General features: G+C 36.9%; 2 protein-coding genes and 3 pseudogenes across 8 annotated transcripts; 2 read left to right on the forward strand and 3 right to left on the reverse strand.

Moving 5' to 3' along the window:
• Or14a261-ps1 (olfactory receptor family 14 subfamily A member 261, pseudogene 1) lies at window positions 425-1,011 on the reverse strand (annotated as a pseudogene).
• Window positions 29,829-30,767, forward strand: Or14c39 (olfactory receptor family 14 subfamily C member 39). The gene has a single exon (NM_001000689.1). The coding sequence runs from the start codon at window positions 29,829-29,831 to the stop codon at window positions 30,765-30,767; it is 939 nt and encodes a 312-aa protein (NP_001000689.1).
• Window positions 30,768-30,803: 36 nt separating this feature from the next.
• Folh1 (folate hydrolase 1) lies at window positions 30,804-116,831 on the reverse strand. Of its 7 annotated transcripts, none has more exons than XM_063275902.1 (21): window positions 116,370-116,651; window positions 114,693-114,801; window positions 113,299-113,485; window positions 109,321-109,422; window positions 103,028-103,153; window positions 101,808-101,994; window positions 86,775-86,868; window positions 84,292-84,390; window positions 83,630-83,715; window positions 80,601-80,720; window positions 78,505-78,587; window positions 64,448-64,511; window positions 58,197-58,264; window positions 55,906-55,997; window positions 51,835-51,925; window positions 49,211-49,475; window positions 47,871-47,952; window positions 46,115-46,207; window positions 43,506-44,154; window positions 43,140-43,255; window positions 30,804-32,390 (listed from the first exon to the last, which is right to left on the reverse strand). In XM_063275902.1, exons 1-19 carry the CDS (start codon window positions 116,488-116,490, stop codon window positions 43,965-43,967), a joined length of 2,259 nt encoding a protein of 752 aa, XP_063131972.1. In that variant the 5' UTR covers window positions 116,491-116,651; the 3' UTR covers window positions 30,804-32,390; window positions 43,140-43,255; window positions 43,506-43,964. The 7 variants fall into 7 exon arrangements, with proteins under 7 accessions (XP_063131972.1, XP_063131974.1, XP_038948866.1 ...); XM_063275904.1 differs by having other exon boundaries at window positions 43,140-43,267; window positions 116,370-116,602; XM_039092938.2 differs by lacking the exons at window positions 114,693-114,801; window positions 116,370-116,651 and adding an exon at window positions 111,600-111,779 and having other exon boundaries at window positions 43,140-43,267; window positions 113,299-113,411.
• On the forward strand, window positions 97,290-97,962 carry LOC103691192 (twinkle protein, mitochondrial pseudogene; annotated as a pseudogene).
• Window positions 135,020-135,916, reverse strand: Vom2r-ps66 (vomeronasal 2 receptor, pseudogene 66; annotated as a pseudogene).

Genomic DNA, 144,179 nt, shown 5'->3' on the forward strand with positions numbered 1-144,179 from the left:
AGCAATCCACTGAACTGAAAACGGGACCCCCGTTGAAGGAATCAGAGAAAGAACTGGAAGAGCTTGAAGGGGCTCGAGACCCCATATGTACAACAATGCCAAGCAACCAGAGCTTCCAGGGACTAAGCCACTACCTAAAGAGTATACATGGACTGACCCTGGACTCTGACCTCATAGGTAGCAATGAATATCCTAGTAAGAGCACCAGTGGAAGGGGAAGCCCTGGGTCCTGCTAAGACTGAACCCCCAGTGAACTAGATTTTTGGGGGGAGGGCGGCAATAGAGGGAGGGTTGGGAGGGGAACACCCACAAGGAAGGGGAGGGGGGAGGGGGATGTTTGCCCGGATACCGGGAAAGGGAATAACACTCGAAATGTATATAAGAAATACTCAAGTTAATAAAAAAAATATAAAAAAAAATGAAACAAGACATGCCCAGACAAACACCAATTACAAGATTAGACACCAATTTCAACATTTGTATAAATGACCAAAAGTGAGTTAGAGCAGGAAATTCTTAACAATGAGGGAATATCACAGAAAAACTGGGATCACATTGGAGTTTCTGAAAGGCATGGAAAGCATTCGAGTTGTGTATAAAGTTCCAAAGACTACTCCAGTAGCCCAGGAAACACCCACCATCAGCACACAGTTACCACTACTCATGATGGCCTCATAGTGTAGGGGAGAGCAAATGGCAATTTACTAGTCATGTGACATTGCTGTTAGGACAAATCCTTCCCCAGATGCAAAAGAAGTCATTAAAAATACTTGGAGGGCACAACCCATAATTGAAATTGAATTATAGTGAGTTATGCTATTGATAATAAAATTAGGGTTTGGAACAGAAATGAAGAAGACATCCAAACAGGAACAAATTCTTCAGGAAAAAGTACAGGGGTGTTTGGAGTTTCAAATTCAGACTGATGAGAGTGATGATGAGGATGTTACTCATTATGACTGTTCTGTACACTACAAGGAAGAACACCCCACATATAGTCTGTAGCTCAGGAACATCTCATGAGGATGAACCCTGTTTTTTGAGTGACAATGGGCTTGCTAGATTCTTCCATAACCTGTCAGGTATGAGAAAAAAGCAAAACTAACAAAGTGATATACAGAAATGCTCAGTAGAAATGGAGCCAGGACACTACATAGATACTACAAAATTGTTATGGCCCCCATTTTACCTTTCTATAAAGTGCTACTTTAACTGCATGCATAAGTTGTACTAATTTACCATTTATGACTATTGTACCATGTTTTGCTATAAATTTTTAGAAAAATTACAAACTATATATCATTCTTTTCTTAACAGAATTGACTCTTTCCTTGCTATTATAGTTGTTCAGTAGGCAACAAACAGCAGAATAAAACCTTTAAGTCTCTCTCTTTACTATTTTATTTCCTTTGTTGTAATCTTGGTTCAGAGGACTGATAAACCATGTATGACCACACTTTCCATGTCACAAGAATTTGCCTTATGTTAGTAAGTATTGCTGGGGGTCAACACAGGCAGAGAGTGGGGTCTTTTTTCTCATAGGTTCTTCTTGAGGCAGCAGAATATCAGTGAAGGGTAAGACTCTGTCTTAAGAGATTTCGGGGTTAAGACTTTGTCTTAGGAGATATTTAGGGTTGTATAATAGTACAAAGCTTACTTATCTAAGTATAAGTAGCTGACCTGCCTTCTGTGATCCGCTGAGGACAGAAAATGCACTTTCTGGCAGTTAACACCTCATCCTGAAACAGCAGGAGATAAAGTAAAGAATTAATTGCTAGAGCCTTTTCCTTTCTGTCCAGATGCCCCTTGCTTGTGGGGCTAGGGGGAAATTTGGAGCAATAAATTTCCATTGAACCAAGAGAAGAGAAAATTACTTGCAGAATGAAAACCTTTTGCATAGGAAAATATGAATAAACTCACATAAATTCATATGCAGATTCATGAATGCTCATTTAAACATTTCTACTCAAACCATTTGGGCCCAGCTTGCATGCATTCTCACAATGACATTCCTACTCTCTCTCTCTCTCTCTCTCTCTCTCTCTCTCTCTCTCTCTCTCTCTCTCTCTCTCTCTCTCAATTACATACTTAAACACACATCCAGAAATGATCATCTCCTAGGTACTAATTTGTCTCCTTACAGATTAATATGTTAAAGGTTAAACACCTTCCCATGCAAATGATCATTCCACTTCCTAGTAGAAACAGTTTTCTCTAGATTAAAATAAACCCCTATTCACCCTTAAGAATTTTACTGTTACTGGTAAGAATCATTATGTTCTGAACAGAGATAACAGTCAACAAAGTCACAGTTTGATATAGAGTAGGTGATATCAATAGCTCATGTGCTTCTTTTCTAATAATCTATGACCTTTTCTTGCTACTTTAAATTTCATTGTTATATGGTTGTAATTATCAAATTCTTTCCCTGATTTCTACAGTTGTTTTTTATTTACTTCCTTTGATGATTAAACACTTCTAATTTGCTGGGACTCTCTAAAACCAGGCTTCTGTACCATATAATTTCCATAAGAAAACAAGTTCCCTTTCTTAAGAAAATAATGCTATCCATCAAATTAAATTAACTTGAGAATAGTTTTCGCTATCCTTTGTTGTTGTTGTTGTTTAGTTATAAGTGTAATTGTGGTTTCATACAAGGAGTTGGGTAATATTCTTTCTGTTTCTATTTTGTGGAATAGTTTGAAAAATATTGGTATTAGGTCTTCTTTGAAAGTCTGAGAGAATTTTGCACTAAATCCTTCTGGTCCTGGGCTTTTTTTCGTTGGGAGATTTTAATGACTGCTTCTAATTCTTTAGAAGTATTGGAATGGTTTAGATGGTTTAACTTATCTTGACTTAACTTTGGTACTAGGTATCTGTCTAAAACATGGTCCATTTCATCCAGATCTTACACTTTTGTTGAGTATAGTCTTTTGTAGTAGGACATGATGATTTTTTGAATTTCCTCAGATTCTGTTGTTATGTCTCCCTTTTCATACTTGATTTTGTTAATTTGGATACCCTCTCTGTGCCTTCTGGTTAGTCTGGCTAAGGGGTTATCTATCTTATAGATTTTTCCAAAGAACCAGCTCCTGGTTTTGTTGGTTGTTTTTATTGTTCTTTTTGTTTCTACTTAGTTGATTTTGGCCAAGTTTGATTATTTTCTATCTTCAACTCCTCTTGGGTGTATTTTTCCTCTTTGTTCTAGAGCTTTTAGGTGTCCTATCAACCTGCATATGAGTGCTCTCTCCAGTATCTATTCGGAGGTGCTCATAGCTTTGAGTTTTCATCAGAACACTGCTTTCATTTTGTCCTATAAGTTTGGGGATGTTGGGCCTTCATTTTCATTAAATTCTAAAAAGTATTTAATTTCTTTCTTTATTTCTTCCTCAACCAAGTTATCATTGAGTAGAGCATTGTTAAGCTTCCATGTACATGTGGCCTTTCTGTTCTTTTTTGTTGTTATTGAAGACCAGCCTTAGTCCTTGTTGATCTGATAGGATACATAGGATTATTTTAATGTTGAAACCTGTCATTTTACTAATTATATGGTCAAATTTGGAGAAGGTACCATGCCGTGCTGAGAAGAAGGGATATCCTTTGTTTTAGGATGAAATATCTTATAGATACCTGTCCAATGCCTTTGATTTATAACTTCTGTTAGTTTCACTGTGTCTCTGCTCATTTTCTGGTCCGTGATGTGTCCATTGGTGAGAATGTGGTGTTGAAGTCTCCCACTATTATTGTGTGTGGTGCAATGTATTCTTTGAGCTTTAGTAAAGTTTCTTTTATGAATGTATCATCCCTTGCATTTGGAGCTTAGATATGCAGAATTGAAATTTCATCTTGGTGGATTTTTCTTTGATGAGTATCTATTCTTTTTGATAACTTATGGATAAAAGTCAATGTTATTCAGTATTAGGATGGCTACTCAAGCTTGTTTCTTGGATCCATTTGCTTGGAAAAAAATTTTCCCAGCCTTTTACTTTGAGGTAGTCTCTGTCTTTGTCACTGAGGTGCAATTTCTATAAGCTGCAAAATGCTGTGTTCTGCTTATGTGTCCAGTCGGTTAGTCTATTTTTTTTATTGGAGAATTGAGTCCATTGATGTTCAAAGATATAAGGGAGTAGTGATTGCTGCTTCCTGTTACTTTTGTTGATCACGGCAGAATTATGTTTCTGTGGCTATCTTTTGGGGGGGTGAGGTTGTTGCAAGAAGATTACTTTCATGCTTTTTCTTGATATAGTTTCCCTACCTGTGTTGTAGATTTCCATCTACCATCCTTTGTAGGGCTGGATTTGTGGAAAGATATTGTGTAAATTTGTTTTTGTCAAGGAATATTTTTGTTTCTCCATCAATGGTAGTTGAGAGTTTTGCTGGGTATTGTAACCTGGGATGGCATTTGTGTTCACTTTGTTTCTGAATGTCATCTGTCCAGGATATTCTAGCTTTCATGGTCTCTCCTGAAAAGAATGATGTAATTCTCACAAATCTGCCTTTATATGTTACTTGACCTTTTTCCCTTACTGCTTTGATTATTATTTCTTTGTTTTGTGCATTTTTTATTTTGAGTATTATGTGACAGGAAGAATTTCTTTTCTGGTTCAGTGTGTTTGGAGTTCTGTAGGCTTCTTGTATGTTCATGCGCATTTTCTTTAGGTTATGGAAGTTTTCTTCTATAATTTTGTTGAAGACATTTACTGGCCCTTTAAGTTAGGAATCTTCACTCACTTCTATCCCTTTTATTCTTAGCTTTTGGCTTCTCATTGTATCCTGGATTTCCTGTATGTTTTGGGTTAGGGGGTTTTTGCATTTTGTATTTTCTTTGACTATTGTGTCATTGTTTTCTATGGTATCTTCTGCACCTGAGATTCTCTCTTCTATCTCTTGTATTCTGTTAGTGATGTTTACATCTATGATTCCTGATCTTTCCTAGGTTTTCTATCTCCAGCATTGTCTCCTTTTGTTATTTCTTTATTGTTTCTAATTCCCTTTTTAGATCCTGGATGTTTTCGTTCAATTTCCTTACCTCTTTGGTTGTGTTCTCCTGAATTTCTTTAAGGGATTTAGTCATATCCTTTTTAAAGTCCTCTATAGTCATCATGAGATAGTATTTTAACTCCAAATCTTGCTTTTTTACCTATGATGGGATATCATGCTGTAGTGGGAGGACATGCTGTAGTGGGAGGACTGGGTTCTGATGATGTCATGTAGCCTTGGTTTCTGTCGTTTATGTTCAGGCACTTATCTCTTGCTATCTTGTTATCTTTAATGCCTGCTCAAGCTGTCTCTAAATGTAGCCTGTCCTCGTGATCCTGGTAGGTGTCTTTGTGATCCTGTGATCTTGTGACCCTGGGAATTTGGGGATCCTGAGTGTATCAGAGCTCCTTGGGAGTCTAGCTGCCTCTGATATCCTAAAGTCCTGCTGTGACCAAGCTCCTGAGTCCCTGTTGTGTCAGAGTTCCTTTGAGTCAAGCTTTCTCTGGGTGTTGTAGTAGTGGGTAGAGGGGAGGCCAGAGCTCTGAATTTGCTTCTGGCCTAGATACAAGCTGGAAGGAAATCTTGCCTCTGGGTGAGTGGGATTGTTTTCCTCTAGTTTCTATGTGGCTCCCAGTTATGCTGGGTTTACGGGACTATGTTTTGGCCTCAAGTGGCCTTGAATATGTCAGAGCTCCACTGTTCCTGGTGTGTCTCTTATCCTGTAAGTCTACTTTCTTTTCTGATCCTGTGCTCCTGTGACCCTGGTCCTCTTAGCACACCTGTGATCCTGTGATCCTTTGATCCTGTGTTCTTGTCATCCTGTGATCCTGGGTGTGTTAGAGCACCTGGGTAATGGGATTCCACTGGTTTTGTAGCAATGGATGTGGGCCAGCACCCAGTGTCTGCTTAGGACACAAGTTCAGACTAGAGGGGCAGGAAATTTTTTTCTCAACACCATTCTTTATCATTTACTTTTGTCTTACAAAGACAATTAGTGTTACAGTGCCATTTTCTGTGGGCAAGATTGATCATTACCTAGAAAACATATAAAAAAATTCATGAAGGAGTTGGCTCACACTTTCTGTAGAATCATATTAAATCAAATACATATTATGTGGCTTATGATTTGAACATAGGAATCATGCACAAGGCATGGATGGGAAGTCATATTTCTCGTAGTAAGAGTCACATTCAACCTGAAATTATGAAGCAGAGAAGACACATGCCAAGACAATGCTGATGCTCTACTCACCCTTTGCGCTTTATTAAGTTAAAGGATGATATTCAACAGAATACACTCAAAGGTACTTCTGAGGTCATTCACTTGTACTTGAAAGACCATCATGAGTATGTCCAGAAGTTTCTTTCTAATGTCATTTTACATCACACACAGTTGAAAATTACTGTAAACCATGAAAGTTTCATTCTTTGCCAATTTGATACCCAAATGTATAACAAAGGTATAATGTTTACACAATATCAAACCTCTCCTTCTGTCTAAACTTTCATATTCATTTCACAACATAAAATTTGATTTGATTTTTAAGGTGTTAATACTTCATAAAGTGTTAATAGCACCATTATTGTTTGGGAGTCTTTTCTTCAAATTTCATTTGAAACTTAAGTTGACCAGTGAAAAGGGAGCCTTTATAAAATGAAAAATTTAAATTACAAACTTTAAATACACAATGGCACAGTGTAAACATTCCCACTGCAAACGTTAAAGGGATTGCAGTACTTAGCACACACATACACACACACACACACACACACACACACACACACACACACACACACACAAAATAGTTTGAAACAAAACTAAAACATCAAAGAAAAATTAAATGCTGCCACTTCATAACTTGCTATTTGGGGCTTATAATGCTATCATTTGGGTTTGTTTGCAGATGAAGTTAGGTTAGTATGTTTGTTTTTTCAATTGATGAAACTCCATCTTGAGCTTTGAAGTGGAATGGGCTTACTTTCAGGAATTGACCTGTCTCAATTTTTTTAAAAAAAATTATCTTTGTATGGAGAATATTTTGTGTACTGTATGGATGTATAACATGATAATTAAAAGGCAGATAGCCTGTGAATTAAGACAGAAATAAATGCGGGACCTAGGGAGAAGAAAGGATTCTGAAATAAAGCCAAGCACAGGAAGATTTGTTTAGGAAGGAAGGTGTGAGGAGACAGATGCTTGGTAATTAGGCATGTGGCCAAATGGTGATTGAAATACGAGGATTATTATGATTGTAGTCAGAAGAGCCTGGGTATATGGTCAAGGTATTTTAAAATATATATTATTTCTTTGTATTATTTCTGGGAGCATGAGGCTGGGAGACAATGAGACCTTAACTTTTGCAGATCTTAAGTTAATAAAATTATATTTTAATGCTATATTCTGTGAGTCTCTGAAGTTTTTGAAGAAAATCTATTAATACTACATCTATATTGTCAAGAGTTGTTTATTCTTAGCTATTTCCTATTGAAAAAATTCTTGAAAATTTTGTAATTAGCTAAACTAGTATTTAATATGCTTGTGAATTTGATTGACTCATTGCTAACTTGCATTATTTAATTATCCTATTAATTTCTATTATCCTTTTAAATTCTTCCATTAAAAGAAGTTAGACTAAACCTTGTATCTTAAAATGAACTACACAGTCATAATACTTATATAAGAGTTGAGCCAATATGTATTATGTTGTATCAAAATTTGTCTTAAATTTTGTATCAATACAGAAAGATTTATACCAATGAAAACCTCAAACCCATATCAACCTATAAAATATCTGTACCAATGAAACAAAATATAACACGAATTTCACATCAAAATATAGAGATCTCATCAATAAGATTATAACTATAATATTTTAGTATTAGAGGATTTTCAATAATCTACCCCTTTTTAAAATTTCTGATAATATTTCATATCCCACAATTTTCTTCTTAAACCCAAGGTACAAAGAGAAAAAAAAGAAAGACCTGAACCTAACTTGCTATTTAGTTTCCTCCTTGTTCAAGACCACAAAAATTTGTAAATAACTCCCTAAAATGACAACCTGTCTACTAGTCATTAAATGGCCAAAACTCATCCAAACAGTTTCATGTATTGGGATGATGGTCTTCTCATAATTGCTTCCTGTTGAACTGGGGCAAAGAACTCCTGTTTGGGGGTCCAAAAGGAAATTTGAAAACTGGTTAAGTCGAAAGAATGCCAGCTGGCATCATTTGTTGTTCAGTCTCTATGTACTGAGAAAATTCAGGGCATTAATGAAGCCCTGATTGCAACAGTCTGAAAGGCAAGATGAAACAAGGTCGTAATATTCTTATAAATGTCAAGTAAAATGTAATATTATGAACTCTTTGCAATAAGCACACAGCGTATATACCTCATATCATAATAATTGCAGCAGTTGAACTGAAACATGGACAGTTTGGTTTTTGTCTGTAGTTTCTTATTTCAAGCTTTTCTGGAAATTTTAATTATAAAATTCCATTGAAACAGTATATGCACATACTTGGTTCCATACAGTTATTATTCCCCAGTACTGTTGTTTATGTAAAGGAGAATATTTTTAGGAAAGATTTCTTTTTCAGACCTAGTTAAAAAACAGGTAATATTAGTATGTTGATGATATATTATTTACCCTATATTTGAACCTATAAAAATATTTATTTCTAAGACTTGTTGAAGCTGTTTCCAGGTTCTGCAACAGCCAAAAATGCAATTAATTTATTGAGAAATTAAGTAAAATGTGTAATCCCAGAAAAGGCACTATAAGAAAGAACTTGAACTAACATTTTATGTGTTAATATATTTTGAAAATATTTGTCTTTAAAAATAATATAAATATTCATGCTACTTAGGAAAGGCTGAATTCCTAAGTAATTTTTTATTGTTTTTGTTATAATTTTGTTTATTGATAGTCATACTGATTGACTCTTTTTGAGTTACATAACAAGCAACCCAATTTTACTCCTCTCCTTCTCCTTTTGTATGTGCCCTCTGCCCTTACAACCTTACCTTTAAAAGATAAATAATAAATAAATAAATAAATAAATAAATAAATAAATAAATAAACAAACAACACTTAAAATACTTCCTGCTTTGGAAGCTTTAATGAGTCACAGTTAGTCCCACAGTATATCCTGTAGTGGCCCACATCTTTATTTGAAAATGGTAGTTGTACTCAGTCATTGGTCTCATTCAAGTCATCTGGCTTGCCTACACTATCAAAAATACATCTTCCTGGGGACTCTTCACAGATATCCAGCTGTTTTACTGTTTCCGGAGATCCTGCTCCTTTTGGGTTTGCTCTAGCACTTCATAGATCACTTAGATGTTGAGGTATGCCAGCACAAAGCCCTGGATGAAGGTCTAGATAGCAGTTGACCTACATTCAACTACATTGTATTTCCTGTGTCCACAAGACCAGGGTGAACTATTCAGCATAGCTGCTGCTTGCTCACCCAATTGTGTAGGTTTGCAAGGGGCAGGGCATCACTCCCAGTCTCAGGCCATTAGTGCCAACCTACCTGAACCCCTGCCATTAGGGTCATGTCTACTTTGCTTCTCAGATGACGTGTGGGTCCTGATAACCCAATTGCTGCAGCTGAGAAGGAGAAAAGACACTGCTTCCACTCTCAGGAACTAGGATCAAGTTCTATAGCTAGCAGTAGTTGAAATGGGGTGGGAAGGACTTATCCTGTCCCATATCAAAGCACTGCAGATTACTGGTATGATCAGCTCCCCACTATGCTTATGACCCAGGACCAGCTTACCTGAACCCTAGCCACCAAGTTCAGTTTTACTCCACTGCCCAGGTAAACTGTAAGGCTTACTCTCCTGAATGTTGCAGCCAATGAAGGACAGGGCTAGTTCTGCTGCTCTTATGAAATATGGTACAGCTTTCATGGCCTCTGGCCCAGCTCTCTTGCATGCAGAATGTAGGAAGGGATGAGTAGGAATTAGGACATTTCTTCCCTGCCCATGGCATACCAATGCAGATAAATGAAAGCGACAGCTCTCCCATATTTACACCACCAGTATCAGGTCAATTGTGCTTTTCAAGTGTGGTGCAGGGCCCACTCTCCTGCGAGCTGCAACCAGAGAGGAATATATCCAGTTCTTCAGAAAGCCAAAGCCATTGGGGTTGGGTGATAGTTCTGTACAACCCCTGTACATAAATATGATCCCAAGCAGCACCCAGACCATGGAAGATCACAAGGTCTTTAATAGTAATTTGAGCTAAAGACTTTAACATTGACTGTTTTGCATGTTCACAGATCCCAATATGGCCTTTAGCGATAGTACCACCCGGGAATTTACCATAGCCTCAGGTGGCAGAGCAGGCATATTCAAATCAAGTGCTATACTACATAAAAGCACTTCATAGTGGTTCCTGTGGCAGGGGAACCCCACTACTGGATGGCCTGTGTTTGATGGTGTTAGAGAGGATTCTATTAGAATAATTTAGAGTTTAAGTATACTGAATGTTTTAATGATCCTTTCATCTTCATTGGGCAATGATTCTCATCGTCTTAAAGGGACAGATGTTGCATAGTTTTCACTTTATTATTAAGGGGGAAAATCTACTCAAAAAAATCAAGTTGATGTCATCTCCTTCCAAAAAACATGTTATTTTACCAAACAACAACATTGTTCTAAATCTGCCCATGTCAATGACAACACAGCATATTCTTCAGTTGAAGTAAATAAGAAAGAAATTCTAAGACAAAAGGAATTCAAAATCTATGAAGGGTTTATTGAAGTAATACTCAAAAATTAAAAGCAACTCAAGCATAGCTTTGAGTTCCAAACACATATAAGAGGATCATTCACCCTACATGTAAAATGCATACATTAAGAAGAATATTGCCTTACATTATTAACATTGTGAAAATCACAAAAGTCCTATTTGCAGTTATTTGGATGAGTCCTCTATTGCCTGTAGAAAATTGAGGAATGAGATAACTTACTGTTCTGTGCTTACCTTGGATGTTCTGCCTTGTTCTTCTCAGCAAACAAAATATTATCTGTTACTTTCTAAATATTCCTTTTTACCAAAGAGGCACAACAAGCACATTCCTCAGTAAACTTAAAGGGAATGAGACATCTCATCCTTGCAATACTGACCATGCTGCAGCCTCTGTAACTTGGTAGCACACAGTCTTCCTTCTTCCTCAGTTGCTTTTTCTGACAGTGGCCAGACTACAGGAAAATGTGAGTTCAGATATCTACTCTGAGAAGAATCATGATGTCATCCTTAAGTCATCTAAATAGTTTCCTGTAGGAATTCTCTTTGTTAAGAGTCAAAATGCTTGGCCCTGGTAACAGGAGAATAGCAGAGTTCTTCACAAAATAAGAACTAAGGATAGTGTTCAAATGACTTTATTTATTGCCACTGCTATTGTCAGGGATCTTTAAAGTATGGCTATAGCAGTATAGCCTTAGATATCTTAGCCTGAGTAGATTTTTTTTCTGTAAAAACCAAAAGGAGTAACTTACAAACTATAAATTAAAGACTATGGGAAATCTTTAATCTGTTGTCTAAAAACTGATAAATAAAAAAATCAAAATACTGGGTTGGTGTCATATAAAATATAAAATATTAGTATAAAATAAAAGAGATATCCTGCAGTAGAAAGATAGTCTGGGGCTAGAGAGATGGATAACTTGCTAAGGGCACTGACTGTTCTTCGAGAGTTCCCGAGTTCATTTCCCAGCAACCACATGGTGGCCCACAAACATCTGTAATGGGCATCCAATGCCCTCTTCTGTCTCTTCCAGGGACAAATGCACCAACCAAAGAGTATTCATGGAAAAATCCGTGACTCCAGCTGCATATGTAGCAGAGGATGGCCTTATGTGGCATCAATGGGAGAGGAGGCCCTTGGTTCTGTAGAGGCTTAGTGCCCCAGCATAGAGGGATGTGAGGGCAGTGAGACTGAAGTGGGTGGGTGGGTGGGTGAGGGACACACTCATACAGGCAGGGGGGAATGGAATGGGGAGTTTGTAGAGGGGAAATTGGGAAAGGAAGACAACATTTGAAATGTAAATAAATAAAATTAGCAATAAAATATTAAAAAACAAAGAGTGGGCTAACAAGAAGATTAGGGAAATTCAGAAAAGAATTCAGGAAGATTCAGGAAAGGTTTAAGGAAGGTAGTTGGGGAGTGCTGAAATAAGTAAAGGTAGGGAGAAGTGATTTAATTCTTTCCAAAAAAATTTCCAAATTAATACATACATTTATATGTATGTATGTATATATATATATATATATATATATATATATATATATAAAACTTTAAAAACGGTTATTTTAGTTGTATTTATACCGTTTAAATTTTATGGTTTTTGTTCTCTATTTCTTTAAAAACAGTATTGAAAATATGATACGAATTATATAGCATCTATAATTAATTTGGATAGCATATTTTTAAAATATTAATTATTCCAGTGCTTGAACATGAGATATCTTTACTACTCTGAAGGCAATGATATAATAAAGCTAAAATCACAGCATGAACTATATCACAAAGTAATATTTGTGATACAGAGTACTACACTAAATTTCTTATCTTTCATATAAACAATTTTATAAATTATCATACAAAGTGTTGTATCCTGACAGATACAAATCTATGTGAAGAATTTGAAATGATTAAAATCACAAGATTTTTTTTTTTTGGTTCTTTTTTTTCGGAGCTGGGGACCGAACCCAGGGCCTTGTGCTTCCTAGGCAAGCGCTCTACCACTAAGCTAAATCCCCAACCCCGATTTTTTTTTTTAAATCGGTGGCATGGAATGGTAGAAAGGGGCCTCACAATACTACAGTAGATGCAGACATGCACACTCAGGGAGTCAGTATGAGAACTGTGGTTTTAGATCATGGGAAATGGTTCAGTGATAAGGAAATGGTAAAAAATGGCAAGTTATAAAGCACTGAAGGGACAATACTGGAGAAACCAAAAAAGACATACAGTACTAAGCATCATTCGAAAGGAAACCTGAAGCAACTGACCATCTGCTTGACTTGATTTTTGCTTTCTCTTCACAAGTCCATGCAACTGAAGATTCACTGGAAACAGAAACTAGAAATTTTAGCTTACCTTTTAGGACATGGATATCAGATTCATCTGCACATTTAGTATCAATCTAAATAAATATATATTTTTTTACCAAAAAGCAAAGAACTAAAGGTCAAGATTTGACGCTTTACTTAAAAGAATAACTATTATTTAAAACAGTTGGATCACCAATTCATCTCAAACTAGAATAAATAAAACCCTCATTAATGCTGTGTTATAGAATCCCATATTTGATTAAAATCTCACTTATCTATATACATAGGTATATTTCCCAAAACCATGAGATGCAACGGAACCAAAGGCCTCATGGATGGAATCACAAATTATGATGTTTGATTTTGCTGCCCCCCGTTTCTTCTAGAAAGTCTTAATAACCCAATTCCCAGTAACCTAGACCTAGAAGTCACTTTATTATCTCACATAATTTTGTTGCCAAGACAAATTTACCAAGCCACATGACACCTTTGCAATTCATGGGTTTAAAAGACATATTTGTATCTTTCAATTCCTTTTTTTAGTTTTTGCAGATTTATAAATATTATGTCAAAATGTAAATTAGGAATCATGCTGAAACGTTTTTCTTTTATTGGAAATTTTTTATTTAGATTTCAAATGTTATTCCCTTTCCAATTTTCCCTGAAATAAGCCCTCTATCCCATCGCCTGCCCCTTCTTCAATAAGGGTATTCCCCTCAGCATCCACACTCCCTTGCTGCCTCCGCAACATTCCCCTACACTGGGGGTCAAACCTTGGCAGGACCAAGGGCTATTCCTTCCATTGGTGCACAACAAGGCCATCCTCTGCTACATATGCAGCGGTAGACATGGGTCAGTCCATGTATAGTCCTTAGGTAGTGGTTTAGTCCCTGGGAGATCTGATTGGTTGGCATTGTTGTTCTTATGGAGTCGCAAGCCCCTTCAGCTCTTTCAGTCCTTTCTGTAATTCCTCCAACAGGGTTCCCATTCTCAATTCAATGTTTGCTGCTAGCATTCACCTCTGTATTTGACATATTCTGCCTGTGTCTCTCAGGAGATATCTATATCCGGTTCCTGTCAACATGTATTTTGTAGCTTTATCAGTCTTATCTAATTTTGGTGACCATATATATATGGGCCACATGTGGGGCAGACTCTGAATGGCCGTTCTTTCAGTCTCTGCTCCAAACTTTGGCTCCATATCCCCTCCTATGAATAACTTTGTCCCACCTTTTAAGAAGCATCCACACTTTGGTCACCCTACTTCTTGAGCTTCATGTGGTCTGTAGACTGTATCTTTGGTAATTAAAACTTTTGGGGGCTAATAGCCACTTATCCGTGAGTGTATACCATGTGTGTTTTTCTGTGATTGGGTTATGTCACTCAGATGATATTTTCCAGTTCCATCCACTTGCCTATGAATTTCATGAAGTCATTGTTTTTGAGAAGTACTCCATTGTGTATATGTACCACATTTTCTTTATCCATTCCTCTGTTGAAGGGCATCTGGGTCCTTTCCAGCTTCTGGCTATAATAAATAAGGCTGCTATGAACATAGTGGACCACGTGTATTTGTTGTATGATGGAGCATCTATTGGGTATGTGCTCAGGAGTGGTATAGCTGGGTCCTCAGGTATTGCAGTGTCCAATTCTCTGAGGAGTCTCCAGACTGATTTCCAGGGAGGTTGTACCAGTTTGCAATCTCACCAACAGTGGAGGAGTGTTCCTCTTTCTTCACATACTCACCAACATCTCTTGACACCTGAGTTTTTGTTCTTAACAATACTGACTAGTGTGAGGTGGAATCTCAGGTTTGTTTTGATTTGCATTTCCCTGATGATTAAAGATGTTGAAGATTTCTTTAGGTACTTCTCAACCATTTGATATTCCTCAGCTGAGAATTCTTTGTTTAGCTCTGTACCCCAATTTTTATAGGGTTATTTGGCCCTCTGGAGTCTAACTTCTTGAGTACTCTGTATATTTTGGATATGAGCTCTCCATCAGATAAAGGATTGGTAAAGATCTTTGCCCAATTTGTTGGTTGCCATTTTGTCCTAAGGACAGCATCCTTTGCCTTACAGAAACTTTGCAGTTTTTTTTTCTTTTTTCTTTTTTATTAACTTGACTATTTCTTATATACATTTCGAGTGTTATTCCCTTTCCCGGCAAACATCCCCCTCCCCCCTCCCCTTCTTTATGAGTGTTCCCCTCCCCATGCTCCCCCCCCTTGCCGCCCTCCCCCCAACAATCTAGTTCATTGAGGGTTCAGTCTTAGCAGGACCCAGGGCTTCCCCTTCCACTGGTGCTCTTTTTTTTTTTTTTATTAACTTGAGTATTTCTTATATACATTTCGAGTGTTATTCCCTTTCCCGGTTTCCGGGCAAACATCCCCCTCCCCCCTCCCCTTCCTTATGGGTGTTCCCCTCCCAACCCTCCCCCCATTGCCGCCCTCCCCCCATAGACTAGTTCACTGGGGGTTCAGTCTTAGCAGGACCCAGGGCTTCCCCTTCCACTGGTGCTCTTACTAGGATATTCATTGCTACCTATGAGGTCAGAGTCCAGGGTCAGTCCATGTATAGTCTTTAGATAGTGGCTTAGTCCCTGGAAGCTCTGGTTGCTTGGCATTGTTGTACTTTTGGGGTCTCGAGCCCCTTCAAGCTCTTCCAGTTCTTTCTCTGATTCCTTCAATAGGGGACCTATTCTCAGTTCAGTGGTTTGCTGCTGGCATTCGCCTCTGTATTTGCTGTATTCTGGCTGTGTCTCTCAGGAGCGATCTACATCCGGCTCCTGTCGGTCTGCACTTCTTTGCTTCATCCATCTTGTCTAATTGGGTGGCTGTATATGTATGGGCCACATGTGGGGCAGGCTCTGAATGGGTGTTCCTTCAGTCTCTGTTTTAATCTTTGCCTCTCCCTTCCCTGCCAAGGGTATTCTTTTTCCTCATTTAAAGAAGGAGTGAAGCATTCACATTTTGATCATCCGTCTTGAGTTTCGTTTGTTCTAGGGATCTAGGGTAATTCAAGCATTTGGGCTAATAGCCACTTATCAATGAGTGCATACCATGTATGTCTTTCTGTGATTGGGTTAGCTCACTCAGGATGATATTTTCCAGTTCCAACCATTTGCCTACGAATTTCATAAACTCGTTGTTTTTGATAGCTGAGTAATATTCCATTGTGTAGATGTACCACATTTTCTGTATCCATTCCTCTGTTGAAGGGCATCTGGGTTCTTTCCAGCTTCTGGCTATTATAAATAAGGCTGCGATGAACATAGTGGAGCACGTGTCTCTTTTATATGTTGAGGCATCTTTTGGGTATATGCCCAAGAGAGGTATAGCTGGATCCTCAGGCAGTTCAATGTCCAATTTTCTGAGGAACCTCCAGACTGATTTCCAGAATGGTTTTACCAGTCTGCAATCCCACCAACAATGGAGGAGTGTTCCTCTTTCTCAGTTTTATGAGGTCTCATTTGTCCATTCTTGATCTTAGAGTATAAGCCATTGGTGTTTTGTTCAGGAAGTTTTTCCCCAGTGACCATGTGGTCGAGACTCTTCCCCATTTTTTTCTATTAGTCTGAGTATATCTGGTTTTATGTGGAGGTCCTTGATCCACTTGGAGTTAAGCTTTGTACAGGATGATAAGAATGGGTCATTTTGCATTCTTCTACATACTAACCTCCATTGAAATAGCACCATTCATTGAAAATTTTATCTTTTTTTTCAATTGGATAGTTTTACTGCCTTTGTAAAAGAACAAGTGACTGTAGGTGTGTTGGTTCATTTCTGGGTCTTCAATTTTATTCCACTGCCCTACCTGCCTGTTTCTGTACAAAAAGCATACAGTTTTTTTTAATCACTATTGCTCTGTAATAAAGCTTGAGGACAGGGATGGTGATTCCCCCAGAAGTTATTTTATTGTTGGGTACAGATTTTGCAATCCTTGTTTTTTCTTATTCCAAATGAAGTTCCAAATTGTACTTTATAATGCTATGAAAAATGGAGTTGGAATTTTGGTAGGGATTGCATTGAATCTGTAGATTACTTTTGGCAAAATGGCTATTTTTACTATATTATTCTTCCGAATCCGTGAGCATGGGAGGTCTTTCCATCTTCTGATATCTTCAATTTCTTTCTTCAGAGACTTGACATTCTTATCAAACAGATCTTTCACTTTTGGGGTCACTTAAGTAAACTATCATATCATCTGCAAATAGTAATGCTTTGATTCTTCCTTTCCAATTTGTATCCTTTCACTGCCTTACATTGTCTGATAGCTCTGGTTAGGAGTTTGAGAACTGCATTGAATAAGTAGGGAGAGAGTGGGTAGCCTTTTGCACTCCCTGATTTTTTGTGAGAATGCTTCAAGTTTCTCTCTATTTAGTTTGATGTTGGCTACTGGTTTTCTGTATATTGTTTTTACTATGTTTAGCTATGGGCCTTGAATTCCTGATCTTTCCAAAACTTTTAACATGAAGCGGTGTTGAATTTAGTCAAATGCTTTCTCAGCAATAATGAGATGACCATGTGTTTTTTTTTTCCTTTGAGTTTGTCTATATACTGGATTGCATTGATGGATTTCTGCATATTGAACCATCCCTGCATCCCTGGGATGAAGCCGATTTGATCATGATGGATGATCATTTTGATGTATTCTTAGATTCAGTTTGTGAGAATCTAATTGGGTGGTTTTTGTATCGATATTCATAAGGGAAATTGGTCTGAAATTCTCTTTATTTGTTGTGTCTTTGTGTGGTTTAGGTATAAGTGCAATTGTGACTTCATAGAAGGAATTGGGTAATGCTCCATCTGTTTCTATTTTGCAGGTAGATTGGACAGTGTTGGTATGAGATCCTCTGATAGAAATCTGAACTAAACACATCTGGTCCTGGGCTATCTTTCGTTCTGAGACTTTTAATAACAGCTTTTTTTTCTTTAGGAGATGAGGGCTTATTAGATGATTCATCTGTTCATTATTTAAATTTGGTAAATTTTATTTGTCTAGAAAATTGTCCATTTCCTCCAGATTTTCCAGTTTTGTTAAATATAGGCTTTTGTAGTAGGATCTGATGATTTTTTTTTAAATTTCCTCAGATTCTGTTGTAATGTCTCCGATTTCATTCTCATTTTGTTAATTTGAATACACTCTCTGTGCCCTCTGGTTAGTCTGGCTAAGGGTTTATTTATCTTGTTGATTTTTTCAAAGAACCAGTTCCTGGTTGTGTTGATTCTTTGTATAGTCCTTTTTTGTTTCTATTTGGTTGATTTCAGCCCTGAGTTTGATTATTTCCTGCCTTCTACTCCTCTTGGGTGCATTTGCATCTTTTTGTTTTAGAACTTTTAGTTGTGGTCTCAAACAGCTAATGTATGCTCTATTCATTTCCTTTTTGGAGGCACTTGTACTATGTGTTTTCCTATTAGCACTATATTCATTGTGTCTATTAAGTTTGGGTATGAAAGTTTCATTTTCATTAAAAATTCTAAAACGTCTTTAATTTCTTTCTTTCTTTTTTACTTGACCAAGTTTTCATTGAGTAGATCATTATACAACTTCCATGTACATGTGACATTTCTGTTTTTTTTTAGTTTTTTTGTTTGTTTGTTTTTATTGTTGTTATAGAAAAGCAGCCTTAATCAGTGGTGATCTGATAGCATGCATGGGAATATTTCAACCTTCTTGTATCTGCTGAGGCCTGTTTTGTGACTGATTATATGGTCAACTTTGAATTTGAATACCCCACTCTCATCAATGGACAAATCATGAAAAGAGAAACTAACCAGGGACATAGAGAAACTAACAGAAGTTACAAACCAAATGGATCTAGTAGATATTTATAGAACATTTCATTCTAAAACATAATAATATGCCTTCTCACCACCTCATTGGACCTTCTCCAAACTTTGGCCAGAAAGCACATGTACATGGAAGTTGTATAATGAAAATGAAAACACAACATACCCAAACTTAAGGGACATGATGAAATCTGTGCTAATAGGAAAAAAACTCAGAGTACCTCCAAAAAGAAACTGGAGTGAGCATACATTAGTTACTTGGCAATACACCCAAAAGCTCTAGATCAAAAAGAAGCAAAGGCACCCAAGAAAAGTAGATGGAATGAAATAATCAAAATCAGGACTGAAATCAACCAAGTAGAAACAAGATAGACTATACAAATAATCAACAAAACCAGGAACTGTTTCTTCGAGAAAATCAACAAGATAGATAAACTCATAGCCAGACAAACCAGAGGTCATAGAGAGTGTGTCCAAATTAACAAAATAAGAAATGAAAAAGGAGACATAACAACAGACATTGAAGAAATTAAAAAATTCATCAGACCCTACTACAAAAGCCTATATTCAGCAAAAGTGGAAAATCTGGATTAAATGGTCAATTTTCTAGATAGAAACCTGGTACCAAAGTAAAATCATGATCAGATAAACCATCTAAACATTCCCATAAATCCAAAAGTAAAAGCAGTTATTAAAAGCCTCCCAAACAAAATATCCCAGGACCTGTTGGATTTAGTGCAGAATTCTATCAGACCTTCGTAGAAGACCTCATGCCAATTTTGTCCAAGCTATTCCACAAAATAGAAGCAGAAGGAGCACTACACAATTCCTTCAATGAAGCCACAATTATGCTTATACTTAAATCACACAAAGACCCAACAAAGAAAGAGAACCTCAGACCAAATTCCCTTATGAATATTGACAAAAAATTAGTCAATAAAATTCATGCAAATCGAATCCAAAAACAAATCAAAATGATCATCCATCATGATCAAGTAGGTTTCGTCCCAGGGAACCAGGGATGGTTCAATATATGGAAATCCATCCATGTAATCCACTATGTAAACAAACTCAAAGGGGAGAAAAAACATGGTCATCTCATTATATGCTGAGAAAGCATTTGACAAAATTTAATGTCCCTTCATGATAAAAGTCTTGGAAAGAACAGGAATTCAAGGCCCATACCCAAATGCAGCAAAAGCAATGTACAGCAAACAAGTAGCCAACAACAAAATAAATGTAGAAAAACTTGAAGCAATCCCTCTAAAATCAGGGATTAGACAAGGCTGCCCACTCTCTCTGTACTACTTTACAATATAGTACTAAAACCCTAGCCAGAATAATCAGACAACAAATGGATGTCAAAGGGATACGAATTAAAAAGGAAAGAGTCAAAATATCACTATTTGCAAATGACATGATAGTATATTTAAGTGACCCGCAAAAGTTACACCAGAAAGCCCTTTGTCCTGCCAAGGCTGGACCCCCAGTGAAAGGGATCCTTGTGGGGAAGGCAATTATGGGGGGAGGATTGAGAGGGGAACACACCATATAGAATGGGAGGGGGAAGGGTTAGGGAGATGTTGGCATGGAAACCGGGAAAGGGAATAACATTTGAAATGTAAATAAGAAATATGCAATTTAATAAAGATGGGGGGAAAAAGTTCCACCAGAGACCTAGTAAGCCTGATAAACAACCTCCGCAAATTGGCTGGGTATCATATTAACTCAAACAAATTAGTAGCCTTCCTCTACACAAAGGACAAATAGACTGAGGAAGAAATTAGGGAAATGCCACCCTTCAAAATAGTCACAAATAACACAAAATAACTTGGAGTGACTCTAACCAAGCAAGTGAAAGATCTGTATGATAAAACCTTCAAGTCTCTGAGGAAAGAAATTGAGAAAAAAAAATCTCAGAAGGTTGACAGACCTCCCATGTTCGTGGATTGGCAGGATTAATATAATAAAAATGGCGGTTTTGCCCAAAGCAATCTACAGATTCAATGTAATCCCCAACATACCAACCCAATTCTTCATAGAATTAGAAAGAACAATTTGCAAAATCATTTGGAATAACAAAAAACCAAGGACAGCAAAAACTATCCTCAACAATAAAAGAACTTTTGGCGGACTCACCATCCCTGACCTCATGCAGTATTTCAGAGCAATAGTGTTGAAAACTGTATGGTATTTGTGAAGAGACAGGTAGGTAGATCAGTGGAATAGAATTGAAAACCCAGAAATGAACCCACACACTTATGCTCACTTGATGTTTTACAAAGGCATTAAAATTGTCCAGTGGAAAAATATGCATTTTCAACAAATGGTGCTGGATCAACTGGAGATGAGCATGTAGAAAAGTGCAAATCATCCCATTCAAATCACCCTGTACAAAGCTTAAGTCCAAGTGGATCATGAACCTCCACATAAAACCAGATATATTAAAACTAATAGAAAAAAAATTAGGGAAGAGCCTTGAACACATGGGCACTAGGGAAAATTTCCTGTAGAAAACACCAATGGTTTATGCTCTAAGATCAGGAATCGACAATAAAACACCAGTAGTTTATGCTCTAAAGTCAAGAATGTACAAATGGGACCTCATAAAACTGCAAAACTTCTGTAAAGCAAAGGCCGCTGTTATTGGAAAAGTTCTTTACCAATCCTACATGTGATAGAGGGCTAATATCCAATATCTACGAAGAACTCAAGAAATCAGATTCCAAAGAGTCAAATAACCCTATTTAAATGGGGTACAGAGCTAAACAAAGAGTTCTCAGCTGAGAAATATCAAATGGGTGAGAAGTACCTAAAGAAATGTTCAAATCCTTAGTTATCAGGGAAATGCAAATCAAAAAAAAAAAAAAAAAACCCTGAGATTCCACTTCACACCAATCAGAAGGACTAAGATCAAAACCTGAGAAACCCCTTGCCCTGTGTCTAAGAGGGTACTCCTCACTTACAGAACCACCTCCTCCCACCTCACCACCCTGACATTTCCTGTACACTGTGGCTTCAACATGGTTACTGTTGTCTTCTTTTATGATCTTTCACAAATTTGTACATCATCTTATAGAAAAGAGAGAGTGAAATATTGGATATCTGCTTCATTTGGGTTGTGAAAACTACAGATGATTTTGTTCTGAGCTCCATGCAGGTGCCAGATATATTACTTCATATGATGGAGATTATCTGAATATTTCATGCAATGTTTCATTATCTACATTGTCATGTCCACACTTTCAGGTGTCTCAAGTGACATACTGTCTGGTCTTTCAGCCTGTGTCAAATGCTGATTTTTAATTGGGTCCATTTTTACCAGCTCTATGGAAACCATTGCCTATCTAAATTACATCTGAGCATTATGCCCCAATTAAGGGCTGTGTTCTAAGAGTCTTTGTACTCATGAGGATGGCAATGTTTTAGATAAAAGAGAACAAGCCTAGTGACTTTTTTAAAGGTAAGACTGGTATTTTCCTAAAATGAAGTCTTATACAGTCCATTATAGATGGAAAATTTGACCAAAGTATCCAAGATTTTGAATATTTCAAAGGGAACGACAAGGAGCTTCATTTTCATTTTTGAGTAAAGAACAACACCTGGGTGAGTATACTGAGACCATGGTCATTACCTTGATCTTCCCATCTTATTTATAGGGGGAATTCTTCAATAACCTCTTGCTTCAGTTTGAAAGATTTAAGAAGGAATTCCATCTATAAGTATGAAATATTTAGAAAAAAATGTCAGGTTTTTCTCCTGAAATACAATCAGTAATTTCCTGAAGAGAATGTGTGAAGACAAAGCTTTCACACAAAAGCAGTCACAGAAAAATCTTGCTATTTTATTGAAGTTTCATTTTAAGTGTGACAGCAATATCGTGTATGGCACTATAGTGTCATACATAAAACTGATCTTTGTGTTTCTGTGTCACTTGACTAACACTTCATACTTACAAATTCCTTTTCTTATTCCACAGGTACAAAATGTATACAACATTATCTAAAGAAACACACTATTTATATTTAAATGTATATAACATCATATAATACTAATATATTTATATATTGCACACATAATTTAGATACATATTGACTTGTAAATAAATTATGTAAACCCGCTTTCACAACATTTTAGCAGAATTACTTATTTGTTTTAGTTTTTAAAACTATAATAAAAGTATGTTCTTTCTAGATTCCCTTTCCTACCTCCAAACTGTCCCATGTACCTTGTACCTTCCTTATTTTCAGTTTTATAATCTTTTTTTTGTTAATAGATCTTTCTCTCTCTCTCTCTCTCTCTCTCTCTCTCTCTCTCTCTCTCTCTCTCTCTCTCTCTGTGTCAAATACACACTCACACACACTCAAACACAAAAACTATGCACATATATTCCTAATACATATGTACGGATGCTTTGCTGGCATGGATGTGTGCATATCACTTTTATACACTGTCCTTAGTTCACCATGTGCCTGATACGATCTGATCTTAGTTCCTCTGCATAACCAGTAAATGTCCCTAACTCCTGAGCTAGCTCTCTAGTCCTTTTCCCAATGACTATAAAGATTATTTTTGTTGGGGGCTGAATCATGAAGACATTTTTAGTGTATTCTTTAATTTATTTTACTAGAAACATATATGTAATGCATGGAAATCATATGTAGTTTCTTTTTTATAGAGATAAATGATGTTTAATGTCTCAAGTATACAAAATAGCTCTTGTAAATGTTGTAGAGAATGTTCATTCTTTTAAAACTCACCATTTAAAATTCTATTTCAATGACATATAGTTTATAGCAGAACACAAAGAATTTTTAAAAATATTTTAAAATAAAAGCAATAAAATTTAAAGTAAATTGATGAAAATATTAACTTTAACCTCATAAACATGAAACGACCACATTTAAAAATTACTTAAAACCTATCATCAGATTTTAAAACTAAGTTTAAAAATTACATGTATAGGTGGGACAATGTCTTTTTTTAAATGTATCTATTTTTGTTTATAAAAAGTGTTAGTAAATTTTTTCCTCCAAGAGAATTCATTCTTTTCTCTAGGCTAATAAACAACTTGACATGCTTCATTAAAAGTAGATATTTGTCTTTTACTATCAGCATTTCCTCCATCATTTGCTACTACACATGATGTTGACATATATATTTTTATATTTTTCAAGTTTACAATATTTAGAATAAAATATGTTAAATGCATCTGTATTGTTACCACTTCTAAAACTATGCAAATATCATTATACACAATTGAAGGAAACATTCAGAATATCAGAATATAATAAATTTACTTACCTATTTTTTTTCGGAGTTAAGGACCGAACCCAGGGCCTTGTGCTTGTTAGTACATACCTATTTTTATAGGTATTAAAATAGTGGCAGCTTGTTTTTATACATAGATATTTAATTTTGCCAATTTAAACTGTAATATTTGAATTTTATTAATGCGAACTGGTTTTTAAAGAGACCTAGTAAAAGTACTACATTGGTTTTCTAAAGCCAAATGTCTAGTCCTGAAAACCAATAAACAAAATATATAGAGACTGTACAAGGTTATTAAGCATATACTTGGGTATACAAATAATATATGCATGCAATGACCACTTAAAATAGGGACAATGGATATGAAAAGGAGTAGGATGATATTTAAGGCAGGGTTTGGAGGAAGAAGTGTAATTATAATGTAATCTAAAAATGAAAATTAACAAAGAAACAGCCAAAAAAAAAAAACAAAACACAGAAGCACAATGGAATACTCCAGATATTTTATTTTATTTAATTTTTCAGTGTGCACGCTCTGGAAAAATTTCCCAATAACATGTAAAGTGGAGGTGACAAAAACAAGAATATCAATTTTGACATGTATCAAATCTTAGGAGCTTTTTACCTTCATAGTACAATCCCCTTTATACAAGACTAAAAGCTTTAAAGATGAACATTATTGAATATTATATAAACTTTTTCTGAATTTGTTAAAACAGGCATATGATTTTTATCTTTATTTGTATAAATTTGTAAAGATCATTGATACTTATGTTGAAATTTTCTCCAATGCAAGAATAAATTATATTTGATGAAGAAGTTTGACATATTTAAAGCGCTAAATATAAGATCTGCAAATACTTGTTCATTTTATCACAGTTATCCACCAGCATTCATTTTATTTTGGTGGTAGTTTTTTTGCTTCGGTATTTAGGTCTGGACAATATTATTAATTTTAATGAGTATTTATCATTATATATTTAAATTTTTTCTCAATTTTATTTAATTTATTTTTTGAAACCATTTAATCCTTAAATATTTTTAGGGCAATAAATTCTCTGCCAGTGTCCTTATTTGTTACTTAAGTTCTCTGAAACTAAACATCTTCCTACTGTTTGAAAATAGGTAAGTTGCACAATTCTGGAAATGAATTCTCATCACATTATTGAACTTGTTGGCCTACATATATTAATCTTAGTTCTTGTTATTTCTGTGCTATCATTTTGACGAAGCTTTCATAAATTACACTTAAAATATTATTACATCATTCTCTTATTTTCTTTTTGTCCCTGTAGGCATTTCTATGTAGCCTCATTCCAACCACTAGCACATCCCCCTACTCTCAGATTTAAGTCCTGTTTTCTTTATTATTACACACACACACACACACACACACACACACACGCATGCACAAATATAACAGCACGACCTGAAGAATTCTTATAATTTGTTTGTTTATGTTTATATGGTCTCAGAAAGATTCATCTGGGAAGCACCTAGTCTACCTGCTCTCAGTAGTCATTAGTTCCTGTAACATCATTTTAATATTTTTTAATATATCTTTTTCTTTATTTTATAATTGTTTATTGATACTACAATTTTATAAAATTTGTTTTTGTATTTCTTCTCTAATATTATTATTTAACAGCAATTGTTTATTATTAGTAACTGTGTTTTATTTATGAACTTGCTGACTATAATAATTGTCATACTATACTTCTTTGATCTGATGTATTTTCTAAGTTGTTTTCTATTTCCTCTTTATCTTATAAATATAATTTATAGACGTTTATTTTTTTGTTTTGTCATCAATTAATTTTGGAGTGGAAAATGAATATGGATTAATTTGGTTGGTCATTTAACTTAAGAATATTTTACCTCTATATATGATGTATCAGACTTGTTTCACTCAGTAAAACATTTTCCAGGACCAACCATATTATTGCAGACAGATGAAAGACAGAATGCAGGTGTCTTCACAGCTGGTGATTACCAGGTTAAACAACTGATGAATTTTCTTGCTAGGGAATACTTTGTGTGCATTTGTTCTGATTATTCTCGTATCTATGTCTCTTAGGTTCTAATGGTGTGTAGTGTTCACACATGACTTTTAAATTGAAATTCATTATGATAGAAGGTTGAATATTGAAATCTTCAAATATTTTCATGAAGATGTTTATTTAAAATCTGTCAGTATACTTTTATAATCAGATGCTCAAATGTTGAAAGGACAGATAACTATAGTTTTAATTAGTTCTTTTGGTGCCTTTTTATTTGGTAATGATCATTGCCTCTGGTAATGGCTTTCTTACCTAAGTTCTGGACTGTCTTGGAGCAATTGTAAAGGGACTCCCAAGCTCATAGTGCCCACTTATTCAGCTGCAGTTGATTAATTCCTTTTCAGATATGGTACAAACATCTCAAGTCCTAATGTAAAATACTTTGTGCATTCTTTCTGCTTACTATATTTTTGTTTAACTTCTAACATCATTTTTAAATTGGAAGTAAATAAGTAGATTTTTAAAATATATGCATAGATATTGAAAATGTAAAATATTCATGTAGTTGACACCTTCCAAAAGTAGTTGGATCTAGCTGTTTAATCTCCTGTGGTGGTTAAACACAACACCATTTTACACTGTTCCCCAAAACTGATGTTACATAAGCATCCTGACTTTGCCTTCATGAATCTTCATGAAATGATGCTCTTTTTTTTGCTCTTTTTTATTTTATTTTATTGGAATTTTTATTATTATTTTCATTTCAAATGTTATTCCCTTTCCCTGTTTTCCAGATATAAGCAGCCTATCCATCCCCCTCCTCTTCTTCTATAAGGGTGTTCCTCTTCAAAACAACCCCTTCCCCCCAGACATTTCCCTAAACTGGGTATCCAGCCTTAGCAGGGTCAATGGCTTTTCCATCCATTGTTGCCCAACAAGGCCATCCTGTGCTACATATGCAGCTAGAGACATGGGTCAATCCATGTATAGTCTTTGGGTAGTAGTAGTTTAGTCCCTCCAAGCTCTGGTTGGTTGACATTGTTGTTCTTATGGGGTTGCAAGCCTCTTCAGCTCTTTCTATCCTTTCTCTAATTCCTCCAATGGGGATCCTGTTCTCAGTTGAGTGGTTTGCTATTAGCATTCATCTCTGTATTTCACATGCTCTGGCTGTTTCTCTCAGGAGACATCTCTATCTAGCTCCTGTCAGCATGCAGTTTCTTAGCTTTATCAATCTTATCTGGTTTTGGTGGCTGTACATATATGGGCTACATGTTGGACAGGCCCTGAATGGCCATTCCTTCAGTCTCTGATACAAACTTTGTCTCCATATTCCCTCCTATGAATATTTTCATTCCATATTTTAAGAAGGAGTGAAGCATCTGCACTTTGGTCATCCTTCTTCTTGAGCTTCATGTGGTCTGTGGATTGTATCTTTGATAATTTGAGCTTTTGGGCTGATATCCACTTTTCAGTGAATGGATACCGTGTGTATTTTTCTTTGATTGGGTTACCTCACTCAGCATGATATCTAGTTCCATCCATTTGCCTATGAAGTAATTGTTTTTGATAGCTTAGTAGAACTCCATTGTGTATATGTATCACATTTTCTGTATCCATTCCTCTGTTGAAGGGCATCTGGGATCTTTCCAGCTTCTGGTTATTATAAATAAGGAGGCTATGAACAGAGTGGAGCTTGTGTCTTTGTTGTATGTTGGCGCATCTTTTGGTTATATGCCCAGGAGTATATAGCTGGGTCCTCAGGTATTGCAATGTCCAATTTTTTGAGTAACTTGCAGATTGATTTCTAGAGTGGTTGTACCAGTTTGCAATCTGATGCTCTTTGTAGATGACAACAACTCTTCTTTTTCTGTATCATACTGCAGATATAATTAAAATGTGGCGGATGATGCTCCCCATTCTGATCCACAGTTACTCTTACCATAGCCTGCTATTACAGATGACTTGGAACATATCACCAGGTTTCTTGCAAGGCAGTATATCTACTGATAAAACCTGTACTCATTATCTATTGTACTATAACCAGAAATATGTTATGTGACAAATTCATAACTTAATTTTATATTTTTTATAATGCTTGCTTTACCATAACTCTCAACTAATTGGTGGGTATTTTAGACTGTTATCTTGATGGATATCTGTCAAATATGATATAGTATGGATATGATGATCTATTCAGTACATATCATACATATATATCTATTTGGAATAATACTTTTGCCCTCTCTGCATTAGACAAAGCCTTTTTTACCATTTTATATAAAATTAATTATTCAAATAAAAATTACAATATTTATGTTGATATGCTAACCTCATTAAGTAATTTTTCTTAAACCTTTGTGAATTTCATTCTGTTAGAATTTTAAAGTTTCCAAAATATATTATTAAATACTTGAAACTCTTTCAAGGAAAAAGAGTAATAGTCTCTATCTCATCACTTGCCATTGCTTTGTTACTGGCCTATGTCTGTTTCATAGCTGTTGTTGAAATCTTAAACAGTTTTGTTTCTAATTAATTTTATCACATTTTGTAACATATATAACATAAAAAATAACATTAATGTTTGTAACATGTAGATTTATTACTGGTTGCCATGGGAATTTGATAAAAAGTTTTACTTTATTTCATTAAACTAATGGGAGTTTACCTTTAATTTCATGCATTTTGAACTCTTTACATTAATAACCCTATACTTGATCATAAATTTAAGAACTTATGGTTTTGAACCATGCATTATTTAGGGAACTTGACAGTCCACCACTACTAGAAAAACATGGTGTGGGAATCCATCGTGTACTTTGACATAAGCTACACTTGAGTAAAACTGGTAAAAACATAAAAGCTGTCATGCATTGTATCATGCTTAGCTTTATGTAAAAAGTTGGCTTTGTTCTAGGATTCAACTAGCAGCTTAAGATTTCAGGTTTTACCGTGGATATGTATGAATATACTATACAATTATCCAAGTAATTGGTTTCAAGAATTGAAATCATCACCTATATTATGAATTTCTAGAAAACCTGAGGTTTCTCCAAAAAGGAAAAAATTATGTATCAAGCATGTAAAATTAACTCTCCCTAGATTTCAAGGCAAATGTCCTATTATGAAACACTCACACAATCAGTTCTTTCTTGATCATCTTTATTTCTCTTTCTCAATCTGTATTTTTATGCCCATGTCTCTCACATTCACTCCTTTCCCCCATCTCCCCTTATGTATATACATATATGGGTACATATGAAATAATCATAAAACATAAATTCATCTCATATGAAAATGCATATATGTTAATAAATACATGAACAGTTTTAAAAATATATTCTACACGTTAAATGTTTCTGGGTGTTCCTAATTGATTCAGGTAGTTTATCTTGAAGAAAAACTTACAGTATTATATAACTTTGTATTAAACAAATTAATATTTATTAAGATTATAGCACTCATGAGACAGCTATTGTTATGCAAACTATTTCAAAATGCATAACATCATACCAGACAGACAGCCACATATATGTATATTAACAATTAATCATAATAGAAACATATGAAAGCCAAAGAAAAAATACTTGATTTTTCACACATAAAGGTCAGTTTAAGAGAACAAAAATGAACAATTTCAAGAGAAATGCTAGTGATCTATCAACTAAGTTGTTCTCAGTTGTTGCTTTTCTCTTTCAGACAAACCTGTACTTTGAGACTATGGCCAACTCCACTGTGGTGACTGAATTCCTACTAGATTTTTTTGCTGAGACTTGCGAGCTGAGGATCCTACTCAGTGTGCTGTTCCTGTTGGTGTACCTGGGCAGTCTGTTAGGGAACCTTACCATCATCATTGCTACTACAGTTGACCAAAGCCTGAATACACCCATGTACTTCTTCCTCAGGAATCTGTCCTTTTTAGACATAGGCTACATTTCTGTCACTGTACCCAATGCTTGTATCAACTCTCTCACTGATCACAGGAACATTTCTGTGGCTGGCTGTGCAGCACAGATCTTTGTGGTCTTCTTTTGTGCATGTGTAGAGATTCAGTTTCTCACCATTATGTCCCAGGACCGCTATGTGGCCATCTGTAAGCCTCTCCTCTACCCTATGATTATGAACCATCAGTTCTGTGTTCAGATGACACTGGCTTCCCTATTTAGTTCTCTTGTTCTTGCAAGTGTCCACACATTCAAAACCTTCCAGCTGTCTTTTTGTCACTCTAATGTAGTCCCTCAGTTCTTCTGTGATATCCCCTCTTTGCTGAGACTTTCTTGCTCTGACACCTTTAACAACATACTCTTACTTCTTCTGTCTGCCATTGGGCTCAGTGGTAGCTGTTTTACCTTCATTGCTATATCATATGTTCGCATAATATCAGCTGTATTGAGGGTTCCTGTCAAAGGAGATAGAGGGAAAGCCTTTTCCACTTGTGTCCCTCACATCATTGTGGTGTCTGTGTTTCTTAGTTCTGGTGCCTATGTATATCTAAGACCTCCATCAACCTCAGAAATGGTTGAGGATATGACTCTTTCTTTATTTTATACCATTGTTCCTCCATTCTTAAACCCTATTATCTATAGTCTTAGAAACAAACAGATAAAGGATGCTGTGAAGAAAGTAAGATTCAGATTTATTCATAGTTGCATAAAATAAAGAAAACATGGACATACAAATGTACACACATCAAAACATTTTTAAACCTTTTATTGAAGAGATTCTTTTTTACATTATATATACTGCTTATAATTTCCTCTCCTTCTACTCATCCTAGTTTCCCCTTCCTCACCTGCTCTCTCATTCTTATCCCCCATCCATGTCCTCCCATATATACATAATAAAAATTGAAAAATAAGATTAAAGAAAAAAGAGAAAAACCCTTCATGACAAATTCTGTGGCAATAACCTTTAATACCCTTCAGTTTGTTTTCTCTTGACCATCTACTGGTGGGCATGCAGACGACCCTTAATTTTAATTTATTTACCCAGTGGTCTCCCTTAGAGGGAGACTTTAAAGTGCTTACCAATTAGAGACATTTTGTCTGGGTTAGAAATAGGGGCATTTGTCCACTTCTCATTTCAACTCTAGGACCACATCTCCTTAGATCCATTAATCCTCATGCATGTGGCTATGTTTCTGGAAATTACTATATGTATAATGATAATTTGGAAAACTTTGGGTTAATACCCACTTATCAGTGAGTGCATATCATGTGCGCTCTTTTATGATGTGGTTACCTCACTTAACATGATATACTCTAGTTCCATCCATATGCCTAAGAATTTCATGAAATCATTATTTTTAATAGCTGTATAGTACTCCATTGTGTAAAATTACCACATGTTCCATATCCATTCCTCTATTGTAGGGCATATGGGTTCTTTCCAGCTTCTGGCTATTATAAATAAAGCTGCTATGAACATAGTGGAGCAAGTGTCCTTGTAACATGTGGGAGGATCTTTTGGGTATATGCCAGGAGTGGTATAGCTGGATCCTTAGGTAGTACTATGTCCAATTTTCTGAGTAAACGCCAGACTGATTTCCATAGTGGTAGATTTTGTTTTGTTCACTTTTTTGTTGGATATTTTTCTTCATCTCCATTTCAAATATTACCCCCCTTTGAGGTTTCCCTTCTAGAATCCCACTATCCCATCCCCTCACCCCCTGCTTCCAAGAGAGTACTCCCCACCAACAAACCCTTCTGCCCCCCTGCCCTGGAATTTTCCTACATTGGGGCATGAAGGATTCCCAGTTCCAAGGGCCTCTACTCCTTCCATTTATGGTTGACAAGGCCACCCTCTGCTACATATGTGGCTGGAGTCATGGGCTGTTCCATGTGTTCTTGTTGGTTGGTAGTTTAGTCCCTGGTAGCTCTGGGGTGTCTGGTTGGTTGATATTGTGGCTCCTCCTATGGGATTAAAAAACCCCTCAGTTACTTTAGTTCTTTCTCTAACTCCTGCATTAGGGACCCTGTTCTCAGTTCAATGGTTGACTACGAGCATCTGCCTCTATATTTATCAGGGTCTAGCAGAGCCTCTCAGGAGACAACTATATCAGGCTTCTATCAGCACACATCTACTGGCATCCCCAATAGTGACTGGGATTGGTGACATCATGTGGGATGGATCCCCATGTATAGCAGTCTCTTGATGGCATTTCCTTCAGTCTCTGCTCCACACTTTGTCTCTGTATTTCCTCCTGTGAGTATTTTGTTCCCCCTTCTAAGAAGTACTGAAACATTCACACTTTGGTCTTTATTTTCTTGAGATTCATATAGTCTGTAAAAGAAAAATGGAAATTTCATTTTCTTAGTATCCTCTATCATCTCTGCCTCAAATATTACTACTGCTTCCTATCCCACCATGCTTGCTGATCTCAGATGAGAAAGATTTGATGTAGGAATCTCCATTTAGAGATGATTGTTCCAAGGTCTCTCGATCTTTTAATACTATCTGGCTGTGGGTCTTTGTATTTGTTCTTGTCTGCTGCAAGGGGAAGTTTCTGTGATGATGTCTGAGCAAGGCACTAATTTATGACTATAGTGAATTGTCATTAAGAGCCGTAATGTTGCTAAGTTTTCAAATTTAATTTAATTTAAAAATTTTAGATGGATACTATTTGTAATCACTTGTGGGGCCATCAAGTCTCAGGTTCAGCATAGCAGTACCAAAGGATTCTCCTTCCATTGGTTCCCAACAAGGCTGTCCTCTGTTTTAGATGAATCTGGAACCATAAATATGTCTGTGTCTTTGGGTAGTGGTTTAGTCCCTGGGAGCTCTGATTGGTCGGTATTGTCATTGAAAGCCCCTTCATCTCATTCAATCCTTCACCTAATTCCTCCAACAGGGACTCTTTCTCAATTGAATGTTTTGCAGCTAGCATTTATCTCTGTATTTGACATGCTTAGGCTGTGCCTCTCAGGAGAAAGCTATATCCCATTCCTGTCAACATGCACTCCTTAGCCTCATCAATATTATCTAGTTTTTGTGGGTGTATATGTATGGGTTTTATACCCATGAAGAGCAATCTCTGAAAGGCTCTGATCCATCCTTTGTCTCCATATGCCCTCTGATGAATGTTTTTGTTCCCTCTTTTAAGAAGGAGTGAAGGATCCACACTTTAGTCACTCTTCTTGAGCTTCCTGTGGTCTGCAGACTGCATCTTGGGTAATTCGAGATTTTGGGCTAATATTCACTTATCAGTGAATGCATACTATGTGTGGTTTTCTGGATTGGGTTATATCACTCAGAATGATATTTTCTAGTTCAATCCATTTGCCTGTGAATTTCATGAAGTCATTGTTTTTGATAGCTGAGTAGTACTTTACTGCATAGATACACCACAATTTTCTGTATCCATTCCTCTGTTGAAGGGCATCTGTGTTCTTCCATCTTCTGGCTCTTATAAATAAGGCTGCTATGAACATTAGTGGAGCATGTGTCTTTGATGTATGTTGAAGCATTTTTTGGGAATATGCCCAGAAGAGGTATTGTTGTGTTCTCAGTTAGTACAATGCCCAATTTGTTGAGGAAACTCTAGTCTGATTTGCAGAGGTTGTACCAGTTTGCAATCCCACCAACAATGGAGAAGTGTTCCTTTTCTCCACATCCTTGCCAATGTCTGGTATCACCTGAGTTTTGACCTCAGCCATTCTGACATGTGTGAGGTGGAACTAAGGGTTATTTTGATTTGCATTTCCCTGATCACTGAGGAAGTTGAATGTTTCTTTAGGTCCTTCTCAGTCATTGAATATTCCTCAGCTGAGAATTTTTTTAGCTCTGTACCCCAGTTTTCATAGAGTTATTTGGCTCTGTGGAGTCTAACTTCTTGAGTTCTTTCTATATTTTGGATATTAGCACTCTATCAGATGTAGGATTGTTAAAGATCTTTTCCCAATCTGTGCATTGCCATTTTGTCCTAATGAAAGTGTCTTTTGCCTTGCAGATGCGTTGTTGTTCTATGAGACCCAATTTGTCAATTTTTGGTCTTAGAGCATAAGCCACTGGTGTTTTGTTCAGGAAATTTTCCCCAGTGGCAATGTGTTCAAGACTTTTCCCCATTTTTTTCTATTAGTTTGAGTGTATCTGGTTTGATGTGAGGTCTGTGATCTACTTGGACTTAAGCTTTGTACAGGGCTATGAAAATGGGTCAATTTGCACTCTTCTGCATGTTAACCTCCAGTTAAACCAGCACCATTGGCTGAAAATGCTATCCTTTTTCCATTGGATGATTTTAGCTCCTTTATCAAAGATCAAGTGACCATAGGTGTGTGGGTTCATTTCTGGGCCTTCAATTCTATCCCACTGATTTACCTGCCTATCTCTGGACCAATACCAAACAGTTTTTATCACTATTGCTCAATTATACAGTTTGAGTTCAGATATGGTGATTCCCCCAGAAATTCTTTTATTATTCAGAATAGGTATTGCTAAAATATTTTTTTGTTTTTCTAAATGAATTTCAAAATTATTGTTTCTGTTTCGATGAAGAATTGAGTTGGAATTTTGATGGGGACTGCACTGATTCTGTAGATTGCTTTTTACAAGATAGACATTTTTATTATATTAATTCTGCCAACCCATGAGCATGGGAGATCTTTCCATATTCTGAGATCTTCTTCAATTTCTTTCTTCAAAGAATTGACGTTCTTGTCATACAGATCTTTCACTTGCTTGGTTAGAGTCACAGAGTTATTTTATGTTATTTGTGACTATTTTGATGGGTGTCATTTCCCTAATTTCTTTGTCAGCCTGTTTATCCTTTGAGTAGAGAAAGGATACTAAATATTTGTTTGAGTTAATTTTAAAACCAGCTACTTTGCTGACGGTATTTATCTGGCTTAGTAGTTCTCTGGTAGAACTTTTGGGGTCACTTGAGTATATTACACATCATCTGCAAATAGTGACATTTTGACTTCTTCCTATCCAATTTGTATCCCTTTTACTTACTTTCATCGTCAGATTGCTCTGGCTAGAACTTCAAGTACTATATTGAATAAGTAGGGAGAGGGTGGGCAGCCTTCTCTAGTCCCTGATTTTAGTGGAATTGCGTCAAGATTCTCTCAATTTAGTTTACTGTTGACTACTGGTTAGGTGTATACTGCTTTTACTATGTTCAAATATGGGCCTTAAATTGCTGATCTTTAAAGGACTTTTGTCATGAAGGGGTTTTGAATTTTGCAAGTGCTTTTTCAATGTCTAAGGAAATGATCATGTGGTTATTTTTGTTGAGATTTTTGATGTAGCGTACTATGTTGATTGATTTCCATATATTGAACCATCCCTGCATCCCTTGAATGAAGCCTCCTTGATCATGATTTATCATAACTGTTTTTAAAATTCTTTATTGGATATTTCTTTATTTACATTTTGAATAGTATTCCCTTACTGGTTTCCTGCCCATAAGTCCCCTGCCCTTTTGTACTCTCCTTCTTCTATAAAGGTGTTCCACTCTCCATCCAACCACCCCCATAAATTCCCTTCACTGTAACTCCAAACTTGGCAGGACCAAGGACTTCTCCTTCTATTGATGATGCTCCTTCTCCAGCAAGGGCATCCTTTGCTACATATGCAGTTGAAGTGATGGGTAAGTCATGTTTAGTCTTTGAATAGTGGTTTAGACCCTGGAGGCTCTGGTTGTTGGCATTGTTGTTCTTATGGTGTTCCAAGCCCCTTCAGCTCTTTCAATGCTATATTTAATTCCCCAAAGGGGGTTCCATTCTCAGTTCAGTTGTTTGCTTCTAGCATTCATTTCTGTATTTGACATATTCTGGTGTGTCTCTCGGGAGAGATCTATATCCAGTCCCTTTCAGCATGCACTTCAGCTTTATCAATCTTATCTAGTTTTGGTGGCTTTACATATATGAACCACATGTGGGGCAGGCTCTAAATGGCCATTCCTTCAGTCTCTGCTCTAAACTTTGCCTCCATATCCCCTCCTATGGATATTTTTGTTTCCTCCTTTTAAGAAGGAGTGAAACATCCTCTTTTGGTCATCCTTCTTTTTGAGCTTCATGTGGTCTATGGATTGCAACTTGTGAAATTCGAGAGTTAGGGCTAATATCTACTTATCGATGAATGCATACCATGTGTATTTTTCTGTGATCGGATTATCTCATTCAGGAAGACATTTTCTGGTACATTCCATTTGCCTAAGAATTTCGTGAAGTCATTGTTTTTGATTGCTAAGTAGTATTCCATTGTGTAGATGTACCACATTTTTTTGAAAGCATTCCTCTCTTGAAGGGCATCTGGTTTCTTTCCAGATTCTGGCTATTATAAACAAGGTTGTAAGAACATAGTGGAGCATGTGTCTTTGTTCTGGGTTGGAGTACCTTTTGGGTATATGTCCAGGAGTGGTATAGCTGGGTCCTCAGGTAGTTCAATGTCCAATTTTCTGAGACCTCCAGACTGATTTCCAGAGTGGTTGTATCAGTGTGTAGTCCAAGCAAAAATGGAGGAGTGTTACTCTTTCTCCACATCCTGGCCAGCAGCTGTTCTTAGCTGAGTTTTTTTTTTTTTATCTTAGCCATTCTTACTGGTTTGAGGTGGATTTCAGGTTTGTTTGGATTTGCATTTCCCTGAGGACTAAGAATGTTGAACATTTCCTTAGGTGTTTTTCTGCCATTCGATATTCCTCAGCTGAGAATTTTTTGTTTAGATCTGTAAACAGTTTTAAATAAGGGTATTTTGCTTCTGGAGACCTTTTCCCAATCTGTTGATTCCTGTTTTGTCCTAATGACAGTGTCCTTTGTCTTGCGGAAGCCTTGTAGTTTTATGAGGGCCTGTTGGTCCATATTTGATCTTAGTGCTGCTTTGTTCAGGACATTTTCCCCAGTACCCATGTGCTCGAGACTCTACCCCACTTTTTTTTCTATTAGTTTGATTGTATCTGGTTTGATGTGGAAGTCCTTGATCTACTTGGACTTAAGCTTTGTACAGGGTGATTTGAATGGGATGATTTGTACACTTCTACATGCTGAACTCCAGTTGAACCAGCACCATTTGTTGAAAAAGCTATCTTTTTTCCATTGGATGGTTTTAGCACCTTTGTCAGTGATGAAATTACCATAGTTGTGTAGGTTCATTTTTGGGGTTTCAATTCTGTTCCAGTGGTCTATCTGCCTGTCTCTGTACCGATACCATACAGTTTTTAATCACTATTGCTCTCTAATACTACTTGAGATCAGGAATGGTGATACTTTCAGAGTTCTTTTGTTGTTTAGTATAGTTTTTGCTATCCTGTTTTTTTGTTTTTTGTTTTAAATGAATTCGCAAATTGCTTTTCCTGTCTCTATAAATAATTGAGTAGGGGTTTTGATGGGGATTGCATTGAATCTGTACTTTGCTTTTTGCAAAATGGACATTTTTACTCTATTATTTCTGCCAATCCAGGAGCATGGGAAATCTTTCCATCCATGCTTTCTTCTTTCCAATTTGTATCCCTTTGACCTCCTTCCATTGTCTGGTTGCTTTGCCTAGGGCCTCAAATAGAATATTGAATTAGTAGGGAGAGAGTGGGCACCCTTGTCTAGTCCTTCATTCTAGTATAATTGTTTCACATTTCTCTTGATTTAATTTGATGTTAGCTACTGGGTTGCTAAATATTGATTTTACTATGTTTAGGCACGGGTCTTGAATTCCTGATCTTTCTAGGACTTTTATCATGAAGGGGTGTTGAATATTGTCAAATGCTTTCTCAGCATCTAAAAATGATCATGTGATTTTTATCTTTCAGTTTGTTTATATATTGGATTATGTTGCTGGGTTTCCATATATTCAACCATCCCAACAGCCCTGCAATGAAGCCTACTTGATCATGATGAAGATCATTTTGATGTGTTCTTGGATTTGGTTTCCCAGAATTTTATTATTTTTTGCATCGATATTCATGAGGGAAATTGGTCTGAAGTTCTCTTTCTTTGTTGTGTCTTTGTGTGGTTTATGTATAAGATTAATTGTGGCTTCATAGACCTTCATAGAAGACCTCATACCAATACTTTCCAAACTATCCCACAAAATAGAAACAGATGGAGCACTACCAAATTCCTTCTATGAAGCCACAATTATTCTATTGTTATTATGAATATCGACGCAAAAATACACAATAAAATTCTTGCAAACTGTATCCCAGAATGCATCAAAACAATCATTCATCAAGATCTATTAGGTTTCATCCCAGGGAAGCATGGATGGTGTAATATACAAAAATCCTTCAATGTAATCCACTATATAAACAAACTCAAAGAGAAGAACCACATGATCATTTCATTAGATGCTGAGAATGCATTTGACAAAATTCACTACCCTTTCATGATAAAAGTCCTGGAAAGAACAGGAATTCAAGCCCCATATGTAAGCATAGTAAAAGCCATATACTGCAAAACAGTAGCTATCATTAAACTAAATGGAGAGAAACTTGAAGCAATCCCACTGAAATAGTGGACTAGACAAGGCTGCCCACTCACCCCTACTTATTCAATATAGTTCTCGAAGTCCTAGCCGGAGCAATCACACAACAAAAGGAGGTAAAAGGGACACAGATTGGAAAGGAAGAAGTCAAAATATCACTATTTGCAGATGATATGATAATGTACTTAAGTGACCCCAAAAGTTCTACCAGAGAACTACTATGCCTGATAAACAACTTCAGTCAAGTGGCTGGGTATAAAATTAACTCAAACAAATCACTAGCCTTCCTCTACTCAAAGGATAAACAGGATGAAAAAGAAATTAGGGAAATGACACCCTTTATAATAGTCCCAAATAGTATAAAATACCTTGGTGTGACTTTAACCAATCAAGTAAAAGATCTGTATCATAATAATATCATGTCTCTGAGGAAATAAATTGAATAAGACCTCAGAAGATGGAAAGAACTCTCTTGCTCATGGATTGGCATGATTAATATAGTAAAAATTGCCATTTTCCAAAAGCAATCTACAGATTCAATGCAATCCCCTTCAAAATTTCAATTCAATTCTTCATAGTTTGACAGAACAATTTGCAAATTCATTTGGAATAACAAAAAAGCCAGGATAGCTAAAACTATTTTCAACAATTAAAAATTTCCTGGGAATCACGTTCTCTGACATCAAACAGTATACCGAGCAATAGTGATAAAAACTGTATGGTATTGGTACAGAGAGAGGCAAATAGATCAGTGGAATAGAATTGAAGATGCAGAAATGAACCCACACACCTATGATCACTTGATCTTTGACAATTAGCTAAAACCATCCAATAGATAAAAGAGCATTTTCAACAAATGGTGGTAGTTCAACTGAAGTTCAGCATGTAGAAGAATGCAAATTGATCCATTCTTATTGCCCTATAGAAAGCTTAAGTCCAAGAATGTTCACACCAAACTAAATACACTTAAACTAATTGAAAAAAACCTAGGGAAGAGTCTCTAACACATGGGCACTGTGGAAATTTTCCTGAACAAACACAAATGACTTACGCTTTAAGATCAAGAATTGAGAAACGAGACCTGATAAAACTGCAAGGTTTCTGTAAGACAAAGGGCACTTTCATTAGGACAAAACGTCAATGAACAGATTGGGAAAAGATCTTTACCAATTCTATATCTGATAGAGGACTAAAATCCAAAATATACAAAGAACTCAAGATGCTAGTCTCGAGAGAGCAAAATAATCATATTAAAAATGGTGTACAGAGCTAAACAAATAATTCACAGCTGAGGAATGTAGAATGGCTGAGAAGCACGTAAAGAAATGCTCAACATCCTTAGTCTACAGGGAAATGCAAATCAAAACAACCCTGAGATTCCATCACACACCACCTAGAATGACTAAAACCAAATACTTTGGTGACAACAGTTGTTGGCAAGGATGGGGAGAAAGAGGAATACTCCATTGTTGGTGGGATTGCAATCTGCTATAACATCTCTGGAAATCGTTCTGGATGTTCCTCAGAAAATTGGACATTGCACTATCTGAGGACTCATGTATACATCTCCTGGGCATATACCCAAAAGATGCACCAACATATAACAAAGACACATGCTCATCTATGTTCATAGAAGTCTTATTTATAATAGTCAAAAGCTAGAAAGAACCCAGACGCCCCTCAACAGGGAAATGATACAGAAAATGTGGTATATCTACATAATGGATTCCTACTCAGCCATCAAAAACAATGACTTCAAAAGCAAATGAATGGAACTAGAAAATAACATCTTGAGTGAGATAACCCAATCACAGAAAAACACACATGGTATGTACTCACTGATAAGAAGACATTAGCCCAAAAGCTTGAATTACTCAAAGTGCAATGCACAAACCACGTGAAACTCAAGAAGGATGACCAACATGTGGATGCTTCACTCCTTCTTAAAAAGGGGAACAAAAATACACATAGGAGAGTATAGGGAGGTAAAGTTTAGAGCAGAGACTGAAGGAATGGCCATTCAGAATCTGCCCCACATGTGGCCCATACATATACAGCAACCAAAACTAGATAAGAATGATGAAGCTAAGAAGTGCATGCTGACAGGAACCGCATAAAATGTCTCCTTAGAGACACAGCCAGAACATGTCAAATACAGAGGCAAATGACAGCAGCAAACCATTGAACTGAGAACGGTACCCCCGTTGGAGGAATTAGAGAATGGACTGAAAAAGCTGAAAGGGCTTGCAACCCCATAAGAACAACAATGCCAACCACCAGAATTTCCAGTGACTAAACCCAAAGACTATACATGGACTGACCCATAGCTCCCACTGTATATGTAGCAAAGGATGGCTTTGTTGGGCATCAATGGAAGGAGAAGCCCTTAGTCCTGCCCAAATTGGACCCCCCAGTGTACAGGATTTGGGAGCTGCATTGGTAAGGGGGGGATAGGAAGGTGAACACCCTTATAGAAGTGGAGGGGGAGGAGTTAGGGGGCTGATGGACAAGAAACCAACAACAGGAATAACATTTGAAATGTAAATAAAAATAAATAATTCCCTGTTTTAAAATAAGGGAAAATAAATTAATAGAAATATATTCCTTTTATAATTCCTTTAAAAATAAAATAAAAATAAATAAGTAATAATACAAAGCACAAGAGATGTCTGAAAGTGGATTAGCCAACTGCACCGGAAGCCTCTATATGTTTTGCTTTGTTCTGCAGTACTGGGGATTGAACTCAAAGCCTTTTTATTGTTCAAAAAACACCCCAAGTGGAACATGTAGAATCTGAAGTCTGAAAACATAGCTAATGTTCCCTCATATATGTTCAGGAACTACAAAAGTCAACATTGTTTGATCTTATACACATGTGTCCTAGAAGTTGCAAGGGTCTCTAAGACCAACAAGGTAACAACCCATGGGAGGCAAGAATGCAGTTCAGTTCAACAGGACAAAATGACTGGTGGTGATTCATGTTTCTGCACCCTGATCAGAGTAGTTTGATTTTGGTATTTAAGCACAGTACAATTTGGTGAAACATTCCTGGTGATAATTAAGTCAACCCTGTGTGCACAATAAAGTTTATATAATCCTCTATGAGGAACAAAGTATGCTAATTAAGAGTGGCACTCTTAAGAGGTATGCCCTTGTTGGAGAAAGTGTGTCATTTTGAGCTGAGTTTGAGGTCCTATATGCTCAAGCTATGCCCAGTGTAGAAGGCAGTCTCCATTTGCTGCCTGAGGCTCATGATGAAGAACACAAAACTCCTCCAGGACCATGCCTGCGTATATGCTGCTGTGCTTTTTGCCATGATGTTAATAGACACACCCCCTGAAACTGTAAGCCAACTCCAATTAAATGTTTCATATACAACAGTAAGAAAAAAAACAACAAAATAAAACCCCAAAAACCAACAAACAAAAAAAACAACAAAAAAACTTGCCTTTAGTATGTTCCGGGATGTCCATTTATCCCTGACTTTCAGCATGAGGGAGCATAGGCTTTTGTGAAAAGCCTTTTCTACATTTAACATCATCATCAAGTGGGTTTTATTTTACAGTCTGTTTATATGATAGTTTTCATTTATTAGTTTACATATGTTGAAGCATTCCTGCACCTCTGGCATGAAGCTTATTTGATTATGTTGGATGATCCTTTTTATGTATTCCTATATTGAATTTGCAATTATTTTATTGGAATTATTGCATCTGTGTTCATAAAGGAAATTGGTCTGTAATTCCCTTTCTTTGTTGAGTCTTTCTGTAGTTTAGTTATCAGAATGATTCTGTCCTTATAAAAAATTGAGAACTGATATATTTAAATTGCTTATCTGATCTTGATTTAACTCCAGTAATTGGTAACTAATATGAAAATTCTCCATTTCTCTTAAATGTTTATGTTTGGTGAAATACAGGTTTTTAAAGTATGTCCTTATAATTCTCAGGAATTCCTTAATATTCTATGTCATGCCTCACTTTTCATGTCTAATTGTGTGAATTTTAATTTGTGTTTTAAGGAAGGTTTTCCAGTCTTACTGATTGTCTCAATAAACTCTTTAATTGGTTATCTGCATTGTTTTATTCTATTTCTATTTCATTTAAACACTAGATTGGATTATTTCATTCTTTTTTGGTTGTTGTTCTAGAGCTTTTAAGTATACTGTCAAGTTATTACAATTACTCTAATATACACACCCCCAACACACACACATACACACACATGCATATATATGTATATATATGTATAAGTATAGGTGTGTATGTATACTTAAGTTTATATATTTAATATAGGTACACATGCTTTATATATCAATAATGTATATATACACATATATGTATATCGTACCCCATATATATATACATGCATACATATACATATATATACATATACATATACACACACACATATATATCAGTTGCACTTAACTGGATTAATTAGAAAAGTAATGAAAATGAAAATAAAAACAAACACAAAACAAATACATGGAGTCTCTTTGTATTAGCCAACTACTCCTGGGCTTGGGGCATACCTTGGAATATTGTTCATATACTCTGTGACAGTCTATTAGAGAAATCTGCAACAATTCAAATTTCTAATGCTGATATAACTTACCATTCTTTCTGATGTCTCTGCTTGTCCATCACACTATGTGATTCCTTTCTTTTGTTCAACCCTGAGTAAATGTGATGTTTACTCATGAAAATGTGGTGACACACAAAATCTTGTACCTACAAGATTAACTCAAATGCAAATAGAAGATAACAATGAAAAATAGAAAATTACATATATTTCAAGACATGTAATGAATATAAAACACATGTAATTCTATATAAAAAGAGACATTATAAACATAAAATTCAAGACCATGATTATATTTCATATAAATAATGCATTTGTTCAGAAGTTCAGTTACTGAGACTATAGATGTTAATTAGTAGTTGTACTTTTACAATTTATAGAGTTTTAGATCATAAATACCTTAAAACCATGGACTGCCGCTTTTTATCAGGATCCTCCATAGGGAGCCACAGACAAGACCTTGGCCTATATACTTAAACTTTTCAATAAAGAGGAATTAGGTTTACAAGAAGAGAGAATAAATTAGAACTCGTCTGCTAGGGTGACTATAATGATCCTCCCAGCCTTTGGTGACCAGAGAGCATATAGGCCCCCAGGTAGAGCAGAATTGTGAACTATCCAAGATGTATTCCATAATGAAGTAAAACTACAGGGTAGATTTGGGAAGGGTGTATTAGATTTCGGATAATTATCTAATACTGTCAAATGTGTCATTTTATTAGGCTGTTTACATTAGTTTTAATACCTATTGAATTTTAAATTTTAGTAATACATGCCAAAATTATAAGTCATTATGAAATTATTCACTTTTGTCTTTTGATCCACAAATCAGTTTTTTATGAATTCTGTAAAGACTGCTTAGTCTACTTCTCTCAGAGTCTCTGCTGCAGCTTGCACTGTGAAGGCTGCAATAGAAATCTGTCTCTTCACTTCTCTCCAGGCCTTAGAAGTGTCGACTTTGTTATTAATATCAAAAAGGGCATCATAAATCCCTGGGAATGATTCTCCTGCATACTTGTTGTGGCTGCTTGGAGCATAGATGATATGCCTGTTGATAAAAAAAAATCCCTGTCCATTAATTGCATAAGCAACATACAAAAGAAGAAAGACATTATACATGAATGCAACACTTCCAGTTTTCTGTCTTCATAAGTCATTTGTTACCTGAACTTGAAATGCAATAATCTCTCAGAACATTACTACACATACTGTTTGCTTTAATGAATGACTGAATGTGGTTTAGATCTAGAAAAATAACAGTAAGGGCAGTTAATAGGAACTGATATGTGACCCCTAAAGGAGTCACTGACCTACAGATTGAAAACCAATAGCTTAGCATCATTAAGAGAGCTACTTTTAAATATGCTTTATTAGAATAAAGCACAAAGATCCCTGGCCCAGTTTCTAGTAGTATCTTTCTACTCCTCTGAAATTGGCAAGATGAATACCTATTCTCTATTTCTTTAGTCATCCTAACTCTTAACAAATGGGGCTCAATAAAGTCTGCTTACACTATTTTATGATTTTATCCCCAAACTTTCACACATTGCACCCATAAACTTATTCCAAAGAATATAAATGATTTAGAAGAAAAGGAATAAGTCTGCAGGTATCACAAAACTTGATTTTAAGACACACTGTGGAGCCTTGTACAAAAAGAGAATATGATACAAAACAACTTATGTGTACATGAAAATAGAAGAGGTGACCTAGAAACAGGCCTTCACATTTACAAAGATGTCAAAATATTTCATTGAGAAAAAAATGCCTCTTCAAAAAGTGGTGCTGTGTAAACTAGATAAATGAATACAATTATAACTATATCTCACTGAGTGGAATAATCAATTTCATAATCAATAAAGGACCATATGACCTAAAACTCTAATATTGCTATAAAATATGGAGAGTATTTCAAGATATGGATATTGATATAGACAAGGACTTTTGGAAAAGGACTCCAATAGCTAGAAAATAGTACCAAGAATTATCAAAATTGATTTAATGAAATTTTAACAGTTCTAGGAAGCAATCAAATGAAAAGAATGCCAATGAAATTTGAGAAAAATCTTTACTAGTTAAACACCTGTCAGAGCATTGAAATCTAGAATATACAAATTATACATCTATTAAACATCCAAACCCTGGCAAATGAAATAAAATTACACTTTTCACAGGATGAAGACCAAATACCCAATAAACATAAAACAATGTTCAGCATTTTTCTAATTGGGGAAATTTTAATAAAACCAGCTTGGAATTCTGTCTCTCTCCAGTAAATAACAAGAACAAATGCTGGTGAGGATGTATGGAGATGAGCGAAATGTATACAGTAGTAGTATTGGAGCATTTAGTCTACTTACTATGGGAATCAATATGAAGGTATTTCAAGAAATCTATGAATAGAACTACCATAGGGTACAGCTACATCCCTTCTGGATGCATGCCTGTAGAGCTCTCCACATATGGCAGAGATAACTATATAAGTCTGCTTATTGTAGCTCTATTAATTGAAGGCAATTGTGGAACCACACTAGATATCAGTCAATGAATTAATGCAAAAGAAGATGGTATATGTGAACAATGCAATTTTATTCAACAACAAAGAAGAATGAAGTTACACTGTTGCTTAAAAATGGATGCAACTAGAAGTCATAATAATAAATAAAATAAGCAATACACAGAAGAATACATATTTCTCTAACTTGTATTTTCTAGAATCCTAAAATACCCATAAATATCAGATGGGACACTGGAGGAATAAATGATGGTAGTAGGACTGGGACAAAGGACAACATACTGAGAGGTTTACGAATGAGGCTAGGAAGGACAAAGTATGGTATCTCCCAAATAAAACGTTTATGTATAACATAATTCTAAATAAACTCTACGCATAGTGAGTTTATGTCACTAAAATAGTTTGAATATTAAAAATAAACGTACTAAAATATTTTTATACACTCTAAAACAGCTTTAAACTGTTATTAGAGTATAGAATCATCGTTTCTTACCTGTAGAAAGGCCTTCCTGGTAATCCTAAAGGATCAATGAATGCACGTTCCAGATACATTAGCTGATCATTCAAAATTCTCAGTAATATGGGGCTGAAAGGGAAATTAATAAAGTTATACCTTCATAAAGATATGAATACTGCCTGACAAAGTAAAAGATTGCAACAAAATAAACATCACTGGTGAATTTTAAAACATTATACCATGCAAATTAAGAAAATCAGTAACATTATAGAAACTGAACATAATGTATTTATATATTTATTAATATTTATAACAAATATTATTGAAAAAGTGAGGTCTCTTAATTTTTAAAACACCAAAGGCACCCGATGTCTGACAGGTAACCAAGGAGGACTTCCCCTTCTCAGAGATGAAGGGAAGGGGTAGTGGAGGAGGGTACTTGCAAGGGAGAGGACTGGGAATTGGTAGGTTATGTTTGGGATGTAAAGTGAATGAATAAATAAACTCAGGGGAAAAGGAATATCAGTAATGTTATAGGAATATATAGTGTTGAACATGTTGTACTTATGAATTTAGAAATATTATAACAACTTTAGGGGAAAATGAAGTTCTGATTTCTAAAATGAGCAAAAGGAGTATGGAAACTTTGAAGGGAGGTTAATGTAGAGATGATGTAATTATATTATAATCTCAAAAAAACCTAAAGTAATACATTAAAAGTGAATATCAGCATGTATATTTGCCATATGTCAGGAATCCAGTAAAATATTATTCAACTAAAACATGAACTATAAAACAGTAACATACTGATGGGAAAATATGATACTAACGTTAACACATACAAAAATGAGACATCATCAGCCTGGGTTTATAATTATTGTCTAGATTAGAGATCCTCATCAAAATTGAAAAGATGGAGAATCTATAAATTTCTAATGACATGGTATAATATTCTTTCTGCTTAGACAAGAATTTGTCAAATATATCATCTATATTTTATATTTTATCAGCATTCAAATATCATGAAGCAAAAATTCTTCCAGATTTCAAATTGTTAAGGGCCAGTATGTTGTTAAGGGGGACATTGTAATTGTAAATAAGAATGAATCAATGCAACTAAATATTCATCAACAAAACTTGGTTAGCTCAACTGAATTTAGTACTACAACTATGCCATGATACAATTAGTAAAAATTATCAACTTAATAAATAATATTATTTTATTTATTAATTCATCTCTATTCTCATTTATATTACTTTAAATGACAATAACATAAAAGAGTCCCTTACTCTTGTGAATGATTTTATATTGTTTTAAATTTAGAGCAACCCTATACATTACTCAATGTTATAACTTCATTTTGCAAACTAAGGGTCAATTTGCCAGTCTATATTTTTGCGATGAAACTGGGTCAATATTGTAACATTTTCAAATTCTTCTTATGTAGAGAGGATGGTCTGTGTGTAGGCATAATGACTTCCAATAGAAGTTGAGAAGCACCCTCCAGGAATAAAGGAATACAGATGGAGAATGATGCTCAGGAGTGAAACCAAAACTTATTTGAGCCAATACTAAGGTTGCTAAATTGTATCTCCTAATCTGGCAGAGAGGAGAGACTGCCATCTAGTGGCACTTCACGTCCGAAATGAAATCTGAACAGGATGCATTAGAATGAATACGGAAATATAACACAATTCCCAAAGGTATTTCAGCAATGAGAATGAGTTAGTGATATTTTATACATATTTACACATATAATTATATATTTTGATTGATTGATTTAGTACATACTTGCTCTTGTCTAAGTCTTGCAGTCTCTGATTGAACTTGGATGCAACATCTGTAAAATTATTTACTGCAGAAAACAGCGAATCTGAAATGGAAATCCAAATTAACAAAATATTTTAAGAACATGTGTGGGACTGTGAAAGGTAACTTAGTGCCCGGTTGAGCTAAGGCTTGAATCTCCAGAAAATCTGAAGGGACAGTAGGTGCTTCGCCTGTTTCCAGGCACCAGGCCCCTGTCACCACCCCCCTTTCCTCCCCCAGATTGGTCATCAGTTATGTAAGGGCAACTCCCCAAGCCCCTGGACAGGTAGGCGACATGACTACAGGTCACATAGACTCAAGGCAGATCTCCATTTTAATGAGGTACATAAAGGCCTAGACGGCTTTGCCAATAAACTTTCCTTCCCAGACACTTCTCCCTGCAAAAGGAATTTAACCTCAGTTCCACCGTGAGAATTGGGGTATGGTTTTACACATCTAAGTTTCACCATGATAATAAATACCTTAAAACCATGGACTGCCGCTTTTTATCAGGATCCTCCATAGGAAGCCACAGACAAGACCTTGGCCTATATAGCCACTGTGTAATCTCCCATAGAAGGCCTCTCTGTGCTCCCAACCACCACCACAACCAAGACCTAGCCCAAGACTGCAAAGGTCAAGGCAAGGACTCTCCCCACAGAACTAGTTGGAGTTCTCCACTTTTCCCCTTGGCACTAGGCTAAATCCAAACCCATGGATCCCCACTCTATTCTCAGCTCCTCTACAGCAACCAGTGGCACATGGATGTCAAAGAGCTTAAAAATCAGATGGCCCTGGCCTCCTTGAAGGCCCAGCAACCCCTGAGCCAGCTCCTGCTCTCTGCCTTAGATTGTGCTTACCCAACCACAGAGCGGTGTCCTGGGGCTTCCGTACAGCCCAACACCTGCCTGGTCACAGTGTGGTGTAAGCTGGGTCAACCTCCCACATTCTGCCAGAGCAGACCCAGAACCCTACAAACATAGTTTCAAAGGTAGGTAAGGTGGCAAGATCTGCAGTCTCAGCACTCAGGAAACCAAAACAAGATGATCACTCCAGTTGGGGTTTAATACTGGCCAGTGTGAGATGTGCAATCTCATTTCAGTAAAAGAAACAAAACTCTGGTGATTCTAACACTCTCTTTGTAGATACTGATGGGAAACAATATAGAAATCTCTTTTGAAGTAGTTATATATTTTTGAACATCTGTGAGATGAAGAACATATCTCAGGAGAAAAAGACTATCTGATCTAGTATAATAGAAGTACCAATGAGAAATGTTTAAAAAACACAGGTGTGAATTTGAAAGGCATATTGCAACATACCAAATGATATCATGTACGCCTTCATCTCCTGTGGATGATTCATTGAAATGTTGTAGATAGTCTCAGCATGTTTCTTCAGAGCTACAGCATAACTTTGGCAGTCAAAGGGAAGCACTATAGAATTGGCCAATTCAAATACCATTGCTCCTCGAACCTGGGCCACAGTGAGGTGATATTTAAATGTCGGATCATAGAATTTTTCTACCAATTCGTATGTTTCATAGACACTGTGATAGAGAGGATAGCTGCTGACTTTGTTGGTTTTCTAGGAGGAAAAAGAACAAAATGCATATCTTTATGATAGCTTATAACCAACCCTATAGCATGATATTTACTGTTATGTTATTAAGGTGGTTTTAAAACTGACAGACAGGGTTCATGTAAACTTAGATTTTTGAAAACTTAGAAAAAGACTACTCTAGGCATGAACAGCTGAATACGCACGCACACATGGTGCAAAACCAATATAAGAAACATTCCTTGGGAAACACCCCAGACAGTTGTCAACCAAAATGTCAGAGATGTGGAAATTTGTTGAGAGGCCAAAGAAAGGACTGTGCAGTGCTGCACTAGAAAATAAATTCTTTAAGGAGAGAGTTGGGAATTATTAAACACCAGTGAAGGAATATGATAGAGTAGAATCATGTATCACTGAAATCCCACAGAGAAACTCTGAGAGGCAGCATGATGAACAGTGGAGAAAACAAGCAGGGAGGACCCCGGTAGTGAACCTGGGATCTTTCTAAGGAGAGAGAAGTGATGCTCAAACAGGAACAAGGGAACTGCACATGGGGAAATAAAGAACTTTTCTCACAGTGAACTGCTGACATTGTGTCTTCATTTTTTTCTCATTATGTTCTTTCATTGCTGATACAAATAACACTTTATTTAGTATAATTTTGAAGAGACAGAGACTTGGATATTATTAATGATAGATGAGCTTAATTCGGAATTCAAGACTGGTTGCCAAGGACATTTGGCAACCCCATAGATTTTGGTTGGTTTAGTTTCATCTACATCAAATGTATATATTCTCATCAACCCCCTTCTCATGAAACCCCACACAACATTTTATCCCCCAAAGATCCCTGGCTGGGGGCAAGTAACTTGATCTAGAGAAAACACATCCAAAGATTCACTGTTGTCTGAATATTCCCATCTGACTTTAGGATTTAAGCACAATGGAAATGTATAATTGGGTCCAATCTTTTTCCCGTAGACTATATTCTTCCATTAAATCATTTTGAATTAATTGAATAATCAATTTAATAATTGTGCTGGCTTAGTTTATGTCAATTGACACAAGCTGAAATTATCTGAGAGGAGGGAACGTCAATTGAGATAATGCCTCCATAATATCAGTCTGTAAACAAGCCTTTAGAGCCTTTTATTAACTATTGATTGATAGAGGAAGTACTGAAATTATTATGTGTGGTGTTATTTTTGGCTGGTAATCCTATGTTCTATAATAAAGCAGTCTAAGCAAGGCAGAAAAAGCAAGCCATTAAGCAGCACTCCTCCATAGATTCTTCATCAACTCCGTGTCTATAGGTTTATTCCCTGAGTTCCTGTGAAGGTGACCAGTGACTTGAAAGTATGACCCTAATAAAACTTTCCTTCCCAAGCTGCCTTGGTCATAGTATTTTATCGCAGCATTGATAAACATAAGTAAGACAATAACTGTTGCTTTTTTCTTAATAACATATATCTGAAAAACAAAAGTACATGTTTAAGATATCACTTATAAATTAGAAACTAAAACTTGATTGAAATTAGAAAAAAAATTAAAGAGAAAAAACTCACTGTAAAACAAAACATGGGTGCTTTCAACATAAGATTCATAAATTGCTAGGAAGAAACTTTAACAGAATTAATTCTGATTTTAAAAAGAACACATTTTTAAAATTTACTAAAGATTTATCAATCACAAAATGAAAGAAATTGAAGATGATTTAGGGTTTTGTTGTAGTATATCAATTTTTATTCAGTGAATTTTTATTTATTTGACAATCTGAGCTACAATAACAGACAAAACTCCAAATATTGTCATGTCTGGTTGGTTTTGATGAATTTGGAGTGCAAGAGAGGACAGATGAGGCCAACATAATTCTCAGGAATTTAAACAATGAAATAAATACTGACGAACCAAATGAATAAAACAGAATGCATTTAAGGCAGTTTCTCAACCTTCCTAATGCTTCAACCCTTAAATACAGTCCCTTTTGTTGTGGGGACCCCAAATCATAAAACTTTTTTTGTTGCTACTTTATAACTTTAACTTTGTTATTGTTATGGATCATAATGTTATGGATCATAAGAAGAATCTGATAGGTGACCCCTGTGAAAGAGTCATTTGACCTGCAAGGGATCAGGAAACACAGCTTGAGAACTGGCGATTTAAGAAAAAACATTGTAAAGGGTCTACTGACAGCAGTCTGAGTGCAACTGGAGTGTGAATAGTGTCAGGGTAACAAAGGCAGGACAACCAACCAGGAAGACATTTCTATATGTCTTTTCAGTCCACCACTTCCTCTAACGCCAAGATATTTCTTGAAGTAAAACTAATTAATTTGGTTAAAATAAACCCACATTTAATTTGTAAGGATTCTCTAATTTAAACTCACCCAATTTTTAGTATACCGGGCTCTGCCTGAAGCAATTCCAAGTCTTTGGAAAAACACTTCAAAATCATTGCCAGACCCCAGCTTGCTAATCCTAAAAGACAAAGTTAATGTAATTAGTTCAGAGTACTCCGTTCATTCTATAAAGAGCAAAGGTTAATTACTAAATCCTAGTTATATTATTTCAAATATGAGAGCATTAGATGTACAGTTGAAATTTTCTCTGGTACTGAAAAATGTGCTATGCTATGGAGGGGCTCTTTCATAAATCACAATCTATTTAAAGATTTCAGAGGTTGGAAAACATTTTTAATGCTTTTGCTCAAAATATTTGCTTCATCTCTGTTGTAGAAACTACTGAATAGGAAGAGCCATTAATAGATTAGGATAAAAATCTTGTCAGATCATTATAATATATACATACTGTAGAATTCTACCTCTACAAAATAATGAGATATTTATTTCCCTTCTCTTGCATGTAAAGATACAGCCACTAATCATAGTTATATGTTATCAGAGTAGACAAACTAATGCACTCATCCAGGAAAAAGAATAGCAATAGACTGACATGTGATAAATGTTTGACAGAAATTGTGTTCCATTTCCTTCATTGTGACCATTTACATGCACCATGTACAAATATAAGGTATCCTAATATACACCATAATTCTCACTTTACTTTATAAAATATTAGTTATTTTTCACAGTCTAATTTGAATGCCCTTGACATTAGAAGCTTGGCTGTCAAGGTCCCTGAAAGAGGAACAACGAACGGCTTAACAACTCATAGAATGCAGGCCCCAAGTCAGTACTAAATCGATGGGTGTTCTTCAGAAAGGAAGAGAACCAAATACTGAGTGTTCTGCGAATTTGATGCTGTTTTGGAGCGTCTCCCTACTTGTTGTTCTTGTGGTCTCCATGTCCTTAGTAATCTGTGTTGGGTGAAGATTCTAAGGGGACTTTAGCTGTCCACTAGGCCATATCATTGACAGTCAAAATAATAGTGCTTGATGATTTTTGAAGCATTGCTTCTGGAACACACTAATGATTGAGTCACCACCCTTAGAAAGAACTTAAAAAACTAGATTGTTAGCATTGACCACAACCCTTAGAAAGGATTTCGAGAAGATTGTTCAGATGTTTTTGTCAATGGCTCTGATGTAGAAAATCTTACAAATTAAACTGAAGTCCAGAAAGGCACACTCCTAAGAGCTGAGCTAGGAATTTTTTAAGCTCAGGGAAGAATAACAATGGCAACTTTAATAGCACTGGGTTACATGACTTTTACTAAAACTAGGCTACTGATCAAGGAGATAATTAATTATTTATTCCTAATTTTGTCCTCAGCTTTCTGATGAGATTTAATAAAAACTGCTAAGGTGTCCTTATGCACCCTGAAGATTAAAATAGGAATGACTGTTTTTTAAATAAAAGTTTACATTTGCTACAACAATGTCAAGCAACCAGAGCTTCCAGGGACTAAGCCACTACCTAAAGACTATACATGGACTGACCCTGGACTCTGACCCCATAGGTAGCAATGAATATCCTAGTAAGAGCACCAGTGGAAGGGGAAGCCCTGGGTCCTGCTAAGACTGAACCCCCAGTGAACTAGTCTATGGGGGGAGGGCGGCAATGGGGGGAGGGTTGGGAGGGGAACACCCATACGGAAGGGGAGGGGGGAGGGGGATGTTTGCCCGGAAACCGGGAAAGGGAATAACACTCGAAATGTATATAAGAAATACTCAAGTTAATAATAAAAAAAAGTTTACATTTGCTACTTTTAAAATTTCTATATGATTAACTTTTAATATACTCACTAAATAACTGATTCTTTCTTTGTAACCATAAACTGTAACCTGTCAGTGAAGACAACCTATTGCAAAAATTGCCTTGCTTGCTCAAACTTTTGTTAAATTATAACGAGTTGCTTAGTTATAAATGTATGTAGGTTCTTGGGAATGGTTTGCTGTTTCTTCATCTGTAATACATAAAATGTTTGGTTTTATGTAAATATTTATTGAGGAACACATGTTTTAAAAATAATCATTAAGTAAAAGAAAAACAGAATGCAGCTGCATTATAATTTTTATGCTTCTTGAAAGATTTAGCTGGGGTATATAACTTATAGCAGAAAAAATAGCTCTTAGAGCTTGTTGAAGTTTCCTTTATCCATTGAGTGACTGTGTGTGTGTGTGTGTGTGTGTGTGTGTGTGTGTGTTTGTGTGTGATACTATCTTTAATTCTTTTTTCATTGGACTACAAAGCATTTTCTTGCCTCCTCTGAAACAATTTTTTATTCTGGTCTTTAGCTAGCAGCCAAGGAGATAATTTTGCAGGCTTCAATCAATTGCTCACTCTGCATTTCACCTCAGGTTACATTAAGTGTGAAATTTGTTCTTTGATGCTTCAATGCTGCCTCTTGCATATAGCTAGATCAAAAATAAATCTTTACCAATCCTACATCTGATAGAGGGCTAATATCCAAAATATACAAAGAACTCAAGAAGTTAGACTCCAGAGTGCCAAATAACCATATTAAAGAATGGGGTACAGAGCTAAACAAAACATTCTCAGGTGAAGATTATGGAATGGCCGAGAAATGTCTAAAGAAATGTTCAGCATCTTTAGTCATCAGGGAAACGCAAATCAAAACATCCCTGAAATTCCACCTCTCACAGGTCAGAACAGTTAAGATAAAAAAAAATTCAGGTGACAGCTGTTGTTGGCGAGGATGTGGAGAAAGAGGAACACTCCTCCGTTGTTGGTGGGACTGCAGACTGGTACAACCACTCTGGAAGTCAGTCTGGAGGCTCCTCATAAAATTGGACATTTTACTACCTGAGGACCCAGCTATACTTCTCCTGGGCATATACCCAAAAGACGCTCCAACATACAACAAAGACAACATGTTCCGGTATGTTCATAGCAGACTTATTTTTAATAGCCAGAAGCTGGAAAGAACCCAGATGCCCTTAAAGAGAAGAATGGATTAAAAAACTGTGGTACATCTATACAATGGAGCTATCAAAAACAATGATTTCATTATATTCATAGACAGATAGAATGAACTAGAGAATATCATCCTGAGTGAGGTAATCCAAGCATAGAAAAACACACATAGTGTGCACTCTAATGATTGGATATTAGCCCAAAAGCTAGAATTACCCAAGATGCAATCCACAGACCACAGGAAGCTCAAGAAGAAGGATGACCAATATGCAGATGCTTTCACTCCTTCTTGAAAGAGGGAAGAAAAATATCTATAGGAGGGGATATGGAGGCAAAGTTTAGAGCAGAGACTGAAGGAACAGCCATTCAGAACCTGCCCCACATGTGGCCCATATAATATATATACAGACACCAAAACTAGATAAGATTGATGAAGCTAAAAAGTACATGCTGAAAGGGACCGGATATAAATCTGTCCTGAGAGACACAACCAGAGCTTGTCAAATACAGAGGCAAATGCTACCAGCAGACCACTGAACTGAGAACAGGACCCCCTTTGGGGGAATTAGAGGAAGCATTGAAAGATGTGAAAGGGCTTGCAACCTCATAAGAACAACAATGCCAACCAACCAGAACTTCCAGGAACTAAACCACTATCAAAAGACTATACATGGACTGACCCAGGGCTCTAACTGCGTATGTAGCAGAGAATATCCTTGTTGGTACACCAGTGGAAGGGGAAGCCCTTGGTCCTGCCAAAGTCAGACGTCCAGGGCAGTGGAATGTCGAAGGGGCATTAAGGGGTGATGGTTGAGGGAATACCCTTATGAGTAAGGGGGAGGGGATAGGGGTCTTATGGACAGGAAACCGGAAAGGGTATAATAGTTGAAATGTAAATAAAGAAATATATCCAATGAAAAAATCCTCAGATTTAATTTCAAAACACAGGGTAATATCTTACTTTAAACATAGTATTTTATTTTAAACAAAAATACATCTTTGTCAGATGTGAGAGCGTTTTGAAATTATTTCTAACAATACATTTTAAGAAATATACCCATTTACACCTAAAACATTCAGCCAGTAACCAAACTTGGTAGAATGGCTGGATAGTTGCTGTACCTTGGCATTCCAATGAACTCAGTTGAAGGACTTTTTTCTTTCCAGCTGTCATAAAGAGATTTGCCTTCAAAGCCTTCATCCGGGCTTGGCAGCTATACAAATTATAAACAAGAGAATACTCACAAATCCAATGCATAAACCTAAATGTCCATTAATAAGAAATTGAAAATTTAAACTACATTTCAACAAAATAAGAAAAGAGATCTGTATATTAGAAGTTGATGCAAATTATATGACTGCTCTGTGGTTCTTTCTTGATATATTCTTGGCTTTGGGATCAATGTGAAGCATAGGGATTAAAGAGTTACAATAAAAAGTTCTGAAAAGTATATATTTGTATATGTGCATTTTCAAGTGTGAAGATGTGGCATATAAAGAAAATAATTCAACATATTAGCAAATCATTGTCTGTGGAGAAACAATCATAGGCCAATTTTCCTGGATCAAAGAAAACTATTCTCAAAACCATATTCTTCTCCTACTAAAGAAAATATTACTTTATTATTGCCTTTTATCTGTAGGACTGCAGAAGTTTTACATGATACATAATGAAGTCATTATATATTATAAATTAGAGAAGGCAATGACTGTTTTTTTTTAATTGATTGCTTTTTGTAATTGTGCTAAACACCAGGGTTTAAAATCATTTTCTGGTTTATGGGTGAAAACAAAATGAAGTAAAACAAAACCTATATTATTCAATTTTAGAATTAGAAGATATAAAGTTGAGCATCACTAAGTTTCCATAGTTATATAGGTTCAGTGGAAGAGTCTTTTAAATGTTTTATACGTAATAACTATCAAGTGTAACAGTTCTTAACAAACTTAATTTAAAAAATTTACTGACATAATATTTAATAGTTTATGTACAAAAATGTAGATGTCCATGTAGTGTATACTATAATAAACTTATCCATTAATAATTATATGCATACAAGTTAGATTTATTTCACATTAGTAGAAAACTAGAAGATATATCTCTATCTTAACCTGTAAAATATGAATAAAGAAACAAAATTATTCTACTCACATTTGTAAACTCACTTTCCATTTTCTTAAGAAACACAAATTGAAAAGTAAAATACTATATTATTAAAATTATCAGTTTATCAAATAAGCATATTTAAATAATTGCAAAACTCTCTCCAAACAAAGAAAATAAAGTAACAAGAAATGAAAGAAAACAAAGGAATGAAACAAAGAAAATTTCTATGAATTACATATTTTAAGCCTGACCCAGCAGTATTTTTACAACTATGTCAAAAGGTCACTAACTCAGGAGATAAACAAAACAGTCAAACTTCCTCATAATTTGCCTGAAATTATTGATCAGTGAGATTTCTCTGAAACACTAGGTTTGAGTCATGTAAGTTTTACATGCTATCTAGTAACTGATAAAACTGCATTTAAATGGTTCAGATCTTATATAACTAGATGCTGATTCTAATTAATATATTTCTTATACTTGTAGAAGGAATCATATTTCTTGATTTAATTATATGCTTGTAATACAAAGATTTATTTATAATTCCTATGTGAAGTAGTTGTGATTTTCTTAGAAATGCATTTGAAATGGTTAATAATGTTCAATAATCAGGTTTTGTGGCTTGTTTGAATTTTGTAGTAATTTTTAGGTCAGTCTCAAAAGTTTGTCATGCAGCTAGAATGACAGTACACTCCTGCAACTCTAGTAATCTGGAGGCTGACACAGGAAGATCTGGATCTCACATCCAGATCTATCTGGACTACCTATCAAAACCCTCTCTTAAAGAACCTTTCACATAGAAGTATATGGTGCCTCCAACCAGCTTCAGTATTTTTTATAGCTAAGAGAGCTAGAAGTAAAGCCAGGCTCTTGTGATAGAGCCAAAGATTGGAGTAGTAGGTGAAAAATTAGAAGGAATTACCTAGGTAATAATTGAATTCATTCAGTCGTTCTTACATTGTGAGTTACCTAATTTTCCATATAAGTGGTAATAAAGTAGTTATAGAGTAAAGGAATAAAGCAGTAGTTCCAGCTACTATGTTACTCCAGTGGCTGCTTTCTAAGGTCTGTTTCCTAATTTTCAAAGTACTCATGGTAGAAAGAATGCAGCCTATAGGCTGACTCACAGAGTTGGGAGAGATGGCATCATATACTATATGGAGAAATAGGTTAGCTGTAGAAGTTCAGGAAAGAATATTTTCATGAGAAAAGAAAGTTAGCTGTAAACAATATAAATATTTAAAATAATAATTGCATCCAAAATATCATTTACAGAGTTTCTGCAAAGCTTTTTCCATCAATTTACCTCTTTTGTTAGGTTGTATACTAAGCTGTGCATCAGTGGTGTGCAATCAACTCTGAGAGTGTAGTTTCCTGAAACAAAAGGAACTGGCTGATTTGTCTTATATGTGCTATTGATTTTATTCAAAGGCCATTGCTAAATTCCACATAGAATTATTCCTTTTAAAATGCACTTAATAAAAATCTTTAATGTTCTCAATCTTAAACTATAAAAACAAACTTTTATGACACTGACTGTTGAATCTTGTCCTAAAGATTAGGGAGAAAGCCTGATATATCTGTCTATTGAGAGGTTCTGCCAGAGCATGATAAGTAAAGAGGCAAATGCTAGCAGCAAACCATTGAAATGAGAACAGGGTCTCCATTAGAGGCTTTGGAGAAAGGACTGGTGGAGCTGAAGGAGCTTGCAACCCCATAAGAACGACAAGCAACCAGAGCTCCCAGGAACTAAACCACTACCCAAGTAGAACTCATGGACAGACACATGGCTCCAGCTGCATATATATAGCAGAGGATGGCCTTGTTGGGCACCAATGGGTCTTGCCAAGGCTGGAACCCTCAGTGTAAGGGAATGTCAGAGCAGGGAGGCAGGAAGGGGTGGGTGGTAGGGGAGGGGGAATACCCTCACAGAAGAAGCAGGTGGGGGATAGGATAGAGGGATTATAGATGGGAAACCAGAAAAGGGGATAACATTTGAAATGTAAATTTAAAAAATCCAATAAAAAAGTAAAATAAGATACATTTAATAAAATGCCTCTAATATTTTCAATCTTAAGCTAAAAAAACAAACGCTTATGACATTGACTGCTGAATCTTGCCCTGAAGATTACGGAGAGAGCTCAATAAGCCACATCTCCAAATCTTTACTTCCCATTCTACCTAAGAACTTTTTCTTAAGCTCCCTTATAATACTGTTGCTTCAGCTTGAGTCAGTGTTCCACATAATATATGCATGACTTCTTCACCCTTTGGGCTCAAGTTAAATTTTCAGAGGGATCTCATTGAGTCCTGGATGGAACACTACAAATGGCTTCCACTCCATAGAATCTATTCTCTTTTCTTGTCCTTGATCTGTTTTCCACATCACTCAAGAGCTGGATCATAGTGAACCCTCCAATTCTCTATTGTAGTTCATTCCAGATATAATCAGATTGATAACCAGGAAATAGCCATTACATTTGTCCACAACCTAAAGTTACTTCCAGGATTGTTATATATCTTTTATTCCCAAAGTAAGATCCATGTCACTAAAGGCTGAGTGGTGTGGGCTTTTAATCCAAGCATTCAGGAGGCTGAAGCATAATGACTTTGGATGAGGACTGTAAAACTATAACCTACCTCTATCAAAGGTGAATCAACTGCTTTAATTAAGCTAAGACTAGATTGGGCAATAATCAAAACTATGAAAATTTAGTTAACAGCTAAATACCCTACTTACTGGCTTCAATCTACTTCTTCTGCCTGTCAGAAAGGGGATAAGAGAAGCTTAGTAGAGAAATATATCTACACCTTTGAATTTGTATTGGACAAGATTATCACCTTAAGGCTTGGAAAAAAGGGATTCAACCCTTGTGTTTAGATTAACAGTCTAATGCCTACTCTGACATTTTACTTTCATAAACCACTGATTATTTTCAACTAGCCATAAATATATTGTGCATATATATATATAATGTATATATATTATATTTTGATAACAAGTGCTTTTATTTGAGTGACTTACAGGGAGATGGTATCAAAGCATTTATTCCAATATAGATACACATAACATGGGTCCAAAGAATTACATATATGACTCTTTATTCAGTACAAATTTCATGTAGAAAAGTACATACGCATAAATGGACAATCTCTATAATAGCAGCAACAGAACTGAAATGCAATTGCACCATTAAATGTGCTACAGAAGTTCTACTGTTTGATCGTAGTTACTTTGGTTTGTTTTGTTTGGGGATTTGTTATGGTTGTTACATATATATGCGTGTGTGTGTGTGTGTGTGTGTGTGTGTGTGTGTGTGTATAATAAGTCAATGTGTATCACTAAATGAAACATTTTATGTTTTCTGTGTGAAAATGTGGATTTACAACCATTATTTGGAGTACAATACAAATCTTGTAGGATTTAAGAGGAGGTAAGATAGCATAATAGATAGGAATGACATTGAACTCAACCCTCGCCTAGCAGGCAACATTTGAAAAGTTTTTTTTACTTCTCTGAGTCACAGCTTCCTCTTCTATACATTGTGGTAAATAAGTACTCACATGACATGATAGTAGCACCACATAAAGATCTGATAGGCAACAATTAAGAGAGCATCAAAACCATTTCTGTTAAATGCAGCAGATACATAGTATGCGAGTTCACAGAACAGAGACACTAGAATTCAATGAAAACAAAATTTTGGAGAAAAAATTAAGAGTGATTTGGGTAAACCCTTAATCTTTTATAAATTTACAAATTATATTATTTACAAAAACTTGCAAATAAATAAAAATATTATTTCAGTTTTTGTTTTTATATGCTTATATTTTAACATAAATTCACTAATATGTGTTGTATTATATTCCTTGAGAAATGAACATTTAACCAAAGAATGGAATATAAATTGAGGGTTGTATATCGCAATCACACTAAACCTATATGTACTTGTTGTTAATCATAAACATTATGTACCAGTCCCAGATTTGACATAACTATCCAAGCCCAGTGATGTGATAAAATACTGGAGAAATCAAATGTTCAAAACTATTAATAATAATAACAACAACATTTAGCTATACATCTAGCTTCCAAATTATACGATTTATGTAAGTAAAGAATGGTGACTATTTATCAAAGTGTGTGCGTGTGTGTGTGTGTGTGTGTGTGTGTGTGTGTGTGTGTGTATCATGGGATACAAGTAGAAGTCAAAATACAAATTTTGGAGTCAGCTCTCACAGTCCATCTTTAAATGGGTTCCTAGGATACACCTCAGTTTGTCAGGATTCCCTCATAGTGCCTTTGATGGCTTATGATTTTCACCAGTCCATATAGATAAATGTCATATATGTATTCAAAGACAAAAGAATCTTAAGGTTTGTGACATAGGCTTTCAAAGGGTAACTGTAACCATATTTAAGAGAATCTGGTAGAAGAGGCATGTTAAGGAATGCAGTCTTCCTGAATCAGTCCTGATACACAGAGGGGGAAATGTCTCTCTCTCTCTCTTTTTTTTTTCTTTTCATCTTCATTAACTTGAATTTCTTATTCACACTTCGATTGTTATTGCCCTTCCTGGTTTCCTGACCAACATCCCCCTAACCCCTCCCCCTCCCGTTCTCTATGGGTGTTCCCCTTCCCATCCTCACCCCATTACCGCCCTCCCCCCAACAATCATGATCACTGGGAATCCGGCCTTGGCATAACCAAGGGTTTCCCCTTCCTCTGGTGTTCTTACTAGGCTATTCATTGCTACCTATGAGATTGGAGCCCAGGGTCAGTCCATGTATAGTCTTTGGGTAGTGGCTTAGTCCTTGGAAGCTCTGGATGGATGGCATTGTTGTTCATAAGGGATCTCAAGCCCCTTCAAGCTTTTCCAGTCCTTTCTCTAATTCCTTAATCGGAGGTCCCGTTCTCAGTTCAGTGGTTTGCTGCTTGAATTCGCCTATGTATTTTCTGTATTCTGGCTGTGTCTCTCAGGAGAGATCTACATCCGGTTCCTGTCGGCCTGTACTTTGCTTCATCCATCTTGTCTAGTTGGGTGGCTGAATATGTATGGGCCACATGTGGGGCAGGATCTGCATGGGTGATCCTTCAGTCTCTGTTCTACACTTTGCCTCCCTATTCCCTCCCAAGGGTATTCTTGTTCCCCCTTTAAAGAAGGAGTGAAGCGTTCGCATTTTGGTCATCCTTCTTGAGTTTCATGTGTTCTGTGCATCTAGGGTTATTCATGCATTTGGGCTAATAGCCACTTATCAATGAGTGCATACCATGTGTGTTTTTCTGTGATTGGGTTACCTCACTCAGGATGATATTTTCCAGTTCCATCCATTTGCCTATGAATTTCATAAAGTCATTGTTTTTGATAGCTGAATAATATTCCATTGTTTAGATGTACCACATTTTCTGTATCCATTCCTCTGTTGAAGGGCATATGGGTTCTTTCCAGATCTGGCTATTATAAATAAGGCTGCTATGAACATAGTGGAGCATATGTCTTTGTTATATGTTGGGCATTTTTTGTGTTCATGCCCAAGAGAGGTATAGCTGGGTCCTCAAGTAATTCAATGTCCAGTTCTCAGGAACCTCCAGACTGATTTCCAGAATGGTTGTACCAGTCTGCAATCCTACCAACAATGGAGGAGTGTTCTCTTTCTCCCCATCCTGGCCAGCATTTGCTGTCACCTGAGTTTTTGATCTTAGCCATTCTGACTTGTATGAGGTGAAATCTCAGGGTTGTTTTGATTTGCATTTCCCTTATGACTAAAGATGTTGAACATTTCTTTAGGTGTTTCTCAGCCATTCAGCATTCCTCAGTTGTGAATTCTTTCTTTAGCTCTGAACCCCAGTTTTTAATAGGGTTATTTGTCTCCCGGTGGTCTAACTTCTTAAGTTCTTTGTATATTTTAATATAAGCCCTCTATCAGTTAGAGGATTGGTAAAGATCTTTTCCCAATCTGTTGGTTGCCGTTTTGTCCTAACCACAGTGTCCTTTGCCTTACAGAAGCTTTGCAGTTTTATGAGATCCCATTTGTCGATTCTTGATCTTAGAGCATAAGCCATTGGTGTTTTGTTCAGGAAATTTTCTCCAGTTCCCATGTGTTCGAGATGCTTCCCCACATTTTCTTCTATTAGTTTGAGTGTATCTGGTTTGATGTGGAGGTCCTTGATCCACTTGGACTTAAGCTTTGTACAGGGTGATAAGCATGGATCGATCTGCATTCTTCTACATGCTGACCTACAGTTGAACCAGCATCATTTGCTGAAAATGCTCTTTTTTCCATTAGATGGTTTTGGCTCCTTTGTCAAAAATCAAGTGACCATAGGTGTGTGGGCTCATTTCTGGGTCTTCAATTCTATTCCACTGCTTTTTGTGTCTGTCTCTGTATCAATACCCTGAAGTTTTTATCACTATTGCTCTGTAATACTGCTTGAGTTCACGGATAGTGATTCCCCCAGAAGTCCTTTTATTGTTGAAGATAGTTTTAGCTATCCTGGGTGTTTTGTTATTCCAGATGAATTTGCAAATTCTGTCTAACTCTTTGAAGAATTGGATTGGTATTTTGATGGGGATTGCATTGAATCTGTAGATAGCTTTTGGTAAAATGCCCATTTTTACTATATTCATCCTGCCAATCCATGAGCATGGGAGATCTTTCCATCTTCTGATGTCTTCTTCAATTTCTTTCTTCAGAGGCTTGAACTTCTTATCATACAGATCTTTTTCTTGCTTGGTTAAAGTCACACCGAGGTATTTTATATTATTTAGGACTATTATTAAGGGTGTCGTTTCCCTAATTTCTTTCTCAGTTGTTTCTCTTTTGTGTAGAGGAAGGCTACTGATTTATTTAATTAATTTTATACCCAGCCATTTTGCTGAAGTTGTTTATCAGGTTTAGTAGTACTCTGGTGGAACTTTTGGGATCACTTAAATATACTATCATATCATCTGCAAATAGTGATATTTTGACGTCTTCTTTTCCAATCTGTATCCCTTTGATCTCCCTTTGTTTTTTGATTGCTCTGGCTAGAATTTCAAGAACTATATTGAATAAGTAGGGAGAGAGTGGGTAGGCTTGTCTAGTCCCTGATTTCAGAGGGATTGCTTCAAGTTTCTCTCCATTTAGTTTAATGTTAGCTACTGGTTTGCTGTATGTGGATTTTGGTATGGGCCTTGAATTGTTATTCTTTCCAGGACTTTAATCATGAAATGGTGTTGAATTTTGTCAAATGCTTTCTCAGCATCTAATGAAATGATCATGTGGTTTTGTTCTTTCAGTTTGTTTATATAGTGGATTACGCTAATGGTTTTCCGTATATTAAACCATCCCTGCATGCCTGTGATGAAGCCTATTTGATCATGGTGGATGATTGTTTCGATGCCTCTTAATTACTACTGAAATCAGCCTTAGGTTGAAGGAAAATATGTGAAACCAGCCACAGTTATCCTAACTTCATTTTAGTAGACTTCATTCTGTGCTAGAATGAAATTCGTTGTCTAAATTGTTACTTCAAGAAAAATCATTATGTTATTTTATGAAGACAACAATACTCACCTTCTATGGAAGAATCAGCGTTGATATAAGCCACACCACGTTCTTGTAAGAGTCTTGAATGTTCCTACAATAAGAAATTTAACAAACTATAAGCATAAATTTAATTCCCTCCTACCCAAGGCACATATGCCATTCTTTACCGTAAACAGTTGAACGAAATTACATCATGATTCCCACAGGTTTTACATATAAAGGCTAAAATATGTGCTTAGTAATGAGAAACCATAGCAAATTCTTCTAAAGTACATTCAAGCGGGTGAATAGTTCAAATACAGTAGATGAAAGAAAATTAGGAATTTAAACATGTACAAGCATCAATCACTGATTTTTAGTGAACATCTGTTTGAGACTTTTTAGTAAAAATAAACTTTTATACATCCAGTCATAATGTAAGCAGAAATGATTTCCTTGATTAACAGGAAATGAGCAATTTACTAGTCAGGAAATTTACAAAGAAAACTTGACCATGGGGGCAATTTCTATTCTAGGATAATACCACCTTTGGGTTATTATGACTGATTGCACATTTTTAGAACTAAGAAGTGTAGCAGGAGTCCATAGAGACTTTTGGTCTCCAAAATATTGAATTTTCTAAAAAGTTTGATTGTCAGAAAAAAATCAGGAATGTATGTGTAATTCTGAATGTTAAAAAAATATTGATCAATGTATAGTGGCTCAAGGGGCCAATGTAGCAATATTGTGAAAGTTTCAGGGCAGTTTGAGCTAAATAAAGAGACCATCTGAAAATAATGATAATAATGATATCAAATAATAATATTATTAATAAAAATTCTATAGAGAAAACTGTATTCTGAAATATTCATGGATTTTTTCTGATACTAGCATGAGACTTTTCTGTGGATAAAAAAATTAATCTTGATCGACAGTAATATAGCAACTATTTGGAGAAACCTGTAATATCTATGTTTAACAGGAACTGCATGAGCCTTAAAAGCACTATAGTAAGCTAATGAAACAAATATCAAAACGCCATATGTTTATTTCTCTGTCACACTAAGCTGACACACATTTGAATGGATTTACTATTCATGTTACCAGGTAAATATTCCTCCTACATCATTTTTTTGTGTGTACAATAGTGATGAGACCACTGAGGTAAGAAAATAAGTACAAACCAGGTCTTACTGTGGAATCTGAGGTCTCAATGTGACTGGTTCTTGGAGTTGATTGAGGAGGTATGTAAGAATCATACTAAAAATTGTCATGTTTTAAGTTGTGTGGTTCTCTGACCTCCACTGTATAGATCTGGGCTTGTCCTTCAGTCTTAAGGACACTTCTGGAACTCCAATTGTATTCTGCTTCCCTGTTGAAGAGAGTGGGACCCAGGAATAATCACCTTAAAACCAGGTCCCACCAATCCTCTCCTAGTAGTGTCTGCCAGGGGCCCAGCCTACAGAGACAAGTTGTTCATGGTTCCTTGACTTCAGTTGTCTACTTCTGGAATCAACCTTCAGTCCTGAGGAGCCCTGGGAGAACCCAAGAGGATCCTGCTTCACTATGGTGTCCTGTGGAGTGTCCTCAAGAACTACCAGCTTGGAACATTGCTTCACCATTCCCTTGACAGAAGGGTCCACCTGAAGCACAGCAGCCTGGTCAGGTACCTGACCTTTGCTGCCTGGCCCTTAGCTCCTCTGTGCCATCAGTGTCATGAATCCATCATCAGGGAAAATCAGATGCCTAAAGGACAATGTAAAAACCCAGTCAAGACTCAGGGCAACATGGCACCAACTATCCTAATACAACAAACTTTGGATATCCTAAGGAAAATAAAACACAAGAAAATGATCTTAAATCAAATCTTATAAAGATGATGGATACCTTTAAAGAGGAAATGAATATATCTTATGAAGAGATACAGGAAAATATATTCAAACAAGTAGACGTATTAAAGGAGGAAGCAAATAAATATAATGAAATACTGAAAAAATAGAATCAAATAGGTGAAGGATATGAATAAAACTATATAAGACATGAAAAGGGAAGTATAAGCAATTAGGAAAACACAAACTGAGGAAATCCAAGACATGAAAAATCTAGGGAAAAGAACAGAAATTACAACACCAACACAATATTAAATATGGAAGAGAGAATCTAAGACATAGATATGATAGAAGAAATACATACATTAATAAAAGAAAATGCAAGGTCTAAAAAGTTCATGACACAAAATAATGAGAAATTTGGGATACCATGACAATGCCAAACCTAACAACAATAGGAGTAGAAGAAGGAGAAGATTCCAGCTCAAAAACTCAGAAAATATCTTCAATAAAATCATAGAAGAAAATGTCCTTAATGGAAAGTAAAACATCCCTATAAATGTATAAGAAGCTTACAGAACAGCAAAGAGATTAGATAAGAAAAGAAAATCTTACTGCCACATAATAATCAAAGCATTACATGTACAGAGAAAAGGAAGAATATTAAAAGGTATAAAAAAAAGCCAAGTAATACATAAAGACAGTGCTATAAGAATTACACTAGACATATTGATACAGATTCTGAAAGCTAGAAGGCCCTGGACAGATGTTCTATAGACCATAGGAGTCCACAGATGTCAACCCAGACTACTATACACAGTGAAACACCAATAACCATATATGGGGAATCCAAGATATTTCATGACAGAACCAAATATAAACAATATCTTTTAAAAGCACAGCACTACAGAAGATAGCAGGAAGAAAACACCAACCAAAAGAGGCTTACTACAATCAAGAAAACACAGGAAATAAATAATTGTCCACCATTAATACAAATAAAAATAAAACACAGACACACACATATACACACACACAAACACAAACACACACACACACACACACACACACACATCTGTACACTACCACCACCAACATAAAAATAACAGGAAGTAACAACCATTGGTCATTAATATCTCTAACACTGATGGACTCACTTCCCTAGTAAAAACACACAAGGTAAAAGAATGCACTTGTAAAGAAAATCCATCATTATGTATATACAAGAAACACACCTCAGCAACTAAGATAAATACTACCTCATAGGAAATGGATAGAAAGAGTTTTCCAGGCAAAGGGACACAAAAAGCAACCTTTAGTAGCCATTTTAATATCTTATAAAAGATATTTTCAGCCAAAAATAACCAAAAGACATAGAAAAGGACAATTAACACACATTAAAGGAAAAATCTACCAAGAGGTCATCTCAGTTCTTAACATCTGTGCCACAAATGCAAGGGCAACCACATTCATAAAAGAAACATTACTAAAGCTTGAATCACTCATTGAATCCCACATATTAGTTGTTAGAGATTTTAATACCCCATTTTCACCAGTTGAAAATGGAGGTAGAAACTAAACCGAGAAGTAATGAAACTAACAGAGATTATGATTCAAATACACTTAACAGATATTTATAGAACAATTAGCCCAAACACAAAAGAATAGACCTCCTTCTTAGCACCTAATGAAAACTTCTCCAAAATTGACCATATAATTTGTCACAAAACAAGCTTCAACAGATAAAAGAAAATTGAAATAATCCTTTGCATCTTGTCATATCACCAGCTTTTGTTGTTGAACTGTTGAGGGATCTTTCTAATGCTTTGTCTTAATTTGACTCCCAAAAGCTGCACTTCCAGATGTTGAGGGCCCCGGCGCCCAGCTGGTTTGATTGGAAATAAAGAACTGTCTTACTGAAAAGGGTTGGGCAGGGAGATGGAGGTGGGACTTTAGATTATATGGGCAATGGACTGAGGGGGAAGAGGAAGAGACAGAATGACCATGATGGTGGAGAAGTGAGATTAGAGTTAAAGACCCACTGACATATAAGCATCTTGGAAGGCATTTCTGGGACTACTTCCCTGCTTGGTCTCAGGAAACAAAGATAAAAAAAATTATTTAGAAAATATTAAACTAGGAATACTGAAGGGGAGTGTTTGCTAGACATGAGAAAGTTTAGAAGTAACAAGATATTGAGCTAGTTAGGCATATTAAAAATTAAGCTGACGTGTGTGTGTGTGTGTGTGTGTGTGTGTGTGTGTATTTGTGCGTGTGTCTAGAATTAACAATTTACTGGTACAAGGAACAATATAAGGTCCACATACTCATGGAAACTCTCTCCTCCATAATCACTGAATCAGGGAAAAGATAAACTCAAGACTTTCCAGAATTCAGTAAAAATGAGAGCACAGCATTTCCAAACTTATGGGACACTATGATACTAGTGATAAGAGGAAAGTTCATAGCCCTAAATGTTTTCATAAAGAAATTATAGTATTCTATAATAGCTAATTAAAAGTATACCTGAAAGCTCTAGGGAAAGAAGAAGCAAACACACTGAAGAGGAGAAGATGCCAGGTAATAATCAAACTCAGAGATTAAAAAAAAATCAATTAGAAACAAAGGGAACAATACAAAATTCAATAAAACCAAGAGCTGGTTCTTTGGGAAAAATCAACAAGATAGACAATCCCTCAGCCAAACTAATTTAAGGGCAGAGAAATAGTACACAAATTAAAGATAAGAATAAAAAATGAAAAGGGATACACAAGCATGGACACTGAGGAAATTCAAAACATTAAGAGGTCTTATGTCAAAAGTCTTACTTCACAAAATTAAAAGTCTAAGTGAAATGGATGATTTTCTGTACAGATACCAATTACCAAAGTTAAATCTAGATTATGTAAACTATCTGAATAATCCTGTGACCCCTAAAGAAATAAGCACAGTCATTAAGTATCTCCAAACCAAGAAAAAAAAAGAAAGAAACAAAAGAGGTGCTTGGTCAGATGATTTCAACACAGAATTTGACCAGATCTTGAAAGAAGAGCTAATATCAATACTCCTCAAAGAATTTGCAGAATAGATCAGAAGATAGAACGGTTTCTCATGCTCCTAGATTGGAATGATTAATACAGTGAAAACATATATCTTACTAAAAAGAATCCACAGATTCAATGGAATCTCGATGAAAATTTCGTTGAAACTCTCTACAGAAAAATTTTCAACTTTAAATGGAAAAGTCAAACACCTATGAGACCTGAAACAATTTTGAACAATAAAGGAACATGAGGTTATAGCACTATCCCCGACTTCAAGCTGTAATATAGAGCAATAGTAATAAATATCACATGGTACTGGTATAGAAACAGATAGGTAGGTCAATGGAATCAAATTGAAGATCCAGAAATAAACCCATACACCAATGGACACTTAATTTTTGACAAAGAAGCCAAAACCATACAGTGGAAAAAAGAAAGCATGTTTAACAAATGGTGCTTGTCTAACTAGAAGAATGCAAATAGATCCATATTTTTCACCCAGAACAAAACTCAAGTCCAAATGGATCAAAGACCTCAAGATAAAACAAGATACATAAAACTAGAAAATAAAATAAAAATAAAAATAGAAAAAAAATGGTGAATAGCCTTGAACTCATTGGTAGAGGAGAGAACTTCCTGAACAGAACACCAACAGCATAGGAACTAAGATGAACCATTAATTATGAAATGGAAAAGCTTCAATAAGGCAAAAGATACTATCATTAGGACAAAATTGGAGCTTACAGACTGGGAAAACATCTTTGCCAACCATACATCTGATAGAAGGATACTATCCAAAATATGTAAAGAACACAAGAAGTCAGAAACCAACAAACCAAATTGCCAAATTTTAAAAGGGGATAGAGAGCTAATCAGAAAATTCTCAACACATGAATCTTGAATGACCGAGAAGCACTTAAGAGTAATATTTATTATACTTAGTCATCTGGGGAATGGAATGAAAACAACTCTTGAGTTTCTTTTCTTTTTTCTTTTTTCTTTTTTTGGTTCTTTTTTTTTTTTTTTTTTTTTTTTGGAGCTGGGGACTGAATCCAGGGCCTTGCACTTCCTAGGCAAGCGCTCTACCACTGAGCTAAATCCACAACCGTTGAGTTTCTTTTCTTACAAACAGCAGAATGGCTACAGTGAAAACCATAAAAGGCAGCCCATGCTGGTGAGGTTCTAGAGCAAGGGAAACACTCCTCCCTTGCTGGTGTGATTACAAACTTATACAACCACTATGCAAATCAATTTGTCAGTTTCAGAGACTTGAAAATAATTCTACCTGAAGTTATACCAGTTATACCACTCCAGAGCATATACTCAAAAAAGTTTCTTCATCCTACAAGGACCCTTGCTCAACTATGTTCATAGCAAATTTATTTGTAATATCCAGAAACTGTAAACAATATAGATGTCCTTCTACTGAAGAAAGGATTAAGAAAATGAGATTCATTTGCACAATGCTATACTATTCAGCTATTAAAAACAAGGACACCAAATGGCTGAGACATACCTAAAGAAATGTTCAACATCTTTAGACAAAGGGGAAATGCAAATCAACCCTGAGATTTAACCTCACACCACTGAGAATGGCTAAGATCACAAACTCAGGTGACAACAAATGCTGGAGGATGTGGAGAAAGAGGAACACTCCTCCTTTGTTGGTGGGATTGAAGACTGGTACAAATATTCTGGAAATCAATCTGGAGGTTCCTCAGAAAATTGGACATTGAACTACCTGAGGATCCAGCTATACCTCTCTTGGGCATATACCCAAAGGATGCCCCAACATATAACTAAGACACATGCTCCACTATGTTCATAGCAGCCTTATTTATAATAGCCAGAAGCTGGAAAGAACCCAGATGCCTTCAACAGAGGAATGGATACAGAAAATGTGGTACATCTACACAATGGAATACTACTCAGCTATCAAAAGCAATGACTTTATGAAATTCATAGACAAATGGAGGGAACTGGAAAATATCATCCTGAGTGAGGTAACCCAATCACAGAAAAACACATATGTATGCACTCAATGATAAGTGTATATTAGCCCAAATGGTCAAATTACCCTAGATGCACAGAACACATGAAACTCAAGAAGGGTGACCAAAATGCGAATGCTTCACTCCTTCTTTAAAAGGGGAACAAGGATACCCTTGGGAGGGAATATGGTGGCAAAGTCTAGAACAGAGGCATAAGGAACACCCATTCAGATCCTGCCCCACATGTGGCCCATACATACACAGCCACCAAACTAGATATGATGGATGAAGCAAAGAAGTGCAGGATGACAGGAACCGAATGTAGATCTCTCCTGAGAGACACGGCCAGAATACAGCAAATACATAGGCGAATGCCATCAGTAAACCACTGAACTGAGAACGGGAACCATGCTGAAGGAATCTTAGAAAGGTCTGAAAGAGCTTGAAGGGGCTTGACACCCCATATGAACAACAATGCCAACCAACCACAGCTTCCAGGGACTAAGTCACTGCCAAAACACTATACATGGACTGACCCTGGGCTCCAACCTCATGGGTAGCAATGAATAGCCTAGTAAGCGCACCAATGGAAGGGGAAGCTCTTCGTCCTGCCAAGACAGAACCCCCAGTGAATGTGATTTTTGAGGGGAGGGCGGTAATGGGGGGAGGATGGGGAAGGGAACACCTATAGAGAAGGAGAGGGAGAGGGGCTAGGGGGATGTTGGCCTGGAAACCAGGAAAGGGAATAACAATTGAAATGTAAATAAGAAATACCCAAGTTAATAAAGATGAAAAAAATTTTTAGCAAAAATAAAAAAAAAAAACACAAGGACTTCGATCTGCATTCTTCTCCATGCTGACCTCCAGTTGAACCTGAGGACCCAGCTAAATCTCGCATGTGCTTATACTCAAAAGATGCTCCAACATATAACAAAGACACATGCCCCATTATGTTCATAGCAGCCTTATTTATAATAGTCAGAATCTGGAAAGAAAAAAGATCCCCTTCAACAGAGGAATGGATACAGAAAATGTGGTACATCTACACAATGGAATACTACTCTGCTATCAAAAACAATGACTTTATGAAATTCATAGACAAATGGATGAAACTGGAAAATAACATCCTGAGTGAGGCAACCCAATCACAGAAAAACACACATGGTATTTACTCATTGATAAGTAGGTATCAGCCCAAATGCTTGAATTACCCTAGATGCATAGAACACGTGAATCTCAAGAAGGATGAACAATTTCCTAGACAGATACCAGGCACCGAAGTTAAATCAGGAACAGATAAACCAGTTAAACAACCCCATAACTCCTAAGGAAATAGAAGCAGTCATTAAAGTTCTCCCAACCAAAAAGAGCCCAGGTCCAGACGGGTTTAGTGCAGAATTCTATCAGAAGATAGAAGACCTCGTACCAATATTATCCAAACTATTCCACAAAATTGAAACAGATGGAGCACTACCAAATACCTTCTACGAAGCCACAATTACTCTTATACTTAAACCACACAAAGACCCAACAAAGAAAGAGAACTTCAGAACAATTTCCCTTATGAATATCGACGCAAAAATACTCAATAAAATTCTGGCAAACCGAATCCAAGAGCACATCAAAGCAATCATCCACCATGATCAAGTAGGCTTCATCCCAGGCATGCAGGGATGGTTTAATATATGGAAAACCATCAACGTGATCCATTATAAAACAAACTGAAAGAACAAAACCACATGATCATTTCATTAGATGCTGAGAAAATATTTAACAAAATTCACACCCCTTCATGATAAAAGTCCTGGAAAGAATAGGAATTCAAGGCCCATGCCCAAACATAGTAAAAGCCATATACAGCAAACCAGTTGCTAACATTAAACTAAAGGAGAGAAACTTGAAGCAATCCCACTAAAATCAGGGACTAGACAAGGCTGCCCACTCTCTCCCTACTTATTCAATATAGTTCTTGAAGTTCTAGCCAGAGCAATCAGAAAACAAAAGGAGGTCAAGGGGATACAGATCAGAAAAGAAGAAGTCAAAATATCACTATTTGCAGATGATATGATAGTATATTTAAGTGATCCCAAAAGTTCCACCCGAGAACTACTAAAGCTGATGAACAACTTCAGCAAAGTGGCTGGGTATAAAATTAATTCAAATAAATCAGTAGCCTCCCTCTACACAAAAGAGAAACAAGCCGAGAAAGAAATTAGGGAAAGGACACCCTTCATAATAGACCCAAATAATATAAAGTACCTCAGTGTGACTTTAACCAAGCAAGTAAAAGATTTGTAAAATAAGAACTTCAAGCCTCTGAAGAAAGAAATTTAAGAAATCCTCAGAAGATGGAAAGATCTCCCATGCTCATGGATTGGCAGGATGAATATAGTAAAAATGGCCATTTTACCAAAAGCGATCTACAGATTCAATGCAATCCCCAATCCAATTCTTCAAAGAGTTAGACAGAACAATTTGCAAATTCATCTGGAATAACAAAAAACCCAGGATAGCTAAAAATATCCTCAACAATAAAAGTACTTAAGGGGGAATCGCTATCCCTGAACTCAAGCAGTATTACAGAGCAATAGTGATAAAAACTGCGTGGTATTGGTACAGAGACAGACACATAGACCAATAAAACAGAATTGAAGACCCAGAAATGAACCCACACACCTATGGGCACTTGATTTTTGACAAAGGAGTCAAAACCATCAAAGGGAAAAAGATAGCATTTTCAGCAAATGGTGCTGGTTCAACTGGAGGTCAACATGTAGAAGAATGCAGGTCGATGCATGCTTATCACCCTGTACAAAGCTTAAGTCCAAGTGGATCAAGGACCTCCACATCAAACCAGATACACTCAAACTAATAGAAGAAAAACTAGGGAAGCATCTGGAACACATGGGCACTGGAAAATTTTTCCTGAACAAAACACCAATGGCTTATGCTCTAAGATCAAGAATCGACAAATGGGATCTCATAAAACTGCAAAACTTCTGTAAGGCAAAGGACACTTTGGTTAGGACAAAACGGCAACCAACAGATTGGGAAAAGATCTTTACCAATCCTACAACAGATAGAGGCCTTATATCCAAAATATACAAAGAACTCAAGAAGTTAGACCGCAGGGAGACAAATAACCCTTTTAAAAAATGGGGTTCAGAGCTAAACAAAGAATTCACAACTGAGGAATGCCGAATGGCTGAGAAACACCTAAAGAAATGTTCAACATCTTTAGTCATAAGGGAAATGCAAATCAAAACAACCCTGAGATTTCACCTCACACCAGTGAGAATGGCTAAGATCAAAAACTCAGGTGACAGCAGATGCTGGCGAGGATGTGGAGAAAGAGGAACACTCCTCCATTGTTGGTGGGATTGCAGACTGGTACAACCATTCTGGAAATCAGTCTGGAGGTTCCTCAGAAAATTGGACATTGAAATGCCTGAGGATCCAGCTATACCTCTCTTGGGCATATACCCAAAAGATGCCTCAACATACAAAAGAGACACGTGCTCCACTATGTTCATCGCAGCCTTATTTATAATAGCCAGAAACTGGAAAGAACCCAGATGCCCTTCAACAGAGGAATGGATACAGAAAATGTGGTACATCTACACAATGGAACATTACTCAGCTATCAAAAACAATGACTTTATGAAATTCGTAGGCAAATGGTCGGAACTGGAATATATCATCCTGAGTGAGGTAACCCAATCACAGAAAAACACACATGGTATGCACTCATTGATAAGTGGCTATTAGCCCAAATGCTTGAATTACCCTAGATGCCTAGAACAAATGAACCTCAAGACAGATGATCAAAATGTGAATGCTTCACTCCTTCTTTAAAAGGGGAACAAGAATACCCTTGGCAGGGAATAGAGAGGCAAAGATTAAAACAGACACAGAAGGAACACCCATTCAGAGCCTGCCCCACATGTGGCCCATACATATACAGCCACCCAATTAGACAAGATGGATGAAGCAAAGAAGTGCAGACCAACAGGAGCCGGATGTAGATCGCTCCCGAGAGACACAGCCAGAATACAGCAAACACAGAGGCGAATGCCAGCAGCAAACCACTGAATTGAGAATAGGACCCCCGTTGAATGAATCAGAGAAAGAACTGGAAGAGCTTGAAGGGGCTCGAGACCCCAAAAGTACAACAATGCCAAGCAACCAGAGCTTCCAGGGACTAAGCCACTACCTAAAGACTATACATGGACTGACCCTGGACTCTGACCCCATAGGTAGCAATGAATATCCTAGTAAGAGCACCAGTGGAAGGGGAAGCCCTGGGTCATGCTGAGACTGAACCCCCAGTGAACTAGATTGTTGGGGGGAGGGCGGCAATGGGGGGAAGATGGGGAGGGGAACACCCATATGGAAGGGGAGGGGGGAGGGGGATGTTTGCCCGGATACCGGGAAAGGGAATAACACTCGAAATGTATATAAGAAATACTCAAGTAAATAAAAAAAAAAAGAAAAAAAAAAAAGAAGGATGACCAAAATCCAAATGCTTCACTCCTTTAAAAGTGGAAAAAGAGTACCCTTGGGAGGGAATAGGGAGGCAAATTTAGAACAGAGGCTGACGGAAAGCCCATTCATAGCCTGTCCCACTTGTGGCCCATACATATACAACCAAGAAACTAGCTAAGATGAATGAAGCAAAGAAGTGCTGGCTGACAGGAACCGGATATAGATCTCTCCTGATAGACACAGCCCACAGCCAGAATATGGCAAATACATAGGCGAATGCTCCAGTGAACCACTGAACTGAGAACGGGACCCCTGTTGAAGGAATCAGAGAAAGGACTGAAAGAGCTTGAAGGAGCTTGAGATCCCATATGAACAACAATGCCAACCAACCAGAGTTTCCAGGGACTAAGCTACTACCGAAAGATTATACATGGACTAACCCTGGGCTCCAACTCCATAGGTATTAGTGAATAGCCTAGTAAGAGCACCAGTGGAAGGGGAAGCCCTTGGTCCTGCCAAGACTGAACCCCCAGTGAACAGGATTGTTGGGTGGAGGGTGGTAAGGTGAGGAGAATGAAGAGGGGAACACCCATCGAGAAGGGGAGGGGTAGGGGTTAAGGGGATGTTTGCTTGGAAACCAGGAAAGGTAATGACAATTGAAATGTAAATAAGATATAACCAATTTAATAAAGATGGAGAAAAGGAAAATAGTTATTAAAAACAAAACAAAACAAGGACATCATGAATTTTTCAGGTAAATGTATGGAACTAGAAAGTATCACTCTGAGTGAGGTGTTATTTTATCCAAAAGTCATACATGTTATATTCTCACTTATAAACATATATATTAGCAATAGTGAGGTAAGCCAGCCACAAAAGTACATGCATGGCATGTACTCACTTATAAGAAAATATTAGCAATAAAGTACAGATAACCAAGCTATAGTCAATAGACCCAAACAAGCCAAATGACAAGGAGGGCTGAAGGAAGGATGGGGCATAAGAGAAATCTGAGGTGGATAGGATGAAGAGGGGATGGGAAATGTGGCAGGCAGGGATGGGATATCAGATGCAGGGAGAGTGGGAGAAGGAGAAGGGAAACGGGCAGTGGGGTGACTCTAGATTGTGACAGAGACTTGGGATGGGTGAAACCCTGGGGGTCTATGGGAGCAGTGGGGGATATAGAATCTGAACTATTTTCTGTAGCCAGGCAGGACCACCAGTAGAGGGATAAAGATAGCAACTTATCCACAAAGCCTTCATTTCAAAAAGTGTCCTGCCTCTGAAATGTGAAAAGACAAAGATAAAGCAGATACTAAGGGGATGGCCAATGAATGACTGCCCCAAAATGAGACACATCTCTTGTATTAGAACCATTCCTTGACACTATTAAAAATATTCTGTTATGTTTGAAGATAAGAGACGAGATTAACTGTTTTTCATTATGGAGAAGCTCCATTGTGTACCCAATGGAAAAAGATGCAGAGACACACAGTCAAAAATTAGATGGAACTCTGGGAATATTGTGGGAAGGAATGAGGGATGAAAAAGGACAGGGACTCCATAGGAAGACCAACAGAGACAACTAACTTACACCCTTTTGGCTTCCAGAGCTGAATCCTGAACTGAAGAGTGAGCATGGGCTGTAACCAGTGCTCCTGCATATATGTAGCAGATGAGCAGCTTATTCTACATGGGGGGCCCCTAACAAGAGTGAAGGGGTTTTCTCTGAATTTATTGCCTGGAAGCAATTGGATCTCATTCCTCTAAGTAGGCCACCTTTTCTGACCTCAGTGGGATAGGATATGCTTAGTGCTATAGTGACTTACTATGCTGGTGTGGCAGGAGTAATACAGGGGTGGCAGTATAGGGATTATAACTAGGAGACTCCATCTCCTCCTTTGAGAAGGAAAAGAAGTAATAAAGGGAGGTGAGGGGTTACTGGGAGGGGAGGGGGGACTGATATTAGTATGTAAAGAGAATAAATTAATAAATTTAATTTAAAAAAGAGATTGCCAATATTTGTTTGTTTGTTTTGGCTTGGTTTTATATTTGTATTTGATTTGTTTACTATATTACAATGTCAAACACAAAATTACATTTCAATAATAGACATGTGATTCTAAAAATTTGAACAAAAGTGAATTCTTCAAATGTGATAATTTTGTTGATTTTTAAAATATTATATTTTTATTTATGTATTTATGTATTTAGTGTTTGTATGTATGTTTCTGTGAGCATGCATGTCATGTCACAGAAGCGATAGTCAGAGGAAAGAATGCAGCTCTCAGTTCTCTCCTCCTACCATCTAGGTCCCAATAATTAGAGTCAAATCATCAGTTTGGCAGCCAGTGCCTTAACTAGCTGAGTCATATTATTGACCTCTTTTAGGTTTTTGAACAACAATACAATCTTTTTGATAAATAGACATGTCTAACCTTTGACCATGGGATGCATGCATCCAAGTTTAGGTAAGAATGTAGTCTAACACAACATTGTAAACATGATTAAAAATGATGAGATGATTTTTATTTGGTAGTTTATACAGTAATTTTATGCATGTGTCTTAAACATGAATTTTGCATACAGAATATTATGTTGTAATAGAAAGAGGTTGAACACACATGCAAGACATTTTAGAAAAAGTCAAAGTGTTATCTGATTGGATTCACTTGCTATTTTTTCATGCTTCATAGTAAAGTCTCAGCTCTTTTGTCACTTCAGAAAATTTATACAGAAGAAAATTGGTAACCAACCTCTGCCCACTCAGTAGAACCAAGAAGGCCAAATTCTTCAGCATCCCAGCTTGCAAACAAAATAGTTCTTCTAGGCCTCCAACCTAAAATACATGTGAATGACATATACATTCTTGAAAAATATATAGCATCTAAGACATGGAGAAGTCTCCAAGAAGGAAAATCCCAAAATGCTGAGGATTTTTATTGTAAAAAGTAGGAATTGTTGCCCTCACCTTTAGTTACACAAATTTATTTTGTATTTTTTTAAAAATGAGACTTGCTAGAATCACATAGTATAATTGAATTCTAAAAGGAATAATGTAGACAGTGAAAGTCTCATGAAGTCATACAAAATTTTATGTTTTACAATTCCCCATGAACAGGAAATCATATTCCTGACACAGAGGGGGAAACCACTGGTACTGCCAGTGCTGCAGTGGCAGACAGAAATGTGGGAAACCATTTAGAAACATCCCATGTTGTTCTAAAATAGCATGACCATTTCTTTTTGTGATGCTTTCCTTCACTGTCTTGTAAAATTATTTATCCAGGGCTAACTTTTAGATATCAGTATCCATTGATAGTGAAAACCTTACACTTTGTTAAGTAGGGCTTGGAGTTGGAGAAAATCTGATTCTCTTACTTCCTAGAAGCTAAAAAGGCTGCGCCATACAAACTGACTAATCCTTCATGTCTTCATCTAAAGTCCACTATAGCAGAATAAGGGAAAGATATCACTTGTTTATCAGGAGCATTAAATGGAATATGATTTCAGAAGCACTTAACTTAGTAAATGTTATAAGGTCAAAAATATTATATTATATTATAATATATATAATATTATATAATATATGTTATATTTTTGAGGGGCTGGAGAGATGACTCAGCAGGTAAGAGTGCTGATGCTTTTCTTCAGGTTCTAAATTCAATTCCCAGCAACCATATTTTCAATCAACCATCTGTAATGGGATGCGATGCCCTCTGCTAGTGGGTCAGAAACTGAAAGCAGGGCAGTGGTGAGCACATCTGTATTCCTAGCTCTCAGGCAGCAGAGTGAGACTAACTTCTGAGCTTGAGATCAACCTGGTCTACATAATGAATTCCAGGACATTCAAGGCTGTTATAAGATAAACTTTTGCACCCTCCGAAGAGAGAAACAAAAAAAGAAAACAAAACAGAACCAAAAAAGAGCAAAAAACAAAACAAAGCAAAACAAAAAAACAAAAAACAAAAAAAGGAAAAAAAATTTATAACTATTGAACTTAATGGTTTCTTTTTGTCGAATGTTTTATGTATCATTTAAATTCCCTATTCTCCTATTCTTTATCACTTCATTTTTTTGAGTACACTGCTAAATTATGACTGCTGATTTGCATTCAATGTAAATATTTTCTTGTGAAATCATGAAACCTTTTGTAATAAGATTAAATACAACCAAGTTCATTAACAATGAACATGGTCATCTGGCAAATTTTGTTTGTTAAAATGTAAGCAGTGCACTTCTGACTTATTTTGAAAAGAGATTACATAAGTTTGCAATGTGTTAACCCCAATTTTGAACTCTGTCACACATCACTTGGCAATTATCTATTAAATCAGAACAGAACTCAGAAAATGTCTTGGGGGTTGCTATGGCATTAAAATAGATCAAAATGTGTAAAAAATTTCTCAATATGCGAAGGAAACATACATTGTTATTGTTGATTTATAGCTGAGGGCTACAAGATATCTCTGCTAATAAAGGTACTTGCTGCCAAGACTGACAGACTAAGTTCAAACCCTCCGTGGAATTCATAATTGCTTATTTCAAATTGTCAGTTTACATACAAATATTCTATTAACTTTATAATATAATGAAAATAATAAAAATATAATTAACTGACATTAATGCTTGCACTGTTATTGATACTTTTTCATTGACAATGTTGAGTTTTCATTTATTTATTTGGCTTTTCTTTTGTGTACTCTGGATCTAGGAAAGTGCTTCTGGCACACAAGGCACATGCTCTAACACTGAGCTACTTCACAGACACTGAAATAGTTTTTTCAAACTCACTTTGCCAAGGATTAAGGTGAAGTTCCCAGAAATTGGGAGTTTGCTCAGTTTCTCTTACCTTTCTTCTTCAGAGTTCCAAAGGTCCTGACAATTTCATGAACAACAGCTGCTCCACTCTGAGGGTCAATGCCACCAAACACCCAAGCATCTCTGTGCCCTCCAAGAATAACATATCTGTCTACAAATCAACAGATTGCAGATCTCAGGCAGAGGAATATGCAAATGACTCAACATATTTCACAACTTCCAGGGACACGGGAACCCCACCAAGTCACATGCTCCACTATGTTCATAACATCCTTATTTATAGTAGCCAGAAGCTGGAAAGAAACCAGATGTCCTTCAACAGAGGAATGAATACAGAAAATGTGATACATTTACACAATGGTGTACTACTCCTCTATTTAAAACCATGATTTTATGAAATTCTTAGGCAAATGGATGGAACTAGAAAATATCATCCTGAGTGAGGTAACCCAATCACATAATAACACAGATGCTATGTACCCACTGATAAGTGGATATTAGCCCAAAAGTATATCCACAATACCACTCACAGAGCTTATGAAACCAAGAAGAAAGAAGAGCACAACAAAATGTTGATGCTACAGTCCTACTCAACAAAAGGGAGAAGAAATTAATTTCAGGGAGTAGATGGAGAGGAGGATCTGGGAGTGAGAGAAGAGGAGGATGTAAAAAGGCTGGTAGGATCAGGTGTGGGCAGAAAGGTAAGAGAAGTACAGAGGATCGCGAATTTGAAGTTGTGTAGCAATGGAGGAGGGGGAATTTGGGGGAGCCACTAGAAAGTCCCAGATGTCAGGGTCTTAAGATGTTCCTAAGACCCAATATGGAGGGCATTAGCCAAAACACCCAACAAAGGGGATATAGAACATAATAATGGACAGTCACAGCCTCTGCTAGAGGGGTGGGGCCACCCACCCACCTCAAATATATTAACTCAGAATTTCTCCTTGCTAAAGGAAATGCAAAGACAAAGAGTGGAGCGGAGACTGAAGGAAGGCCATCCAGAGACTGCTCCACCAAGGATCTATCCCATCTGTAGACACCAATTCCAGACACTATAGCTGAAGCCAAGAAGAGCTTACTGACAGGATCCTGGTATAGCTGTTCCCTAAGAGGCTCTTGTGGAGACTGACCAATTCAGATGGGGATGGATGCAGCCAAACATCAGAAGTTAGGAACTGAAGGAGCTGAAAGGGATTGCAACACCATAGGAAGAACAATAATGTCAATCAACCAGACCCTCCAAAGCTCCCGGGGACTAAACCACCAACTAAAGAATATATATGGGAGAATCCATGACTCCAGCTGAGGATTGCCTTCTCCTCAATGGCCCATAGTAGGAGAATGCTAGGGAACTAAAGAAGTAGTGGGTGGGCTGGTGGGAGAGCACCCTCATAGATTCAGGGTTGAGGGGACACAGTGTTCATGGAATGGAGACTGGGAAAGGAAATAACATTTGAAATATAAATAAAGAAAATGACCAATTAAAAGCAAAACAAAAAAAGAAGCACAGGAAACTATCTGCCTCGCTCCTCACAGTTCTCTAAACTGTTGCCACTTTGTGTTCATTGTTTTCACAGAAAATACAGCGCTTCTTTCTTTTTTTTCTTTTTTTTTTTCTTTTTTTCTTTTTTTTTTCCAGAGCTGGGGACCGAACCGAGGGCCTTGCGCTTGCTAGGCAAGCGCTCTACCACTGAGCTAAATCCCCACCCCCAGCGCTTCTCTTCTTAGACCTCTTCCATATGACATTCAGTAACTGTCTGTGACCATTTCTGTGTACTATAGGAAGAAAATACTGCTTGGGTTTATAGTTTGAGGGACAATCTTTTCACGTTAGTTTAGGTATTTTTCAACCTTAAATGGCAAATTCTTCTTTGAAATCATGATCACCTTGACCTTGGTTAATGAGTGCTTCAATACTCCACAATTCCATGGTTTGTCACATACCCTGTACAAAATAATCACCTAATAATATTCAATAAGTCACTTATGCATGCCCATATACATGTATATACTCATGTTACTAAATTACATATGTTTATATATATGTATAAACTAACTTATTTACATGTGTAAACTAAACTTTTTTGTAAATATAAGACACATATAACTATAATATATATATAGTTTATATAATCATTAATTTTATAAAACTCTTGCTTCTTTAGTAAGAGATTGTTTATTCTTCTTACAGTAAGTCACATAACAGCAATTTCCACAATTGGAAAGAAATAATATAAAATCGAGTCAAATTACATGAGAACTTCTCTCAGAAAAAGAAATAAGTAGCATATTTGTAAGAAATATATGCGATTAATTTTTACTATTTATGTTAAAACTAATAACAATCAAATAAATCATGAGGCATCAAGTCCCAAATCCTACAGAATCAAATCACATAATAAAATATGCCCAGTTCCCCAACTGAGTCTCACAATGTACCCAAACTACACTTAAGGGAGGCACATGCCTAGCAGTAAATAGCCTACAGAAAACGAAATTAGCAATACTTTTGGAGATTGTGTTTCTCATATTGCTTTATTTGGGCAATTTTCAACCTTTCTGATCCTTTGTTTATGAATGATGTTGTCTGATTTTTTTGTTTTTATGGTGTGTGTGTGTGTGTGTGTGTGTGTGTGTGTATTTTCACATGTACATGTACTGCTCATGTTTCTTTTCTCTCTCTCTTCTTTTAACTTTTGTTTTATCATGTTTTTATTTTATTCTATTTTGTTTGTTTGTTTGTATGCCTAATTGTTTTGTAAAGAAAAAAAGTAAAGCATGGAGATGTATGGATAGGGAGGATCTGATTAGAAATGAGAGATGGGCAAATGTGATTAGAACCTAGTGTATAAAATGGTTTTCAGCAATAAACAAAGAAACAAAGCAGCTTATCACTCTCCCTTGTCCCCATATTTTCCTGTTACTGCTTTTATAACACATGCTACGAATGGTACACTGTAACTGGAATGTCTTAGTTTGTGCTCTGATGAGCTTCACTCAGGCAGTAGTGGTACATGACATTTGATCCACCAATATTTGCAAAACACATACTCCATTTACCTGGTTCCACAGCTCCTTTGAGGGTACCAATAACATTGTAGATTCTTGTCACTTTATTGTAGGAGTGAATATGCAGCTTGACCTTTCTAAATCAAATATAAAATTTCAGTCATTGAGAATACTAGTTAACTGATTCAACACATTTCTTAAATCTGCCATCATTATTTAAAAAGATTTATATTTGTTTCCAAATGAAAAGTAACACTGACTTTTTTATCTTTTTTTTACAGTTCATTCATTATTCCCCTCCTAGTACACACTCTGATAATTCATGCTGTTCTTCCTCCCCTGTCTCCAAGAGGATGCTCTCCCCAACTCCAGCCCACCAGACCTCCCCATGACCAGGGCCCCCAAGTCTTTATACGGTTCGGTGAATCTTCTCTCACTGAGGCCAGACCAGGCAGTTATCTGCTGTATATGTGCCAGGGGCCTAGGACCAACTAGTGTACGCTGCTGGGTTGGCAGTTCAGTGTCAGAAAAATCTCAGGGGTCCCAGAAGTCTCAGCTAACACTGACTAATTTTAATGGTCCTAAAATCATTGTCTTATTCAACTTCTGGTTTTATTGCTTGATGGTGTTAACTAGGCCTTACATTTTTTTTATTTTTGATAATTGTCTTCTTTAAAAGTATTCTGAATAAAAGGATTATAAAATATCTCAACTGTTTTGAAAAGTTTCCAGCAAAGCCAGGTCCCACGTTGTAAGGCACTTTTAGTCCTCCCTTCCAGCTGCTGTCAGGGGGTGCGGAGCCACCCATATGTCTGTTGGACATGAAAATTAATTATTACCTACATAAACTTTGAAACAACATGTTAAAATGCCAGGTCTTCTTTTGGTCTAGATCATCTTCTCATAGAAGCTTCTATGAACAAACAAAAAACAATTGTCCTTTCCTGAAAGGTAGTGTCCACAATCAATTCAATTTTGCAGATGAGTAATACAAGGATAGGAATGAACAGAGAGCAATGACCAAAGTTATGGTGGAAAGAGGTGCAGCTGATATTTAAATTATTTATAAGAATCTAAACATTGTTACTACTGTATAATGGAAAACCATATTTTAAAACTCTGACTCTCTAGCACATGTACTAAAGGAAGAATCAGGAGTCTGTCTGGAGTCTCTCTCTCTCTCTCTCTCTATATATATATATATATATATATATATATATATATATATATTCATCTTTATTTAAGTATTTTCATATGTAACTATTAGGAAGAAACAAAGAACTAAAGAACAGAAAATTTTATTCCAAGCAGAGATCCCTAAATTTCAGTTCATTATTTCACAAAAGAAAAAGCTACAACAACAACCAAAAATAAAATAAAATAATAAAATAAAACCCTAGACAGACCAAAGGACTTTGGTGAAGAGCTACCATATAGCTCCAGCCTTCAGGAATGTGTCCACTAGAGACCTGAGGAGCTGGTATTGTAAGATTTCTAATGGGATTTTATGTTCACCACATCTCTGTAACTTCTAGCAAAGAATGAACTTTCTTTACTTTGAAAGGAAAATAAAGCATAACCTCACTGACCAGGTTGATGTAAGTACATTTACTTACAGAAAAATATGTAAATTATAGTTGAACAATAATGATTTCTTTCTTAACCCTTTACTAAATTTTGTTTACATTCTGCTATAAGAACATAAGAGAATTATGGAGCCTGTCGAGCTCATTTTGGATTTCTTTTTTTTTAATTACTGGTTATTTTATTTATTTACATTTCAAATGTTATCCCCTTCCACGTTTCTCCTACACAAATCCCCTATTCTGTCCCTCTTCTCCCCAGCTTCTATGAAGGTGCTCCCCCATAGGGTCAGTCCCACCCACTCCTGCCTCACTGCACTAGCATTCTCCTAAGCTGGGGCATTCAAGCTCCACAGTACCAGGGGCCTGCCCTCTCATTGATGCTAGGAAAGGCAATCCTATGATGCATACATAGCTGGAGCCATGGGTTCCTCTTTCGTTGGTACTTTAGTCCCTGGGAGCACTGAACAGTGGGGTGGCGTCTGGTTGGTTGCTATTGTTTTTCTTTCTATGAGGATTCAAACCCCTTCAGTTCCTTCAGTTCTTTCTCTAGCTCTTCCACTGGGGTTCCCAGGCTCAGTCTGATGGTTGGCCATGAGCACCCACATCTGTATTGGTCAGACTTTGGCATAGTCTCTCAGGGTAGAGCTATACAAGATTCCTGAAGCAAGCCCTTCTTGGCATCAGCAATAGTGTCTGGATTTGGTGTCTGCAGATGGGATGGATTCCTAGGTGAGTCTGTCTCTGGTTGGCCTTTCCTTCAGTCTCTGTTCCACTCTTTGCACCTGCATATCCTTTAGACAGGAACAATTCTGGAATAATACTTTTGAGGTGGGTGGGTGGCCCCATCCCTTAACCAAGGGCAGTGTGCAACTTCTGGATATGGTCTCTACAGGTTCTGCTCCCTCTTTGCTGGGTATTTAAGCTAATGTCATATCTATTGTTTCCTGGGAGCTTCCTGCTTTCCTGGAATCTGGGACTTTCTACTGTCTTCCCCCAGTAGCCCATCCCTCACTAGTACAAACCTTCCTTCGATTTCCTGACCATCTGAACTTCTTCCCCATCTCCTCCCACAACTGATTCTGGTCCCCTTCCCACCTCCCTCTCAGGTCCCTCCCATCTACCTCCCATGATTATTTCATTGCCCCTTCTAATTAGGACTAAAGCATTCACACTTTGGTTTTCCTTCTTCTTGAGCTTCATATGGACTGTGAGTTGTATCGTGGGTACTCTGAGCAAGGTAGTAAAGAACAGACTTGCCTCCACAGTACTATACTCCCAGAACACATCTATACTATTATCCTTAACACAATCAGCCATTGCCTGACTGAAAACATGGTGGAAGCTTTACTGTGTCACATATATGAAGATGGGACATTTGACATCATAGTTCCAATAATTAATCCATGATCATTTTCGTAACTGTCAGATGTTGATTATCCAAATACAAAATAAATTCCAAAATTAGAAACAGTATTTTTAAATTTATGAACATATTTGTATATTGCATCAATCACTTAGAGTATAGTACTAAAAACTGAACATTTTCAAACATTTGAAAATTATCAAGAATGAGAAATACAAAAAGAGGTATTTTTCTAGCAAAAACTTACTCTAATAGTTTCTGTGCATCATCATATCCAATTGGATGGACAGGAATACTTGGAAGACCGACAGCTTCTGTGAATTCATGCCTGTAGGCATATTCTGAGAAAAAGAAAGAACTTAACTATATTAAAAACAATGTTTTCAAATGGGATTTTGTAAGTATGATTAAACAAATTCTTCCATACATTCTAGAAATGGTAAAATTCCAAGTGTCAAAATGAATGGGGAAAAATTGAATTCCTTATGCATACTTGTGAGAGAATGAAGTCACATGATGGTCTAGATTAACTCTCTTGAAACAGTCAAACAGATGGCTGGAGAGATGTCACAGTGGTGAACAGAACTGGCTGCTTTTTTAGGGGTCATGAGTTCAATTCCCAGCAACCACATGGGGTCATAACAATCTATATTGGATTCTGATGTGCTCTTCTGGAATACAGTTGTACAAATAGATGGAACATTCATTTGTAAAATGTTGTTTTAAGAAAATTAAAAAAAACTCTATAAGATGGAAGATTGGTAAAGACCTTTCCCTAACATGTTGGTTGCCATTTTGTCCTAATGACAGTGTCCTTTGCCTTACAGAAGCTTGTAATTCTACAAGGTCCCATTTGTCAATTCTTGCTCGTAGAGCATAAGCCATTGTTGTTCTATTCAGGAAATTTTCCCCAGTGCCTATGTATTTGATGCTCTGCCCCACTTTTTCTTCAGTTAGTTTGAGTGTATCAGGTTTTATGTGGAGGTCCTTGATCCACTGAGACTTGAGCTTTGTACAGAGTGATCAGAATGGACCAATCTGCATTCTTCTACATGCTGACCTCCAGTTGAACCAGCACCATTTGTTGAAAATGCTTCCTTTTTTTCCACTGGATGGTTTTAGCTCCTTTGTCAAAGGTCAAGTGAACATAGGTGTGCAGATTCACTTCTGGGCCTTCCATTCTATTGCATTGATCTACATACCTGTCTCTGTACCAATCCCATACTGTTTTTATCACTATTGCTCTATAATACAGCTTGAGGTCAGGGATGTTGATTCCCTCAAAAGTTCTTTTATTGTTGAGGATAGTTTTCACTATCCTGGGTTATTTGTTTTTCCAAATGAATGTGAAAATTGCTCTTTCTAACATTATGAAGAACTGAGTTGGAATTTTGATGGGTATTGCATTGAATCTGTAGATTGCTTTTGGCAAGATGACCATTTTTACAATATTAATCAAGTCAGTCCACGAGCATGAAAGGTCTTTCCATATTCTGAAATCTTCTTGAATTTCTTTCCTCATAGACTTGAAGTTCTTGTCATACAGATCTTTCACTTCTTTTAGTGAGAGTCACACTGAGGTAATTAATGTTGTTTGTGACTATTGTAAAGGGTATTATTTCTCTAATTTTTTTCTCAGCCTGTTTGCCCTTTGAGTAGAAGAAGGTACTGATTGGTTTGAGTTAATTTTATATCCAGCCACTTTGCTGAAGTTGTTTATGAGGCTTAGGAGTTCTCTGTTGGAACTTTTGGGGTCACTTAAGTATACTATCATATCATCTGCAAATATTGATATTTTGACTTCTTCCTTTCCAATTTGGATCCATTTGACCTCCTTTTGTTGTCTGATATTCTAACTAGGATTTTGAGTACTATATTGAATATGTAGGGACAGAGTGGACAGCCTTATATACACCTCATTTTAGTGGGATTGCTTCAAGTTTCTCTCATTTTAGTTTGAGGTTGACTACTGGTTAGCTGTATATTGCTTTTACTGTGTTTACTTATGGACCTTGAATTCCTAATCTTTCCAAAATTTTTAACATGAAGACATATTAAATTTTGTCAAATGTTTTCTCAGCATCTAATGATCATATGGTTATTTTTTAGTTTGTTTATATAGTGGATTATGTTGATGGATTTTCTTATATTAAATCATCCCTGCATCCTTGTGATGAAGCCTGCTAGATCATGATGGATGATCGTTTTGATGTGCTCTTGGATTCAGTTTAGGAGACTTTATTGAGTATTTTTGTGTCAATAGTCATAAAGGAAATTGGTCTCAAGTCCTCTCCTTGTTGGTTCTCTATGTGGTTTAGGAATAAGCATAATTGTGGCTTCATAGAAGGAATTAGGTAGTGTTCCTTTTTATATTCTGTGAAATAGTTTGGAAGTGTTGTTATTATGTCTTCTTTGATGGTATGGTAAAATTTTGCACTAAACACATCTTATCCTGCGCTTTTATTGGATGGGAGACTTTTAATGACTGCTTCTATCTCTTTAGGGGTTAAGGGACTAATTATATGCTTTATCTGACCGTGATTTAACTTTGGTACCTGATATCTGACTAGAAAATTGTCTATTTCATCCAGATTTTCCAGTCTTCTTGATTACCAGCTTTTGTAGTAGGAACTGATGTTTTTCTTTAATTTCCTCAGATTCTGTTGTTATGTCTTCTTTTTTCTAAAAATCTTTCATTAGAAGAAGGATGACCAAAGTCTGGATGCTTCAGTCCTTCTTAGAAGAGGGAACAATAATATTAATAGGAGGAGATATGGAGACAAAGTTTGGAACAGAAACTGAAGTAATGGCCTTTCAGAGCCTTCCTCACCTGGGGATCTAGCCTATATACATACAGCTACCAAACCCAGACAAAATCATTGATGCCAAGAAGTGAATGCTGACAGGAGACTGATATAGCTGTCTCCTGAGAGGCTCTGCTAGAACATGACAAATACAGAGGCGAAATCTCACAGCCAACATTTGAACTGAGAATAGGGTCCCCATTAGAGAAGTTAGAGAAAGGAATGAAGGGTTGAAGGGGTTTGTAACCCCATAAGAACAAAAATACCAACAACCATAGCTCCCAGGGTCTAAACCACAATCCACAGAGTACACATGGAGGGATCCAGAGCTCCAGCTGCATATGTAGCAGAGGATGGCCTTGTTGGGCACCAATGGGAGGAGAAGCCCTTGGTTCTGCCATTGTTGGACCCCATAGTAAGGTGGAATATCAGAGTGGGGAGGCGGGAAGGAGTGGGTAGATGAGGGGTAACACCCTAATAGATGAACAGGGGGATGGGATAGAGGGTTTATGGAAGGGAAACAGGGAAAGGGGATAATATTTAAATGTAAATAAAAATATCCAATAAAATATAATATTTATAAAAGAAAAGCAAAAATATCAGGGTTTTTTGTTTTTGTTTTTGTTTTTTATTCTTTGCTTTATAGAAGCTTTTCAGATTCATGAAGTACTATTTACTAATTGTTAATCTTAGCACCTTTGTTATTAGTGTTCTGTTCAGGATGAAGGCCCTGTGCCAATGCATTAAGGAGGTTCTTTACTTTTTCTTCTAACAAATTCAGTGTATCAGGTTTTATGTTGAGGTCTTTGATCCACATTGACCTGAGGTATTATTCAGGGTTCTCTAGAGTCACTGAACTTATGTAATATCTCTATATATTAAGGGAATTTATTATAATGACTTAAAATTTATATTCCAACTACCCAAACAATGGACACTGTGAATGGGAAGTCCAAAAGTCTATTAGTTTCTCAGTTTATAAGGCTAGTTGTTTCACCTGATTTTCTTTATATGTTGGAATCCTAAATAAGTTTCAACAGATGTGCTGGTCATTATGTGCAAGAAGGTAAAGAAGAATAAGTCTTCTTTCTTTCAATGTCCTTATGTAGACTTCCAGCCAAAGGTGTGGTTCAGATTAAAGATGTATGTCACCACACCTGGATCTGGAAGTTGCTTTCTTACAGTCTGACCTTGAACTCAGAGGTCTCCTTGTCTCTGTCTTTTGTGAATAAATGAGTACACTACCTTGCCTGGACCTAAGCTTTTCATGGCCACTATGCTTCAAGGTCTCCACATAAAGATTTGAGTTGGAAGCCTAAGTCTTCCTGCCACAAGATGTAGATCACAGGTGTGTGCCTTTCATTTCGAGATTGTAGTTCATAACAGATATAGAGAGTTTGACAATCAGGAATAATCAGCACACTTGAATTTTATATGTGGGGATAAGAATGGGTATTTTTGCATTCTTCTATATGCAGTCATCCAGTTAGACTATCAGCAGTTGTTGAAGATGCTTTCTTTATCCCATTATATATTTCCAGCTTCCTTATCAAAAATGAGGTGTCCATAGTGGGTTTATTTCATGATCTTCCATTTGATTCCATTGATGAACCGGTCTGTATTATGCTAATACTATTCAGTTTCTATAACTACAGCTTTGTAATACAGCTTGAGATCAGGGAAGTTGATACATCCACAAGTTCATTGTATAGGATGTTTTAGCATATATACTGCTTACTTGTATGATACTTTCCTTCAAACTGGTTTGGTATTTCTAGCCTTGATATGACAATTCCTGCCTATTTTACAGTAGCTTGCTATGCTTTCTTTGGGTGCTGTTTCTCAGAGGTTTGTTCTTTTGAAAGGTGAGGCTGAGGACAGGTGGATCTGTAAGGGTGGGGGCGGGGTAAGAGGTTGTAGGGAGGGAATCCCTGTGGTTGGGATGTAATATATGAGAGAATTAAAATAAAAGAAAACTTAAACTGTAATCAGGGGAATTTTTTTTCCGAACTCACAACAAGTGTCACATGCAGGCAACCTGTGGTTTCAGACAGAACACTAGAAAGGAGAGTGGTGTTCCTAAGCTGGGGGCGGGAGCATGAAGATTCTGAAGCAGAGAGCAGAGCCCAGGAGCCTGGAAGGGTTGTAAATGAGTGACTTCTAGCTATGTGGAGGGTCCCTGTGAGCCTGAAAGCTTTAGGAGCCAAGAGTGCCATGAGTTGAGGCTAAGACAGGATGGACAGAGCTAAAGAGATGAGGTTGGAGAGAAAAGTATGTAGAGGGCTAGCAGATGTGAAGAGATGATACAGAGAAGCCGTTTAGATTGAGGGACCAGAGAAGGCCCTAGACATGAGCTGGTGGAGAGAAATTTTTAAGGACCTAGAAGTATGAGAGTCTTCAGAGAGGGGTATAGACGTGAAATGGTAGTATATTGGTTAGGGATGAAGTAGCTATATACAGGCACGATAGGTGATTAAGAAATGTGGTACATCTAAACAATGGAATATTACTCAGCTATCAAAAACAATGACTTTATGAAATTCATAGGCAAATGGATGGAACTGGGAAATATCATCCTGAGTGAGGTAACCCAATCACAGAAAAACATACATGGTATGCACTCATTGATAAGTGGATATTATCCCAAATGCTTGAATTACCTTAGATCCACAGAACACATTAAACTCAAGAAGGATGACCAAAATGCGAATGCTTCACTCCTTCTTTAAAAGAGGAACAAGAATACCCTTGGGAGGGAAAAAGGAGGCAAAGTTTAGAACAGAGGCATAAGGAACATCCATTCAGAGCCTGCCTCACATATGGCCCATACATATACAGCCACAAAATAGATAAGATGGATGAAGCAAAGAAGTGCAGGCCAACAGGAACTGGATGTAGATCTCCTCTGAGAGACATAGCCAGAATACAGCAAATATATAGGCGAATGCCATCATTAAACCACTGAACTGAGAACAGGACCCAGGTTGAAGGAATCTTAGAAAGGACTGAAAGACCTTGAAGGGGCTGGAGACCCCATATGAAAAACAATGCCAACCAACCAGAGTTCCCAGGGACTAAGCCACTACCCAAAGACTATACATGGGCTGACCCTGGGATCCAACCTCATAGCTAGCAATGAGTAGCCTAGTAAGAGCACCAGTGGAAGGGGAAGGAAGCCCTTGGTCCTGCCAAGAGTGAACCCCAAGTGATCGTGATTGTTGAGGGGAGGGAGGTAATGGGAGGAGGATGGACCCCCATATGGAACACCCATAGAGAATGGGAGGGAGAGGGTCAAGGGGGATGTTGGCCCGGAAATTGGGAAAGGGAATAACAATCGAAATGTAAATAAGAAATACCCAAGTGAATAAAGATGAAAAAAAAAAAAAGAGTTGTGTTCGTATTATCCAAACTATTCCAAAAAAATTGAAACAGATGGAGCACTACCGAATTCCTTCTATGAAGCCACAATTAATAATCTTATACCTAAAGCACACAAAGACACAACAAAGAAAGAGAACTTCAGAACAATTTCCCTTATGAATATCGACACAAAAATACTCAATAAAATTCTGGCAAACTGAATCCAAGAGCACATCAAAACAATCATCCACCATGATCAAGTAGGCTTCATCCCAGTCATGCAGGGATGGTTTAATATATGGAAAACCATCAACGTGATCCATTATATAAACAAACTGAAAGAACAAAACCACATGATCATTTCATTAGATGCTGAGAAAGCATTTGACAAAATTCAACACCCCTTCATGATAAAAGTCCTGGAAAGAATAGGAATTTAATGCCCATACCTAAACATAGTAAAAGCCATATACAGCAAACCAGTTGCTAACATTAAACTAAATGGAGAGAAACTTGAAGCAATCCCACTAAAATCAGGGACTAGACAAGGCTGCGCACTCTCTCCCTACTTATTCAATATAGTTCTTGAAGTTCTAGCCAGAGCAATCAGACAACAAAAGGAGGTCAAGGGGATACAGATCGGAAAAGAGGAAGTCAGAATATCACTATTTGCAGATGATATGATAGTATATTTAAGTGATCCCAAAAGTTCCACCAGAGAACAACTAAAGCTGATAAACAACTTCAGCAAAGTGGCTGGGTATAAAATTAACTCAAATAAATCGGTAGCCTTCCTCTACACAGAAGAGAAACAAGCCTAGAAAGAAATTAGGGAAACAACACCCTTCATTATAGATCCAAATAATAAAAAGTACCTCGGTGTGACTTTAACCAAGCAAGTAAAAGATCTGTGCAATAAGAACTTCAAGACTCTGAAGAAAGAAATTGAAGAAGACCTCAGAAGATGGAAAGATCTCCCATGCTCATGGATTGGCAGGATTAATATAGTAAAAATGGCCATTTTACCAAAAGCGATCTACAGATTCAATGCAATCCCCATCAAAATACCAATCCAATTCTTCAAAGAGTTAGACAGAACAATTTGCAAATTCATCTGGAATAACAAAAAAACCAGGATAGCTAAAACTATCCTGAACAATAAAAGGACTTCAGGGGGAATCACTATCCCTGAACTCAAGCAGTACTACAGAGCAATAGTGATAAAAACTGCATGGTATTGGTACAGAGACAGACAGATAGACGAATGGAACAGAATTGAAGACCCAGAAATGAACCCACACACCTATGGGCACTTGATTTTTGACAAAGGAGCCAAAACCATTCAATGGAAAAAAGATAGCATTTTCAGCAAATGGTGCTGGTTCACCTGGAGATCAACATGTAGAAGAATGCAGATCGATGCATGCTTATCACCCTGTACAAAGCTTAAGTCCAAGTGGATCAAGGACCTCCACATCAAACCAGATACACTCAAACTAATAGAAGAAAAACTAGGGAAGCATCTGGAACACATGGGCACTGGAAAAAATTTCCTGAACAAAACACCAATGGCTTATGCTCTAAGATCAAGAATCGACAAATGGGATCTCATAAAACTGCAAAGCTTCTGTAAGGCAAAGGACACTGTGGTTAGGACAAAACAGCAACCAACAGATTGGGAAAAGATCTTTACCAATCCTACAACGGATAGAGGCCTTATATCCAAAATATACAAAGAACCCAAGAAGTTAGACCGCAGGGAGACAAATAACCCTATTAAAAATGGGGTTCAGAGCTAAACAAAGAATTCACAGCTGAGGAATGCCGAATGGCTGAGAAACACCTAAAGAAATGTTCAACATCTTTAGTCATAAGGGAAATGCAAATCAAAACAACCCTGAGATTTCACCTCATACCAGTCAGAATGGCTAAGATCAAAAACTTAGGTGACAGCAAATGCTGGCAAGGATGCGGAGAAAGAGGAACACTCCTCCATTGTTGGTGGGATTGCAGACTGGTACAACCATTCTGGAAATCAGTCTGGAGGTTCCTCAGAAAATTGGACATTGAACTGCCTGAGAATCCAGCTGTACCTCTCTTGGGCATATACCCAAAAGATGCCCCAACATATAAAAAAGACACGTGCTCCACTATGTTCATAGCAGCCTTATTTATGATAGCCAGAAGCTGGAAAGAACCCAGATGCCCTTCAACAGAGGAATGGATACAGAAAATGTGGTACATCTTCACAATGGTATATTACTCAGCTATCAAAAACAATGACTTTATGAAATTCGTAGGCAAATGGTTGGAGCTGGAAAATATCATCCTGAGTGAGGTAACCCAATCACAGAAAAACACACATGGTATGCACTCATTGATAAGTGGCTATTAGCCCAAATGCTGGAATTACCCTAGATGCCTAGAACAAATGAAACTCAAGAAGGATGATCAAAATGTGAGTGCTTCACTCCTTCTTAAAAGGGGAACAAGAGAGGCAAAGATTAAAACAGACACAGAAGGAACACCCATTCAGAGCCTGCCCCACATGTGGCCCATACATATACAGGCATCCAATTAGACAAGATGGATGAAGCAATGAAGTGCAGGCTGAAAGGAGCCGGATGTAGATCGCTCCTGAGAGACACAGCCAGAATACAGCAAATACAGAGGCAAGTGCCAGCAGCAAACCACTGAACTGAGAATAAGACCCCCGTTGAAGGAATCAGAGAAAGAACTGGAAGAGCTTGAAGGAGCTCGAGACCCCTTATGAACAACAATGCCAAGCAACCAGAGCTTCCAGGGACTAAGCCACTACCTAAAGACTATACATGGACTGACCCTGGACTCTGACCTCATAGGTAGCAATTAATATTCTAGTAAGATTACCAGTGGAAGGGGAAGTCCTTGGTCCTGCCAAGACTGAACCCCCCAGTGAATGAGATTGTTGGGGGGAGGGTGGCAATGGGGGAAGCATGGGGAGGGGAACACCCATACAAAAGGGGAGGGGGAGGGATTAGGGGGATGTTTGCCCGGAAACCGGGAAAGGGAATAACACTCGAAATGTAAATAAGAAATATTCAAGTTAATAGAAAAAAAAGAAGAAGAAGAAGTTTGAGGAAAGATGAAGAGAAAAGCTAGCAATAGTGAGTTCTCTCAGTTCCTTGTAGAAGGCTCCTAGGTCTGGCCTAGTGAAGATTCTAACCCAGACACCAAAAGTTTTTATAGTAGTGGCATCCCACTCCATTAGGAATTAATGTGGCTCCTTCTCTGAAGTGCATAAGCCTCTGGATCTGCTGCCACTGCATGGGGAATGGGTGGTGAGGAGGGGCCTGCTTGGGCCTGTTTTGAATCTTGACTCCAACCCCTCCCCACAGAAGGTACAGAAAAGAAACACTCCCAGCCTTAGAAGTACCAGTGTTGCCTCTGACTACAACTGAAATCCACCAATATTTACAAGCTCATAGGACCCCCTTCCAGGATGGCCACAGCTGCCTTCAAGCACCAAGTCCTTTTGTGGGATCCTTAGATATCAAAAATCAGAAGAGTGCTAGCAATTCCTTCTGCCTCTTCAATGACAAGACCACAGGGCACTTCCTTTGCATGACCAGCCTAGCAGAAGGGAACTGGGAAGACTTCCAGGCCAGTGTGAAGGGATGAGGGGATAGGGCCAAAGAGGGAATCCTACTTAGGGAGGGCCCAAAAGCTGAGGAAAGGTAGGAGTTCTTGAGAATCTGGAACGGAACCATACTTCTTTTGGAGCTGCCTGAACCCTAGGAAACCTAGGTAGCTCATGTGATGTTTGGCCTTACCAAGGTGACAGATGACACACTTAGGAAATTTTGTCTACTATCTTCAATCTACTCAAGTCTGCTGTTCCCTTGGTTCACCAGTGGGAGCTCAGGATTATGTGGCTTGAAGTTACTAGGGGCTGAGAGTCAGGAAAATGGAGTACAGTACGTAGAGAACACCTTTACTGGGCCTGGTGTCTCTCATAACCTATTTGGATTACCAGTGAACAGCAGCTATAGAGATGCTGAGGTGGTTCAGACAAGTCACAAGCTGGACAACTTGGTCTTGAGCCAGGCTACAAGGATACCCACTTTTTTCCTACCCCAGGGAACACTCTGTTTACTCTTAACCTTTTGCCCTTAACTCGAACAATTCCATAGGATTAGATCCTGAGAAGCTGCCAAAACTGTTTGCCTGAAATGTCAACCCCAAATGATGTTCTTGGGTGAGGTCTAAGAACCAGCAACCTCATCCCCTGGAGCCCTTAAACCAAGGCTTAAATCTTCTCCATATTCTTCATACTGCTTTCCCTGCCTGGCATGAGTCTTTTTGTGTCTTTTTGCCAGCTTTAAGAAGAGGTTTTTGAGAGTATCAGATGTGCAACAAGCAGCTGGTGTCTGTTCGAGCAGATTCCCAGACCTGAATCATCTGCTGAACATGATGAGGTGGGTGAGTTGACGGCCTTTACAGGGCCAACAGGAAGCAGCAAGACAACATCCATCAGTGAGTATGCCCTGGAATTGTCTATCAAGGGAGTGAACACACTGTGGGGTATCATTGAGATCAGCAATTTGAGAAAAGCCCAGGTCATGCTAAGATTGCTATGACATATCTGGAAGAGCAACTGGACAAGTATGAAGAGTGGGCAGACAGTTTTGAGGACCTGCCTCTCTATTCCATGACTTTCCATGGACAACACAGCATTAGGTCTCTCACAGACACAATGCAACATGCTGTTTCCATCTATGACATTTGTCATATAGTCATGATCGGTCATGAGCAGCTCTCTACTGACAGGATTGCAGCTCAAGACTACATTATTGGAGCCTTTTGGAAGTTATCTGCAGAAAGTAGCTGCCATGTGACTATGATTAGAAAGAAGATGATGACAAGGAACTACAGACAGCATCCATTTTTGGCTCAGCCAAAGCAAGACAAAGAAACAGACAATGTTCTAATCTTACAGGATAGGAAGTTGGTGAGTGGGCCTGGGAAACAGTATCTGCAGGTGTCCAAAATCACTTTAATGGAGACATAGGTGTCTTCCCACTTGAGTTCAACGAGAGTTAGTTGTCTTACCTTCTCTATCCCATCCAAGGGCAAAGCCCGACTCAAGACGATCAAGAATGACAATGAACTTGTGGCCAAAAGTCCTCTTCTAGTGAAAAAGGGGCTGTGCACCTGAACCCTGAGACTTTCTTAGGCCAGGAACCCAGCCCTAAAAGTCAGATACCTCTAAGTTGTCAAGGTGAAAGCTGAGCACAGCTGCTTGCTGAAATGACCCTTGTGGACCAGGCTGACACACAGACTCTTGGCCTTCTGCTGGGGCACTTCCATATAGTCTTGAGTTATGGAACTTTTCCAAGCCCAGGGCTGAGTTCCACGGTGACATTTTTTTCAGTCAGCAGCTACTAAGGATATCATGTATGCTAGTTTGGTTTTCCCCCATAGGTTTTCATTTATAGCACTGAAAAAACAAGGTCTTTTTCTAGAGAACCAACATGTTGGTGACAGCAACAAAGCAAAGTGAAGAATGCTGGACTGCTCAGCTAGTTTATATTAGTCAGTCTAAAAAGGTGGCTGATCAGTGTTCATGTAAGAACTAGACATGGGCATTGTGTACTTTTGGAGAAAGGGATCCAGGCAGAGAAGCAGACCAAACCTCAGGTGGCAATGTGTATGTCAGATAAAGAAGGTGGGCTCCTGAACCTGCCATGAAACATGAGGTTTGCTGAAACTCTGGCATGTTGGCATCCAGAGCTAAAGAATGATGCAACGGTCACCTCTCTGCTCTGCTTTGTAGAGCCAGGCAGAAAGAATTGATCTGAGGTGATTATCCTGTACTATCAGGGTATCAATGAGGGAAGCTGCTTCCCATTTAAGGAGGGAAAGAAGCTGTGAACCTGCAGTGCCTCCCCACTGGGTACAAACTCCACTGTATGCTGCCTCTGACTGCTGAAGGTAAGACTCTTTGTAGAGCCTTTTCCAGTTTGAATGAAACATTTTTATTGCCTTTGGAAAAAAAAAACTGTAATGTGGAAGCAAAAACAAAAACAAAATTTGTGAAACAGAAAATTGCTCTAGCTAGCATTTTCATTGCTAGTTCTTAACTTAAGAAGAAAGATGAGGGAAGAAATATGGCATAGGAAAGAGATAGCTAAAACTAAGTGTCATTTGAGGAGCCATTTGGCAGCCCAGCACAATGCAAGCTTCTTACAGTGGTAGAACTGGGTTATATATAATGAGTTCTTGGCCATAGTGGGTTCTAGGGAAAACCCCAAACTACTTAATTTATTGTTGTGGCTATTAATTGTTCCCACACACTGATGATAAGCCCTATTGCTGAAGACAATATTTACAAAAGTAATTGAATATGAAGAAGTTGACTTGGTGCCTAGCTAGTGCACTCACTCCTACAGAATATTTGTCGTCTATGGTATAGGAGTGAACCTTGTATGCTACAAAAAGAGAAAGGTAAACACCAACCCAGGTACAAACCCTTCTATCTACAATAATGATCAGCCTACGAGGTGCTCTAGGGAATAAAGGCATAAATGTTGTGAAAGCGACAAAACTATACCTGATTGGATTTACTGCCCACACCATAAAATAGAACCCATTCCTGACACTGTTCACATGGTAAAGAAACTGAAACTGGATAAGTCAGGTACCTGGAGGAAAATAAAATACTTATTTTTTTAATTAAAAGAATGCAGCAATAAAATGGCACCTAATATCATTCTGCTATTCTCTTAGATAAAGGCTTCATTCAGACTTCTTTAGAGAAACTTACTCCTTCAAAAGATCCATAATGGGACACTGTGCAGAAAGTGAGAGATCTTGGAACATTCAGTTCTAAAACGAATGTCTCCACTGCACCTTTCCTTTATGCATCAGGGAGCTCTCAGGAAGAGGAGGCCGAAAGGTTCTAAGAGCCAGATGGAATGAAGAATGCCAAGGAAACAAAGTTTTCTAAATACAACACAGCTGGTGCACATATAAACACTCAGAGACTGTGGCAGCATGCATCTGGCCTGTGCCAGATTGGTTCTTAGAGCTCAAAGGAGGAGACAAAAAACCTCCATTCTTAACCTAGAAGTTATTTCCAATAGATAACCAACCACAAATGAAAAAGTAGTAGTTTTCTCTAAGAGAATTTCATTGGGGGTACAACGAATTATTATGAAGAGTCTCAGTGTCCATCAGGAAAGAACTAACAAAAAATGTACTCAATGGCATCTTTGTCTATTCTTTTGGGGGATTATTTTTACTCTATGGGCCCTTCATATATATGTATGGCTTCCAGTTTTGTGTTTTTATGGATTTCCTGTAGGTGTCTCTGCATCTGTATGGGTTTGTCATTCTTTTTCTTTGGCATTTTATCTTCTGTTTGTTTTGATCCATTCTGATTTATTTGAATTTCTTTTATCTTTTTTATATTTTAGATAACTATTTGTTTTTGAATAAGGCAGGAAGTGTTCAGATGGGAGAGAAGATGAGCACAGCTTCACCTCAAAGTAACTGAGAAAGAGAAGGCATAATCAGAAAAGGCTGTGTGAAAAATAAAATCTATTTTCAGTGAAAGAAAAGAAGAGAAAAGGTAAAATTTAAATGAACATGAAAATGTAAGGTCACAAAAATTGACTAATGCTATCCATTCAAATTACATGTTTTCCCACAAAATGTCCATCATTTTAAATGTTGAGATCATAAATAGAAGTTAATTTTATTTTATTTTCACAATTCTAGTTTAATAAGAGTAACATGTTGGAAGAAAGAATTTTAAATGTGGAAATGGAAAAGTAAGAATAAAAAAAACTTATGGCTTTTCTTCCCATTTCTAAGTCCCTTTTTATGTTTATATATGAGGGCTTTTCTTTTTATATTCTTTGAAAATTTCATACATGTATACATGTATTTTCATTGTATCAATTACAATTCCCTTCCTCCCACTCCCCATAATTCTCCAAACACGTTGCTCCCTCTATTTTACATGTTGTATTAATAACCACTGAGCCCATTTAATATTGCTTCTATGAAGATGGGAGTGCGGTTATATAATGAATCATGGAAAGCCTACCAATGTGTCTATGCTTTACAGTAGAGAAATATAAAGTTATTTTAAATATTGGAAATATCCATGACAGTCTTCTGTGCTTTAAGAGTGATTTACAACCCTCCAAACATATAAGCTTTACAGAGGTATACGATTTGGTAGATCAGAGATGAAAAATCAATATGTACACATCATAGGTACAGAAAACGTTGCTCTGTTCCAAACTATGCAAACTAAGGGAACACAGTATAGACACCATCTGATATCTAAATACACCCAAAACAATTTAACTTGTTTGTTAATGCTTGGCTAGGCAGCATTTCAGCAAAAGACAAGAATGTGGACTCTAAGCCCATAATGTGACTTTGCACTCCAGTGCCCTGCTTAGTGGTGTATTAAGTATGCCCGGACTGTTAACAATTAGACTCATTTTCCTCCAAGACAGAGGTCGTAATACCTCTTGCCTGTAAGATTATTAAAGTATTCAGAAGTTATCATTTAGAAAACATTACTTGGTAATTTTACTTATTATTGCAAAAAAACAAAAAGGTTTTGTTTTCTTAGTGCACTCTCTAGGCTCCATATCCTTAGTGAACTATCTAATCATTTTATGAGGCCTTTTGATTTTCTATTCATTACTAGAAAATTAAAAATTTTACTCATGAAAATTAGGTTTGCGTACATTTCTTTAATAAGGATAGTCAACCTGGCCAAACTCATGTTCAGACTAGAACACACGTGAGTCCACTCATATTCCTCTTCAACCACATTCAACGTTAGTGGTGAGTGTTCACACATTCTGCTATAAAATTATTTTAAATATATTATTGCTGTATTCTGTTTCCACCCACATGTGTCATGCAAGCTATCTGATTGAGTTCTTAAATTATGGGTAAGGAACATGATCAGATAATTTTCAGAATTTTAAACATATTTTATTTCTAGGAAGAAAATAAGAAGAATATGTTCTTGGTCCTTTTGACACATAAATTTTCTACATCTTTTGAAATGGTCAATTGATATAAATGGTTAGGATCTGATCACTCACCATTTGCTGGATAACCTGGTGTGAGTGGATCACCTGCACCATTAAGATTTAAGACATTTCCACGCTGAACACCACCTCCAGGGAGGTTCCAACCATCTGGATAGGACTTCACCCCAGGAACAAAGTAATCAGCAGGGTCTGAGTACAGAATGATTCCTTTTGCACCTGCCAGCTGAGCATTTTTAACCTAGAAAATATGATGTTTCTTTTCTCATTTTAGGTAAGTTTTTACAGGCTGAATAATGTCAGATACCAAAATCACATTGCACAAATAGCTAAGCTTCATCTTCTGTTTTAAAGGCCAGGTCTCACTGAGATTCCAAGGCTGAACAATAATTCACTCTGTAGCCCAGGAAGGCCTTAAACTTGTAATTATCTTAGCTCAGAGCCTCAAGTAGCTACAGCTAAATGCTACTAGGCATAGATGCCATTTTAGATCTAAAAATTGATGGTTTTGCAGAGTGACAAATGTAGAACACTCTCATAACCATGGGAGCAAGGAATCGCTATCTTCTCTGGCTTTCTAGAAGGATAATAAGAAAGTAGAATTCCTAAGCCAAATCCCCTTTAAATCTATGTCTGGGAAAGAATAAAGACTTCTTGCACTAACTATAGTAATGATCCACATTAAATTTAATTGAAAAAAGTGAAGATAATATATAACACAAAGGTAGTAGAAACTAGTAGGAAACCCATTGTGAGTTTGTGTTTGTTGGTAGGTCACTGAATCTTGAAGGTACAGAATATTTGCTACATTCACTCTGCAAAATACAGGCAGAATTCAACAACACAATTCAAAGACACACTCTCTCTCAGTGTATCTTCTTTGTAAAGTGGAGTGTACAGAGATAAGAGAATCATAATCTGAGAAAAAATGTAAAAATCTATCATATTACAATATTTTAGATTACAGAAAGAGGTGAACTTTCAAAATGTACAAATGTATGAACTGTACAAAACAGTGGAAAAAATTATAGCAAATCCACACATAAATAGCATATGCTCAGATTATACTCATCCACTTATGATCCTATCTCTCTTAATCATTTCTACTTCTCCCCTACTGACTGGCAAACAGGCCGATCTCTCCTACTTTCATGTGTATCTTTTGCTCTTCCTTTTTTGAACGAAGATTTATGTATAAGGAAATAGTACAGTATTTATCTCTTAACGGTTATCTCCAGTCTATCTACTATTCTGAAAGGACATCTTTTCTTTACCTTATTTCCTCTGAACACTTGCCCATATCTGGCGATGACAATCTTCCCAGAACAATTGATCTTCATGACCCGTTCCAGTTTAAAGAAGTCTTCAGTCCGTGCATAGTTAACATATACTAGATCCCCCTGTCAAGATCAGGAACGGTTTAGTACAAAATGTAGATTATAGAGCTATCTCTGATTGAAAGATGTTTGATATTTGAAGAGGGAGAGAGCGAAAACACATAAGAGGGTCATGACAGATGTGCCTTAACTGAGACAGTCAAAGCAAAGGTTAACTTAAATTGAAAATACAATTTGATATCTTAGGAGGCGAGTTGATTAAATGATACATTTTGCTTTTTCTTTTCCTGAATAAATCAAGATGTAGAATAATGTAAGTATTCAAGTTGCTACATGTAATCTGAAAAATATCGGTCACCATAGGTTGAGAAGCATTTGATAAAAGAAACCATTCTTCTCTTTAAAGCACTCACTCAAATTGGAGGATAGTGAGTCTTCACAAACCTCAGAGACAAAAAGGCCCTGCTTTTCAGGAGGCCTTGTTTTAATGATTTGTGTGATTACATGCCAGCATCACATTATCCTTAATTCTCTATAAGGGTCATTTGTAAAGTGATTTTATAAAATGCTTTTCATCCTCTAATTTAATCCTAAGGGAACTCTGGAAAGTAATGTACATGTTCATTTATTTTGCACAAATATAAAATGTTCTAAAAAACATCTAAAACATCTTCTTTATACTTTTAGGAACCTAAGTGCCTACATTACATGACTTCCAGCATGCTCTTAATAGCAATGTTTTAGAAGCAATTGCATAGTTGTTCATATATATCTGAAATAATTTAAATACTATTTGTATGTATTTACTATTTAACTTCTTTCAATTAAAAATATGAATATGGTATTGAAATGTAGCTTAATGGTATAATATTTATTCAGTATGTACTAGGCTCTAGGCTTAATCAACAATACCACAAAAATATTAGTTAAACCCAAAACTAAAAACTAACATATGACTATATTTTGCTGCACTGTCATAATTTTATTAATTAATTTATCCCTTAAGTATTAACTTAGAAATGTATCTGTGTGACAAGTACTTCAAGTATCTGAAGAAAGAAATTGAAGATGTCAGAAGATGGAAAGAACTCTCATACTCATGGATTGACAGGATTGTTATTGTAAAAATGGAAATCTTGGTAAAAGCAACCTACAGATTCAATGTAATCCAGAGAAAAGTTCCAACTCAATTCTTTATTGTGTTAGAAAAGCAATTTGCAAATTCATTTGGAATAACAAAAAAAATAGGATAGTGAAAACTATCCTCAACAATAAAAGAAACTCTGGGGGAATCAACATTCCTAACTTCAAGCTGTACTACAGAGCAATTGTGATAAAAACTGCATGGTATTGGTACAGAGACAGGCAGGCAGATCAATGGGATAGAATTGAGGATCTAGAAATGCACCCAAATAGCTATGGTCACTTGATCTTTGACAAAGGAGCTAAAACCATGCAGTGGGAAAAAGATCGCATTTTCAACAAATGGTACTGGTTCAACTGGTGGTCAACACGTAGAAGAATGTAAATATATCCATTCTTATTGCCCTGTGCAAAGCTCAAGTCCAAGTGAATCAAGGACCTCACATAAAACCAGATACACTAAAACTAATTGAAGAAAAAATGGAGAAGAGCCTCAGATATATGGGCACAGGGGAAAATTGCCTGAACAGAACACCAATAGCTTATGCACTAAGATCAGCAATCGGCAGTGGCTGTCGTATTTAGTAAATCAGAGCCCCCATGATTACCAACAGAACTAGAAAGCCAAGATTCCTGCATAGATGGGTGAAGGCCTGCCTTATAGAAACTATTGGCAGTTGTTAACTGATGAGGGGGAGAATCATTCTTTCATGAAAGAGTAGCCACAGATAGGTTTATTATGCTCCTGGAGATGATCTCACAATCTTTTATGTATTGGTACCACTGATATATCATCCAAGAAGAAAGAAGGAAGGGAAAAGAGAGAGAAGAGATGAGAGAGAGAGAAAGAAAGAGAGAGAGAGAGGAGAGAAAAGAGAGGGAGAGAAAGAGATATTAAATTGATCTGTTCACATTTCTTAACCTTATCAGTGGCCAGGAAGCACCTAAAGAAATATTAAACATCCTAAGTCATAAGAGAAATGCAAATCAAAACAACCCTGAGATTCCACTTCACACAAGTCAGAAGAGAAAAGGATGGTTAAGATAAAAAACTCAGGTGACAACAGATGCTGGTGATAATCTGAAGAAAAAAGAATACTCCTCCATTGTCAGTGGAATTGCAAGCTGGTACAACTACTCTGGAAATCAGTCTGGCAGTTCCTCAAAAAATAGGACATAGTATTATTACCTGAGGACCCATCTATACCACTTCTGGGCCTACACCCAAAAGATTTTCCAACATCTAACAAGGACGACATATGCTCCACTATGTTCTAAAGCAGCCTTATTTATTATAGCCAGAAGCTGGAAAGAACCCAGATGTCCTTCAACAGAGGAATGGATACAGGAAACATTTACACAATGGGGTACTATTCAGCTATTAAAAACAATGATTTTATGAGATTCATAGGCAAGTGGATGGAAGTAGAAAATATCATCCTCAACAAGAAAAGAAAAAAGAAAAAAATCCAGGTGTTATGTACTCACTGATATTAGCCCAAAAGTTTGGAATACCAAAGATACAATTTATAGACCACCTGAAGCTCAAGAAGAAGGATGACCAAGGTGTGGATGCTTCAGTCCTTCTTAGAAGGGAGAACAAAATATACTCACAGGAGGAAATCCATATACAAAGTATGGAGCAGAGTCGAAAAGGTGATCCAGAGACTGCCCCACCTAGGTATCCAGCCCATATACATACAGGCACCAAACCCAGACAATATTGTTAATGCCAAGAAATGCAGGTTGACAGGAGCCTGATATAGTTGTCTCCTGAGAGGCTCCTCAAAAGCCTGACAAAGACAGATGCTCACAGTCCAATATTGGACTGAGAAAGGAGTCCACAAGAGAAGCATTGGGGAATGGAGTGAAACAGCTGAAGGGGTTTGCAACTCCATAGGAAGAACAACAATATCAACCCATCAAACACCCCATATCTCCCAGGGACTAAACCACCAAATAAAGAGTTCACAGGAAGGGACCCATTGCTCAAGACACATATGTATCAGAGGATGGCCTTGTTGGGCACCAGTGGGAGGAGGGGCCCTTGGTTCTGTGAATGCTAGATACCCAAGTGTAGGGGAATGCCAGGACAGAAAGGTGGGAGGAACAGGTTGGGTAGGTGGGAGAGTATGCTCATAGAAGCTGGGGGAGGGAGTATGTGTAAAGGGGTTGTTGTTCTTACACAAAATTTTTTTAGAAAATTACCCAGATATAAAACTTTTACACAAAATGTGAGTTAAAGAAGAATGTTAATATTAAGTTCAAAGCAGTGTCTGATTCCAATATGCTCACTATAACTTCATAGCAACAGCTTTTGCATGCCCTTACCTCTTCACAATGAATACTTGAGGTTTTATCCTTGGAGCTAAATTCTTTTTCTTGAACACAAATTTGTGCCAAAACTATTCCTCTTTTATTCTAATTATGAAAGCCCATTGTACTTCTTATCATGAAGTCTGAGCTTACTATATGAGGAGTGGGCACTTTGTATTTTTGATTCTAACTTTTTTATATCTTTCCAGCAATATAGTTAAGACCATCTCTTAAAACTTTCCTTGTAAAATTATTTCAATCAAACAAGGGGTTATACAGGACCATTAATTATTCTAAAGAGCATTAATTCATGAAAGTTTAACTTTATGTTAATCCCCAGGAAATCTGACCAATAGGGTGGGCTAGTGCCTGAGGATGATTATATTAATTTAATAATGACAGGAAGGGTATATCAGCTGCAAGAAGCAATCTTGAGATGAAGTTTCTTTGGGAACTTGCCATTGAGTTCACTCATTATAGACTATGCAATGATAGTTAGCCACCTACAGGAAGGTTATCTGCCAGCCTTAGCCTATCCAAAATAGCTCCTGAACACTTAATAAAGGATCTCCTTGCATTTGTTTTGCGATTGGAAGTTAATGTTTGGATGTTGTCTGTGTTTTGTCTGGGGTCCCCGAGGGGAAAACCCAATAGTATTTGCATCAATACCCTGTACACGTTGATATGATTCACGTAATTTCAAAGCACTATGAGTTCCACAAAGAGTCACAGGGCACAGTGTATCTCTTTTCCACTTAAGTTTTTAAGTTTGTTGTATTGCATTAGTTGCTTTAATGTCTACAAATGATTTGCTTGCATGCATGTATATGTACCCGGTATGTGTGTTTGGTGCCTGAGGAAGACAGAGGAAGCCTTTGATAACTTGGGACTGGAATTGCAGACAGTTGTGAACTGTGTTGATGGGAGGTCCTCTGAAAGAACAGAGTACTTTGAATCACTTAATCAGCTCTCCAGTCCCGCTTTCACTTTTAAACAAGGATCCTCTTATCAGGTTTCTCTTGAGAGGTAATATCCCACTACCACTCAAGGGAGAAAATAGGCCATAGCAACACCACCATCAAATCAAGTCATATGCAGAAACACAGTAAAATGCAGTTAACAGTAACCACAGCACTTCAGTAATGGCCACAGAAAGGAGCAAAAGTATACACAGAACACACTAAAAGATTAAAATCTAGAAAAGAAAAAACTAATAAAGTACTTCAACATAAATATAAGTATAAATATAGACAAAAATAAATATAGCTGTGAATATGAATATAAACATAAACATAAGCTTAAATATAAATAAAGAAAAGTATGAGAAATGTAAAAAGAAACAAAAGTTAGATTTTTAAGAGAAAAGGCACATGAAAAAAAAGTAAGGAAAAGCATAAATAAAGAATAACAGATAAAGATAAAAATAAAGTTTGGGAACAGTGTGGAATGAAAAGAGAGAAAGTAAAAGAAGTCAATGATTTTCATTTTAGCTAACATACTTGGGTTGTCTCAGAAAGGCATTCTTTCTGTTCTCTTTCTTCTCACCAAATGTGTTGGCTAAGTGATGCTTGGATAGTCACAGATTCAATGGTGCACAGTGGAAGCACAGCTCTACACTGTTTCCCTGAGCAGACCAAGATTGTGTACCTATTCAAACATGTCTTTTTAACTTACTTTGGGCCTCACGTTATGAGTACAAACAATAATGGACACAAATCTTTGAAATTACATGTCAAAATAAATAATCCAGCATCTTTTCAGTTGTCAGCTTAAGCATTTTATTTTGACATACTGATGAAAATTAACACACACACACACACACACACCCCAGAGCAATGATTGCCTTAATGGTGTATGAAATTGAGAAGAGGTTTAAGGGAATTTTCTGAACTAATGACAACAATCTTTACAACAGTAGGGTTTTGATTACATAGAAGTGGGTGTGTATAGACATGGATCCCAGTTGAGGCAGGAGATCACACAACCATTTTCAGAATTTTTAAGCCAGAATGGTCCCTGTCTATAGGAAATGCAGGGACAAAAATGGAGCAGAGACTGAGAAAAGCCACCCTGTCCATGTGCACACACCAAATCTTGGTGCTATTATTAAAAGTCTCTACTACCAACTGACTAGGACAAATGCAGATACTTTCAGCCAACAGTTGGATTGAGGTCTGAGGCCATTATTGAAGAGTTAGAAGAAGGATTGAAGGAGCTGAGGGGATTTCAACCCAATAGGAAGAACAACAGTGTCAACTAACCTAGACCCCTCAGATCTCGCAGAAACTCAGACAAAAACCAAATAGCGTACAGGGTGGTTAGTGGCCCCAGGCACTTTTGGCAAAGGAATGCCTTGTCTGGCCTCAAAGGGAGAGGGTGCACTTAATCCTGTGGAAGCCTGATGCCCAGTGAAGAGGAAAGCTTTTGGGGGTGAGTGGCAAGAGGGATGAAGTGAAGTACTCAGGGAGGGGGACATGGAAGAGACAACTTTTGGAATGTAAATAAGAATAGCAATTTAATAAAATGAAAAATGATTGTTTATGAAAAGTCAATAAATGTGTAGGTACATCTCATTGTAGCATATTTTATTTTCAAAAGCACCTTGAAAACTTAATATTTTTTTTACCAAGCAAGCCTAGTTTCTTAAATATGGAAAAGGAATAATTTTGAATTATGTAGAAATCCCTCTTCTTACCTTTTAATTATTGCCTAAATATATAAAGAAAGTGGTTTGTGCTCATCATTTGTATTGCGCTGTGCTGCATTGTTACCTCTGGTGTCCCTTGTGGAGAGAAGGCACTGTATGGTGGCACTACATCTGATATGTTCTCATATCCCGGGGGTGACAGTTCAGCTAATGATGTTTTGAAAATCTAGAGAAACAAATAAGAGAATTAAGAGCAAATCAGTTACATTTTATCACAAGCAAGGAAAAAATATGCATCCATGTCTCCTTCCAGTTATCATTTAGTAATTTCCAAATTTATATCAACACCTGATACAATGTGAACAATGTGCAGAGATGGAAAAATTTAGACTTTGTTTTCAGAATCCATTTAGGTATAAAGCTATAATAAATGACAATAATAGTAATAATAATAATAATAATAATCCTCATTATAAGGAAATAAATAAGCTCTGTTTGTGAGTGAATAAAAAGGAAATTCAAACAGACATGGCTTTTCCAAAAAAGACAGTAGTATCATAAGGAAAGCAAGAATTGATGATGGACTTTATGGAGAAACATACATCCCTATCTTCTATAAATAACAGCACAAATAATACACAGGTAAGGTAGAGAAGATTTAACCTCATGCTGGTGCTAGCAAACCTCACAAGCACTAACTTCCATTTAAGTAGAAATACCACCAGACTTTTTTAAAAAGTCCTTGTATACATAATCTTGCATAGTAAAGGTTGTCACTTGTAATAATGTTACAATAACTATTTAGAGATCATATAAATATCATATTTGTGTTAGTATAATTTTTATATTTTAGGGATCCATCCTTAAAATTATCTGGATACCACAAACAACATTCATGCTTAAAACAATAAAAACACTAACCAAAAATATGTATTTGTGTATCTGCTTAAGTATATTGTCATTCAATTTAAACATCAAAAGAAAAATTAAGAAACTCCCAGAAATAGCAAACAAATGAAAATAGATATGCAACAGGAATTCTGAGAGGTAACATTAAAATCTGTATTATAGGTTTGGATACTGAACATTCCTCAATGCCCATATGTTAGCTCATTGGTTGTTTCCGAAAGCAGTAGAGATAGAACCTTGTAGGTGATCCTTTAATTGGAAAATATGAGCTTAAAGGACTCCTAGCACCATCCTCAATCTTTGCTTTCTTGTTGTGACATCAGTAGTTTGTACTTCCATTCCCTTCTCTGTTATGCACTGCCTCATTAGAAGTTCAAAAAAATGGAACCCTTCGATTATTGACAGAGACCACCCAAACCTTAAGCTAAAATAAAGTTTCATAAGTAAATACAAGTGATGAAGCTGACTAGAATGTGAGTCCCTTTTTTTCTCACTTGGACTTATCAAAATGGAAATTTAAGAAGACATGTAAATTAGAAATCATTTTCAAAATAATGATTACTGAAATATCTCTTATCTAAAATTGTAAGGTACTTGAAGCAGTTAGAAGAGAACTTGAAAATCAGGAAAGGTAATAACATTTGAAATGTAAATAAAAAAAACAGGAAAGGTAATAACATTTGAAATGTAAATAAAAAATCCAATAAAAGAAAAGAGAACTTGAACCACACATTTTATTACAAACTGGATATCAGCAAGCTAACATTATTCAGAAGATGCTACAATGACTGGCATAGTAACTACAAAGATGGTAATAAAGGAAATCTACATAAGCACATAATTAATAAAAGAAGAATTTAAGGTATAAAATTATGATAAATTTAAGAATTAATAAAATTGTATGTTTCTGTCAAAAGCACTAAGGATATAATAGAAAAAATCAATATTGCACATATATTTAGCTGTTGCATAGATTATAAAATGTGAGAATATGTGAAAAATAATGTTAGCCAAAGCAACAAAAATGTAGGCCTTTGATTATTCGGTTCCGAAGTAAAAGATATACAACATTTATATTTATAAGAAGTCTTGATCAGCAATAGAGCTGAGCAGATATCTACCATCTATGCTATTATGTCTACTTCCCTATCAAGAACCACAAGTTATAACTTGCTATGTTCCAACTGGGCTTCTAGTAACTCCAATTGGCCAACACTCTTGGCCAAATTTTGAAGATTCTTATCCCTTGGCATCTCCTGCTTACTCTACCTTCCCCATCTCTTCCTAGTGGTTCTCCTCTGACCCTAATTCAAAAACCCAAAACCCTATCTGTGTCTCTTCTGCTCAGATATTGCCTGTTGGCATTTTTATTTAAACAAAAGTTAGTAGCAAGATTACATTGTATGTGCAGATTCTCTGTATTTTTTGTCCCTGTGAGCAACCAAGCCTTGGGAGTCAATATGTAGATTTATAATACATAGCCAAAGAACAAACCTTAACTGATGCATCAATGAGATATCTGTGTACCAGCATATAGATACATCAGCAGTAAGGTGTAACTTTCCATTACACCACCACCACTGTTGCAATAATTGTTTTGTAATCCAAGTTAGACTACAATTCCATGTTGGCTTTGAACCTCATGATTATCATCCTTACACAGGTTCAATAATTCTGGAAATGGAGACAGACAGTATCACAATTGAATAAAATAGTGATTAAAATGAAATGTATATAAAGAATATATATTTTAAAAATATAGCATTATTCTGCCAATTAAAAATTATAATAGCTATTACATGTATCAGAACCAGTTAATTTTCTTTGAATTTGAAATACTAAAGAATGGTGTCATGTTGGATATATAGTTTGACAAAAAAATATTTTTAAACTGTAAGAAATATGTGATAGTGCATGAAGATTGTGTTAGACCTGAGCGACAAACATAGACCTGAATGATCAAACTGCAAGTGATTGCAAATATGTGAAATAAAAGTAATAAAAACATGCTACTTACAGAAAATAAGTACATGTCAAAAGAATCATCTCATAGTTAAATAATGATTGCCCTCGAGAAGGGAACACAACAAGAAGCACAATATGCTCTGGAATTGTGATTAAATTTATCATGATATCATATATATTATTATTATAGTATATGTTAATTATAAGAAAAGACTGAGACATTATTAGTACGAAAGGTTTAATAGCAATTTGAAAAGAAAGTCAAATAGGAAAATGATCTAACTTGTAGAGAGTCTGAAAAATGCTACTTATAATATAAAAATCTCAGTTGCAAAATAGCTATTTGAAGCATTGTAGACTATACTAAATATATTAAGTCTGCTGTAGAAAATATACCAATAGAAATCAATGTTTTACTTATACTTTATTGTTTTAATATTAAACATACATCTTGGTTTGAACAATCCCAGACAACTGTACTATAATGTCTTAGGCAAGGATGCACCTGGACTTATAATAAGGATTGTAAATTCTTTGCTGAAACTATACTATATCTCCAAATTGCCTTTTGCTTCCAGAGGCCTAATGTAAGGTCTTATACAAAGGCCTGTACACAGGATCCTTTGAAATATAATTATTGAATGTGTCTAGGTTTTTGGCTAAGACCAAGTGAAAATACAGTGTTTTCAAACAATAAATTCTTGCTAGCTAAAAACTCACACTAGGTTTCTACATATTTAGTTTAACCCTAAAACTTGTCTTTTTTTTTAAAGATTTATTTATTATATATGAGTATACTGTAGCTGTCTTCAGACACACCAGAAGAGGGCATCAGATCTCATTACAGATGGTTGTGAGTCACTATGTGGTTGCTGGGAATTAAACTCAGGACCTCTGGAATAGCAGTCAGTGCTCTTAACCACTGAGCCATCTCTCCAGCCCCCTAAATCTAGTCTTAGTGGTTTAAATCTGTGACAAGTGTCTGTTTAGGTACTGAGAATCTTAACCATATATTACTTTTGAAATTCAGATATACTGCTTAAAAAACAGAATGTAACTATAATGAAGCATCCTTTTAAAAAGTATTCCCCAAATCACACTAAGTTCAAACACTCTTCAGAAATAAGCTGACATTAACAAAGAGCTTTTAAAATCACAAATAAATAATTCTGAATTCAATAAATACATGGAAGTGATACAACAGAAGTGAAATCTTATTTTTTCTTACCTCATTTCCATCTTCATTAATTATTGAGATATAGTTGGGATGGGTCTTATTTGGGTAGGACAACAGGACATCATAATCAGATAACTCAACCAAATCCAGGCCAAATTCTTTCCACTGGGCATGAATTTGCTTTGCAAGCTCAAAATTGTGTTGTGTCCCTGCCAAATGTGGTGTCCGTGTGAAATTGCTGGTGAAAGAAAGTTGAAAGTGTTTAAACATTAATGTTTGGTCTGTTTGCATTTTCAATAAGCACCATGAAAAACCAACTTTTGACATGCCTATAATACACAGTTTTATGAAGCAAATACAAGATATGGAGATTTTCCATGAAGAAGTTTAAGCCCAATACCTCTTATTTAATGGGGCACTCCTAAAATAAATAGCTCTCTCAGAGTTTTACCTCTATCATAATTAATGTAGGTATATGTATTCAAACACATGCAACTTTATCCATATGTGAATATTTAATGGTCTTTTATATCAAATCACTTTGTGTTCATTAGGAAATCCTATTAGTAGAGGGATATCAAATATTTTTGACACATATATTAATCTGATTTGTTGAAAACTGATGTGCTCTAGATGATTAGATATGCGAATTCTATATGCATCCACATATTTTAATTTTAAATAAATATAAATCTGACTTTGTGATTATGTGTAAGTTTTATTTTCTTGCACTAATGAGGATCAAACCAGGGCCTTGCACATGTTCAGGAGTAGAGTTCAATGGCCAGTACTTTTAAAATTTCTGTGTTTGCTTGACACTCGTTCAATAAGAATAGAACTAGTTTTTAAATTTTCAAGATATCTGCTTTCCAGGCTTATCCTTACTGCAGAAGTACCATTATCCTCATCTCATAGATGAGAATAAAAGCTTGGTAAGTTTCATTAGTCACTCGAAGTTAGTTCCCTTATAATGAGCAGAGATGGAGCTCAAACTAAATTCTGTGTGACTTTAAATCAGCTTTTTCCTAACTACAGCCTACTACCTTTCCTTATAGGATGAGTCACCAAAGTATGTTTCTCCATCCATATCTGTCCAAAATCTGACTTTGTGCACTCCACAGGCAAAGGACAGCTTTATAATTGAAGTAGGTGAGGAAGTGAATAAGATGTGATTTTATAATGCATCTACACATGAGAATCAAATTTCTGTGCTCATGAGTACAATTTTATCAGAACCTGAACATGTATTTTTCAAATACTTCTTATGGCTCCTTTTGTGCTGCGGTGGGTTAAGTAGTTGTGATAGATAATTTTTGGTTTGCAACAGTTGGTCCTTCTTCCGGAAATGTTTTTGGAGTTCTACTCTGAAAGTTTTCTAATGATATAACGTTAAAGCTGAAGGTGTAATCCTTACCATATGGAATGTATTAAAAGTATATACTTACTATAAAAATTTTTTGATGTTCTCAGCCTTCAATTCTTGCAAAAATGCCTTCTTCATGCCAGGATAGGAAACACTGCTAGTAGAATCATTGGAGGGTTTTATAAACCACCCTGAAAAATACAAGCAAAAGTATGAATGAGATTTGAGCTCATGACAGGGTCTTATTTTTATGACATACATAGTTAATCAATTATCTCTCATATTAGCTGATATTCATAGTTTTTTCCCTTTCCTTTACAGAGAAAAGCAGCATATCTGTATTCCTTTTAATTGCCAAGCAAATACAATATATTTTAACCCAACCTCAATCTTATGTGTGTTGCTGTTACTTCTCAGAAATATTTAAAGTGAAAATTCAATTCTGTGTTTTTGTTTCAATTATTGGACATAAAAATGCTGTGAAAATGTACTTCTCCTGCATTAGCTTCTCTTGCTAAAAATTGCTTGTTTCTCTGTGGAGCTAGAACAAACATTTAACAGAAGGTTATAATGAATAAATTCTTAGTAAAGTGACTGGAGGGATTGCTCAAGCAATTTAGAGAATGTTATGTTCTTACAAAGAACCTGAGTTTTATTCCTTGCATTCATATCACACATTTCCCAACAAAACTCTGTGGACACCCTTCCTACATCTACACATACACATATATAAATATGAAATTATTAAACAATAAAGAGTATTTTAATTGTGACTTTTAAATATATAAATTATCTCAAAACATTTAAAAAAAACTCAGACTTTGAGTCTGCTTTGAAATGGACACTAAGACAAAATGCATTGATATTTTTGTTTCTGCTTGAAAATTGGCATGAGGACCTGATGTTCTGAAAACTACAGTATACTACAATGTACTTCATAACTCTGCAAGACATCCAATATACAGAAAGACACAGACAGGTTATAAGAATCTCCTTAGCCCCTGGCCTAGTGAGTTGATTTTAATCTGACAGGGAGAGAGCATTATTATAGGCTTTACAGAGTACCTGAACTGAGAAGACAGAAATCTACTCAGTCAACCCAAGTGGAGCTTTAATGTTATTGATACCATATATACAGAGTTGGGCTTAATCTGAACTAAGCTCAAGAAACAACCATAAAGGATGTGTTCAAGCAGTGCTGACTAATTCACATTTCCCAGACTGTGTCTCTGCTATGTCCAAGGAGGAATGTAAACAGAAAGCGATTCTTTGCACAGAGATGTCCTGAATGCGTTAGTATCCCGGAGGTATCTCTGAAACTCTCCCAAGTATGAGCTAAATGACACCCCCTTCCCCACTCCCCCCAAACAGGGAAGAGCCACTAAAGCCAAGCTTATCGCTTGATTTGTATCAGCAGCCACTAGGGATCTGAACTGAGAGATGCTGTGTTTGCAGGATTCCAGTGGGTCAGACCTAACTCTAGTTCCTGTTCCGGGTTTTTTGTGTTGTTTTGTTTGCAATTTTACTCTAATCTGTGCAATTCAAACTCACTGGCAGTTTATTCCTAAATCAAATCTGCCCAACCCCAGGAAACTTCAGCTTAACTCGGATACTGCTGGCCCCTCCCCCCATGCAAATCACTGTATGGCGTCGGTGTGGTGGGGGAGGGCGCTAACCTCTCCTACAGACTCAGTTGCTGCTGATTGCAGAACGGAAGGAAATGGGAAGTTATGCAGTTTGCCATGCAAATGCACCATACCAAAGAGGAAGCCAATGATGAAGGTTCCAGTGAAAGCCAGCACCAGTGTTCCAGCACAGAACCAGCGTTGACGGCGTCTCAGGGCCTCCGCGGAGTCGCTGTCCTGCTGAGCGTTCCACATCTCTGGCAACTTTGGTCTTTCTCAGCAGTTCTACTGCGGCTCTACTGCAGAGTCTGCAGCCTAATATTTCCTCCCACTACTATTCTTCCCTGGGAAATAGAAGTCTCTCCCAAGTCTTTCTCCGCCCCCAAATTCTGTGGTACTCTGAGCCAATTGTAGTTAAGCTAAGGATAACTGCCCGACACTTCACAGTCAGGGGCTAAGTAGAGGGATAAACAAGAATATCAGAAAGCAAAGATAACTTGCCAAATAGTGCAGTCAGTAATCAGAAAAGTATTGCGGAGCCCTTATCCTTGCTTAATGATTTGTAATAACTGCAATAAACCTTGCTTGAGGAATGTGAGAGACTTAGTCCTGAACAGCCAATACTTACTTACAGGAGTGAGCATTCTCCTTTCCCTGACAGTTTCTCTTTTTGCTAATCCTGTGCTTAATTAAGATTCTGTTGAAATGTCATCGTGATGAACTCCAACTCTCCAATTTTATTTTTTTGCCATCTGAAATACATGCCCCCTCTACAAGTTATTTGGACATAGGCAGATAAACTGTGAACTGAATATCCTTTCTTTTCGTAGTGCAGGACTAACAGATTCAGATAGAAATACTGAATGAAAAAAACAATGTTGCCTTAATTGCAAATCCTTTTGAGATCTTCTTTTCTACAAATATCTGACTCAGACCCTGAACACCAATCACAAAACCCATAGAATTAATGAAGTGATTTACATCTGTAACAGAAACAAAAGACAGCACAATGCAGCCATCCATAGCAGCCTGAGAAGTTTCTTAATCACTGTGTGGCTAGATCCTGGTAAAACTGGATCACTGTCTTTTACACACAAAAAACTGTCAAAATATGTTAATAAAATGCAGAATTCAGATTTATTAAAGGAACTTTCTAATTTAGAGTTTTAAAAACCAGGTTAAGAGAATGGAGAATTTCTAAAACAAGGTAACACATACCTCTGCATGGGTGTGGCTTCTCTAATCATGTCGTAATTTCTTATTTCAATGCATTACATGCCATTTTAGATGGATTTCGAAGCTATAATCTTTAGAGTGTTGCTAGAAAACCTAAATGACATAATAGCACACTTTCTGTAGTCCACCTGAGAGGATTATGATTGATGATAAAGTTCAAGTATAGATCAGCAGAACACAGGAAGTTAGAATATGTTCACTGTAAACAAAATCAATTGTTTTGTTTCTGTGATTCCCAGATGATACGTGTTTAAACCTTAGTCCGGGTACTTGAATAGCTACAAACCTCTATATGAAAGAAATTTTTTTATTGACAGAAACCTTCACAGCAAACATTAATTGTATTTCCTTGCTTCTCCGCTGGTAAGAGACATGGTTTGATTGCAAGGAGAGGTGTTCTTTCCCCTTCTTATGTCGCCATAATGCTTGCTTTGTATGCTGCCTCATGAGCAGATAAAGCAACAAGTCCTTTAGTTATATGTGTTCAGCTCCTTACTTTATCTACTCTGAAATCTTGACTTACCATCAAGGATCAAATGATGGCCTGGACCACAAACCTGCCAAAATTATTATTGGCTCAAATCTAACTGACGTTTTCTGACTGTTGAGACTTTAATGTCATACAGGAAATACTGATTAACCCCTTCTGTGCCTGTTTTAAATGAACTCAATGGAAGTGATAGAAGGGCAATTATATTAACAAGTCAGCATTGGAGTGATGGTAAATATACTCATTCTCCACCTGAAATGATCCAAAATTCTTTTTGATTCAGAAGCACACGTTCCCTACATAGGTCTGACAGGCCTAAAGCTCAGAGAAACCCACTTTCCTGATCTGCTGCATCTGCCTGTAAAAGGATTTTTCATCAATAAACCTTGGGATTAGACTGGTAACAGGATTTAGAAAACTTAAAGTTATCACATCACACTACCGTCAGATTAATTCTTCAAAACTTCTGCACTCTTTTTAACCTCCTAACTCGGAATGTTCCAGTGCTTTCAGTTAACCATGGAGTGAGTCTGAATTCTGGAACAATGCACAAAGCTCTCTACACTTTGTGACCTCTCCAGCAGTTCTTTCACTAACTGCCATCTATTTGTATGCTAATTCTTTGTTCTTGAACATGTGATTCAGCCACAGAACAAGAATATCAATAGGTTCTGTCACATTCTAGTATCAAAAGGATTAGCATAAAATTCTGATCCCTATAACTGAGAAGCACATCATACTTCACTCTCCTCTTTCAATGCAAGAGTATTAAAAAGAGTAACACTATTTACCATCTATTTGTTCGAGTCTCTTAAATTCAACTTCAGGTACATATTGAGCAGTTGCCTTTGTTTAAGACCAATAAGCTACATTATGCTCACTAACCTTCAATGAAACAATTGTCTTTAGAAAAATGAAGAAATATATTTCAAACAGCAAAATGACATTGATGCACAAAGGAGTGTTCTTTCGAAAATTCAAAGGTGTGACATCAGTTGAAATGAAATACAGGCTATAGAACTATTTTACACACATTAGTTAGGCCAAAGTATTCTCCTCATCTGTAGGGTTCAGGTCTTAGGGAAAGAGGCAAACTAACTCATCATGTCTTATCTCTAGTCTTCAATAACGAAAACTTTCTTTTGAAAACACTTTAACAACAAAAAATGCTTCTTTTCCAGAAATACATGAACTTTATTTTCATTTCAGATTTGAAAACTGTGGTATGAAGTCCTGAGTACAGGATTATTGAGCTGTTATTGCTGGCAGAAGAAGGTGCAAACTGGACTTTTAGATTCTATGGACACAGTGTTCACTATATAGTTGCAGAGCCCAGTTACTGAGCCTGAAGCCAGTGGCCATCAGTGCTGCTAGCTGATTCTGATGGCATCTAGCATTCCTGATTTAGCATGGTCATCAGGATAATTGGTAGGCCAACATGGGAAGTAAAGAGGCTGGTCCATTGGCAAAGAGATGGGGCATGTCCTTGTCTTCCTAGAATAATCTGATACAGAGGCCAGTTCTCACCCCTCACCTAATCCAGCCACCTACTTTCTGAAATTACTTAGGTGGTAGTAATTTTTCTCTGAGTATTGATCTTTGGGCTTATCTATTTTTAATTTAAAACAAGTCCCCACATTACAGAAATGATCTCCTTCAAGGCAGTTGCATTGGATGGAAATTTGATCCAAACTACCCTTCAACATAGATGAGCTTGAGTTAATAATTTCACACAGGGATGCTCACAGTTAGTAGAACTCTTCAAGCGCACAGAAGTTCATAGGATCTGGTAGTTGGGCTTTGGAGCCCGAGGCAGACTAAGATTGTCTGTACTATTGGAGACTTTTCAACCTCAACGATGATGAGGGGTTGATTACCAAGGGGATGAACCTAGACGATAGCCATGTTTTCTGTCCAGCTTGGCATGCTTAGCTAAGTTGTTATGATCTTAGTTTAGGAAGACAATGAGAAGCATAACCATATCTATTTGAACCACCAGAGAGATGGAGTTGAGCACCATAATGGACGCAGAAAAGGAGAAGGCAGGGACCTGGCTGCTAAGACTCGCTGGCTTGGAGCAGTATGCTACACAGCATGCTCTCAGCCTTTTTAAATGTTTTACTTGCTGCTATACCTTGTCAAATACAGGTGTAAGTCAGTTTTCAACTCCTACTTTTAGGGCCAGACTCCAACGTACTGTAGCACCCATCCTGGTCCTATGCTGATCATGGAATTTGCTGCCATATCCTCAGCTGTATATTTCCAGGTACTAACCTTTGACACACACAGGAAATTTACTATAATAGTCTCTGTCCTGGTCTTCATTTGAAACATTATATCCCCATCCTCTAAACTGCTCACTAAATAAGATACTTCTATAAAGTACAAACTTTAGTTACTGAAGAAAACTGATTGTAAGATTCATTACTTGCTTCATAACACATATTTTAAAAAGTATTTTAATAGCTTATTATTATCAATGAGTTGAAAATACTTAGTTTTTTATATGGTTTCAAAGTTTTGAATATATAGTTTCAAAAAAGAATGTCTCTTCATTCTGTGTTATTTTTTCATCTTGGCATCTGAATAATTACTTTAATAAACAATCAAATATTTCTTAAAATAAAAAAGAAAGAAATGTAGGGTTACAGATACATTATATTTTTAAAGTTACTTAAATTTTGCTTTGTTTTTTAAAAAAAATTCTTTGAGGAAGGTGGAATGAATTAAGGGTATTTTTACAAAGGAAACTTTGTGGGCTGTTTCTATGTTATTGAGGTTTGAGAAATAGGAAATGGAAATATTCTTTCTCATTAAGAAAGAAATGCTGGAGAATGAATTTTTAGGGAAAGGTAAGGTTAGTATATATAAATAAAATATATATCTCCCATTCATTTTCATTTCTATATTTTTTTTAAAATGTATAAAGAAGCATAGAAAGTAAAGACCTCATTGACTATTTTGTAGAACTCTCTTTGGCAATTTTTAGGCGGGTGGTTTTACTTATGTATTCATTTATTTTATTACTGTTATTTTCTTTACAGTCCAGTCTTTACCACCATGCTGGGCTACCCACCCATAGTTCTTCATCTGATTTCTCCTCCACTCTACCCACCGCCACTCCCTGCTCTAGGCCTAGGCTGGGACCTCAAGTCTCTCTAGGGCTAGGTATATCTTTTCCCACTGATGCCGACCAGACACTACTCTACTGTATATGTGTTGGGTATCTTAGACCAGCTACTGTATGCTGCCAGTTTGATGGCTTAGTTTCTGAGTGATCTCTAGGGTCCTGGTTTTTTGAGACTGCTGATCTTCCTATGGGGTCACCCTCCTCCTCAGCTTCCAGCCTTTCCCTTATTCAACCATACGGGTCCCTAACATCAGTCCAATAGCTGGGTGTAAGTATGTGCCTTTGTTTCCCACAGCTGTTGGTTGGACTTCTCAGAGAATAGCCCTAGGCTCCTGTCTCTAAGCACACCATAGCATCAGTAGTAGTGTCAGGCCTTGGAGCACCCCTTAAGATGTATCTCAGGTTAGGCCTGTCACTAGACTTCCTCAGTCTCTTTTCCATTATTGTCCCTGCAGTTCTTATAGACAGGAACAATTCTGGGTCAGTGTGTGACTGCAGTAGCAATCGCAACCCTACGGTTGATGTCCTGTCTTCCTGCTAGAGGTAGACTTTGCTTTCCCCACTACTGGACATTTCTTCTATGGTCCTTCCTTTTGAGTACTGAGAATTTCTCATTTCCTAGATCTCTAGAGGGTCCCCCAACCTCCCACCCCTCAAATATTACATATTTCCATTCATTATTCTTCAGGGTTTCTCTTCTGACTTTCTCCCCATACGTGATCATGTCTGACTTTCTCTACCTCCCCTCTCCCACACAGGTCCCTCGCTCCCTCTTCCAGCCTTAATTGCTTTCTTCTCCCTCTCACGTGGGATTGAAGAATCCTTACTAGGGCCCTTCTGTTTGTTAACCTTCTTGAGTTCTCTGAATTCTATCCTAAGTGTTATGTATTATTTGGCTAATATCCACTTATTCATGAGTACATACAATTCATGTCCCTTTGGGTCTGATTTACCTCACTCAGGATGATATTTTCTAGTTCTATCTATTTCCCTGCAAAACTCATGATGGTCTCATTTCTTAATAGCTGAATAGTATTCCATGAGCCACATTTTCTGCATCCATTCTTCATTGTGGGACATCTGGTTTGTTTGTTTCCAGCTTCTGGCTTTAACAGATAAGTCCACTATGATCATAGTGGAGCAAGGGTTTTGTGGGATGGTGGGTCATTCTTGGGTATATGCATGAGAATTATATAGTTGGGTCTTCAGATAGATCTATTTGCCATTTTCTGAGGAACCTCCAGATTGATTGTCAGAGTGGTTTTCTGAGGTATTCTTCAATTTCTTTCTTGTCATATACAGATATTTCACTTGTTTGGTTACAGTGACCCCAAGATATTTTATATTGTTTGTGACCATTGTGAAGGGTGTTGTTTCCCTATTTTCTTTCTTAGCCTCTTTATCATTTGTATAAAGGAAGTCTGCTCATTTCCTTGAGTTAATTTTATATACAGCCACTTGGCTGAAATTGTTTATCAACTGTAGAATTTCTCTGGTAGAATGTTTGGGGTTACTTATGTATGCTAGTATAATTTGTAAAGAGCAGATTATTGACTTATTATTTGTCAATTTGTCACCTTTTGTTGTCTTATTGCTCTAGTACTATATTGAATAAATACAGAGAGAGTGGGAAGCCTTGTCTTGTCCCTGATTTAGTGTGATTCTTTCAAGTATCTCTATTTAATTTTACATTGGCTATTGTTCTGCTATATATTGCTTTTACTATGTTTAGCAATGGGCCTTGAATTCCCAATCTCTTCAATTCTTTTAACATGAAGTAGTGTTGAATTTTGTCAAATGTTTTATAGCATCTAATAAGATGATCATGTGTTTTTTTCTTTGAGGTTTATTTATAAAGAGGATTACATTAATATATTTTCATATACTGAACCAATCTTGCATCCCTGGCATGAAACCTACTTGACTGAGGTGAGTGATTGTTTTGATGTATTCTTGAATCCAGTTTGTTAGAATTTTGTTGACTGTTTTTGCATCAATATTTGTAAGTGAAATTGGTCTGAAACTATCTTTCTTTGTTGGGTCTTTGAAGGGCTTATGTATCAGAGAAATTGTGGCTACATAAAATGAATTAGGTAGTGTTCCTTCTGTTCCTATATTAAGGAGTAGTTTGAGGAGTGTTGGTATTAGCTCTTTTTTGAAGTTGAGGTAGAATTCCACACTAAAGTCATCTGACCTGAACATTTTTTAGGTAGGAAATTTTTGATGATTATTTTCTATTTCCTAAGAGGGCATTTACCTGCTCTTGATTTTAACTTTTTATATGGTATCTTTCTGGAAAATCATCCATTTCATTGTGATTTTCCAGTTTTGTTGAACATAGGCTTTTATAGTAGAATCTGATGATCTTTTGAATATCCTCAGTTTCTGTTGTTATGTTCCCCTTTTCATTTATCTTTTTGTTAATTTGGAGACTGCCTCTAGGAACTTTAGTTAGTTTGCCTAAGGATTTATCTATCTTATTGATTTTCTCAAAGAATCAGCTTTTTGTTTCCTTGATTTTTTTCCTTTTTCCCCCTTTTTTTCCTTGATTTTTTTAATCTGTCTCTTTGCTTCTTTTTATTGGATATTTTATTTATTTGCTTCAAATGCTATCCTCTTTCCTGGTTTCCCTTTTGGAACCCCCTATCTGATCCTCCCTCCCACTTCTTCTATGAGGGTGCTTCTCCACCCACCTACCTACTCCCATCTCTCTGCCCTGTCATTGCTCTCTGCCCTGGGGCATTGATTCTTCCCAGGACCAAGGGCCTCTCATCCCATTGATGTCCAACAAGGCCATCCTCTGCTATATATGCAGCTGGACCAACAGGTCCCTCCATGTGTACTCTTTGGTTGGTGGTTTAGTCCCTGTGAGCTCTGAGGAGTCTGGTTAGTTTATATTGTTGTTCTTCCTATGGGTTGCAAACCCCTTCTACTCCTTCAGTCCTTTCTTTAAGTCCTCCACTGGGGACCCTGTGCTCAGGCTTATGGTTAGCTGCGAGCATCTGCCTTTGTATTTGTTAGACTCTGGCAGAGTCTCTTAGGAGACAGCTATATCAGGCCTCTGTCAGCAAGCATGTTTTGGCATCCCCAGTAGTGTCTAGGTGTGGTGTCTGTATATTGGATGGATCCCCAGGTGTGCTGTGAAGTTGTTAGTTTAAAATCTCTCCAAATTCATTATGAGGGTACATAGTACTAAGAATTTGCCTCTTAAGCACTCCTTTCATTGTGTCCCATAAGTTTGGGTTTGCTATGTCATCATTTTCATTGAACTCCAGGAAGTCTTTGATATCTGTGTTTATTTCTTCCCTTTATGGTTGAGTAGAGAGTTGTTCAGTTTCTATGGGTAAGTCCATTTTCTATTGGTTTTCTTGTTATTGAAGTGTAGCCTGAGGCCATTGTGATATAACAGGATGCATTGGATTTTTCAATCTTCTTGTATCTGTTGTGACTTGTTTTGTGAATGATTATACAGTCAATTTTGGAGAAGGTACCATGAAGTGCTGAGAAGAAGTTATATTCTTTGTTTTAGGGTGAGATATTCTGTAATCTGTTAAGTCCATTTCGTTCACAAGTTCTCTTAGTTTCACTGTGACTCTGTTTAGTTTCTGTTTCATAGATATGTCTATTGGTAAAAGTGGAGCATTGAAATCTCCCACTATTACTGTGTGGTGATCAATATATGTTTTGAGCTTTAGTAAAGTTTCTTTTATGAATGTGAGTGCCCTTGCATTTGGGGCAAAGATGCTCAGAATTGAGACTTTTTCCTGGTGGAATTTTCCTTTGATTGATATGAAGTATCTTTTTCCCATCTTGCTTGGTAACTTGTGGTTGAAAATCTATTTTATTGGATATTATAATGGCAACTCTAGTTTGTTTCTTGGGACTTCTTGTTTGGAAGAAAAATTTTCCAGTCTTTTTTTTTCTGAAATAGTGTCTGTATTTGAGGTGTGTATCTTGTATGGAGCGAAGTATTGGACTTGTTAGCATATCCAGTCTTTTAGCTTATGTCTTTTTATTGGGAAACTGAGTTTGTTGATATTGAGAGTTATTAAACACAGATGATTGTTATTTCCTCTTATGTTTGGTATTGTAGGTGGCATTATGTGTATGCGATTCACTCCTTTTGGTTTTGTTCTGAGATGATTGATATCTTGTTCTTTCTTTGGTGTAGGTACCCTTGTTGTATTGGAGTTTTTCTTCTGGAATCCTCTGTACGGCTGGATTGGTAGATAGATGTTGTTTAAATTTGGATTTGTTCCAGAATATTTTCATTTTTCCATCTATGACCATTGAGAGTTTTGCAAGGAATAGTAGCCTGGGCTGGTGTTTGTATTCTCTTAGCGAATACATTACGTCTGTGCAAGCTCTTTTGGCTTTTAGGGTCTTTGTTAAGAAGTCTGGAATAATTCTGTCTTCATATGTTACTTGGCCTTTTCCCTTTTCTTTTTTTTAATTATTAATTAATTTTTATTTGTTTTTTTTTTCCGGAGCTGGGGACTGAACTCAGGGCCTTGCGCATGCTAGGCAAGCGCTCTGCCACTGAGCTAAATCCCCAACCCCCCTTTTCCCTTTTCTTTTATTATTCTTTATTTGTTCTGCACATAAACTGTTTTGGTTATTATGTGACATAAGGGTTTTCCTTTTTGATCCAATCAATTTGATTTGATGTTGTATAAGCTGCTTCTTCTTCTTCTTCTTCTTCTTCTTCTTCTTCTTCTTCTTCTTCTTCTTCTTCTTCTTCTTCTCCTCCTCCTCCTCCTCCTCCTCCTCCTCCTCCTCCTCCTCCTCCTCCTCCTTCTTCTTCTTCTCCTTCTTCTTCTTCTTCTTGTTCTTCCTCTTCCTCTTCCTCATTCTCCTCTTTTTTCTTTTCTCTTATTGGACATTTTATTTCCATTTCAAATGTTATCCCCTTTCCTGAACCCCCCCCAGAAACCCCTATCCTCTCCCCTTCCCTCTGCTTCCATGACAGTACTCCCTCACTCACCCACCTACTCCCTCCCACCTCCCCGACCCTGGCATTCCCTTATACCTTATACCGGACAAAAGGCATCTCCACCCACTGATGCCCAAAGAGGCCATCCTCTGCTACATATGCAGCTGGAGCCAAGGGTCTCTCCATATGTACTCTTTGTTGGTTTAGTCCCAGGGACTCTGGGGTTCTGGTTGGTTACTATTGCTGTTCTTCCTATGGGGCTGCAAACCCCTTCAGTTCCTTACATTATTAACACTTCTTTCTTTAGGTTGGTGAAATTTTCTTCTATGATTATGTTGAAGATATTTCCTAGTCATTTGAGCTGGAAATATTTGCTTTTTCCTATTCTTATTATTCTTAGGTTTGGTCTTTGTATTGTATTCTTGATTTCCTAGATGACTTGGGTTAGGAGATTTTATGCTTTGTATTTTCTTTGACTGTTGTGTCAATATCTTTAAAGTATCCTCTATGTATGAGATTCTCTCTTCTATCTCATGCTTTTTTTTTTTTTTGGTTCTTTTTTTTTCGGAGCTGGGGACCGAACCCAGGGCCTTGCACTTCCTAGGTAAGCACTCTACCACTGAGCTAAATCCCCAGCCCCCATGCTTTTTTTAAAATTTGGTGCTGATGCTTGTCTTTGTAGCTCCTGATCTTTTTCCTAGGTTTTCATTTCCATGGTTACCTCCATTTATGTTTTCTTCATTGTTTCTACTTCCATTTATAGGCCTTAGATAGAGCTGTTCAATTCCTTCACCTGTTTGATTGTGTTTTCCTCTATTTCATTAAGGCATTTTTTCTCTTTAAGGGCTTCTACCTGTTTACCTCTGTTTTACTGTATTGGTGAGTTTACTGGATTGGTGAGTTATCAGTATCCTCCTGAAAGGACTGTATTATCTTCATTGGATAGGATTTTTAGGTCAGCATCATGATCTTAAGGTGTATCCAGGTCTTGCTGTGGTGGGAGAACTGGGTTCTCTTGGCACAAAAGTATATTGGCTTCTGTTGGTTATGGTCTAGCACTTGCCTCTTGCCATATAGTTATGCACTTGTGTTAACTGGTCTAATTCTCTCTGACTGTAACATGCTTCTTGTATCCCTGAATTGCTACAGGTCTTTGGGAGACCTGTGGCCTTCTCTGTAGCAGATCCCCTGGGAAGCCCTAAGACCCTGTGGTCTACAGAGGGGCAAGCATTCTGATGATCTTTTGCCCTGGCTGCAGTGGATCTCCTAGGTGGCCTTTAGACTGTGGGATCATCAGAGAGGCAGACATGACAATGATTTTCCCCATTGCCTTGGGTGTAGCAGACCTCCTGGAAGATCATCAGACTGTGGGGTCTTCAGTGGGACAGATTATCTGTCCCAGCAGAATGCACAGTCTGGAAGGGAGGTAGAGTTTTCAAATGGAGGAGGTGGGTCCCTAGTCCTCTGGGCTCTTCTGTTTTCCCAGGCAATGAGATTATTTGGAAATATATCTTACCTGTTACACTGGGTGCAGCAAATCTCCTGAGAAGACTTCAGACTTCAGGGTCTTCAGAGCATTAGACAGGCTTCTGATCTTCCCCAACCAAAGGAACATGCTGGAAGGGAGGAGGAGTTCAAGCAGAGGGGTTGGGTCCTGAGTCTGCAGGACTCCTTGGGGATCCCAGCTGCTGTGGTTATTTGAAGGGTGTCTTCCTTGTTGCCTTGCGTGCACCAGGTCTCCTAGTAGGACTTTAGACTGTGTGGTCTTCAGAGAGGCAGACAAGCTGATGATCTGCCCTGATGGAAGGCTCAGGCAGAAGCTCTTTGGCATTATAATCTCTACTCATAGGAGGTACCAAGAACATTGAGACATATTATTTTATTTATCCTAGCAATTTGTAAATACAGAATATCATGATATGAATTTATTAATTAGTATTTTAGGAAAGTGTTTAGCATATACATGTGAATGGCCATAATAGTGACCAGTAAACACATTGCTCATTCAGCATCAAGGCCAGGAAACAGAATGTTAGCAGACCTCCAGAAAACCTCTTCATAGCAACTTACTATCACTACCTTCATAATGAAGAGAACCAACTAATCTGCTCTTCTGATTCTAATGCCAGTGGTTACTTAGTATTTTAGGGTCTCAACGACTCTATAATTTAATTACCAAATATTTATGCTCCTATATGTATTTTTCTTCAGAATTATGTTTGTGAGCTACAATACAGTATATCAAACTCAAGACTTTCAAAGGAAGGAGAGGTTCTAATTTACTGAATGAATTCCATGATGTATGTACTCCCACCACGACCAATTTAAATAGTTATATACTATGTAGTGTGATATTAAAAAAAAAACAGTTACTAAGAATTGCTTCTTGTGAGCTTAAAGTTCAGAGTAGGTTTCAGCACATCTCTGTAGCATGCTTCTCCATGGGGCAATAGCTGCTAATATTTTTTGGTTTTATATTCCAAATGCTGACACCCCTCCTAGCCCCTCTTCACAGAGACATGCCCCCATCTACCTTCCCTCTCCTCTGAGATGGTGTCCTCATTCTACCACATTATACCCCTGCCCTGGCACATCAACTCTCTCGCCAGATTAAGTGCATCCTGTCCCACTGAGGCTAGACAAGGCAGCAGTATTGGGGAACAGATATCACAGTCAAGCTAAAGAATTAGAGAGCTTCTGCTCTGGTTGTTGTGGGGCCCACGTGAAGATTAAGCTACATGTCTGCTACATATGTGCCGAGGCCTATTTTCATCCCTTGTATGTTCTATGATTGGTGGCTCAGTCTCTGAAAACTCCCAGAGGTCCAGGTTAGTTGACACTGTTGGTCTTCCTGTGGGGTTCCCATGCCCTATAGGGTCTTCAATCCTTCCTCCAACTCTTACATAAGAGGTATCAACCTTCATCCAATGTTTGGCTGTGGGTATCTGCATCTGTTTCAGTCTCTGGAAGGATAATTATGTCTCCTGTCTGCAAATTTAAGTGTTTCTTGCTGTTAAATTTCAAACCCAGGACAAGTGCCTATTTAACATATCAAAGCACACCTGCACTCCAGGTTCTCATAGTAGCCCTCTGTACAGTGATGGTTTGTATATGATTGGCTCAGGGAGTAGTAACACTATTTGGAGGTGTGATCTTGTTGGAGGAAGTGTGAACCTGTGGGTAGGGGCTTTAAGACCTGCATCCAAGCTCCCTGGAGGCCAGTTTTCTCCCAGCAGTCTGCAGAACAAGAGATGGAACTCTCAGATCCTGCCTGGTTAATGTTCCTGTCTTTGATAATGGACTGAGCTTCTGAACAAGTACGCCAGCTCCAATTAAATATTGTCCTTAATAAGAGTTCATGGTGTCAGTTTGCAACAGCAACACTCCAAATAAGACAAGTTCCTAAGAGGGTATGGCTAGCATACCAGCTTTTTTTTTAAGATTTTATTTATTATTTATACAGAATTCTGCCCGAATATATGCCTGAAGGCCAGAAAAAGGTACTAGATCTTGTTATAGATGGTTGTGATCCACCATGTTGTTGCTGGCAATTGAACTCAGGACCTCAGGAAGAGCAGACTGTGCTCTTAACCTATGAGCCATCTATATAGCCCCACCTACAAGCTTTTTAACCTGTAGTCTCCAGCCCAGGGCAGGACTGCCCTTTCCCTAGAGGTTCTTCCCTATATAATCCAGATATTATAGTTGCCTGTGTTTTGCTGTTTTATACCATTGAACTATGGCAGCTATACATAGTTCTTCTCTCCCATAGTCCTTTCTATACATAGTTCAGGGGTATGACCATTTATGGGCACTCTAGATGTGTCTGCTTCTAGCTATGCCCTCTCAGATATCTATAATAAACTTTCTCCTCTACCATACCCAGGAACAATCATGTTTTTTTCTTTCCTTTTATTTATCTTTTTCATTCACACACAAGCTAAGACCAACAACTATCATTCTTTCTCTTTTCTTTCTCTTTCTTCTAATATGGGCAGCCTAATGTCTCTAGGTTTTATTCGTTGGTAACTGAGCTTCTTCATGATATTTTCCATATCATCTGCAGTTTACATAATTACATTTCAAGGTCTAGATCTAGAAATCATAGGTATGTACATATTCTGTCTTGGAAATTTCAATTGGCTAAAGAACAACCCTTGCAAGCCAGGTTTATGAAATCCTTGCTTCTCCATACCCTTACCAATGAATTTTTCTCTTCCTTGTAATAAATGAAATGAAGTTTTGTCAGTCAACTGCACATTCAAAATCTGCATTTTTATACATTGTTTCTTAGTTTTTTTCTTATTTTCTTTTGTTTTTTATTGTAGGTTTTTCATTTAGTTTTACCTAAATTTTATAGTTTATTTTATTCAATAATATGACATTTGGGCTTTTTTTAGACTTCCTTTGTCAATATAATTAACCTGAGTCTCTTCACATTAGCCTCAGACAAACTCTTCAGACTCGAACAAAAGGTAGTCAAATTCTTCACCAAAATTCCACAAAACATCTGTAGGTCACATATTGAAATTCTTTACTGACACTTCTTGGGCCAAGTCTGCACAATTTAAATTATTCTCAGTAACAAAGTCTTCCTTATTCCTACTAGGATAGCTCAAGTCCCATTTAAAGCATGCCACTGCTTTCCAAATCCAAAGTCCCCAAATCCACATTCTTTCAAACAAAAGCATAATTTAGCCTATCCTAGCAATAACCCAGTCCCTGGTACCAACTTCTGCCTTAGGGTTTTACTGCTTTGAAGTGAAAATATAATGAAGGCAAGTTATAAGGACAACAGTTAATTTAGGCTGGCTTACAGGTTCAGAGGTTCAGTCCATTATCATCAAGGTAGGAACTTGGCAGCATCTAGGAAGGCATGGTGTGGGTACAACTGAGACTCCTCCATCTTCGTCTGAAGGCTGGTAGTGGAAGACTTGATTCCAGACAGCTAGTAATAGGGTCTTAAAGCCCATGTTCACAGTGACACATCTACTCCAGCAAGACCACACCTGCTTCAACAAGGCCAAACCTGCAAATGTGCCACTCCCTGGGCCAGGCATACACAAACCATCATACTTACCTCAATTTTTGCTAGTTTAAAATGTTTAAAAATTGATGTGTAAATGAAAAGTAGTCACTTTTACTCATATTAAAAGTTTTGAAATATAAATGATTCACAAAAGCATTTACTGTATTGAGTTGTTGCAAAAGTCTACCTTTAAATGTATCAAAATAAATAGTGTCAATTGAAAGAAAAACATATCCTTCAAAATATTATTGAAAGAGGAAAACAAAGTAGAGTCTATTGATTGCATAAACAGTGGAATACAGGCAGAATGTCAAGAATGCTTGCCATTAAAAATAACCTGAAATCAGCATACAGCACTTTGAAACTGTTCCAATTTCTTTGGAACATTAAGTATTATCATTCAGAAACAGATTAGAAGCAATATTAGCAAAAAAATCAGCATTCAACATCTTTATACATTAAGGAAATGAAATGAAAGCCACATTGAGATTCCTTCTCAGTCCCAGAAGGGCTATTCTCAAGAAAACAAATGACAAATGCTGGCAAGAATGTGGGGAAAGGAACTTTTATTCACTGTTAGAATATAAATTAGTCTCTCACTGTGGAAATCTACAAGAAGTGAAACCACCATTTGATACAGCTGTATGGTGCATGTGACTGCTGTAGTATAAAGTGTCCCATAAGAGAAAAGAATGGGTAATGGGGGATGAATATGACCACAATATGTTACTGTTATATACATAAGTGAATGTGAAAAGAAAATAAGTACTTTTAAAAGAATTTTCTAACATATAATTTCATCTATCTCTGTGGATTTACAGAAATGTTCATATAACTTGAAAATAATAAGCATGGACTGTGCTGGCTCCATTTGTTTACTTTTTAATGCTAGACTTATCCCTTGTATATTTAGAAAATGTACTCTCTGCCCATCACCAATTTACTGTAAGTAATTTCCTTAGTCCTCAATATTTGTCTGATATCTGTAAAAACATGCATGCTATTTCTGCTGAGGAACTCAGGCAAAGTGACATAGTACTGCTGACACCAGAAAAATGAAAACAATAAGTGTGTGGAGACTTATAAAAGTCTGAAATATAACATGGAATTCTTTTGCACACAGTCTGTAATCTGAATTCAGGGGTGACAACCATTTGCTTATTCATGAGCATGACATTTAGAATAAACAGTAAGAAAAATCAAGTCATGTTTAAAAAACAGTTACGTTTTTTAACAGCACCTTACTGAATTTGTAGAAGCATTCCTCAGAAAATCACTTAAAAACTGTAAGGTCCTATGTTGGTAGATTCATAACCCTACATTTCAGAAGACTAGGATGAAAATTGCAGAGTTTCAAATACAGAATATGTCACCTAATAATATGATTCTTGATATATTGCCCAAGGAAACATATTATGCTTAAATATCATTATTTTTCATAATGACTCTGTAAGCAAGCTTCCCTATCTTAGAAATATGGACAGTGAAATGGAGGATAATGCAAAGCTTTAGAGAAATATAGAAATTGATTATTGTTTCTTCAGGCTTTTTATAAAAAAGCATATTTGTTTCAGTGTTTAGATTCCTGAACCTATCCATCTATGACGTTCAGTACAACTTGAAAGAAATTATTTTCAAAGGAAGGCCCAACTTATTAGCATTCATTTTATCTGACAAAATGAGATGCTACTGTGACCTGATAAAGTACGGTGTTCTACAGATTGGTCAAATAGATGAATTCTCAGACTGAGAACATACATAACCCTTTCACTATCAGTAACAATTACTCTCAAATTCTGCCATTAACCTAAAAGTACATCTATATTTTAGAGATTTTTAATGTGTATTTGACTGGGTATTGTACCAATGTGTGGGTGTAGGTAGAGGCCAGAGGAGGCAGATCTTAGAGCCTCACAATATAGTTTCTGGGAACTGAACATGGGTCATCAGAAAATCTTGAAGAATTCTTATGCACAAGCTATCTCTCAAGCCCCCATATCTCATGCTTTTCTACCTAGGATAGAACAGAATACTAACACATTTAAGAATCTTTATAAATTTCTTTTTATTTTCCCTTCCCTGTTTCCGGGTCAACATCTCCCTAACCCTTCCCCCTCCCCTTCTCTATGAGTGTTCCCCTCCCCATCTTCCCTCCATTACCGCCCTCCCCCCAACAATCACATTCACTGGGCGTTTAGTCTTGGCAATTTCTAGTATGTCTAAGTGCCATTACTCTTCAAAACTTGCTAACACTTGATATTATTTTCCTTCTTTTGTTGTTTGTTTGTTTGGATCTATAACACTGGTTTATTAGGTCAGCTGAATTTAAAGCTGAACCACAAATGGTTACCAGTATGCAGCCAATATTAAAACATCTATATTTAAAACTCTAGACAGTTGAATTGTTGCATAGTTGTGAAAGCATCTTAGGAGCCTTAAAACCTTGAGCTCAGGACTACAGTGGTTATTTTTTTAAATGTTACTAAAATAAGTATGCGACCAGGCCCAGAAACAACACACTTATAATATTAGCACCAGCGAGGAAGAAACAAGTGAATCCATGAACATTGTTCCCAAGCCAATGTAGGTAAATCCATGGACTGTAGATTCAATAAGCGACAACCTCAAAGTATAAATTGAAGACCAATAGAGCAAAAACATTTCCAGTTGACTCTGTCAGCCATTTACTCTCTTTATTTACATGCACCTCATAAACACACACATTTACCCACCTGCTCACCCACACACACTCACACAATTAAATAAGCCAATTTAAATTTAAACATGAAAATGTTTACACAAATAATTTCACTATCTACAATAACAAGACAGGTGGCTGATGGCAATGAAATTGAGTAGAAATTTGCAACTGACTGAGGTGAGGACTTTGGAAAGGCATCTCCAGGACAAGGCAGAAACATGAGGTAAAGGAGGTGCTCAATAATCAATTGAGTGACCTTAGCTATAACTTAATGCATTGAGGATTTTGAACCTTAAGAGGCTATCTCCTAAATTCAGGTTAAAAAACTCAGTGAAATAATAGAAACACCAACCCATTCACAAAATTTTCAACTTCGAATGTATCCTGTCTACAAGGAATGAAGGAATGGAACAGATAGTGAGGGAACGGCCTACCAATAACAGGACCAACTTGTGAAACATCCCATAGTCAATCACCAATCCCTCACACTATTAATGATACACTGGAATATGGAGACAGAAGTATGTTGTCCTCTGAGAGGCTCCACCCAGAAGCTGACTCAGACAGATATAGACACCTACAAGCAAACAGTGGCTAGAGTTTAGGGACTCCTATGGGAAAATAGGAAATATTGTGGGCACCAAAAGCGATATGAACTCTACAGGAAGACCATCAGAATCAACTAAACTGGACTCTTGGGGCTCTCAGAAATTGAACCACCAACCAAACAATGTACGCAGGCTAGATCTTATCCTCCAAGCATATATATTTCAGATGTACAGCTTGGACTTCATGAGGGTACTGAACAACTTAAGAACTAAAGTGGTGGCTATGCCAAAAGCTGTTGCCTATATATTGAATATATTCTACTTGGTGAGCCTCTGTGTCTGGCCTTAGTGGGAGAGGAAGAGCCTAGACTTGCAGACACTTGAAGTCAGGTGTGAGGTCTACTTAAGGGGAATGCCACTCAGAGGAGAAGGGGTAGGGAAATGGGGGAAAATTATGGAGAGACTAGACCTGGAGGGGGCAATGAATGTGATATAAATTGAATAAGAAAAATTATAAATTGGTTTATTACATAGTTTAATCCAATAGACTGAGGTCCAGTCCATATATTAGAAGCTTATTATTAAGCTTATTTTCTATATGCTTTAATGGTAGAAATCTCACATATTGATATACTACATAGAAATCAGTGTGGTGATCTTGCATATAAGTTTATTATACTAAATAATGTTAACATTCAATTAATATTTTCATATTGCATGTATTTTCCTGAACTTATAAGAATAATTTATCTGTGGTCTTACCAAAATAGAGCAAAACTTCAGTGCAAATATACAAAGAAGCAGCCCTGCATTCGAGGCAAGGATGTAGAAGATCTCCACAGCAACCATAGGCTTGCCCTTGGTGTTGTGATAAGCAGGGAAAAAAGTGATCCAGACACTGCAGAACACCAGCATGCTGAATGTCAGGAACTTGGCTTCATTGAGTGTGTCAGGCAGATTCCTGGCCAGGAAAGCTACCATGAAACTTGCTAAAGTAAGAGAGCCCATGTAATCCAGGACACAGAAGAAAGCAATCACTGAACCTTTGTTGCAAAAAATGATGATGTGGCCATGTACCATGTGTACAGCAGCATCAACAAATGGAGGACAAATTACCAGGCAAATGCCACAGAGAATCATTTGGATATTGTGCACATGGGAATGAATGATGTAGTTAGGAGCCCCTGACACAAGCATCCCCCTTAGTCTTCTTCCTGGAACAGTGAACTTGAATACCAGTACTATAATAATTGTCTTGGTGGATATGGTTGAGGCAGCCACAGTTAACACAATTGCCAATGTGGTCTGTGGCAGAATGAAGCTGGCTATACTGGGATGACCAATGTAGAGCAAGGGACATGTAAAACAAAATTTGAGGGAGATGAGTAGGACATAACTCAGACTGGTTATTGGCTTTGACTATGGGAGTGTTGTGGTATTTCAAGGAGACTCAAAGTACAACACATGTAAGAGGAGAGAATCAGAGAGTCAACCCAGTCAGAGCTATTCCTAAGGGGTCTTCATAATCTAGAAAGGTCACAACTTTTTTGAGGCAGTTAGTTGGATCAATGTTGGCATACTGATCATTTGACACTTCACACATTGATCCATGTCTAATATAGGAATAGAAGTATTAGTAGACTTAATTTTTCTCTAATAATCATAAGATACAGTAAAATAATACATCAGAATATCATAGGTAAATTATGTTTACATCATTTGTTACATGGAATATTAAATATAAACCCTATAAATTACACTTTCATACTTTGATGTATGCAAACTTACATATAGAACCTTTATAATATTTGACCATAATTTGGAATGCTTATGGTCTTTATGCAAAGTTTTGTTAATATTTATTATATATTAAAATATTAATGTAAATATTAAAATATTCAGATTTCCATAATAACATAATTTGATTTAAACATTCATGGAAGCAAACTATTATCATTCATAATTTTTTAGTGAAAACAAGAACTTAGAAAGGCCTGTATTTGTCTTATTCATCTCTTATCATCTACCTATCAACAAAATTCTGATTCCACGTGTGGTCTCAAGCAGGTCACAGCTCTCTGGACATATAAACTCCACCACCATATGTCTTGGAAAAGAACTTACAACCAGCATTTACTAAACTCTTATTAACACCTAAATCCATTCTATATATTTGTCCTTACACACAGATAAATATAGTCCTTACTTTTCATTGCGGTAACTTACCTTTGAAAGAGACATACATCATTAGAGAAAACCAGAGAAAATACAAATTTAGAGTTTTGGGGTCTAGACCAGAGGACACATGTACAAAATAAATTTCTCACTTATAGATAGGAAATTTCAAAAGAAAGGGTTTAAAGATTGTAAGATCTAGAAAACGATAGGGATTTATATGAGTGTGAATTTCTTAGGATGATGAGGGGATTGTGTGCTGTTGACAGAAGCTGGATAGGCTCTAAGCCTAATAATTTTATAATATTTTATCCTAGTGTCAGAAAAAGCTATCCCAATCACACATAATTTAAAATGGGATACAGAGCTAAACAAAACATTTTCCACTGAGAATTGTTGAAAGGTCAAAAAGCACCTAAAGAAATGTTCAACATGCTTAGTCAACAGGGAAATGCAAATCCAAACTAACCTGAGATTCCACCTCACACCAGTCAGAATAGCTAAGATAAAAAACTCAGGAGACAGCAGGTGCTGGCAAGGATGTGGAGAAAGAACACTCCTCCATTGTAGGTGGGATTGCAAACTGGTACAACCACTCTGGAAATCAGTCTGGAGGTTCCTCAAAAAATTGGACATTCCACTACCTGAGGACCCAGTTATACCTCTCCTTGGCTTATACCAAAAGATGCTCCAACATACAAAAAGACACATGCTCCACAATTTTCATAGCAGCTTTATTTATAATAGACAGGAGCTGGAAAGAACCCAGAGGAATGGATACTTAGATTTCTTTTATACCATATATATATATATATATATATATATATATATATATATATATATCTCAAGATGAGTGGCACATAGTATATAATGTAACTTTTAATGATATATATATATATATAATTGTGCATATTATAAGAAATTTCTTATAATGATGTTGTTATATAAATATCATGGAATCAAATTTTAGCTTTACTTTTCCTTCATATATATGTTAATTCTTTTTTTTCATTTTTAGGAGAATGGTGTTTTAATATACTTCATTGTATGTTTATTCAGTCCATAAAATATCACAACAATGTCTCCAAACCAGTAATGTATTTTGTGTATGTATTGTTTCTATGCAGTGGTATATACAGTGTGGCTATTTAGTGTGATTTTTTCAACCATCTTGGGATGGTTTTATTAAGATTACCAACAGAAGAGTAGTTGAGTCCTCTAATTAAAGAGAGATATAGATACATGCCTCTTTTTCTACTAAACCAATTTTGTTTTTCACAAACTTCTTCGAGACCATTTGTACATATTCTTGTATGTGTTGTTTCCCACAGCAAAATAATCTGCTTGGTATAATTACTCTTGGATAAACTCCCTACTTCTGTAAACACTCACCAATTGCCAAAAGAGTGCAATTCTGTGACCACTTTTCCTCTTCAGGATAGGATGTGGTCTCATTTGTGGTTCCAAGGGTCATAGTTTTGATAAGTCCATATATGCAGCTGTCATTTGTGCCCAGAAGATAATACTTCTTTGTTATCATTTATCATCTCTGCTCTGACAAACTTTCTGCATCTTATTTTTCCAAAGATCGTTGATCTCAATAAAAAAGGTAAAGGAAGTATGTTTTCTTGAGGACTGAGTATTCTTTAGCCCCTAATTCTCTGCATCTTGGCCAGTTGTGGATGCCCCTGTGAATAACCACCTAATAAAAGTAGCATAATTTCAGACAAAGGGTGAGGGATGCATTTACCTAGGTATATAATGAGAAGGCATTAGAATTCAGCTCAATACATACATTGGATATTACGTTTTAACATAGAAAAGAGACACAGGATTAACATTGAAATGTGTTGTTTACAATGTGTTTTATATTTGTATTTAAATACCTTAATTAGGATATGAAAATAATTTATTCTTATAACAAAATGTATCATGATTATTTCTTTTTTTTTTCTCCATCTTTATTAACTTGGGTATTTCATATTTACATGTCAATAGTTATTCCCATTCCCTGTCAGCCTGTATTTCTTTGTTTCATCCATTTAATCTACTTTGGTGGCTGGGGATGTATGGTCCACATGTGGGACAGTCTCTGAATGGGTGTTCTTTCTGCCTGTGTTCTACACTTAGCCTCACTATTCCCTCCCAAGGGTATTCTTGTTCTCCTTTAAAAGAAGGAGTGAAGCATCACATTTTGGTCATCCTTCTTGAGTTTCATGTGTTCTGTGCATCTAGGCTAATTCAAGCATTTGGTCTAATAACCACTTATCAATGAGTGCATACCATGTGTGTTTTTCTGTGATTGGGTTACCTCACTCACAATGATATTTTCCAGTTCCCTCCATTTGCCTATGAATTTCATAAAGTCATTATTTTTGGTAGCTGAGCAGTATTCCATGGTGTAAATGTACCACATTTTCTGTATCAATTCCTCTTTTGAAGGGCATCTGGGTTTTTTTCAGCTTCTGGCTATTATATATAAGGCTGCTATGAACATAGTGGCACATGTGTCTTTGTTGTATGTTAGGGTATGTTTTAAGTATATGCCCAAGAGAGGTGTAGCTGAGTCTCAGATAGTTCAATATCCAACTTTCTGAGGAACCTCCAGATTGATGTTTAACATTTCTTTAGGTTTTTCTCACCCATTCAACATTCCTCAGCTGTAAATACTTTGTTTCACTCTGAACCCCATTTTTAAATAGGGTTATTTGTCTCCCTGTACACGAACTTCGTGAGTTCTTTGTATATTTTGGATATAAGCCCTCTATCAGTTGTAGGATTGGTTAAGTTCTTTTCCCAGTCTGCTGTTTGCCACTTTGTCCTAACAACAGTAACCTTTGCCTTACAGAAGCTTTGCAGTTTTATGAGGTACCATTTGTGGATTCTAGATCTTAAAGCATAACCCATTGGTGTTTTATTCAGGAAATTTTCTCCACTGCCCATGTGTTCAAGATTCTTCCATACTTTTTCTTCTGTTTGTTTGAATGTATCTGGTTTTATGTGGAGGTCCTTGATCTAATTGGACTTAAGATTTCTACAGGGTGATAAGTATGGATCGGTCTGCATTCTCCTACATGCTGACCTTCAGTTGAACCAGCACCATTTGCTGAAAATGCTATATTATTTCATTGGATGGTTTTGGTTCATTTATAAAAATCAAGTGACCATATGTGTGTGGTTTCATTTCTGTGTCTTCAATTCTATTCCATGGAATATCTGTCTGTCTCTGAACAATATCATACAGTTTTTATCACTATTGCTCTGTAATACTGCTTGAGTTCAGGGATAGTGATTTCCCCCAGAAGTCTTTCTTTTTGTTAAGGATAATTTTAGCTATGCTGGGATTTTTGTTATTGCAGATGAATTTGCAAATTGTTCTGTCTTACTCTCTGTATGGTATGGGATCTCATAAAACTGCAAATCTTCTGTAAGGCAAAAGACACTGTTGTTAGGAGAAAACAGCAACCAATAGATTGGGAAAAAATCTTTACCAATTCTACAACTGATAGAAGGCTTAAATTCAAACTATACAAAGAACTCACGAAGTTAAACTGCAGGGAGACAAATAACCCTATTAAAAATAGGGTTCCCCAGAGCTTCCAGGGACTAAGCCATTACCCAAAGACTATACATGGACTGACCCTGGGCTCCAACCTCATAGGTAGCAATGAACAGCCTAGTAAGAGCACCAGTTGAAGGGGAAGCCCTTGGTCCTGCCAAGATTGAACCCCCAGTGAATGTGATTGTTGTGGGGAGGGCGGTAATGGAGGGAGGATGGGGAAGGGAACACCCATATAGATGGGGAGGGGTAGGGTTTGGGGGATGTTGACCCAGAAACTGGGAAAGGGAATAATAAGGGAAATGTAAATAAGAGATCTCAAGTTAATAAAGATAAAAAAATAAAAAAAAATATACTAAAAATGGGGTTCAGAACTAAACAAAGAATTCACAGCTGAGGAATGCCAAATGTCTGAGAAACACCTAAAGAAATGTTCAATATCTTTAATCATAAGGGAAATGCAAATCAAAACAGCCCTGAGATTTCACCTGACACCAGTGAAAATGGCTAAGTTCAAAAACTTAGGTGACAGCAGATGCTGGGGAGGATGTGGAGAAAGAGGAACACTTCTCCACTGTTGGTGGGATTGCAGACTGGTACAACCATTCTGGAATCATTCTGGAGGTTCCTCAGAAAATTGGACATTGAACTACCTAAGGACCCAGCTATTCCTCTCTTGGGCAGATACCCAAAGATGCCCCAACATATAACAAAGACACGTGCTCCACTATGTTCATCGCAGCCTTATTTATAATAGCCAGAAGCTGGAAAGAACCCAGATACCCTTCAACAGAAGAATGGATACAAAAAATGTGGTACATCTACACAATGGAATATTACTCAGCTATCAGAAACAATGACTTTATGAAATTCATAGGCAAATGGGTGGAACTGGAAAATATCATTCTTAGTTAGGTAGCCCAATCACAGAAAAACACACATGGTATGCACTCATTGATAAGTGGTATTAGTCCAAATGCTCTAATTACCCTCGATGCACAGAACACATGAAACTCAAGAAGGGTGACCAAAATGCGGATGCTTCCCTCCTTCTTTAAAAGGAGAAGAAGAATACCCTTAGGAGGGAATAGGGAGGTAAAGTGTAAAACAGAGGCAGAAGGAACACCCATTCATAGCTTGCCACACATGTGTACCATACATTTACAGCCACCAAACTAGATAAGATGGATGAAGCAAAGAAGAGCAGGCTGATAGGAACCAGATGTAGATCTCTCCTGAGAGACACAGCCAGAATACAGCAAACACAGAGCCAAATGGCATCAGCCAACCACTGAACTGAGAACGGGACCCTCGTTGAAGGAATCAGAGAAAGGACTGAAAGAGCTTGAAGGGGCTTGAGACCCCATGTGATCAACAATGCTAACCAACCAGAGGTACCAGGCACTTAGCCACTACCTAAAGACTATACATGGACTGACCCTAGGCTACAACCACATCGATCGCAATGAATAGCCTAGTAAGAGCACCAGTGGAAGGGGAAGCCCTTGGTCTTGCCAAGACTGCACCTCCAGTGAATGTGATTGTTCAGTGGAGGGCGGTAATGGGGGGAAGGTTGGGGAGGAGAACACCCATATCGAAGGGGACGGGGAGGGGTTAGGGGGATGTTGACCCATAAACCAGTAAAGGAAATAACAATTGATATGTAAATATGAAATACCCAAGTTAATAAAGATGGAAAAAAATAAAGTCGAACACAGCCTTTATGCAAAAGTGTAAACTTTACTGTGTTGATCTTCATATGTATAAATATTCCACATGAAATATGGTTTTACATAAACATTTAAATACTGTCTCTGTCATTTTATCCTAGCATATTACTGGATAAATTGTCATAATTTCAACCACTGAAGTCTCAAATACAGTAATGCCATTGATAAAAGGAGATCGTGGAAAAGTATGTAGATCAAAACATGAAAAGTACACTGATTCCCTAAATACAAACACTTTTCTATACAATTAGGGAAGGAAGAGAATGACATTTAAATGTGGAATGAGTGTAATAGATGACAAATATACAGTAAAGATCAGACATGACATTTTGAAATATGTAAGTGACTTTCAGTCTAGAGTAAACGTGGGCAGGTTTGTAACTTGAGTCTTACTCTCTCAAATCTTGACAGGTACCGTAAACAACATTTTTCTTCTATCAGAAGAAAGCAGAAAAGCTTAGCTATAGCTTTCATGGGCATTCTCTCTTTTATCAAATTAATAAATTATTTGATAGAATAGGGAGATGCTTCATACATTTTAATTTAAAACATTGAATAAGGTCCTGATATTATTAATAAATCAAATATGTGACTGTGAATTTGAACAGAATGTAAAGAAACCATACGGTTCTCATTGTGAAGATACATAGTATTCCCAGTACTACTTTCAACTGCAGTAGTCATGAACTACAATTTTGAAGTAATGATATATAGAATATTTGAACAAAAACTCTATATCTTCTCAATACATGTAACTAAATTCAGAGCAGATATATGAGCATCAGATGTGCAGGAATTAGACATCCAAGATGATGGAAAAAAATACTCCCAGACAAAAAAGGACCAATTTATTACAGCCTCTACAGAATGTGCCGAAAACAATGTTTGTTACTATGTTTCTCAAGTGAATTACATGACATCACATGACACCATTAGCTGAAAATTGTCATATTGAGGGAATCTTCATAGCAGCAAAGAAAATAGTGTGTGTCGTACATTCATCATCATCTCATCATTCGGAAATTATGACTCAAAAGTGAAAAACAGCTTGCAATACTGCCAACAATGAAGGAGTGTTCCTCTTCACATCCTTGCCAGCATCTGCTGTCACCTGAGTTTCTGATCTTAGCCATTCTGATTGGTGTGAGGTGGAAACTCAGGGTTGTTTTGATTTGCATTTCCCTGATGACTAAAAATGATGAACAATTTTTAGGTGCTTCTCAACCATTCAAGAGTCCTCAGTTGAGAACTCTTTGTTTAGCTACATACCACATTTTAATAGGATCTTTTGATTCTCTGAAGTCTAACTTTTTGAGTTCTTTGTATATATTGGATATTTGCCTTCTATCAGATATAGGATTGATAAAGATCTTACCCCAATCTGTTGGTTGCTGTTTTGTTCTATTGACTGTGTCCTTTGCTTTACTGAAACTTTGTAATTTAAGAGGTTCTATTTCTCCATTGGTGTGGTTGCAATCTAGTACAATTACTCTGGAAATCAGTCTGGCAGTTCTTCAGAAAATTGGGCATAGTACTACCTGAGTACCCATCTATACCACTCCTGGGCATATATCCCAAAGATGCTCCAACATATAACAAGGACACCTGCTACACTATGTTCATAGCAGCTTTACTTATAGTAGCCAGAAGCTGGAAAGAACCCATATGTCCTTCAACAGAGGAATGGATATAGAAAATGATACATTTACGCTATGGACTACTACTCTGATATTCAAAGCAATGACTTCATGAAATCCTTAAGCAAATGTATGGAACTATAAAATATCATCCTGAGTGAAGTGACCCAGTCACAAAATAACACAAATGTTATGTACTCACTGATAAGTGGATATTAGCTCAAAATATTGGCATACCCATGATACAATTCACAGACCACATGAAGCTCAAGGAAAAAAAAAGACCAAAGTGCAGATGCATCTGCCCTTCTTAGAAGGTGAAACAAAGTACTCAAGGGAGGAAATATGGAAACAAAGTATAGAGCAGAGACTGAAGGTAATGCCATCCAGAGATTGCCCAACCTGGGGATCCATCCCATGTTTGGACACTAAATCCAGACACTATGGTGGATGCTAAGAAGTGCTTGTCGTCAGGAGCCTGATATAGCTGTCTCCTGAAAGGCTCTATCAGAGTTTGACAAATACAGAAGCAGATGCTTACAGCCAAATATTGGACAGAGCATGGTGTCTCCAATGAAGGTTTTAGAGAAAGGACCGAAGGGATTTGCAACCCATAGGAAGAACAATATCAATTATCCAGACAACCCCCTTGCCAGAGCTCCCAGGAACTAAAACATCAACCAAAGAGTACACAGGGAGCAACCCATGGCTCCAGCTGTGTATGTAGCAGATGATGACCTTGTTGGGCATCAGTAGGAGGAGAGGCCCTTGGTCCG

The sequence above is a fragment of the Rattus norvegicus genome, chromosome 1, assembly GCF_036323735.1.
Source record: "Rattus norvegicus strain BN/NHsdMcwi chromosome 1, GRCr8, whole genome shotgun sequence".
Lineage (NCBI taxonomy): Eukaryota > Metazoa > Chordata > Mammalia > Rodentia > Muridae > Rattus > Rattus norvegicus.

Coding starts and splice junctions, on each gene's coding strand:
- Or14c39 (NM_001000689.1), top strand. CDS start 29,829: ATGGCCAACTCCACTGTGGTGACTGAATTCCTACTAGATTTTTTTGCT.
- Folh1 (XM_063275902.1), bottom strand. CDS start 116,490: ATGTGGAACGCTCAGCAGGACAGCGACTCCGCGGAGGCCCTGAGACGC. Junction 113,486..114,692: donor AACATCAAAAAATTTTTATA/GTAAGTATATAC, acceptor TTCTTTCACCAG/CAATTTCACACGGACACCAC. Junction 103,154..109,320: donor CTCCACAAGGGACACCAGAG/GTAACAATGCAG, acceptor TGATCTTGACAG/GGGGATCTAGTATATGTTAA.